General features: G+C 50.4%; 3 protein-coding genes, 2 long non-coding RNA genes and 1 pseudogene across 10 annotated transcripts; 3 read left to right on the top strand and 3 right to left on the bottom strand.

The window, feature by feature from the left end:
• Positions 1-11,342: 11,342 nt before the first annotated feature.
• Positions 11,343-45,255, top strand: ANO9 (anoctamin 9). 4 transcript variants are annotated; one of them, XM_067540445.1, is made up of 24 exons: positions 11,343-11,716; positions 19,974-20,036; positions 20,455-20,571; positions 22,813-22,949; positions 23,400-23,449; positions 23,935-23,993; positions 24,301-24,383; positions 26,215-26,349; positions 26,733-26,829; positions 27,294-27,354; positions 28,408-28,490; positions 29,878-29,982; positions 31,087-31,251; positions 31,354-31,390; positions 32,259-32,370; positions 33,005-33,062; positions 33,312-33,409; positions 34,568-34,725; positions 35,760-35,912; positions 36,498-36,645; positions 38,274-38,393; positions 38,864-38,957; positions 39,961-40,073; positions 41,507-45,255. In XM_067540445.1, exons 1-24 carry the CDS (start codon positions 11,711-11,713, stop codon positions 41,532-41,534), a joined length of 2,280 nt encoding a protein of 759 aa, XP_067396546.1. In that variant the 5' UTR covers positions 11,343-11,710; the 3' UTR covers positions 41,535-45,255. The 4 variants fall into 4 exon arrangements, with proteins under 4 accessions (XP_067396546.1, XP_067396544.1, XP_067396547.1 ...); XM_067540443.1 differs by lacking the exon at positions 41,507-45,255 and adding an exon at positions 41,079-41,372; XM_067540446.1 differs by lacking the exon at positions 41,507-45,255 and adding an exon at positions 40,464-41,167.
• A 6,603-nt stretch (positions 45,256-51,858) lies between these two features.
• On the bottom strand, positions 51,859-68,208 carry LOC137148024 (uncharacterized). Its single transcript, XR_010918422.1, has 3 exons — positions 67,932-68,208; positions 66,574-66,698; positions 51,859-52,042 (listed from the first exon to the last, which is right to left on the bottom strand). It is a non-coding gene; the product is annotated as an uncharacterized lncRNA (long non-coding RNA).
• On the top strand, positions 55,630-78,533 carry SIGIRR (single Ig and TIR domain containing). 3 transcript variants are annotated; one of them, XM_067540442.1, is made up of 10 exons: positions 55,630-55,685; positions 62,077-62,375; positions 63,856-64,054; positions 64,688-64,818; positions 66,961-67,101; positions 69,863-70,006; positions 70,671-70,773; positions 71,699-71,849; positions 75,417-75,591; positions 77,203-78,533. In XM_067540442.1, exons 2-10 carry the CDS (start codon positions 62,318-62,320, stop codon positions 77,403-77,405), a joined length of 1,305 nt encoding a protein of 434 aa, XP_067396543.1. In that variant the 5' UTR covers positions 55,630-55,685; positions 62,077-62,317; the 3' UTR covers positions 77,406-78,533. The 3 variants fall into 3 exon arrangements, with proteins under 3 accessions (XP_067396543.1, XP_067396540.1, XP_067396541.1); XM_067540439.1 differs by having other exon boundaries at positions 55,644-55,847; XM_067540440.1 differs by lacking the exon at positions 55,630-55,685 and having other exon boundaries at positions 56,942-62,375.
• A 2,820-nt stretch (positions 78,534-81,353) lies between these two features.
• On the bottom strand, positions 81,354-111,159 carry PKP3 (plakophilin 3). Its single transcript, XM_067540438.1, has 13 exons — positions 110,934-111,159; positions 100,349-100,440; positions 98,746-99,479; positions 97,903-98,026; positions 97,384-97,588; positions 92,986-93,160; positions 92,372-92,489; positions 90,979-91,146; positions 90,081-90,266; positions 88,780-88,933; positions 87,756-87,948; positions 87,015-87,102; positions 81,354-83,871 (listed from the first exon to the last, which is right to left on the bottom strand). Exons 1-13 carry the CDS (start codon positions 111,157-111,159, stop codon positions 83,836-83,838), a joined length of 2,499 nt encoding a protein of 832 aa, XP_067396539.1. The 3' UTR covers positions 81,354-83,835.
• LOC137148182 (probable ATP-dependent RNA helicase DDX5 pseudogene) lies at positions 108,104-108,791 on the top strand (annotated as a pseudogene).
• Positions 111,160-124,956: 13,797 nt separating the features above from the next.
• On the bottom strand, positions 124,957-130,534 carry LOC137147958 (uncharacterized). Its single transcript, XR_010918395.1, has 2 exons — positions 130,491-130,534; positions 124,957-125,534 (listed from the first exon to the last, which is right to left on the bottom strand). It is a non-coding gene; the product is annotated as an uncharacterized lncRNA (long non-coding RNA).
• Positions 130,535-131,566: the final 1,032 nt, after the last annotated feature.

The following is a 131,566-nucleotide window of genomic DNA, read 5'->3' as shown; positions in this document are numbered from 1 at the left end:
GGCGACCTCTCCATTGTAAACCCCACTGGTCCCCTGGCTGCCTGGATCACCTGTGCAGGGTGACTCTGCCCCATACCCTGTCCCAGCCCAGAGCTGTGCCCCACATGTGCCGCCTGTGCCCCCGACCCAAAAGACTGATCCAAGCAGGAAAAGTAAAAAAACCTCCTCCCTCCCCCCATTCATTGATTCTGATGCCAGTGATTTGCAACAGCAAAGGGGCGGCATGGAATTGGTGGGGGAAATGTAATAGGAAACTTTGGGTCTGAAATGAGGGACAAGGCGGCTCTCGGGCTGATGGCACAGCCAACCCACTCACAGGGGATCGCTGCTTCACTGAGCTATCTTGTGCATACAGCAGGATGCAGCACCAGTGCTGCAATTAAAACATGGGCAAGTGAACTACAGTGCCTCACATACTTACACTTTGATCATTGTACTTGTCCCAGAAGGGGAAATGCTGTTAGCCACCTCTGGGCTGGAATGAAGCAGCTGTTTGATAGCGCACAGCAGCAGTTCAGGACAGGACAGGAAGAGAAGAAAAGCATATCTAATTTAAATGTAGGAGGAATTCAGTTGGGTTGAATGCAATTACTCAGGACTATAATTTGGCCAAGCCACTAGAGTTAACATCCCTGTGCTATCAAAAAGGGCCATTAGCTCTTTGGGGAATACGAATTTAGCTTGTGAGATTGGAGAAGATCTCAAGCTTCAGGCCAGTGTTTGCCAGATAATAACATGTTAAAGGAGAAAAGCAGGAAGACAAAATTGTCATTTGCATTCTCTCCATGGAGATGGAGAAGAGAGAACAAGAAAGCTGGGGAAAGAGGAATTGGGAGACTGTTCCTTTAGTATGTTCTGAGACTGTGGGAGAATGGTGCTACACTATGGTCCAAGCTGCTTATCCGTTGTGAGGGCTGAAATGATGCATGTCTTTAAGACAGAAGACTCTGAACTTTGAAGCCTTAATGAGGGCTACTGTGTATTCTGGGTTGTAAAACCAACAAAAAGCAGCTGTGCTGGTATTCTGTTCACAGTTACCAAATCTTTTAATTTGCACATGAGGCAGCCTAATCAGTACCAGGACAACATAGCTGCTTGGGTGACACCATTTTGGGTCGACACAAGCTAATGTGTCCAGAGACTGGGCCATATAGTAGTGTGCTGCAATGGCCCTGTCTACCCCAAAGTCATTGTTCTGCATACTGCAATGTTCTTAATGCATCCTCACTTCCTTCAGGGGAGCTCTACATTGGGACCATCTCAAGAGTTTCCTAATCATCATTCTGTCTGTTGCCCTCATTCAGGATCTGATCCAAACTCATCAAATTCAGTGATCTTCGGATCAGGCCCTCAAAGCACTGCAAATATAAATATGGGACTAACCTACAGATAGATTCTTAACCTAGGTGATGTGACTCTCATGCAGGGTGTGGACAGGTGGGTTGCCACCATTCTGTCTTCATGGCTAGCAGGAAGTCCTCAAACCCTTCCTTTCTTTAGGGTTAGATGGGAAGGGGGTCCTTAAAATGTTTTCATATAACATGGGATCACAATATGGAAGAGATTGAGAACCACTAGACTAATGGGAGTCATGCAAAAAGAAGGGAAATACACCTGTGGCATTAAATGAATGAAATGGCCACATGATGGCAGCACACGATAAGCAAGGAGAAAGGACTGCAGCAGTTTTTAACAAGTGCCCAAACTTTGTGACACAACAAGCTGCATTTGGCTCTGGGGCTGCAGTTTGAATGCCGTTGCTTTACAACCACAGACTTCAAGAAATGTTTAAAATCATTCACCAATATGTTAAAAGAACTCTGATATGGTCAGCATAGCCACAGTTTTCCTTGTTTTTTTTAAATAGCAAAGTCCATGTAATTTACACATAATGCGTGTTTTAAATAAAAGGTTTCAACATAATCTTCTAAAATAAGGGATGATATCTTAATGCTCATTGTTGATCCAGAAAAATCAGTTCTACTTATACATAATATAGCAATTCTGAATATTGTCTCTCCCCCATCTCCTCCCCCGGGCACAATATTTGAAATGCTGCTGTTTTCCTGGTTATCCCTCGTGTAATAAGGTACAAAGAGGCTTTCACTTGGTACAAGAAATGGCACTGACAGAAATTACAATGTATGAGAACCACCACATTGCTAGAAAATATCTAAACAAACGTGTTAATAGGGTACTCTGCCTTGAATGGTCCTTAGAATATAAGTTAACTACTTATGCTAAGCAATCTATTCCACCTTGAATTTAGCTGTACTGCTCGGAGTACCTTTCCCAGATCTGAAACAGAGCTCTGTGTGGCTTGAGAGCTTGTCTCTCTCATCAACAGAAGTTGGTCCAATAAAAATATTACCTCACCCATCTTCTCTGTCTATTTACTTATCTTCTATTTATGTATTTATATGGACAGCCATCACCATAATATTTGACACTCAGGACAGATTCTGATTCTAAGCTTTCTTTTTATGGAAAAAAATATGATACCTTGTGAATAAAACTTTCAGGTCTGAACCAAATGTAGAGCTCTATCAGGCAGTCTGAAACAGAACTAAGTTATGTGTGAACTTATTAATCTTAGTGGCATGTAAACTTGGAAGCCTAATGACACTGTAAGGATCAGATTTTAAAATGCCCTACAGGGTCATTTGTGCACCTAGACAGTGTACATGAGGATTAATCTGACAGCTATAGATTCAATGAAAAGACTTCCATTAATTCGATGGTCATGGGCACTGTCTCATGGTTATAAAACTTGTGCGTGCAAACCAGGTAACTGCACTTGCAAACAAATAAAAGACAAAAGAAGTAGTGATTCTAAAAGCACCCTGAATCATTTTTTTCCACTGAGTGAGGCTGAATGTGGGAGGAACTTTACTAATGACATTGCATTGTTATCTGAAAGTAATTACTGGAGTCTGTTTATTTTATGAAATATATTTTTCACAGCTTGTCAAGGGTGTGGAGAGCGTGGGATGGATGTTCTTTTGTGTAGTGGTGTCCACTTGGAGTAAGGCTATTCATTTTTAAATGGATTTACTCTGAATTTACACTTTTGTAATTGTAACAATAGAATTTGGGCTAGGATGGGGTAGCACAAGGATCTTTTCTTCTTCCTCAGGCAGTTGTTTAATCCCCTGACTGCCCAGCACTGTGTAATAATATACATTCTTTATAGGCTAGTCCAGATTCTCAACTGGTGTAAATAATCAGCATAGCCCCATTGACTTCAGTGGAGCTAAATCAATGTACCCCAGCTGAGAATTTAGCCCTCTGTCTTTACATCAAGAGGCAGGGCCTATTCCTGATTCCAGTAAAATCAATAGAAATTGTCATTGGCTTCAATGAGCAGGATCAGGCCCCTCATGAGTACATTAACAAAAGAAAGGAAAAGAAAGACTCCTGCTTCTCTGAAACAGAACTGCTCCTGTTTAATTTTCTTTGGAGCACAGTGGATAGCAATAAGACAGTATCTTATATTGGGACTAACACTTGTCAGGGTCTAAGCTTGTGGCCAGGTTCCTCAATCACACTGTTCTAATAGGATTTTCTCCTGCTGCTAAGAAATACGTTTGACAACCATTCTTTAAGAATAACATGCCCAAGAAATACTAGTCAGTCTCAAGGAACTGGTTTGACATGATTAAGTGAAGTTGTTTCTGCCTGTTTCTGGCTGATTTGTCTTTCTCCCTTTTACAATTGTAATAAATAGTTTCAGTACATGGAATAAATAAATAAATAGCTTTATGACAGGCTCTTGTGGCTACAACTGTACTTGAACTCTGATCTCTTCAAAAGATATTTGTTAATATTGAGAAACAAAAAAAAATATGGGACCCTGTTCTCTTCTCCAGTTCCACCCACTTTGTGCCACTCAGACAGCAGAAAGTGGCAGAATCTGGCTCTATCTGGCTAGCTGACAATTTTTCCCATGTAGGACAGCTCTCAGCTGGCATAAAGTGGTGTAGCTGGCTTCTATATCAATTGCCCCAATGCACGTGCACACTTGGGCAGGAGGGTGTGGAAGAGGACATGCCTGCACTACACTAGTTCACATCGGGTGTAAGGCACTAGACAGACCTTTGCCAGTTGCTGTAAACTAGAGTAGCCCCTAGCCTTCTCTAATTTATGCATCATGATAATCAGGGAGGTGTAATTAGTTCCCCAGCAACTCAATCCCTCTCTTGCACCAAGAAACAATCTAGGCTATAGTTGCTCTCTCTCTCCCTTTTCCAGAGGCTAATCTTCCTCTCTTTCCACTTAGACCATATGTGCAGGACGGGGTGTAGTTTTAATTACTCTCCTGTTAAATTCTTGTGGATTGAGTGCAGCTCATGAAATATTTTAGTACCATCCTAAATCCATTAGCATATATGTGCAGTACAGCCTTCTTTTATTTAGAACCTTGGAAGATCATTGCTGGAGAGCATTGTTGTCAGTCAAACACTTCCATGCATGTGTGAACCATGGCTCCAGGATGCTCAAAACTCAGCCAGATCAAATCCAGATCTTCACCAAGACAATAAAGGGGTCTATCTCCCTAAACTGCCATTCTCTACCACCACCATCTTCCACACTAGTCTGTACATGAGGACTGGGAGTAGGGAATCCAGCACACTGAGAGTGTTGTGGATAATGCACGTGGGAGTGTGTGCCTGGCAAATTGGACTTGAAAGAAGAGCATCATCACTTTAATTTTTCACATTGCACTCAGGAGTAGCTGTGAAAAGAAAGAATCCTGACTGTTCACTGCCACTTTCATGGGCTTCAAATTCCCCCAGACTTGAAGAAAAAGTGTTTGCCTTTTCACGCTGCTGTGGGAGATGTTGCTTCCAGTAACAGCTCCAAAAACTCTGAAGTTACATGGACCAGTTGGGAAGAGATGGCATCACCACACACAACCCCATTTCACTGCCACTGGACAGCTATGGTGCTCCAAGACAGCTTAAAGGCTTTCCAGACACAACTGGACTTTGTTCTTCTGATGTCAGAGGAAACATGATCCTTCGTATTAAGTGAAACTGTTGTACTGCTCTATCAGCGATCCGAAACTGTGCAAACACCCCTTCCCCCTTCGTCCTTCGTCTTTACTACTCCTCAATGGTTGCACACAACAGAGCTTTCACTCCCTTCAATCCCCACAGATAGGTTCTTGGAAGATAAGCTCCCGTTCTAACTGACTATACACATAAAAGAGAAGAGTCCCAGATTTCCTGCTGAGACTTGCAGGCCTGATCCAGTTAAAAGCATTTGGCTTCTCCCACCATCGTGGAGGTGGAGTTATTAATCCAATGAGAGAGCTCTCTCCCGTCAGCTAAGAGTCTCTTCACCAGAAGTTCTGCAGAAAAGGACCTGGGGATATAGTGGATAAGAAGATGGATATGAGTCAGCAGTGTGCCCTGGCTGCGAAGAAGGCTAATAGCATATTAGGCTGCATTAGTAGGAGCATTGCCAGCAGATTGAGGGAAGTGATTATTCCCCTCTATTCAGCATTGGTGAGGCTGCATTTGGAGTATTGTGTCCAGTTTTGGGCCCTCCACTACAAAAAGGATGTGGACAAGTTGGAGAGAGTTCAGCAGAGGGAAACAAAAATGATTAGGGGGCTGGAGCACAAGACTTATGAGGAGAGGCTGAGGGAACTAGGTTTGTTTAGTATGCAAAAGAGAAGAATGGGGGCGGGATTTGATAGCAGCCTTTTACTACCTGAAAGGGGGTTCCAGGGAGGATGGAGCTAGGCTGTTCTCAATGGTAGTAGATGACAGAACAAGGAGCAATGGTCTCAAGTTGCAGTGGGGGAGGTCTAGGATGGATATTAGGAAAAAGTTTTTCACTAGGAGAGTGATGAAGCACTGGAATGGGTTACCAAGGGAGGTGGTGGAATCTCCATCTTTAGAGGTTGTTAAGCTGTGGCTTGACAAAGCCCTGGCTGGGATGATTTAGCTAAGGTTAGTCCTGCTTTGAGCAGGGTGTTGGACCAGATGACCTCCTGAGGTCCCTTCCAACTTTAATATTCTAGAATTCTACTACAGTCGGTGCTTAATTTGTGCCAGGACTTGCCAGGTCTGAGCCCCACACCTGTAGGCTTGGCAGTTCATAGCCCTGGTACCTCTGGACTTGCTGCGTCAGTTATGAAAATTAAAAAATTGCTTGATCTCTGGCACCCCTTTCATTACAAATTAAGCACTGGTTACAGCGGTGCAAGTTTGTAGTGTAGATCTGCCCTTTGTGCAGCTTTTGGAATAACATAAGGTTATTCAGATAGGCTACTGAGGACGATGAAACCTTGTACTGTAGCCAGGTAGAGAGGGGATTTGTTCTTGTTCTGTAAAAAATAAAAATCAGAAAACAATTACACATGGTGAGAGGTATGAGAGAGTTGCTTCATCCCTGTGGTGTGCTTCTGAAAGCTATTCATTCTTCACACATTCCATTTCCACCCTGCTTCAAACACAGCATGCAAATATTCCCCTTCTTGGGGTTTGCCTTTATTGTTAACTTAAACAAAAACAAGCATACACCTCACCCTAAGCTTTCTCCTGAGCTTGACTGGTCCTGGGAGCTATCCCTGCAGCCCTCACCCTTTTGTTCAGTGCACAAAAGATATAAGCTTCAAACTCTTTTGGCTTGGAGCTAATAGGATCCACCTGGTCTGGCAGCCAGGCTGAATCAGCAGAATAGTTGTGCAACTCTGACATGGTCCTAACACCCAGCACCATATATCAGACATTATACCACAAGAGCTATAACCCAAGAATCAGGTTGAACAGATACCAGTATAATATTTCCACCTCTTGTGAATGTGCGTGTGGGAATAAGAATTATGTGAACTAGTAGGTGGCCAAAGTGAGATAATTCTTCCAAAAACCACCCTATAAAACAAACTCAATCCTGTTAACCCCAAGCACTGAAAAATGATGAATCGATCCCCCAAACCATGAGATTGGCTTAAAAATCAAGAGATTTGTGGGTTCTTTTTCCTTGTTTTGGGGTTTTTTGAGCCCTTGAGATATATTCAAGTTACATTTTCAACTTTACTCTGCAATCAAGGGGGCTAGAAGTTCCCTTTTTGAAAACATTGAAAACTTTTTTCATGTAAAGTTTTTCATGTAATCAAGTGACACCAGGAGTTGGGGCTTTAAGAAATACCCCAAATATCATAAGACTCAATAAAATCATGAGTGCTGGCAAACTCAAAGGCTGGTTTATTAAATCAGAAACTTTCTTTAAAAAACCCACTGTCATTTTTCAAATGCTTCTGGTATATTTTCCAACCCTTTGGAAAGGTGATACTTCCAGTGCACTGAGGCCTCCCCATTACCTAGGTAATACAACATCAATTCACACAGGACCTCATCCAAAGCCTCCTTTAGTGAGCTTTTGACCAGGCCCATATTGAATGTGACCAGTTGAGTGCAGTCCATATTCTGGCTCTTGCTGGAGTTTGGATACTGGATTGTAGATTATGGCTGTTCTTATAAAGGAGTAAGAGCCAGTGGAACTAGAAGTCAAGAGTTTGGATCCACATTGCTGAGTGGAAAGTTATTGTCAGCGCACCCTCTCATAACTAGTATTCATACCCAGTCTGTTTGTCTAGTTTTGATACTCAGTCTGTTTGTCTGCTCTTTTTGTAATTAATGCTCACTTACCAGGGAAAAACATCAAATGATTCTACAATGAGGAACACCGATGTAAGATGTAAGATGGATGGATGGACTTGAATTACTTTTATTATTATTATTTTGTTTTTCTTGAAACAACCTGACACCTGTTGAGTTTTATGAATACCAACCATTTGCATTCTTGAATAATGGTCAGGGCAGGAAATGCAAAACAGACCAAGTGTCTGAGTATGATGGCAAAATTGAGAGGGCTGTGTCCTATAGTACATGTAAAGCAAGGAGGCGACTGGCAGCTCTCTTGCCATGGAATATACACTCATTCTAGTTCTTTGAAACAGTAATGTGCCGGAGGGGACTCTCAGGACAGCCTTGTTAAAATTCTTCTATTAAACTGTAGGGAGCAGTTGGAATGATTCCCCTGCCTCTGATGGGTCAACTCCTCTCTGGTTACTGGTAAACCAATCCCACCAGAGACTGACGTGTCCTTGCAGTTCATAAAAATACTTCTGGAGAGCAAATGTGTTGCCCTTGGAATGCACTAGGTTGTTATTTCAAAAGTAAACATTTTCCCAGATAAAACATCCCCGGGCTCCCTTACAAGGTCCTCAGCATCTCTCCACCGCCCAATCACCACCCCTCATTTCAGATGACACACCTTGGGCATAGTGCCATACACTCTAAATACTCAGGAACACAGAGAAGCATTTCCAGGAAAATGCAGTTAATATTAAGCATGTATATCTAAAGACATCTCCTTCCATAACGATGAGAAAGTGCTTTGTTTATATGGGAAAAACAAGTGAAGAGATTTCCTTGTCCTTCCTTCCCTCCTCTAAGAAAGCTCACACCCCCACCCTCCCACAATGTATGAGGTTTGTCACTAGGAGTGGATGAAGGCAGGATCCAAGGGTCCAGGCTCTGGTCTGGGAGGAGCCAATGAACCAATAGAGTTGGGTTACAAGGATCAATGGGGGTAGGGGCCACTGTTGGTAAAGAGAGGGGAGCAGGAAGCAAGATTGGCAGGAGTGCCAGAAGCATTTCAACAAGGGATGCATGTGTGGTAGTTTTGATTTGATGGTGGCCCTTTGGTTGGTTTTGATCTGAGTTCCATTAAACTTAAAAACAACGGGAGTCCTGTAGCACCTTAAAGACTAACAAATTTCTGCAGGCATTTGTTAGTCTTTAAGGTGCTACAGGACTCTTGTTGTTTTTGCTGTATACAGACTAACACGGCTACCCCTCTGGAACTTTTCACCATGGAAGGCATTAAACTTAAACTACAACTGCTTTTCACAGGCTAGGGGGGAAACGTTTTGTGGGAGCTCCTTGTTAAAATATTGGCAATGTGTCAGTGTTCAGATATGACTAACTCACTGCTTTAAAATGCTTTATTGCTTTAAAATGCCCTGCTTAGCATATTGAACTAAATAGGAAATAATACATCAGGAAGCATCCAGACTGTCAGAGCTGATCAGAGCTTCAGACAGAGACTCCGGGGATAGCAGGAGATTTCCACAGCTCTTAAGTTCTGTTATTTTTCACATTAAACCAAAAAGTCCCATTAAAAAATATACAAAGCCAGATTCTCAACTGGTCCACTGAGTTCAGAGGAGACTACAATGATTTAAACCAGCTGAGGATCAGGCCCCCAGAACATACTTAAAAGGAGCTGTGGAAATCTGCTGCTGTTCCCTGTGTCCCTAACTGCAGCTCTGATTTTTCTGTCCTGATACATGCCAACCCCAGCTACCCAGGCCTATTGTTGGGGTGCCTGAAACAATTTTTACATGTTGCTTTGTAATTTCCTTCTTTAATTTGCCTACCCCGACTCAGTGAACTTGTCTTCAGTCATCGGACAGAAATAGAAATCACTGCCTTTTTCCTTTAAGCAGGGGAAATTTGAAGCCTGTTCAAATCCTCCTATTACCATGTATCTCTTTTCCTTCTTACCTCCAGGGCCTGCTGGCAGGAGCAGTGGAATGGACAAAGGGACAGCAGGGGCCTGGAGAAAATCAGGACCAAAGCTGGCCTTTTGTAACCTACCTTCAGGGGAGGTCCCAAAGGCATCCCATTCACAGGGAAGTCCCAAGTTTAACATGGCACCATCGGTCCTGCTGTGGTTCAGAACTGCTAATGAGGAAGGGAGGGGAAGGAAAAACCGGGAGGATCGAGTCCCTCCAATGATACCTCAGGCAGGGACCTGAAAGGCTGCTCAGAGTGGGGGAAGGCAAGCAAGAGTGTTTGGTGGAGTGGGGGGGAGGGGTGGCAAGAATGATGACGATGATGGTGGAGACAAGAAGAGGGAATGATGGGTGTGTGGGCTGGGAAGGAGTGGAGGATGAAAGATGGCTGGGGAGGGTGGAGAGTGAGTGAAGGGCAGGTTAGAAAAGAGATTGAATGAGGAATTGATGGGATGAGAAAGGGAGAGAGAGTGTGGGAAGGGAAGAGAGACTGAGGGGGAGGACAGACAGAGGGTCCAACCCAATTGCCCCTAAGGACAATGGAAAACTCCCATTGGAGTTGGATAAGGCCTTGAAAGAGTGTGGGCGAAAATGAGGAAGACCCATAGATTGTGAGCTCTTTGGGATAGGGACCTCCCTTTAGTTCTGTGTTAGTACAGTGCCTGGCACAATGGGGTCCTGGTCCATGACTGGGGCTCCTGGGTGATAGTACAGTACAAATACATAATAAACAAAAACAACACTAATAGAGAATCTAACATGGGCACAAAAGGAAAAATGGGGTAAGGGGTGAAATGTAGGGAAAGAATAGGGAAGAGCGAACCTTCATTACATATTAGAGAAACACATGAATCTGGAGTAAGGACGACTGAGAGGGGACATGATAACAGTCTTCAAGTACAGAAAAGGTTGTTACAAGGAGGAGGGTGAAAAATTGTTCTTGTAAACCTCTGAGGATAGGACAAGAAGCAGTGGGCTTAAATTGCAAGGAAGGTTGAGGTTGGACATTAGGAAAAATGTCCTAACTGTCGGGGCAGTTATGCACTGGAACAAATTGCCTAGGGAGGTTGGGGAATCTCTGTCACTGGGGGTTTCTAAGAACAGGTGTCAGGGATGGTCTTTCTAGGTAACACGTAGTCCTGCCTCATGTGTGGGGGACTGGACTAGATGACCTGGTGAGGTCCATTCCAGTCCTACACTTCTATGATTCTATGAGTTAAGGAAATCAGCCACTGGAAAAAGGGAAGAAAAGATACAGCAAGGCCTAGGGGAGCAGGGAGGGACAGAAGAAAGCAGGGGAAGAGCATGGGGAGGGAGACCTAGTAAAAGAGGAAGGACTGGGGACTAGGAGGCTTAATGCAGAGTGTTTACTAATCCTGCCCATCCAAGAAGAACAAAATGGTGCAGGCTAGAATGGAGGGGACGGGGTAGCGCTCACCTGGCCACGTCCTGCTCCCCTTCCTGACAGCAGGGGCAATGTTCACCTGGCCACTGACTTTGGGTGCCCAACTTGAGACCCCTGGGTGAAATCCTGGCCCCGCTGAAATCAATGGCAAAACTCTCCAGTGGGGCTGGAGTTTTCCCCCTGGAGTCAGGTTCCCCCCCCCCACACACACACACACCCACCCACCCACCCAGCCCTCCCGGCTGCCCCTGAAGTCAGTGGGAGCGGTGGGTGCTCAGCACCCAGGAAAATCAGGCCCCTGCCGTCAGACAGGGCACCCCAGAGGCGAGGCTCCCCGGCTGAGCGGCCCCTTTGGAAGACTTAGGTGGGACCTGGAGCGCTAGCCTTCTTCCCGGGGAGTTGGCCCAAGGCTGCCACAAGCAGCTGGCGAGACACTGCTGGCCTCATGCCACTCCCCATCCGCAGCAGGTGCGGGAGAGGGTGAAAGGCCAGCTCCCTTCCGGGCTCCAACACGGCGGGAGCCAGCGGGGGCTCTGTACTTCCCCGGCCGGGAGGAGGGAGGGTGAGAACCTAGCGCTGAAGCGGATCTGAAAGGCTCAGCCTGGGGAAACCTCGGGACAGAGGAGCGGAAAACCACACACACTCGGCTTCTCTCAGCCGCAGCCCAGGCTGCCCTGATCCAGCTCTCGGGAAAGAGTCTTCCCTCCACCATGCAGGTAAGAAGGCGCCCGCTCAGCAGCACCTCTTGTGCACAGTCCCCGAGCCGTCGGGACCTTTGAATCAAGGCACCTTTTTAAAACCCGATCCGTTTCTTCTTCGAGCTTCAACCCCCTTTCTCCCCCCCGCAACCAACTCGATCCACTTTGGAACGCGTTTCGCAAATGCATTAGTTCCCCTTCCCAGCCCGTGACTCGCTTCGCCGTGCGAAACTGGCTCAGCCGAGCCACCCAGAGTCACGTTCGTTTCACGGTTTCCCATGGCATCTGCAGGGAGCTGCTGGTTGAGCTAGCTGCCCAAACGTGCCCATCAGTTTGTTCTGCTTACAGGCTCCGCTGATGTTCAAACGATGTGAACTTCGGTTTGATGGGGGAGTCAAAGAAAGAAAGGAGGGATGGGAAACAAAAATACATTTTATGGACACTTGGGCTCAGAGCCTTTATGAAACTGGTGAAGTACACTAAGATGAGTGGGAAAGACCCACTTAGCTAAAAGGTGAAGTTAGATGTTTTGCTTCTGTGAAAAAGAAAAGAAAAGAAAAGAAATCAGGCATTTTCCTCAGTCCAAAAAAGACTCTTGGAGTCTCCCAGGAAGACTGGAACTAATGGAAAATATACAAATGTATCATGTGTCAATTCAATTAAAGTTTCCTCCGAGTTTGGAGTTTCTTTAGACTGAGTGGAGGCGTTGTGGTGATGAGCTGCTTGATGTAAATGACTCCTAAAGATCAGAGACATTAATTTTCATTGTGATATTCAGATACTAAATCAGCTGTAAACCATCGTGAATTTAAAGAAAAAAATAAATGGGACCTGATCTTACAGACTTCATTCACATGACTAGCCCATATCTGTGTGAGCAGTCCAGGGCCCTACTCACAGGAGATCTGTGGCCTAAAGCAAGGTGATGGTGCCTGTTGCGGGTTCACTGAAGGTCACTGGTAAAGATGTGCTAGAGATGATGTAGATGTGGTACATATGAAAGGAGACTACATGCTTGCCCATCTGTGAGGGTTCAGCCTTAGCGGAGAATGATGTTTCAGGATTCTGTGTATAGGACTTGTGCAGGTTAAAGCTAACAGTGAAGTCAGGGGATTACATATTTCCTTACTTTTTCCCACCGGGTGGAGCTCATTAGCTGCTCTCCCTATTTGGGGCAGGGAAGAGACATGACAACTTCTGTCTCTGTTAAAGGCAAGAATTAGGGCTGACATTTTACACAGATCACAGTCAATTCAGAGTTATGATTGCCACAGTCACCCTAATCCAGCCTCCTCAACAGCACACAGGGCCAGATCCTTGGTTCCTCTCTGGCTGCCTTGCGCTGTTCCAGCCATGCAAAGCAGTCTGCCCTAGAGTTAATTTAACTGACTCCTTGAGGACTTCCCTGTGTAAGGAGTGTGTATACCTGGTGGTGTAGAGCTAGTGAAGCAGTTTCTATACCAATTTTGTTCTGGTTCTGGTCCTCTGGTGTGGGTGGTGGTGTCCAGGGAAAGGATTATAATGGCCCCTTAGTCAGCCAGCACAAGCAACTTGAAGGCTGCTCTGACTTGTGTTGGAGATCCAGGCTGGTGTAGGACAGCCCTAGTATCTGGGGGCTTAAAGCCACTTTTGTATTTGCCTTGGTCTTGTGCTAAGCACAGCTTGGCTGGACAGGAGGATCTGGCCTATGGTAATTTCGCACTGCTGTGTATTAGAACTGGCGAAATAATACCCTCCAATAGTTTATGTGAAGATTTTTTCCCCTTGATGATTGAATAAATAATTTGTGAAGTTTTTCCTTCTAATCAGCTAGCTCAAGAGAGTATTAGATACAGTATTAGTGAATTGTTTTCAGCAATCTGGGATTAATTTATTTGTGAATACATTTTTGTCATTATTTGACCAGTTTTGCTGTATATGGAGTTATCTTTAATGCCTATTGAATATGCACATGTGAAATGTGACCAAATTATTATTGCTGCCATAATGAACGCTTCCCATACAGCAATATGCAGGAAGCATGTGTTAAATGAAGGAGGGCCTGGATAAACTTGGAGGGCAAAAACCAGTATGGAAGATCTGTCAAAGGGAGGATTGTCAGGTCCTCTCCACCATAGAGGGGGCATGTTGGAGACAATGTACATGCACCAACCATTAGAGTTGGAGCCGTGGAACAGCTCCACAGCCTCGGGCAAGAATTCCTCCCATATCCCTCCATATCTGGCAATTCCCAGCCCATCTATTCCGGCTGGGCAATGTAGCTGGATTTAGTCCAATAGGGCACATTTAGTATTTTGTTTGCTGGTTATTGTTTTTTTCTAGACAAATTGACTTTAGCAGGAAACATTTTAGATGCCCGTGGCATTTCCCACTCATTTCCTACCCATTAAGGGAGCTACAGCAGAGAACTTCTGCAGGTCATTTACATCATCCCTGGTTAGGGCAGACCATGTTTCCCAGGTCTTAAAAGCCTTACTAAGCTGCTTGTAAAGATTGGGAAACATGGGTCTGTCCTAACTAGGGATGAGTGTAAATGACCTGCAGAAGTTCTCTGCTGTAGCTCCCTTAATGTAAAGACATTCTCTGAGCCCTTTAATGCCATGATTCAGGTCTGATTCCAGAAAAGCAGATGTACACTGGCTGGTTAGGGTGGTGTTAGCAGTAACCAGGGCTGCTGGGATGGATTGGATGTTCCACTGAGATAGCCTCAGGCAGCTAGGGAGAGGGCCAATGGAAGAAAGGGAGCAAGAAGAAGGGTGGAGAAAGAGGGAGCCAGAGGGGGAGGCCTGAGCAAAGAAAGTGAAACAGAGGGGTGTCTACACACTAGACTTTTTTCCACTTAACATTGCCCACCATTCCTGTCACTGCTAGAGCTGCACTGGTGGCAGCAAAATAGAGCACTAGTGTAGACAGGCCACAGGTGTTTTAACCAGTTGATTATCTAACCCTGCTCAGAGCATAGCTAGATAACATGGTGGTCAGCACCTCTGTAGCTACCAGCACCTCGTCTATGCTATCACTGGTGAGCTGAAATGCTGGTCGCCATGGTGGGGAATCTTAGCAGAATACGTCTCGCATAGATAAGGCCGAGAGGAAGGGGGTGGGAGGGAACCAGACAGAGTGAGCCTAAGAGGCAGCAGGCCAGATGCATTAGGCCACCCACAGATGGTGCGAAGCCACTGTAGTGCTCTATACCACCCTTCTCTCTTGTCTGGTGCAGGGGTGGTGGCTGAGGAAAGAGGCATGTTGCTAGAGCTCTGCTGTGCCCTGACAATCCCAATGGTCACTGCACCACTGCAAACTGGAGCAGCCTTCAGGCTGCTCTACCTTGCACCAGGGGAACTGGACTGGTGCAGAGAAGCCTGAGGATCATGGAGGCACAGAAGGCTTAAAGACCCTCTCACCCCTCCCCTGCCTGGCTGCATTTTCTAGAGGTTAAAGCTGAGATTTGGATGCCAGCTACTCCTGAGCTCTGTTCCCAGCTGTGCCACTGTTACACTGTGTGGCCTAAGGGAAGGGTGTGGTGGCAATTTCAGAGCTGCACGAGCTCCCTGCTAGGGCCATGGGAAAGCTGGAGAAGATGGAGGGAGGGCGGTCTGTGCTTTGAAGGCAGTAAACTCTGGGGAGCTCATCTAGTCAAAGTCAGGTAGTGTTCTTGGCCACTTCCCAAACAGCAGAGCACCAGCTGTGTTACAGGTCACAGACTCAATTATGGGAGCTGCCGCAGTGAGCATGGTGGGCAGACAAGTTCTTCTGGTTCTTGTACATGGGCTGAGTGCTGCTTATGCAAGCAAGTTGTGACGTAAGATTCCAGATTCCAATCACGAACTGGAGGACCAGGACGTTAGAGAACATTAACAAGGAAGGAAGGAACTGAAAGTCTCATGTGGAATAAAGGAAGGAACGCCAATGTCTATATTGCTGAAACTTCCCTCATATTCAGCTGAGCTGCATGGGATCAATTTTAAACGGTTCTGTAATCCTGGGTCATGTATCTGATCATTAGCAACTTGAGTTGTTGGCACATGTATCCCAACTGTGAGTCACAATGTGCAGGAGGCAAATCTGCTGGTGAACATTCATTGTGGGAGCACGAATACAAATCTGTAATTAGTCAGTTCAGCAGAAGCCACTGAGCCTGGATTTGTCACTAATTTGTCACTTAATTTGCTGGATGTGTCACTAGCCATCACAGTTTAAAAACTGCTGACAGTGATGATGAGCAGCTCTCTATGGCTGATGCTCTTCACATCTGAGTCTTTGCTGTTAGACCAACACTTCCATTCTGAATGGCTCCCTCAGCCCTTCGAGTCTTTGTTTCTGGCTGCTCTGTCATCACCTCAACAGATCTGATACTGTGACAAATGTGCAACTCAGAATAAACAAGAGACGTAAGCAGAAGCCAGGCTTAGCTAATGCCAGTGCTGCTCCACTGAAGGCAAGGGAGTTGCATTTGCTCACACCAAGTCTGGATTTGATCCACAGATTTTTGTGGTAGCATTTCTGAAAGTATCAATAGTTCACATAAGGGGTAAATTCTTCTCTTTTACATTGGTGTGGTCACACTGAGGCCAATGGGATTGCAGTGGTGCAAGTGAGAGCAGAATTAGACCTGAAGTGTCATACATAACTGTAAGGCCCATCAGAAAGCGCTTAGGTTCTCAGAGATAAGTCTGAACCAAAATCCCAACTCCTGAACTTTCTGGGGAAGGTTCTGACTCCAGATCAGAACTTCACAAGTGGCTCCTATCTTTATAACACACTGAACCAAAACCGCAGATCTAGATCTTGTGAACCTTGGACTGTTTGAAATTCAGATATCAATTTTGCCATTTGAGCCCCTTGCTAGTTTTAAGAGTCTCTTGTCCATACCCCTATCAGACAATGATCTCTTGCTAAAGTCCACTGCACAGGTAGTGTATTTGCAGTTAAATACACCTGTGCCAGAAAGCTGTAACAAGCTGGCTACACATTATGGGCTGAACATGCAGCCAGTCTGGGTTGATCTGCTCCTCTTATATTTCCTGCACCCTTCCAGAAGTGATACTGCTTTTGAGGAGATTGAGTATCAGTTGATCACTTGGTCTGTGAAGGCGATTGATTTACTCATCTTTGAACCGATTCATCCCCTGCTATCCCTAATGAGTACTTGGAATGGTGAGATCCAAGTAACTCATTGTCATTCTGCAGTGGACTCTGAGCAAATACCTGTTTTTTTGCCAAGCATAATGCTAGTACTGTCGCTCGTCAATACTTCAGTGTCATTTCATTTCAGAGATGGGTCGACTCTGTTAGTGTGGAGTGCTCACGTGGATGTTGAAGCATGGGAGTAGCTATGCAATCTGCCTGTTCTGCTGCGTCTGTGGCCACCATTGCTTATCACTTTCACAATTCAAAATAAACCTCAAAGACTGTCTTGCTGCTCAGGGTTGCTGACTCAGCAGTGAGAAGAAAGCATTATCCACTGTGATAAGGAGTTGGTTTGCAGATTTCCTTCTGCATATCACAGACAATGCGTTCAGTTACTTCTGCAGCCCTGTATCTTGAATGCAGTCCAATCTCAGTCATATCCTAGTGTAAATAAGCACAGATCCATGAGGCATTGCCTATTTACAGTAGCTGAGGATTTGGCTTCAAGTCTTAACATCACTCCTATTTTCAAGTTCCTATAAGTCAGAAGGACCAGTCAGGTTTGCTTAAATAACAAGAAGTGAGAAAAATCTGGTATACTGAGAGCAAAATTCTCCTCTCAGATCTGTGTGGCAGTACTCAGTCTGGGTGTGCTGCTCTCTGTATGGGCCTGATCCAAAGCCCATTGGAGGCGATGGGACTCTTTCCATTGACTTTGACCGGTTTTGGATCAGGCTGCACGTCCCTGAAAGGTCCACTTTGATTTTCTTCTCTCCCCGTATCGCAGCCAGTGGTAGGTGGACACGTCAGGAGTTCAGCATGCAGAAGCCCAGCAAATCTGAGAGGAGAATTTTGCCTCCCCTCTACACAACAAGTGATCACAGATTTTCTCCAGGGTTGGCCCTGTCCCTTTATCAGAAAGGAGCTGCGTGAAACCTTAAATTGCTTGTCCTTCACTCTGTTCTTTCATAAAGATTTAAAATGACCTTCCCAACTTGGCTAGGAACAAACCCCATTCTCTGGCCATTTGCTTTCCTTCAAGGTACTAAGAGCAGCAACACGCAAACAGACATTGCTTCCAAGTTTCCCGTTGTCACAGGCAAACCAAGGCTGGCCTCTCTGTTTCCTCCCTCACATCTAAGCCATCTGCCCAGCTTGAAACACTATCATAATGACAATGCTAAGGGTTTGCTGGAGAACAAATGTGGTGCACTACAAGATACTGACTGTTGCAGGGACTTACGTGCCCTTACATGCTGTTAGAAGATATGTGGGTCCAGACCCTCAGCTGGTATAGTTCTGTTGAAGTTAACAGATCTCTGCTGATTTACCAGCTGAAGAGCTGCATGCTCCTTTCTGTATTTTCTAAGGTGTCCCAGGAGGGACTGCATCTTTTGACCCCTGCTGGCCTTTTCAACATTAGAAGCTTTGTTTATGATCTGTTGGGGTTTTCTCTTTGCCTACCACATGGACTCACAAATATCTCAGGCCAGGAGAAGCAAATGAAATAGCAGTCACCAGCAGCTTATAAACAGCGTGTGCTAATCATCACACCATTGGCGGGGAGACATTCACTTGCAGTCCTGAATGAACATTACAACTGTAAAGTCTACAGGATGGAGCACAGTGTGCATGTCTCTGTCTTTAGCACTGGTCTCCCTGCCCTGAAATGACTCTCCCAAATGGCACTGTAGCATATGAGAATATTTAGCCTGTGTGCAGTGCTTTACACTTTGAAAGCTCTGTGCAACCACTAACTAACTCATCCTCAAAACACCCCAGTGATGTGGGAAAATATTACCGTCACCACAGCGGAGATGAAGTGACTTCCTCGAGGCCTGCTGACTGGCAGTGACAGACAGCTAGCATTAGTACTCACAACCCTCTCCCTCCCAACCTGTGCCCAGTATGCTACATCACATTGCTTCCTCTCACCCCTGCTACACATTCAACAGGCCAATTAAAGTCCACTGTTTAAGGTCAATTATATCCTCACTCTCACCTTTGCAACCTGATTGTCTTCAGATTCTGTCCCCAGTGACACCTGTCCAGCCCCACTGCTTTACCAGGGTTTGCACATGTGGAAAGTGGAAAGCAATTCTCTTGATGCACAAGCAGGAAGAGAATTTGGTTCACTTCTCTCTTAGCTTTGTCAGGTGTGCAAGGCTAACTGAAGGAAGAAGCAGTAACAACAAAAGTCAGCAGGTATGAATGACTTATACAGAGAGAGCAGGGCTGCTGAGTGAAACTACCACCTTTCTTACATAAATGGTTTCTGAGGAGAAGTGAACTTTAAGCAGTGTGACTAATCACTTGGAGATGCATACACAAAGGTGAATGCTAAGACTTTTCTGCCTGGCTGAGCAATTTGTAACCCCTGCCTGTAACTCTTGTCCCCACTTTTTCTTCTCCAGGTCAGTTGGAAAGAAAACAGAAGTAAAGCCAGTAACATTTAAATAGATCCTTTCCCTCTGCTCTGCTGTCTTCTTATGCAGTTTAATTTGATCCTGTGTATTCAGACAGCACCTCTGTGCAATCAGCTCCTCAATATCTCCTCCTGAACTTTTTCCCCTCCAGTTCAATCACACTTCTCTGCCTGTCTCTCAGACATATCCTCATGTCACCTCGCTTATACTTCCTAGAATAGCACTGAAATACTTCTGAGCTAGAATTTTCTCTGGAACTGCAGTTTGGATATATTATTTGTTTTTCATTTTCTGCCCTCAACGAGTGTGTAGTGTGGCTGCGTGATCTTAAACAGCTTCTCTCCCACCTCCTGCGATGGTGGCTTTTCAGAGGCAGTTAGGAGTAAACTCTTTGTGTGGTCTGCAGAGTTCTATGGGGGTAAAAGATTCTGTACTTTGGAAAGATTTTATTATTTACATGCTAAATAGAAAGGGTGACATCTCTGAGCTATGATATGGAATGAAATCCTGGACTCCTGCTCTTCCCAACTGGAGCTGGTTCAACTTCTCATTTAAGAGCTTCCCCCATTACTTAAAGGAGGAGGAGGCAGGGTCTGACCCAGGAGACACTTCCTGCCATTCTCAGAGTTTGGGTTAGGACACTAGGTATATGTGTGATGTTGCCATTCCATGGAATGCTCTGTGCCCCCTCCTTTTTCATTCTTTCCCTCTTGCTGTAGGATGAAATTATGCTGACTCCCTGGAGAGACGACCCCATAGAGCAATTAGAGGCCTTGGTCCCGGTGAGTTACAATCCTTCTGTCCAGTGCTGCAGTAGCTCTTATATTCAAGCTGTTTGAGCTCACCACAGCCTCACATGACATCAAAATGCAGATCCACACCAGAGTCTGATTGCTTCTATCTCCCTGATCTTCTAGTGCTGAGAAAGTCCCCAGGTGTCCTCTCCAGCCCACCTTGACATCCCCACTCTGACTTTGCAGACAGAGAGTTACCAGTACTCCTAGCAATAGTGGGAGCCTCCCCACAAGCCCTTAGGGAGGGTGCTCCCTCACTCTTCTCCCACTGGGAAGGAATCCTTAGGGGCCCTCCAGACTGGCCTGATGAGATGAAGTCTGGCCTCCATGCCCGGAGAGAAGCTGCAAAAATATCCCGTGCAATGCCATTGCTAGCTGATGTCATTGGGCTGTTTTCTTTGGCCAGAGCTCCATGAAGTGGGACTTCATCCTAGTATGTGACAAACACAAGCCTGGCAGCGAGAAGGATGCTAAGAGGAAGAAATTCTTGGAAGAGCTGGAGAAGAAAGGATTTATCATCAAGGTGAGATTAACTCGGGGAGGGCAGATCCTCGGAGGCACATGATCACTGGCTAAACTGGATGACTCAGCCCTTAATGCTGGGAGCGATTGTGTCACAGAAGCTGGAAAAGATCTCTTAGATCATCCAGTCCAACCCCTGGCCAGTGCAGGGTTGTTCCTTACAGCATATTCTCCAGTACCGTGGCCAGTCTAGTTGTCAAAGATCCGAGCACTAGGGCTTCCACTGGGGAGATGTTTCCACAAACAGCTCTCATTGTGAGGAAACTTGTGAACGTCGAGCCCACTGTACATTTTCCCTTTTCTTATTTTCATCCTATTACTCTTAGCTTAGCTGGTTCTAGGCATAGACCATATGCCAATTCCCAGTGCTACAATGCAGCTGTGAGGTGGCACTCACAGGGATTTGGCTCGGTGGAAACAGCCAGCATAAAAAGCTCACAAAAGCTTCCCCTCCCCTCTTGCCCTTGGGCCGGCCATGTCGTGGTTCCTCCCCCATCCCCCTTCTTTCTTTAAGAAATCAAAGGAAAGCCCATCCTGATATCACAGTCCAAGATCCTGACCATTTGCGTCACCAAACATAATCCAGCCCATTCAGAGCAGCAGGTGCAGATGTTAGGCTCCACCTAAAATGGCTTCCAGACGGATGATGTACAACTTTAGTGTGATCACCTGTCCCTGAAGCCTAGACCCACCTCCCAGCTGAGCCACCTGCTAGATCTACAGCTATCCAGATAGAAGACCAAGATCTTCAGCTGATGTAAATCGCCACAGTTCTGCTGTAATCAACAGAGTTGCATTGGTTTACACCAGCTGGGGATCTGGCCTGTAGTCGGAAAGTTCCAGGGTATCTCACCACCCGGACCACTGGACAACACCATTGATGCTAAGCTCAGATGTCTCCTTCTAGGAGTGACAATTCTCCACTGCTCCAAGGTGTTTATGGAGCTTGGTTCCCTACACAATGCAAGATCATTTACGCTCTTTAGTACATGAGCCCATTCTCCAGCTCCTCCATATCAGGAGGGCTAGTTCAGACTCCTTCCAGGAGCAGCAACAGTTGAGGGCATAAGAAAGGCCAAGAACAACTGTAAAGAATTGTGTACCTGGTTTTCTCAGCCATTTATAGCCTCTCTATTCATTCAAGATTGAGCTTTTCCTCCAGTGAATCCTAAAGCTGCCCTGAAGGGACCTCCTTCTCCAGGGACGAGGTCAATTAAGCCTCCTTGATCATTTAGTCTTGGGCTTTCCCTCTGCCCCCCAACCCTTTTTCTCCAGTGGGCTCTGTGAACCTGTTCTGGATGGGCCCCTCTCTCCTGGAGTGAGAGCAGTTATGGATGAGGTGTGACAGCTCTTATTTATATGGGAGGTCAGACTAGATGATCTAGTGGTCCCTTCTGGCCTTAATATCGATTTGTCTGAGGGACACAGACATTTTCTTCCCCTCGGAGGGAACATCAACCCTTTCCTGGCTGTATTACTTCCTTGTCTGGGACTATCAAGTTACCAAGACCCTTTGTGTAAGCTTAAATTGCTACAGCTGCACTGCTGTAGTGCTTCAGTGTAGACACTCACTCCGGTGATGGGAGGGTTCTCCTGTCACTGTAGTTAATCCACCTCTCTGAGAGGTGAGAGCTAGGTCAATGGAATAATTCTTCCATCGACTTAGTGCTGTCTACACCAGGAGTGTAGGTCGGTATAGCTACGTCTCTCAGGGTTAGATTTTTCACACCGCTGAGAGATGTAGCTATGCTGATGTAACTTTTCAGTGTGGATCAGGCCTAAGAAATTCCTGGTAATGAGAATGGGGCAGGAAAAACTCCTGGAAGGAGAAAGAGGGTGTTAGAGAGGGGTTAGAATTTGGAGCGAGCAAGCACTTAACTGATGAGGAGGAGAGAATCTTCCCGCGCAGGGGAAGGGAAGTGTGGTAGGAGAAGAGAAGTCAACAGCTTGAGGGAAAGAGGAATGAAGTGCAGTGGCGCTGGAACTCTGGGTCCTGGGGGGGCTGCCACACCCCCTGACTTGAAGGAGTAATAACAAACACCAAATACACGGTTTCCATCATCAGCACCGCCACGACAAAAATTGTTCCAGTACCACTGACGAAGTGGGGAGGAAAAGTTAATGGGATCAGAATTACAGGGCTCTGAAAAGGATGAGATCTGAGATCCAATCGTGTGTTATTTCCCAGGGCTTTCTTTATCTGTCTTTCTCTAATCTCCCTTCTCTCTGATCCTACACCCAGAATATCGAGGACAAGAAGTTATTCTATGGAGTCCATGCCCCGAGTGAAATCTTCCGAAAATACCAATGTCTGCTGAGGAACCCAGACACCGAGTTGCAGAATCCGCACACACGGGAGAACGTGCTCATCACCACCAGGTGAGCGTATCCTTGATCTCAGAGACACCAGGGTGCTACTTCACGCTAATGCCTGTGCTGGATCCTGCTCCCCAGGGTGAGAAGTGCTTGTTATCTGGATCACAGGCACCCTGTCCTGATTCCCCATGGGGAATTACTTTACTGCACTTTGCATCTTCAATAGTAAACCATTTAAAATCAGAGAGTGATGCTAAGCTCCTGTCCTCATGCATCTTGCCTCCTTGATATGGTCTCCACCAATTTCTCACAACTGAACCTTACTCCATTCCTTCTTCCATCCGGGCTCCTTGCTGCCCTACCTGTCCGGTTCTCTTAACCCTTTCCTTAAGGGATCCTGGTATGGTTCTTTGCCTTTATCTCCCATTGCCCTGGTAATCCCAGGCCATTATTCTGGTCCATGCTCACCCTTGTATTTAATACTTCCTAATCCCTGGTTATTTGGGGTTTCAGGATACGTATCGTTGACTTTATCCTGCAGAACACAGAGACTTCTCCTGAGGGTAAGGAAACGCTTCCTCCCTTCCAGCTCACTCTTGCTGTTCCCATGTGCATAGTCACAAATACACATCCCAAGTGCAGCTCCTATGAGCGCTTGCATTCCTACCCTCATGCACAGGCACACTCAAACTCACGTGCAGCCTCGTGCATGCGCCAGCGTGACAGACACTGTGCAAGAAACCTTGGTAGACTTGTGGGTACAGCAGAAGCAGTGCCTCTGCTGAGGTTGCCATTGGCGTCGCTCTGTCTGCTGACTAGCGGGAGATGTTCTACCTGCTCTGTCTGTCTGCAATGGCCAAGCATAACTGAGAGTCTGGTTGTTGCTGATTCCTTTTCAGCACCTGAGCAGAATCTCTCTGAACTCCAGTTCTGTTCAGGTGTCACCTAGAGCCTTTTTATCTTAATGGGGGGGTGGAGTTTGGTGTGTGCTGGGGGGAATCGTGTCTGCCTGTCATCACTAGCTTTCCTGTTTCGGCTTTGCTGCCAGAGACACTCCACAAGCTGATAAAGAAGAAGGTCTTTGAGGCAGCGTTTCCACTGCATGAGGTGAGGACTCTGAGGATGCCTTGGTGCTAGGAGAGTATGTATGCGCAGGAGAGAACGTGTGTGGACTGCAGATGCAAGAGAGGAAGTGAGTAGGTAGGGGAGGAATGGCTGGGAAGACAGAGGAGTAGGTCACGGTCTATAGCTCCTTTGGCTGGGTGAGGATATGTTGGCATGTGTCTGGAAAAAGCCCTAACTAATATCCTAGTTGGAGCATAGGGGATGTGTGTGTGTGTGGGGCAGGAGGGGGGGAAGGGTTGGCAGGTTGCATATATCTCTGTGTGTCTAATCTGAATCCTGTTTTTTCCAGCAAGAAGAGCTGAGACAATTCCTGAAGGTGAATTGGGCCCGATGGAGAGATATACTTTACAGACAGCCAATTGAAAAAATCAGGTAACACTCACTGAGAGGTATGCACAATGGGACAGCGCAAGGCCACAGTGTAAAACACCCATCCAGCAAACAGGAGCCAGAAAAACTCCACTGCACATGACTGAGCGCACAGTTCCCTGTTCTGGGTAGGTCAGGGTTTCCACCTAGTCCTCCATACGACTCCAAGTTCAAACCGGAGCTGGACAAACTTGGTTTGCCTAAACTTTGAACCCACTTCACTGCTGTGGGTTTAGGAGCATCGGATTGTTACACTGGATCAGACATGGGGTCCATCTAGTCTAGTATCCTGCCTCTGACAGCGGCCAGCACTGGCTGCATCAGAGGAAGGTGCAGCAATTCTGCAGTAGGTAATTATGGGATAACCGGCCCTCAGGGAATGGCCCTTCTAACCCCCCAGACCTCTTCCCTCATGTACAGGTTGGCTCATGCCCTGAACCAAGAGGGATTATATCCTTACTACTTGCAACTCTGGATAGTCTCATCATCTGCAGAAATGTCCAACCCTTTTTTGAATCCTGCTAAGCTCTTGGCTTCCATTGTATCCAGTGGCAATGAGTTTCTCATGCTAACTTTGCATCATTTAAAAAAGTATTTCCTTTAACTAGATTTTAAGTTGCCAAATTTCACTTTCATGGACTATGCCCTTATTCTTGTATTGTGAGAGAAATTCCTGACCTACCTTCTTTAGGCCATTCGAGTGTACAAAATAATGATCATGTCTCATTTTTACTAGTCTCCTTGTAAAATAAGCCCAGTCTTTTCAATTTCTCCATCAGAGGGTTTTTTCCCATGCCCCTAAATCATTCTCACTGATCATCTCGGAACCCCTCCGAATCTGCTTCTCCTTTTGGAGATGGGGTGACCAATACTGAACCAGGTGAAGCTGCACCATTCACTTTACATATAGACATTATGATTTCTGTATCGTTTTCAAGTTTTACTTTGACTACAGCTGCACCTCATCCAGGTCCTTCCTGAGCTGCTCACATTAATGCCCAGATCTCTCTCCTGTGTTTTTTACAGGCTTATTTAGAAGCCATGCATGAGCCGCTCAGATTAGTTCCTTCAGCATGTCAATACTGAATTTCATCTGCCATCATATTATTCATTCACTTAGCTTGGTTACCTCCTGTGAATTTCCCCCACATTCTTCTCTGGCCTTGACTAACCTGAGTGTTAAGCGTTGTATTCTCAGGAGACATTGCCACCTCACTGTTTACCCCCTCTCTTTCAGATCATTAACACCTATATCATCAGGGCAGGGGGGCGGGTCAAGCAGTGACCTAAGGAAAAGCAAGAGGACAGGACTGGCTGATATTTGGGGACAGCATCCTCAATCCTGAGGTTCTGGGGGGAATTCACAAAGGATTCCCAGTGGGGAGAACACTGCCTCTAAGGACATTTGATTTGATAGCAGCCTTTAACTACCTGAAAGGGGGTTCCAGGGAGGATGGGGCTAGACTGTTCTCGGTGGTGGCAGATGACAGAACAAGGAGCAAGGGTCTCAAGTTGCAGTGGCGGAGGTCTAGGTTGGACATTAGGAAAAAGTTTTTCACTAGGAGAGTGGTGAAGCACTGGAATGGGTTACCTAGGGAGGTGGTGGAATCTCCATCTTTAGAGGTTTTTAAGCTGAGGCTTGACAAAGCCCTGGCTGGGATGATATAGCTGAGGTTAGTCCTGCTTTGAGCAGGAGGTTGGACTAGATGACCTCCCGAGGTCCCTTCCAACTCTAATATTCTATGGTTCTATGACATTGAATATTCTCACTGCAAAATTGGGGGCTAGATGGGATTTTTGGGTGACTGGTTTCAGCTCCTACCTTGTCTTTCAGGAGTTATTTTGGGGAGAAAGTGACCCTGTATTTTGCCTGGCTAGGCTGGTACACCTGCATCCTGTTCCCAGCTGCTGTGCTGGGCCTGACTCAATTCCTATATGGGATCTTTTATTATGATTCCAGTCAGGTCAGGTAAGTGCATCCAGGGGACACTTTGGCCCTTGTAAGGAATGGCATGTCTGCTTTGGAGAATGGGGATGTGTTGTAGTCGGGGACAACAGATAATCTGCAGTGTGGACACACTTGGCAGCTAGCTACACCCCCGCATGTGTGTGTGACCATGGGAGTGTGTATGAATATGTAGTTGTAAGGAAGCTTGCTAAAGAGGAGACACCACCTGGCACTACCAGGGCACTAATATCTGATGGTTGCAATGTAGAGCTTTATTCCTTCCACTAGCTATGAGTACTTCCCTTACCTCTCCCTTGGCTGCTGACTGTGATGGATGGAATGAGCACACGACTGATGGGGCAGCAGCACAATCAGTGTACTCCTTACTTTCTTTCCTGCTCCAGCAAAGAGGTCTGTGAAGCCAACGCCACCATCATGTGCCCACTCTGCGACCAGAAGTGCCCGTTCTGGCAGCTGTCTGATACATGCACCTATGCCAAGGTAAATCAATGCTCTCCAGAGAAACCTTCCATTTCTCCACTGGGCCCTTGTTTCCAATTGATGCGGTGCCTATGCCTCATCAGCATACCCCCACCAGCACTCGGCCATTATGCATCCCCAGGAACGCGGCAGCTGCTGCAGGTGGCCGCAGGAATTATGTCCAATGCCGTTGTCCTGCCTGTGGGCTGTGGGCTTCCCAGGCTTAGGGTTGTGTCCCAAGAACTCGTAGTTTCTCTTCTTACACCTCCCACAATGTCCCGTGTCTACCTTGATCTGTGGCTGGCTAGAAAAGGGACTGCTGAGTGCCATACAGCACTGCTCTCCCAGGTGGGACTCAGCCCCGTGCCATTTGCAGAGTCCCCGCAGCACCTTGAGGGGTCTCCGCCGTCCTCTCCAGCCAGACGTTTGCCCCTGTGCTCTGCTCTCCTTTGTGATCACGGCTTTCTCGGTCTCTCCTTTTCCAGCTCACTCACCTGTTTGACAACGAGGGGACGGTTCTCTTTGCAATGTTAATGGCTCTCTGGGGTAGGTTTCTGTCTCTCCATGCCCTAACACAAGGCTTTGAAGAGGGAAGGGCCTGCCATCAGCAGCCTGCTGGGGGTCTGGTGACAACCTGGGCTCCAACGCTGTCTATTCAGAACCTGATAGCCTCCTCTTTGCCTGGCAGAGAGGGGAAGTTTTACCAAGGGAAGGAGTGGGATTGGGCAGCATGCGAAGAAGGATGGGTAGGGATTGGTGAAGTTACCTGTGTTTGGGGATGGATTTTGGTCCTCTTCAACTTTAGATCGCTGGTTCAGATCCAGGGCTGGCCATTCCCCTCTGCAGTCTGTTCAATGGCTTATGTGAAAAGAGTTTGGTGGGCCATCTGTCTATGGGTTTTCACTGTACACATTACAATAGCATCTGTGTGTCTAATCTGGTTTCACTTTAGTTCTGAGGTTATCTGTATACACATTCCAGAAGCATTGCCATAGTGAGCACTAATTAGTCTCCTCAAGGTCTGGCTGGGCTGTGGACCCGAAGGGATGGAAGCAACTATAAGTCAGAACAGTCCCTGTGGCTACTGTAATCTATGCAGGGGCTGCTTTGGCCTCCAGAGCAGCCCAGAATTCCAGCATAAAACCACTTCTGTATCTCCACCCTGTCCCTCTCTCCTGCAAAGCACAGCACAGAATCTGGCTCAGAATGGTTTGCTAGCAGCTCGTGCAGCAGAGAGAAGAGAAACGTGCCGCAGAACGGAGGGGAGGGGTAACCCACCCAGCTGGGGATGGGAGTCTGTCAACACTGGCTAGAAAATGTTCTATATACTGGCCACCATGTCCTGAAAGTGCATTCAGACCCATCTGGGATCCTCCTCCTGGATTGTTCCCATGGCTACCAGCAGTAAACACCCCGTTTGGAGGGCTTTTCTGCAGGCTGCTTCCCTCCACCTTGGATGAGAAGCTGGATGCTTAACAGCCCTTCCGTTAGCTGGCCTGCAGGAAAGACGTGCTCCTGTGACTGCTTCGCTAAGTCAATGTCTCCAGGGGGCAGAGGAGTCTCTGCTGCTCTGACACACTGTTCTGTGGTTTCTTACAGCCACCGTGTTCCTGGAGCTGTGGAAGAGGCAGAGGGCTGAGGTGGTCAGCAGCTGGGAACTGTACGGGTGGGATGAAGAGGAGGTGAGAATAAGTCTCTCCTTTGCACTGTCTTCCTCTTTATAGACTCAAAGACTTTAAGGCCAGAAGGGACCATCATGATTATCTAGTCTGACCTCCTGCACCTGACAGGCCAAAGAACCTCACACACCCACTCCTGTAATAGACCCATAACCTCTGACCCAGGGGAAAATTCCTTCCCGACCCCAAATATGGTGACCAGCCAGACACCTGGAAAATAATTCTCTGTAGTAAATCCGAGCCCTCCCCATCTAGTGTCCCATCACCAGCCATTGCAGATATTTGCTACCAGCAGCTGCAGAACGACTACGTGCCATTGTAGGCCGTTTCATCATACCATCCCCTCCACAAACTTATCAAGCTTAGTCTGAAACCAGTGAGGGGTTTTTGCCTCCAGTACTCCCCTTGGAAGACTGTTCCAGAACTTCACTCCTCTGATGCTTAAAAACCTTTGTCTGATTTCAAGCCTACACTTTCTGATGGCCAGTTTATATCCATTTGTTCTTGTGTCCACATTGGTGCTTAAATTAAATAATTCCTCTCCCTCCCTGGTATTTTTCCCTCTGATGTATTTATAGAGAGCAATCCTATCTCCCCTCAGTCTTCTTTTGGTTCGACTAAACAAGCCAAGCTCCCTATATCTCCTCTTGTAAGGTAGGTTCTCCATTCCTCTGATCAGCCTAGTAGCCCTTCTCTGCACCTGTTCCAGTCTGAATTCATGTTTCCCCAACATGGGAGACCAGAACAGTACACAGTAAACTTCACTCCCTCCCTGAGCCATTGTCTCTTGCCAGGCGCAGGTGGACCCTGGGCTGGGTACAGGCATATGGAAATGCTTTTCCAGCCGCTGCTAGCAAAGGCACTGCTGGGAGGACACTCAGTGCTGGGGTCCCAGCTGGCACTGCAGAGCGGGACCCTCCCACTTCTGGAGTCTGAACTGGGATTAATGGGGCACTGCTGTAGGAGAGGTACCCCCCAGATCTCCCTGCCTTTATTAGGAAAGAAAGGCAGGGCTCCTGAAGTCCTTTCCTTGCCAGGGTTTTAGATGCAGGCCGTCCGTTAGTGCACAGCACAGGAACTACTGTCTCTCCTCTTTCTAAAGACTGGTCAGTCAGATCTGTCTGCAGCATGCCTGTATGCATGAGAGAACCTGCAGCCATTTCTAGGAATCTCTAATCCAGGCCAAGTTATGGAGATCAGGCTTTGCTATGCAGGCGAAATGAAGAAATACCTCAGGACCCGCTAGAAGTCCTGTCCCTCTTCTGCCCTGCCAGAACATGTCATGTTCATCACATGCTTCCATCTCATTGACACCTGCGAATATCCTGCCCCTTGGCTTGCTTTTCTCAGAGTCTGGCTCTGATGCATATTCTTTTCCCCCCATTCCCAGGAGGAGCTGGCCCTGCAGCTAATCAACAACCCAAAGCATGACCTTCAGGAGAACCAGCACTCTTATGTCCGCAGCATGATTATGCTTCTCTTAGTGATGCTTATGGTAGGTGCTGTTTCTATTGGCTCAGACCCCTCCAAATGCTTGTGGATTTCTACAACACTGAGCTATAGGAGCGTGTGTGGTTGTGAAATGAATGCCACAGAAAGTGACTTGAAGCGGGACAGGGACTGAATAGCTCAGAGAGCTGGGGACAGGCAGCAGAGCCTTTCCGCTTTAAGATGTGAAATAGATGGGTGGTGGAGATGTCAAGTCATCACTGTTGTAGGGCTGCCTGGTGGCCTGTGTGCTGCTCTCAGCCTGGTTCCTACAGTACAGCCACCCCGATGAGTCAGCATTAACTGGCCCCATCTCCGAGAGGCCACCATGCGCTGCGTGGGCCTGGAGTCCTAGCTCGCTGCTAGAGAGGAGTGAAGGCCATCTACAGGGCAGTCACTGTGAGGAAAATATGAACTGCTGCGGGATGTACTCTTACTCTGCCTGTTCGTGGGATACATGGGGGGGGGGGGGGGGGGGTTCTGAATGCAGGGCTGTCACTTACGCATTATACTCACACTGGGAGGGCTGGGAGGCAGCCATTTGCGTGGAAAAGGCCAGTTTGTTTCCTGAGAACTCACTGGCATGTGCCAGCTGCCTTCCACTCACCCACACTGCTGCAGAGAGCGTTGCAGCCCCCATCCCTAGAAAATGGTCTAGAGCAAACCCATCCAAACTGTATACCTGGTAGAGGGGGCAGGGGATCAGCGGGGGGGGGGCGGGCAGGGGAGAAACAGGATTGGTGAGGGAGGACTCTACTTATGAGGGAGGGCAGAGTTGTCAACGGGAGTGCCAGCAAGGTCAGAGCCTACATGCATGTGCCTGGTTCCCTGCTGCTGGTCAGTGTCCTCTGTATTTAATCACGTCATTCCTCCCAGAAACTGTGCTAGGCACAGGCATTCCACCATGCAGGCTATGTGCAGGCACTAAAGGTCTGGATCTTGACATGCAGGTGTTAAGCGCACAGAACCCATCATCTGGCTACATTTAAGTCTGTCCTTCCCCACCTGCGCCCAGTTTGCTCCGTTTCTCCCTTACCCCTTCATTACCTGCTCCCGTGCTCCTCCTGTGTCTAATCCCTGCACGATCTCTGATGACACACTGTCCTCCCAGATCACTGTGCTGATCGGCATTGCCCACGCTCTTGTCATCTACCGGGTGGTGGCAACTGTTGTCTTCACCCAAAGCGACTTCGAGTTCATCCGACAATGGGCCGACACCGTGGCGGTGATAACGGGGGCAGTGCTGCATTACGTCACCATCATCGTCATGACCAAGGTACAGAGCTCTGCATGATGCGGTCCCTCCTCGTTCTCCCACAATCCACACCCTTCCCATCGATTCTCTCCTTTCACCATCCCTCTCTCTCCTCCACTGCAGGTGAACAAGCGCGTGGCACTCTTTCTCTGCGACCTGGGTACGTCAGAGCGCATGCTGTATTCACACTGCATCTAGCATCCTCTAGCGCAGCCAGCTGGATTCATCCTGAACATTATTTGGGGAGTACTAAAAATGCTCCCTCCGGGGCTGGCTCTTTCCATTGATATCAATGGACCTTTTTCACTCAGGCCCTCTCAGCTGCTCGTCTTGAAATATGCTAATGCCACGTAGCTCCTGTACGGCGCAGCAAAGAGAAGGGTATTGCCACTACCACAGACAAGGCCACAGCCCTTTCCTCCATTCCCCAGGCAAATGAAATGAGCTCTGCACAGAGCTCTAATGAGCCGAGCAGGCCAGACGCAATGCCAGAGTCAAGGGTATTCCACTGGGAGCCCACTAGCCTTAGATAGTTAAACAGAGGGACTATCTGCTACAGCCCCTCGTCTGATCTCAATTGCTACCGAGGCTCACGTAAAGAGAGGTAAATAGAGCCGATGGCCAGCACCCCAGCCGTGGAGGGCTTCTGAGAGCCAAGTAAGCATGTTTGGATTGCACCCAGAAGTTAAGAGGAAGCCAGTGTAGCTGCTGGAGAGCTGGTGAAATCCGTGCTTAACAAGTATTCTCTATCCTGCCTCATCTCTAGTTTGAGTGGCCTTCCTGTGTAGTCCCACACACAGCCGATTGCCGTAACAGAAGCCACAAATACCTGCATTGCTGGGTCAAAGGTCTGGGATTGCTGAGAGTACAAATTCCAGGGGGTCAGGTTCAGGGTAGAGGGATTCTGGGTCAGCAAAAGGCCCAAGCGCTTCAGGGAGAGAGCCTGACTTAGCTGAAGGAGCCCGTCCAGGAAGGAAGGGAGCTCCTGCTGCCGCCACTAACCCACCGACCCATGTTCCCGTTTCCAGAGAAGCCGCGGACTTTCTCCGAGCGCGAGAACAACTTCGCCGTGAAAATGTTCACTTTCCAGTTCTTAACCCACTTCTCCTCACTGATCTACATTGCCTTCTTCCTGGGAAGGTGAGTGCAGCTCTGCCGTGGCCCGGTCCTCAGCTGATGTCATTTAGCCCAGCTCCATTGAAGGGATGGAGCTGTGCCTATTCACCTGGGGTGGTGTAGGGTCTGCATTAGTACTGTAACACACCCCCAGGGCCAATCAGCCTAGGGAGGCCCACAAATCCTATGAAAGTACAACCCAGACCAACATGCCTGGTGCTTCTAAACCCTTGTTGCAGGGGAAGGGAGGGGCTGCTCTGGTGGGAGGGATAAAGAAGGCTGGTGCAGCTAGTGAGGGAGAGCTCCTGCAGTTGGACGTCCCAGACATTGATTCAGTGGGTGAAATCCTGGCCCCCCAGATTACTCTCAGTGGGGCCAGGATTTCACCCTTGTTTCTTGCAGGGAGCGTGTAGTTCTCCACCTCTCTCTGCTTGTCTTTCTCTCTCTTTCTGTCTGTCCCTCTCTTGCTGGGTTGGTGTGCTTGACTCTGCCTGTGTTTTGTCTCCCCCTCGCACTCTGTCTTTCAGTCTCTGCACACTCCCCCTTTTGGTGCCCGTGTCTCTGTCCCGCTGGGGAGTCACTATCCTTCTAGCTCCAGATTTACAGCAGGAGGGGCTGGGAGCACCAGGCCCATTTAATTCTGTACTCTCCTGGTCAGGATTAATGGCCGTCCTGGGAACTACGTGCGTGTCGCTGGCAAGTGGAGGCTGGAGGAGGTGAGTGATATTTCCATAGAGCTCTCATGCCCTCTCTGCACCACTCCTGTCTCTGGGCATTGTCCTAGTACCACCTCTCTGCCCCACCCACATCCCTGACACTATCTCTGTAAAAATCTTTGCTTTGTTCTGTCCAGCACAACCCCTCCATCACTCCATGTTCTTTCTGGCCCACCTATCTGGCATCCAGCCCTTTGTCCCGAAGCCAGCCCATCTTGCCTGCACAGTATAACTCTCTTCTCTTTGCAGTGCCACCCCAGTGGCTGCATCACTGATCTCTTTATCCAGATGGCCATCATCATGATTCTGAAGCAGACCCTGAGTAACTTCGTGGAGTACCTCTCCCCGTAAGTCAGCATGCCTTAGGCACTCATGTCAATAGGATGCTCTCACATGTCTGATCTGTATATTTCTGCTTGCAGGAGCACTCTTTCTCTTATTAAAAACTTTACCTGGGATTTCCCCCACGCAGTGTCTGGGGAAAGCAAACGCAAGGCCTGTCGCTGAGATAAGTTCAGTCAGCAAATTCTCTTCAGGATAAAATGAAATTTGTCTCTGGAGAAAGCAGAAGTAGATCTGATCAGGGGACAGGAACAATACCATCTGACACTGTGACTAATCGCAGAGCCAGAACAGTGCCTGCTGAATACAGAACAATGGACTGGAAGGTCCATACACAGAGTTCAGCTCAGATCTCATTAGAAAAATGATCTGAGGAAAGAGCAAATCTCCGTTTGATGTATTTGTTCCTGGAAAAGTCACAGACAGAAAAATGGCTGAACTCCCTGAATAAATTATCCCCCATGAATAGCTTGGCCTAGCTCTAAGTGGCCCCTTGAACTGACACTAAAGGAGATATATTTGAGAGGGAGGCACAGGGAGAATGTGTGTGAGACCTTACAACAGAACCGACCCATTGCTCAGTTTTCCATTTTGGTATTACAGACACTAGTGGCATGGTGGGGGTATGGGAGGCCATGCCCCCGAGAGCCAGCCTGGGGGGGCGGTGCTGGCCGGGTCACCCCCGTTGCAAGTGGCCACAGGCCGCTGGGCTTTAATATCCCTAGCGGCTGCACTGACCCCAGCTCAGGCCTGCCGGCGGCCGAGAACTCCTGCTGCAGGGGGAGCAAGCGTCCTCCTGGCCCCTCTGCCCCAATGTTAGGCGCAAGGAGGGAGCCGTGGGGACCCCGGCCATGCAAGGGCCAGGCAGCCCAAAGGCAGGACTCCGGGGCAGAGCCCGTCACACCCTCCACCCCACGACCGCTGAGCGTCCCAAGGACATCTGCCCCTGTCACTCCCATTCCCTGTCGCACCCACCAACAGGGAGGAGGGGTGCGCAAATGTATGTGTTGGCCCCTGGGTGCCGGAGTCTCCCGGAGATCCACAGTACGCCACTGGCAAAGGCGTTCTTGTTGGCCTAGTGCAGGGAGCTGCTCTGGTAGGTACAGTGCTTGGCTCTTTAGTGTGCATCTTTCACCGCTCTGCCCTTGTTACTGCTCCTGCAGCTGGCTAACATACAAGTTCCGAATGTCCTGTGCCAAGGGCAATGATCACAGGAAGGAAAGATCTGTGGAGCCCTGCAGTGAGCTCGAGGAGTGGCTCAGGAACTACCAACTCAACGAGGTCAATGTCTTCAGCTTGTTCGACGAGTTCTTGGAAATGAGTATGTGCTGCTGTGGGGTCATGTGTGTAACTGGTGGGCAGTGGGGGATGCTTGGGTCTCAGCTGGTGTGTCCTGGGCACACGGGTGGCCATTCCCATTGCCTCTTTTCTTTGGGTCAGTGTTTCTCCAGGGGCAGCGTGTTTTAGCTGTTTGCCCATCCCATGTTTCCTTGCACCCAGGAGACACAGAGTGCTCTGGATCTGGGTTTGACAGTGCTCTCCACTCCAGGGGCCCTGCTTCTCATGTTGGGGCTAGGAGGTGTTATACCTTTGCAGCTGGCTGGACTGGGCTCCTGTGAGAGAAACAGCCCACCCCTGTGACTGAGCGGTAATACCAAACGCCCATTCACATCATGAGTGGGGGCAGGCCCTAGTCTCTGCATGTGGCTTGTGGAACACAGTCAGACTTGGTAAATCCACATCGCCCCTTGAGGAGAAGAGGCGAGGGAACCAGCCCTGCAGCTCACCCTGTCTGCAGCACACCCCTGTGCTAAGACTGCAGAGCCCAGGGGAGAAATGGGTACAGACTGGGTAGATTCACCCACACACCTGCTAGGTGTCACTTGCATACGTTTTTGCCCTAGCTGGCATGAAATTGTGCCATCGCAGGAGGCGGCCTAGGAAGGATTTTGTGCCAATTCTTGCCCTGCCCTTGTTTATGGTAGCGTGGGGATACTGGCTGTGACCACTAGCGACTACTCTCCCATCCTTCCCCATCCCTGTTCAGCTGAGCCAGCCTGCGTTTTAGGGACTGGGAGCAGAGCCAAGGTCCCACCCCCCTGCAATCACTCCTGCCCACTTGCATGGCTGGGCTGTGGAAAGCAGGACTGGGCGTGCAGCTCCTGATCTCCCTTCCGTGACTGCAGCCCATGAAGTGAGCAGAAAGGGTGTCCGACTCCTCTCACGCTGCCCGGCCACACGGGGCCATGCCATAATCTGGCTCTGAGACGTAGCACAGGCAGTAAGTAGTTGGGCCTCCCCTAGGTAGATGCCCCACGGCTCCCTCACAGTGCCTGTGCTTTGTCCTGTTCTCAGTGATCCAGTACAGCTTCACCACCATCTTTGTGGCTGCCTTCCCTCTTGCCCCGCTACTGGCCTTCCTCAATAACCTCATTGAGATCCGGCTGGATGCCATCAAGATGGTGCGGCTGCAGAGGCGTATGGTGCCGAGGAAAACCACAGACATTGGTGAGCTGGGGCCAAGGGAAGGGGCTCCCCATGAGGCACATGTGCTTACCACAAAAGGAGGCACTACGTGGGGGAAGGGCTCATCTTCCCACGAGACTTAACGATGACACTAACTGCTGCAACAAACTCTTGACCTGAATCATGGTGCTAAAACGTCATCCGCTTCCATTGCTGCCTTTCTAGGGGATAGTTAGAGACGGTGGGGGGTGCATTTGCAGAGGCGGTGGGGAGGGGGGCAGGAGTGGAACAGCAGGAGAGGCTGTAGGTCACGACTGAGGCTCATTGGTAGAGGCATGGATAGAATCTAGACACACTTTGCTTTGGATTAAAATGCACTGCTAGTTCCTCTTATTCACATGTAGCCAACGCACTAAGTGGGTCCTGATAGCCTGTCTGCCCCCGGCGTGGGGTGAGGCTCATCAGTACAGCGCTCTCCCTGATGTCCCATAGAACACAAATCCAGAGATCGGCCTGGTCAAGCCCAACCCTCCTCCCGTTCATGGCAACGGCAAAGCTCGCAGAGGAGTGCTCCTGGGCACCAGAGCAGCGCCTCACTGGGCGTGTCTGACTTCTCTTCTCTTGCAGGAATCTGGCTGCAGGTTCTGGAGGCCATAGGCATTTTGGCTGTCATTTGCAACGGCCTGGTGATCGCCATCACCTCGGACTTCATCCCTATGCAGGTCTACAAATACACATACAGCCCCTGCATGCTGCAGAACCACACCGATATCGAGTAAGTGTCACCCCCACAACTTCCACGGCCTTTCTTGAACCGCAGCCATCTCGCTCGCTTTCTGTGTCCAGGTGTGTGGACAGTGCTTAATTGGTAACAAAAGAGGTGCCAGGGCTCAAGCAATTTTGTTACATTCGTAACTGATGCAGCAAGCCCAGAGTGCCGGAGCTATGAACTGCCAGGATTGAGCCCTGGCACTGTAAACTAAGCACTGTGCAAGGTCCCTGCAGTGTGGGGAAACCCATCTCTCCCTGTGCCACTGGGCAGCAAAGCCCACCCAGCCCAGCTGGAGCTTTGCTGCTACCCTATGTTCTGTCTCACTCATTGTGGCTCTTGTAGGGTTAGGGGGATGAATTCCGGGAGCTGCAGCTGCTTCCAGCATTGAGGGTTACCACCCAGGAGTGAGGCTGCATCATCTGCTCCTTCCCAGCAGTCTCTGCACTAAGCCACACAATAGGTTATTGGGAAGCCAGCAGAGGGATATAAAGAACAGCCACTAGCCAGTTCTGGCAGCAGGTGAGATAGTGACCTCTAGGGGGAAGAGCAAGAACTGCAGCCAATATTATTTTCCACTCCCATTTGCACAGGGCAGAGCAGATCTGTTGACCAGTTCGGTATCTGCTTTGTACACAAATAATGCAAACACCTGCTAATTGTGCTCAGATGACTATCAAAAAAGATACCTAAAATAGATGCCATTCAGTGGCTGCTGGCTATTCAAACTAATTAATGCCTACTTTTTAAACAGGCACTAAAGTAATCCACACAGAAATCCAAAGGGAAGCACTTACATTTTGTGTAAAACAGCTAACAGCGGCTGTTAGCACTGCATGAGTGAACTTGGGAGGATTTTTCACTCTGTTACCTGGTTCCTACCATATGACCTAATTCTCAACATGTGGAGTCAATTTTTGATTGTTTTAAGTGTGTGATATTTAGTCAAACAGTAAAAGGGTGGATTCGTCCCAGCCTGGACCAGTCTCTCAGCCCCTCTCTAAAGAATACCCTCTCTCGTCTGCTTCAAAGCCCCCCTTAAATTGCACTGCTCCAAGAATCCAGCCCCTCTCCCTTCTCATCAACAATCTCTCCTCCCTTTCCATTCCATTCCTCGTCTTGTCTCTCAGAGTTGGGTCCTGCATGGTGTAGTGTGTCCTCAATTCGCTTGACTTCACTGGGAACTCAGGGTGTTGGGGATCAGTCCTTAACATTGTACATTGCTCGCTGGGATGGAGAATGTTTCTTGAGCTGTAGGTGCATTCATGCAGGGACCTGAGCACATCTTGGGAGTTAATAAGAGCCCTCAACCATGACCCCGTATGGGAGTTGAGGGTGCTCAACACCTTTCAGGCTGTTTTTTTGCTTAGGAAGCACAGTGTAATCTTATGGAATTACAGGAATGATTTTCCATAAATACGCTGAGGCCTTGTTCCTGCACCATCAAAGTCAATGGGGCTGTTGCCATTCATTTCAATAAGAGCAGGATCAGGACCTAGATTCCCACCCTGAAAAGAACTGCCTGGAAGAGAGCTAAAGTCTGCCCATCTTTTCTAATCCTCACCTGGGTATCCTTGCCTGGATGACCCCATTATTTAAGCCACTGTCTATTGCCATGTTTTCTCCCTATGCAGCTGTTTGACAGGTTACATCAACAACAGCCTCTCCGTGTTCCGTGTCCAGGACTTTGAGTGGCAGATGAAGTTGCCTGAAAAGCTGCCTGATTTTATTAGAAGTGAGATCACAGAATGCAGGTAATGGCGGCTCCATGCTATCCAGTCACACTTCCTCACAATAATACCCTCCCACACACCCCCCACATATAGTTTAAGGTATTTTTTTGCATATGGTATTTGTATATTTTAAGGTAACATGGACGTCTCCCCCTCGGGGAGAGCAGAAGACAAGAGCTGTAGCTGGTGTAAATCAGTGTGGCTCCCTGAAGTCAATGGATCTATGCTGCATTATGCCAGCTGGGGATCTGGCCCTGTGAGTGGATGATGGGAGGGTCAGGTGGAGGAAGCCCTATTACCTGAGCCATCTATATCTGAACTGAACAGAGCTGCCTGAGGCCAGGGAGGAGATGAACTAGTAGGCCTCTCCCACCACTAACTTCTGTGAATTACACTTGAAGGGGGGCCCAAGCCAAGGAGATGGACTGTGACCGGTTGGGGCTGGGATTTGATGGGCGGTACACACAGTGCTGACGGGCCTTGTCCTGTAGGTATCGGGATTACAGGAACTCTGATGACTATAGCTATTCTGTTCAGTTCTGGCACGTTTTCGCAGCCCGGCTCGCCTTCCTTATTTTATTTGAGGTGAGTGTGCTGTGGACGGTGGCCCTGGAGTCCGCAATGCCAGGGCTGCCCAGGGAGCCTGCTGTGGCATGGGGAAGGAGACAGAGGGGCCGGGGGGGAAGTGAGTCACACATTTTTCCCAGGAGAGTGAGTTGGCAGTGGAGAGTGAGAGTGCATATGCCTGGGCTCTCTCAGGATGCTGCTTCTGCATTGGCCCGGGTAGGAGCTGAGGGAATTTCCTTCTCTTGTCCCCAGCCTGACTTCTTGAAAGAGGCCATTAGCTCCTTTATCATGGCACTGCCCACTTGCCTCAGCTCCCTGCTCCATTCACCTGCCTTCAGACCCTCGCTCGTGTTCTCCTGCACTCACCCCCACCTGTCATCACTCTCCTTCTCCCCTACCCTGGTGCCCCTGCTGTCAGTCACCCACTCTTGCTGCTTGTCCCTTGCCCACTTGCCCTTCAGGCAATGCCATGTAAAAGGGACTAGCAGAAAAGCAGCCGCTACTCTTGGCTGGGACAAAGTAGGGCAGACCTTGGAAAGCTGTGTTGGCAGTGGTACCATTGCAAAGCTGGCCTTTCAAAAGGGAGTGTCTGGCAGGCAGCCAGGGCCAGACTTAAGCTAAGAGAAACAAGGGGCTGTGGGTCCTTAGGGCTCAATCTGCCACCCTCTCTGGCCTGGGTTTCCCAGGACTGGAATGAGAGGGGGTTGATGTTTGGGGACTCCATGGTAGCCTGTATTTGGGGCCCTAAGGGGAGGCATTACCCCAAAACCATCCCTGGATGCAGCTCTGGGTGTGTATTTTATGACTCCACTGCAGCTCCCACTGAAGTCAATGTGAGTCTTTATTGATTTCAGTGGGGGTTGGATTGAGCACTGTATTGGCTCACGTCCTCTGTATCTGCTAATGTAGCAATTAAAGCAGCTGAGCATAGCCATGGAGCCATTACCCCTCGCTAATCACAGCTGGTCTCCCCTGAGGATGGGGCTCTGACTGCATGGTGGGCTCTACTTGCTCATTTCAGCACGTGGCTCTGTGCATCAAACTGATCGCAGCCTGGTATGTACCTGACATCCCCCTGTCGGTGAAGAATAAGCTCCTGAAGCAAAAATATGAAAAGCTGAAGAGAGAACTCAGGTAGGTGTTGTCCGAGGAATAGCTGTGAAGGGTCCTGGAAGACAGTGGCAGCAGGAGACCTGATCTAGATCTAATGCAGGAGACCTGGGTTCTTGCCCTGACTGGCTATGCGACGTCAGAGTTAATCACTGCACCTTCTCTGCACAGACACCATTAACATTAGCTGCCCTCCCTCAATCACTGCTGCAGTGAGGGCTGCTCTGAGCAGGCGTGGGCAAAGCAGAAAGATGGAACAGGTCGTCTCTGGGGGGGGCTTGACAATAGCTTATGTTCTACCCAAGCTGGAGTCAGTATAAGGGATAAAAAATGGTCTCTTTTGGCCAACTGTCATCTCCACTCGACTGGCAAAGCCTAGGCATTCTGGAGTCTTAACTGCCCATTTTACCACAGGTCGTCAACCTGACATTTAACCTGCCTCTTCGGTAGGGGAAGTGTGAGATGGACTCTGACAGGTGATTCTCAGAAAAGAAGCCTGCAAGCATTGGCTAACATCTCAAAGGAAGCAGTGGAAACTCTATCCCTGGTTCCACTTAAAACTAGACTGAGGAATGCGAGGAGCAATCCATCGCTGGCCACTGGAGGCTGGATTAGCCTAGTGATTCTCCAGCTTTTTCATTCTGGAAACCACCTCATAGAAGAGACAGCATGCACATCTAAGGGACACGCCTGCCCTCCTAAACCCCCCGTGCTTGGCTAGCCACATTCCTCATTCTACAGAACATGATGAAGGGCTCCACAGCCCTCTACTGACCCATAGACCCCAGCCTGAGAACCCTTGGATTAGATAACCCAGAAGTAAAAGCTGGTCAGAAAATGGAGGTTTTTGGGGACAGAAAGGGCATCCCTCCCCTGCAGAAATCTTCCACAAAAAATAAAAAAAAATGTTGGGGGGGAAGGTGAAAAGTCAAAATTTAAATACATCAGCTGAAAACGGAAGAAATGCTGCTGTAATGCCTTATGGGAATTGTAGTTCAGCTGCTCCATGCTGTCATTCTCCTTTTATAGGTTGGACTATATTTTACATGAAGCACCATCCTCTTCCTCTATTAGTGAAGGGGAGTAGTACATCATGGGAGTCCCTAACCATGTTACATTATGGGAGATGTAGCCTAGCTAGAAAACCCAGCCTGCAGAGGAGAATGGGAACATGAGGGAATTGAACTGCAAGTTCCAGGAGACAGTGTGATGGCATATCCAAATCAAAATCCATTCCTATTGGGGATTTTTTCAGTATAACCTAAATTTGCTGAAAATAGCAGACTTTCCATAAAAAAGTCTTAACTGAAACCCTACTTGACATAGTAATATAGCTTCGATAGAATTTTTTTGACCAGCCCTTCTCACTAGTTCTTACTCATCTCAGTTCTGAATGTTCTGTTTAATAATTTTGCTATGGTCACTGGACCCACTTGGATTGTTTCTGTATCTTCCAGACTAATAGATCGCTCTACAGAAGTATAGTGAATCACTGAGCACACGGGAGGGAGCAGAAACAGAGACCTCAGACCCAGTATCTAGCAGGACAGTGCTATGGGCTTTGGAGGCCCTAGAAAGGCACCTCCCACAAACCCTGCAACTGCAGCTCATTCTCTCCTATTGTTTTGGACTTTACCTTTTAACTGGAGGGGAAACAATGCAATGGTAACTTTTTGCATCAGCAGATCATTTTTGGAGAAAGAAACAAGACTGTGGGGCAAGGAAGAAGATTGTATCTTTAAGAAATGCTGCATTTCAAAGGCATTCCAGAGCTGGGGGAAAACATTTACACTGTTGGCGTAACATTTTGCCTGGTTCAAAGAAGGCTAAAAAGGGATAGGTTTTGTTAAGTTTGCATGCTTTTCCACCATCAGGGGGAGGCATGATTTTACTCCTGCACCCTCTTCCCACATCGCTAAGAGGAAATCCCCTGTCTATGGAGACGGGTGGGATTACCCTGTTTGCTGTACGAAAATTGTCCCCAGATTTGAGGGACAGGCTCTGTCCCAGCTGGCTCTCCTTCCCACCCTCCTTACTCCTGCCCGATGTCTGACCTATTTCTTGACAAGATGGAACTGTTCTTAAGAGACCAGATTCTTACTGTAATGATTGGTGACCTTGAGCAAATCAACCTCCTGGTACCTCAGTTTATGAAATGGGACAAATACCTCCCTCCTTCTTCCCTCCCCTTGATGCTGTGCAGCTTAAGTAATTAATATCTAAAGAAATTTGAGGCCTTGTCTACAGGGGGAATTTGCCCTAATTTCATCACTCAGTGACCAGCCATTACAAGCTTCTGTGGAAGGAAAGCTGTGATTGGCAGGGGTGGAGGGTACTCTGTTTTCAAAGAGCGGTTAGTTTCACTGCTGGCCAGTGTAGACCAGCCCCAGGATCCTTTCAGAGATACCATGTGTCCATTGTGTTACTAGTATTTCATTTTAGTCAGGCAATCTGATGCTAATCCACGACAGGTGACCTGCTTTATCTTCAGCATTTCATTTAATCCTTCACTCACCATTAAACTGGGCTAAAGAGTATGGCATTGCTGGCTGGGCTGAGGCGAGGATTGCTTACTTTCTCTATCCCTTTTCTATTTCATACCTCTCACCAGTCCTCCTCTGTACAGTGGAGTCTCTCCATGGTCTTGTACATCTCTATCACTCAGGAACCTGCTATTCTCTCACTTTTACTAAAGCAATCACAGTATTTACTGCTCCAGGTAAGGGTGCAACATACTTGGTTATAATCCACTATTTTAACTTGCTTGTAGCTTTCTGAAAATATTGTCTGTGGGGATGACATCTTTCATGCTTGCTCTTTACCCAACATCAGTTTTTTGCTCTGATTGTTTCGGCTGAGCATGTTTAGCTGAACAGAGTGGTTAAAATAACACTAGCAATAGCGGCTATGAAGCAGCACTGACATCGCTAGGCTACGCCCATGTACCCACCCAACTGAGTGTCTACCCCCCCTCCCATCCCCATCTATATTTAAATGTGGATAGAATGGCTGAACTTTCAGAGTTGGGACCAGAGTCTAATGTGCCTGTTCTGGAGGTGTTTTCACTTTGTGCATTTAACTAAATATTCCTTGGTGCAGGGACCTAAGCCTAGCTCTCCATATTTAGGGTGAGTACCCTAGCCACTGGCCTCTGTGAGAGCTAATGAATAGTTATTTATGCAAAGTGGAACAGCTCTAACCAGACAGATAAAGAATGGCCCTGCCCCCAATTGGCTCGGGGTTAGAGCCCTCCGCTAGGACAGGGGAGACCTGGTTTCAAGTCACTGCTCCCCATCAGATGGAGCTGGGCCTTGACCCGAAGTCTCCTACATCCCCAGTAAGTACCCGAACCAATGGGGTAGGGTGGCTCCCTCTCAAGCCCTGCTCTTTTTGTTGGCGCTTCACTCCTGGCTAATTTAGGCCATTCCCTGCTAAACTGGCTAGCTTCAGAAAATCCCTTCCATAGGCACCTAACTCACCCATGTCTTGTCTGGGGAGCCTGAGCACCTAGCCCAAGCTGATGATTCCACCAGGTTAGGCATTACAATAATTGGGTACCTTTGTAGATCTGACCTTTGCCAGCCTTCAGTGAGGACTGACTGCTAGGTGTGAAAAACGTTAGTGTCACAGTCACAAAGCTAAAGTCCAGTTGGAACATGTACAGTAGAAAACACTCTTAAATCTGCAAATTCACAGTACTGCATGAGCCCTGCGTGGGCGGATCCCTTCACACTAAGTCCCAATGAAGGCTGGGGTCCATTGACTCAGAGCCTAGTGTTGAATCAAAGCCTTAGAGCATGGATGCGTGTGTTATGGGGGCCTTTTAACAAGGCCAGGCTAAACCTAAGTGAGACAGACAAACTCATGCAACATCAAAGTTTCAGTGGTTTAGCTAAATTGGTGTAATTCACAGATAAGATTTATCCACAAGGGGGTTTAAAAAAAAAAAAAAAAATCACACCAACTTTAGCTCACGAGCACTCAAATGACCTGCCCGCACATGTTGCAATTCTTCCAAGTGCACTAACTGGCCAGGTAATACTTATTCTACAATCCATTTGGAAAGTTCCTTGCATATTGAGGTAGTGCAGACTAACGTTCACATTCATGCACTGCTCATTCACACTAGGTTGGCAGTACACCCGCTTTTCTCCCACTGTACTTTGTCAGGACCAGCCTGTCTGTTTATCTGTGTGCCCTCCACTACTCTGAGGTCATGATGCCCAGATGTCCCCTCCCTGTTCAAATGCTGGCAAGAGGCCAGAAACAGTACATTTGTTCCAGGAGTTACGGTCCCCTACCTTCCAGCAGTGCTATTACTGCCATCCACTGCCTTGTGCAGCAGCATGGAAGCATGCAGAGGTCATTGATCTCGTGGTCTGGAGAGAAGCAAGGGTACAGGCAGCTCTTTAAAAAAAAAAAATCCATCTGAATAATGCGGTCTATGAAGACATCTCTAAATAGATGGCTGCAAAAGGTCAGCGGGGACCCTATTCAATGCCACACACAGGTAAAGCACTCAAAAGCCTCTACAAGAAAACCAGAAACAAAAGATGGACCTCTAGCAATGCTGATATGACCTGTCTTTACTGTGAGAAGCTGGACAGGATTTTCTGCTGTGACGCCACTACGGGTGCAAATTCTGTATTTAGACAAGTCCTCAGTGTGTAGTTTAAGGATTAAATTGAGCCTTGTCTAGTTTTCTTAAATCAAGGAAATTAAATGCAAACCCCTACCATCCATCCCACATTAATGCTGAGCAACAAAGCACTCAGACAGGACATTCCAGACATTGATTCCTGTTGTCACTCCTGTTTTCCTTGCTCAATGCCAACTCTAAATGTATGTATTTAATCTATGCCAGAAAATATACGGATTGAGATCTGTGACTGAATTAATGTTGCAGTCAGAAAAGATCTTCACTTTTTCCACGTTCTGATTTGTGACTTTTTGATTTGTCAGGCTTGTGCTAATGCTAGGTTTTACATTTATTATTTACATCAAAGTGACTGAATTATGAAACAGTGTAAAAATGTATTGAGGGTAAGGGAATCGAGCCCTGATTCAGCCTGGCATGTGTGTAACTTTAAGCATGTGACTTTGCCATTGAAGTCTGATGTGGCCACTCCAGAGCCCCCATTTGACTTCAGTGGACTAGTCACATGCTTCAAGTTATATATGTACCCGCGTACCCTGCTGAATCAGAGCATTAATGCAGCTGCAGACGGATGTGGCATTTAAAATGCTTGGCCTCCCTCATTTTGGATGCCAGGCATGATGTACATATTTTAAAATTCAGTAATGATTGTTTGAAATATTGTGCAATAACATTGTAAGTTTTTAAATAAATTCATTTTTATACAATAAATTTTTTTTTAAAAAATGTTGCTTTAGTTTATTAAGCAAAGAGTTGGGCTGGGTTTGGATGGTACAGAATTGAAACATGAAGGCCGTTTTAAATATTGGCTTGGGGGCAGGACAGCAAACCTGTTAGAGTTGTTAGTAGTTAAGGTATTAGCATGGGACGCAGGCCATCTGAGTCAGTTTCCAGCTTTGGCACAGACTGTCTGTATGACTGGAGCATGTCATTTCAGCAGAGATTTTCAAAGCTGCCACAGACATTTGGATTCGGGGTGTCCAAATCCTGTAGCCAGCTTTGAAAATCTCAGCATTAATCCTGGTGTCAGTTTCCTCATAGGCAAAATAGGGATAATACTTTCCATACTGCTTAGAGGAGTTGTGAAAATAAATGTGTTAGTTTCTGGGAAGGGCTCAGATGATACAGTATGGCGTGGGTAATACATAGATTGTGCTAGGCATTGTACAAACTCTTAAGTAGATGTACGGTAACATTTTCAAAAGCACCTATGTGATTTAAGTCTGATTTACACATGGGTTTTGTACCAATAACTATTTAAATGAGTTTTTTTTAAAAACCTGAAATAGTTATCCCAGTACAAACCAGTACAAAAAGCTTATACTGGGATAACTATTTCCATATGGGAAAGGGAACAATTTCTCTCGGCATGAAACACCTATATATCAATATAGCTGTGTCCACACTAGGACTGTTATACCACTTTAACTATACAAGTATAGTTAAGCAGTACATCCCAGGTGTAGTAGCCTCAGTCCTATTTTCAGAATGATTTAGGTGCCTAAGACTTCCGCTGAGAAGTGGAAGGATGAGGCTAGCAGTAATAATTAACTGCTTTTTTATGTATACTTGCACACTGTATCCTACTGTAGTGATATTTCTGGATTTGAAAGGAAGCCTTGACACATTTTGCCAAGAGCCTTGAAACGCTCTTTCTGGAACTGGCAAAAGCTATTGTAAGTAGTTTTACTGAATTGGCCTAATACCATAAAATGCATTATATTGGCTATTAATACTAATCTCACATTTGTGTAGCAACTTGAATCCCAAAGCATCTCCCAAGCTACACACAGGGAACCCTTCAGACAGCTCTGAAATGAAGCCACCTCTGAATTGCAACATAGAAGTTGTTAACTGTACACAGTAAGGCTACAAGCTTCGCACAGAAAGTAAGGCAAAACAATAGCAAATTGAGACTGCAGGGAGAATTAGAGCAGGCAGATGCAAATATTCAGACTTCTATCTCTTTAGAGATGGCATCTCTAACAGCACACTAGGCACAAATCCATACTGAGTGAGAGAGAAGATTAATATGCACTGAGTTATCAACACCACTTTTTGCTATGCTGGATTTTCCCTGGAGGCATCCCTTTAATGTACAGATCAGCCCTAAAACCTGTTTAACTTGTATAATCTGACAAACCACACTGCCCAACCTGATACAACTGCAGATCATACACAATGATAAAGAAAAAAGCAAGTTATTTACTGCACTGTCTCAGGAATCACAGCTTCTGGTTTGGTTTCTCCATCAAAAAGCCATGAAGCTCTGAGGGTTAACTCAGCAGTGAGAAAGACAAGGCAGGTCAATAAATAGAAACAACTCCTAAGTAAATAAGAAATGCACAAGTGCACAGATGGCTTATCTGAGCTTGTACAGCTTCTAAATACATTGCTTTGAATCCACAGTGGTGCTTTTATTGTAGTTAGTGGGAGTTGCATGCACAAATCAAGGTCAGTACCTGATCAGAGAATCATAGGGTTAGAAGGGACCACATCTAAATCTAACTCCCGCATTCCAAGGCCCAAATTCTACTCAAGGCCAGATTCTCAGCTGTTGTAAATCAATGTAGCTCTGCTGAAGTCAATGGAGTTACTGATTTACATCAGCGAGTACATGGTCACCATCATCATGATGCAACTTTGGGGGCTTCAGTGGAATTGCATAGGAGAGCAAAATTTGTCCCTAGTTTTTTTTTTTTTTTTCTTTTCATTAGCTTAAGCCGATGGAAAGGACCTCAGTGTTTCATTCCCTACTTTAAGGGGCATTATTATGCAGGGTGAGATGCTGGCACCAAGCACTTTAGAGACATTTGGAGTGGGTGGGGGAAGATCTGATATTAATACCACTCTTTCTTTGCCTCTCTAAGTTTGTGGATGGAAGTACCTCCTCCTGGCTGAATTCCACTCTCCTAATCACATGACAGGGAGAATACAGCAGCTATTAAAGAACCCATCTAACACAGCTAGAATGTTAGTTGAATCCATTCAGCAGGCAGAACTTCCCGTCGCACCTGCTGCTCAGAGAGACACATGCTGCTTTGTGTCCCTTAATGTTCGCACTGGTGCTGACAACTTTGCACAATAAGAGCAGTTGATTTTGGAAGACAAGGCTTCCAATGTTGCAGCAAATTCTCTCTGTGCACAGGATGGGTTTGATGGCCTCATTATTAAAAATTAATAATGTTTGTCATGCTCAGGAGCATGCAGCTTTGAAAGGAAAGTTACACAGACCCTGTATGCTGGCTCAAAACCTTGTCACCTGTCATCTCGTGATTCCTTTCCTGCTTTAATTCAGCCCAGCTAGGTTCCCAAGTTCATTGTTCTTCCTCCTGCAGATCAGTGCCTCTGGCAGCAGAGGGGCTCAGTTTAAATCCAGCACGTACCCCTAACAGTTAAATGCCGATGGTTTCCCCTCACCATATACTGCAAGGCTAATGCTGACCGTTATTTAAGGACATCTTTTTTAGGTAAACAGAAGGGTCCTGCTCCTAATTCACCAGCTGCTGAATTCAATGGGAGTCCAGCTCAGGCAGCCCGGAGGCGCACTAGCAACCCCATTACCAGGTGGGGGAGGGGGCCCATGTCACAAGTTTGCACCGGGCCCGAGAAAGTCATGCTTGGACCCCAGGCATCAGTCCTACCTACCTCGCTAGGTTGTTAGACCACGCCCGTCACCGTGGTCTCTGGGACTGGGGCAGGAGGGCCCTGACTTGCCTGGGGGGGGGTCCCACTGCTGGGGAGGGGAGGGGTGATATTGACCCCAATGAGCCGAGCCGAGCCGAGCCTCCGCAGCGCAGTGGCTGAGACTCCTCCCGCCTGCGCAGCCCCCCAATAATCCCTTCCGCCAGGGGCAGGACCCCCCCACCCCCTCCCCGCCAGGTGAGCCGTATCTGCCAGGTGCATGCTGGGAGCTGTAGTCCTCTCCCCCAGGGAGTGTCAGCAGCGGGGCCGCCGCGGGACTAATATCCCAGAGTGCCCCGCGCGGGGCGGTGGCGCCTCTGGGGAGGAGGAGCCACCCCGCCTCCGCCTACCTGGGCGCAGGTTCCCATGGCAACTGGGCGGCGCCTGGGTGCAGGTGCCAAGAAGCCTCCCCACCCCCGACACAGGCTGGAGTGGAGCTAGGTAGGTGTCATCCGAGAGCCTGCCCTGGCCCCAACCCCATCGCCCCAGCCAGCCTAGCTCCCCACAGCCCCCAGTGCCACCTGCAGCCAGCCCAGCATCCCACACTGGATAAGATTCCCTGCTTGCTCCTCCCCACCGGGTTCCCTTCCTTGCCTGATCCCATCCTCCCTCACCCCTCGGGTTCTTTGCCTGCTGCCTTTCATACCCTGCCCACTCCACGAGGATCCCTGTCTGCTCCTCTCCCAACCCCAGGCCCACCCAAGGGGTTCTCCACCACTCCTTCCACTTTCCAACACCACACCCACTCATGGAGTTCCCTGCTGCTGTTCCCCTCCACCTTCCCCTTCCCAGTGTTCCCAACCACACTGTGCTGCCCTACCACCATGACTCTTGTGCTAGGAAGTCCTCACTTTGCAGCAGACCATCACCCCTTTGATGGCATTTTACGGGGACCCCAACCTGGGAAATCACACAGCAGGGTTGCCCTGTTAAATACTGGGATAGATCACAGATATACTGAGACCAGTCCCAACATGCTATGCTCCACCAGCAGCTGATTGAGATGGAGCATAGCATGCCGGAAGCTGGCTCTGCCCAGGCCATACTTGTGAATTTAAGGTAAGAGTGGTACAATCTGTGGTTTGGAGTAGCCCTGGTGTGCCTGGCAATGTTTGGAAAGCTCTGATTAAAAGCATAAGTGATAATTCGAGATAGGCCTGATCCAAAACTTTCAAATGATCCAGATGTTCGGGAAAATTTGGACCTGGCTCCCTATCTCCGTAATGGGGGGAGCTAAAACTCTGAATCAGAACACCCTCAAACTTGGAGATAGCTAGGATCTAGAGTGACATCCACTTTTTTGACTTTGTCTTATTTCTAATAATGGAAGCTGAGAGCTCATATCCTGGTATCAGTGTTTTCAATAGAAAGCTAATCATGAGCAAGTAGCTCTGTAAGTAGAGAATGAACAGTCTGTAGAGAGAGATGGGAGGGACTGAGATTCACCTTTCATATTTTGCTTTGACAAAAATTGGAAGATTTAAAGAAGTTTCATTATTTCTCTTTGTTAAAGGGGAAGTTACTGACTGATAAGTATTAAAAAATTCTGGGGGGAAAAAATCACCCATTGAAACTAGAGTGTCAGTGTATTATGAGCTTGGTATTAAATGCTGACATTCTATGTGGAAACTGGTTTCTTTTAAATAGAATTGCAGTGTAATTTGCTATAAAATGAAAGTTTGGAAATGAAAACGCTTGGAGGAAGATTGATCAGTGAGGAAACTGCAGAATCAAAATGCAGCTAATTTCAGGAGGGCAGGATAGTGTGGTCAGGTTTCCTAGAAAATGGGTTTGCCTGGTGGCTATCCAGAGATGGTGAGCTTTGTGAGTGAATCCGTGCATATGGACAAAGTGCACAGTCAGTCATGAGGATGCCACCTACCATTTTTTAAATGCTGTGTGTTATCCAGGTGACTTAAAAGCAACATTTGTCATGAACCTTTAGAGGAGCAAAGAGCAGTTCTTTAAAAATCCAGCCTTTGAAAAGCTGTGTGTGTACTCTCCACCCATTCCTGCCACACCAGATATTTTTAGCCTCTGAAATTCCCTAAAATTTACTCTTGAGTTTCTCTGTGTTTCATTCTTCAGGGAGTTCATCTGTCTTTTTAAAAACAGAAATACTGATTACAGAGACACAATGCACTCAGATTTAGAAAAACAAATGTAAAACAAGTTTTTACCCAATTGAAAACTAACAAAAATGCACTGCTTGGATACTGGGGTGATTGGCACAATATGTAGCTGCCATGTTTTATGCAGTTCCACAGGTGACATATTATGCAGAATGTAATGAACTAATTAGCATGTTTACAAACAGTTTGCATATGACTATAAGCTTCAGCTTATGATCAACAGACCCTACCCCTAAGCTGTGGAGCTGCACAAAAATTGACAACTATGACTGAGCTGGCATAGGGACTCTATGCTAGCCACTTTAGCCCCCTGCCAGTGGTCATGTCAGGGAGGGAGGAGTTTGGCCAGGTAGGGGGCGTGGCTGAAGTGCAGCATGCTACAGATATAGGGGAGATGGGAAGCGCAGAGCTCTCTACTGTTTTCATCATGCTCAGATCCCCAAGAGCTCAAGTCTGATTTAAAACCACCTTTGCTCCTTCTTCCTGCCCCAATCAGAGAAACAAAGTAACTGAGAATTGGGCCCCTTGTCTTCATAGCTCTCTGTAAAGTTCTTAGCACACTCTAAACAAAAGCACTGTTGGACGGTGTCATTGTCCAAGCTAATAAAAGTGCAGAGAAACAGTAGTAAGCAAGCCACAGAAATAGTGGGAAGATTAACATTCCAGTTTTAATACTCTACAATCCATTGCATTCCTTTACCTGCATTACTAAATGGACACTGACAGTAAATACATTCATTGATCATGTTTTCATGGGAGTGAAGCAATGCACACTGCTCCATCCGTCTTCCACTGATGCAGGAGAAAGTGTGTGGAGTTAGAGGAGGGTCGTGTCTTTGAATGAGATGTAAAGCTGAATACCTCATCACTGGTCATTAAAAAATATCCCAGGGCACTTTTTGCAAGAGTAGGGGTGTTACCCTGTGTCTTGATGAAGTTCAATTTGGAATAGTTACAATCTGCCTTCTTGAATCCTCTCTTAGTTTCACTTGGTCACTGTATCTTCCTTACTGCCTGCTCTTAACTGTTGGGTAGGGCTGCTGTGTGCTGTTATACCTGCTGTTTTTAACTCCAGTGATGTCTGCATTTCAATAGTGAATAGAACAACATGTAAACATGGCATAATCCTGCAAGGTGCTGAGCACCTCCCATGAGATGCTGAGTGCACTCAATTCCTATTGACTTCATTGAGAGATGAGTGTTCAGCTCTTTGCAGGATTGGGCCCAACAGTTTGTAAAGCGCTTTGGGAAGAAAGGCATCATGTAAACGTTTAGATATAGAGTTACATTCTCTGTTGGTGTCAATGGAGTTCACTGGAGAATTTGACCCCTCATTTTAAAATTTATTTTAACCACCTTTAGTTTCTTCAGAAGTTCCCTCCCCCGAAGATCAGAGACTTAGGGAAAGGACAGCCAGTTTTGTGGTTGGAGAGAAAAGCTGGCATGCAGCATTGCTGAAGCAATCAGCTGAAGCCACGCTGTGTCATCCCATACTTCTCCAAAAGAAGACACAATGCAGGCTGCAAACAGAAAAGAACAGTAGGTGTGACATGTCTGACTCTGAGGCTAGAGCTCTGCAAAAAGCTAACCATAAAGTTGCCTTTGAAAAAGCTGGTAAAGGCATGAGAGCTGCAGTGTCATCTTTAAACCTTTTCTTTTTGATTATTTTTGACAGATGCGTAACTCACCCGCTTATTGTTTAACCGAATTGCTGAATGGAATGAATTCATTCCATCATGTTTTGTACACTGATGCAGGATATAGCCACATGCACATGCCCAGGGCTGCTTGTGGAGATCACAGACTGTCTACATACATAGTGTTTGAGAATAAAAGATAGGACAGAAGAAATTGCACTTGGAATAGACGCCAGCAGGGAAGGGTCCACAGCATTAAACCCACCAGCACGATTGGCTTTAATTGGCTCCTCAGCAGAGTGCAGTGACTAATGAGCCATGGACATTCAACTCCCCTCCCACTCTAGAAGTGGACCTGTCTCTACATATTAGGAGTGAGGCCAGCGTGTGGGAAGCTTGGACCGCTGCTCTCTTGGCCAAAGAGGACCTCAGTCTCCTGAGCTGTCAATCTGGCAGCATTCACCAACACTAAATTCACAAGGACAAGATCTTTTAACCAGGAATGGAGTGCATTCCCCTCCCAGCTGCTCTCCACTTTCTTTACTTTCGTATCACGTTGCCTTCCAGAGTCTAGCAAGGGGTCAAACTGACAGAACATCCTTCTCTCCACTATGACAAAACCTACCACTTTCTTCCACTCCTTGTTTACACCCAGATTTGTGCTCATTCAATGTGCCTCTGTTTTAAAGTGCCCAACTTAACACCTAGGGCCCGGTTTCCAGAGATGCCAAGAACCCAATGATTTCATTAACTTCAGATCAGATCTAGATGACACAAAGGTAAAACCGTCAGTGGCTGGTCTATGTTAGCGTTTCCACCAGTGGGATACTAAGACATGCTTCAAGAGGACAGTGCTTATCTGGCTGTACTAGCCTGATATTTTTCTTTTTTTAAAAGAAAAATGATTTTGCATCATTAATGTCATTCCATATCCCAGCATATTAAAGGATTCATGGACCTAGCTAACCCCAATCTGTATTGCTTGGTTCCCAGTAGAGCTGTAATGTGTGATCCACTTTATAGTCAAGTGGGCTGGAAAAATATCCCCTTAATAAGCAGTTGTATTGCTTAGCCATAAATGCTTTGTCTCTGAATGGTTAAGGAGTTGGAGCTCAGCAAATAGATTATTTTCTCATTCAATTCACAGACCTGGGTAAATGAGAATAGCAAATATGGATGTGGGAGAGAGAGTAACACATTTTGCAACCCAAGGAGCACAGTGCAGTGAAGTAGATGCTTCTATTCTAGAAGCTAAAATACCATACAAGAAACGCACGTCTGTGACCAAACCTTGGCAGGTCATTGGAATGCAAAGACAAATATGTAGGCTACCATTTGTCATCAGATACATTGAAAGCAGGGGTCAGCTGAACCTGTTTGCCACAGCTTGGCTTCCATCTCATGCTTCAAAATCCAAGCAATTGTTTTAAAAACAAAGTTAAAAGAGTAGGATTTTAAAGAATTTTCAGTATTGGCCCAACTCTTCCCACTGAAGTCAGTGGAAGTTTTACCGAAGACTGCAGTGGGAGCAATTAGACCAAAGCTGAGTGTTTTTGAAAATGCCATCCTTAATCTCTGTTTGCAGTCTTGTTGTAGCTGTATTGGTCCCAGGATATTAGCGAGACAAAGTGGGTGAGGTAATATCTTTTACTGGACCCAATTCTGTTGGTGAAAGAGACATGCTTTTGAGCTTACACAGACATGAAGAAAAGCTGTGTAAGCTCAAAAGCGTGTCTCTCTCACCAACAGAAGTTGGTCCAATAAAAGATATCTCACTCACCCTGAATCGTTAACCTTGGTCAGCCTTTATGGTTGCAAATATAACCTTCAAAATGTGACCTATGTTTTAACGGATGCAGTAGTTAGTGTCTGCCTGAGTCTGCAGAGAGCCTGAAGTGATAACACTGAGAAGTGTGATCTCAGTTAATTCTGAAGTCTAATGATGACATTTAAAATGCCAGCATAGTTAACTATTTCACTGCTGATCAAATCTTGCAAGAAAGAGGGATGGTCATTTAATGCACAAACCTGCACCAGTTGAGATCACTGTGAGCTTTACCATTGACTTCAATGGGAGCAGATTTGGGCCTTTAAATAAAGATCCCTCAGTCAGCTGTGAGCGAAGTCTCATTTTGATGTGACGGGCAGGCAAAGGCGAAATTCTGAGCAGAGTTGTGGCAAATACTGCCACTGATATCATCTAAGGAGAGTTTGCATTCAGCCAGCATCAGGCATTTTCATTATTACAGCATAGGACATGCCCTAGGGAACATTACTGGTTTAATAACACTTTTAATAACTACGGTCGATTGTGCACTGTTATCAGCAATTGTGGTTCACCCTAGAGGTGGTTGCATTTCACAGTTGGGTGAGTGATCAATGTAGATATATAAACTGTCAGTTTAAAAATTATAAAAAAAATTCTTTTAAATCATTGAGGCAAAAATATGCACATTTAAGATATTAGCACCTGATTTCCTCATAGCTATTATTACATCTTGTAATTAGATTTACTAATAAAGATCTTTTACTGTTCCAATTCAGTCCTCTCCCAGAATATTTCTGTACTTGGCCTTAATGATACATGATGTGATTGGGGCTATACTGCATTTGAAGCTGTGCTGTTGTGCTCTACGAGCCAATCTATAAACAGTTGGGACGGGGAGGTAAGTCCCAATGACTTCAGTGGAGTTGTGGATATTCAGCACCTCTCGGGATCAGACGAATCGCAAGTTTTGGCACTGTGTGTATGCGCACATGACAGTGGCTCACTGAATGTGTAGTTCAGCGTGTGGAATATGAAAAGGAAAAAGGCTTATGTGAATGGCCAACCTCTCTAGCTGCAGTGCTGGGTTTAAGAGATAATGTTACCGATCACATCACGTGCTGCATTCAGGTTTAGTCTTGTCTCAACATCTCCAGTTGCTGCTTCTGCATTGGAAAGCAGGGCTCCTTGGGGTATTTTTTTCTTCTCCCCCAGTGGTGGCAGCTTGACGTTAACGAGTGCTGGAGTATCATGCAAGTCTGGGATGACTGGCTGAGCTCCACAAAGCAGCTATATTCCCGCTGTGCCAGAGCTCTTGCAGAAAACCCTTGTGCAATCTGCCTCCCAGCTCTGCACGCAGCAAATTCCGTCCTCCTTGTCACCTATTTTTCTGCCAACAGGTTGGGTGGGTTTTGTTTATTCAGTGTGTAGGCTTCCTTTTCCCCATACTGTTCAGGTGGAAAGGTAGGAGGAGCAATAGTAACAGATGGGCGGAGACTGGCTGTCCCTAGTGCAGGCCTGGAGGCTTGTGATTGGGGGGGGTGGAAAAAGAGTGAAACGAGCCCTTAAAGCAAAGAAAGAAGGGCACAGGTTGAACAATGAAAAAAAACACTTAGTTGGCAGGGCCAGCCTGTTGGACAGTCATCGGTCACATGAGCAAAGTGGCTGGGATTGGGGAGTGCACAGCAGGAACATGTGCAGTGCCCTGGGTTCTGGGTCTGGAGGTCTCTGCCTGAAGCTGGAAGGGGGTTGCGCCGAAAGGTAATCCTTTCCGTTGTGCTTATCTTCTTTGCAGAGTACTGCATGAGAGTGAGCCAAGGTGGAGGGGAGACTGGCTTCTGTTCTGTCTGTAACAGCTGTGCTATCAGCCCTCTGCCTCCCCAAGGCCGCTGCAGGGAGCGAGCAGGACTACAGCCCCAGCAGGTGAGGATTGAATAGAGATGACGGGGAGCTCCCTCGGGGCGGGGGGTCGTGGTATATGGTGCTTGATGATAAAGGCAGATTACGCTCCTTTAGAAAAGAAACAGGGACTGTTGGATCCCCAGGCTGTCCCCCTTCCTATGGGTTTCCCACCCCCACTAGTCCCTGCTGCTCTCCTCTAACCTGCTTGACCCTGTGGCCTTTCTTCCATTCCCTGTCCTTGCTGTGGAAGCCCACAGGTTCTTCTGTTACCGCTCTGATACCCATGAGCTTTGCTCTAACACCAATCCCTATTATTTGACTTTGTGGGGGGGTTCCCCTCCTTACCCCCTCCCTGCCGCTTAAGCCCATGGACTCCTTTCCATCCATGATCCCCAGTGCTTGATTGTGTGGGTTTTCAGGCTGTGATCCCCACGGAATGATACTGCAGGCCTCCATTATTCCCATGAGCCACAGGCTTCCCATCAATCCCCTGCTTTTGACACCCTGCCTCCCCTTCTGCGTGACTGACTTCCTGGAACCCCCTCCTTGCGCTGTCCCTGTCGGCTGCCTCTCTTCCCTGCTGCCTCTCTGCAGTGGCAGCTCACTGTTGGAAAGAGGATGCAATTTACTACAAACTTCAGCAGTGCCACCTTAACTCATCGCAAAGTATGAAACTACAGCACAGCTCAATCCTGCACCATTGACTTCCCGAGAACTCTGGCCCTTGAAGCTGCTGAGAGCAAAGCAGAGGCCAAGCTCTGATTCTAGGGAGCACACGGAGCACCCCCTTCCCTCCTTGCCCTGGCTTATGCACCGTATGCACCTTTTGGAGTCCTTGGGAGTGGGCTCCTTTGAGAGCGTCCTGCAAGGTGCCAGAATCAGAGCAGGTAAGTGATTCTCTTGCCCCAGATTCAGGGCAAAGGGGCCTTGCTGCCTGCCTAGCAGCAGATCACCATGTTATAAAAATATATATATGCCAAGGTGTGTGTTCTTGCTCCAGAAAAATCCAGGTGTCACCATCCACACTTGGGACTTTGTGTCTTTGTAGGTTCCTACTATATGAGCTGATCTGACTGGCCTAAGGTCTTGCCTAGTGCCCTGATTGTTCCCCATTGAACAGCGTGGGGACCATTCCCTGCCCTTGTTCGCTCAGGGTCACACGTCGCTATCTGTCCCACTTCTCGTATGACAAGAGGGGCGTCTCCAGAAAGCCAAGGCTGCCATTAGCCTGACATTATTGGTATCCAGCAAAATTGAGCTGGGAGTGTTTCTGATGGGGGTGGAGGGGGAAGAGGGAAGGCTTCTGACTGGCTTACGAGGGGGCAACATCTGCTGGAGGTTGAAGTATGTTGCCCAAGGCTAGCAGCTTAGCGCCCTTTAACCTGTCAGCTCTGGCCTCCTGCACACGGCAGGATGGTGGTTGGTAGGAGTTCTCAGGAGAGAGACTCAGAAGGCAGGGACTGGCTGCTTCCTGCTCTTTAAATAGCCTTAGCTTGGACTTTCTGCCATGCGTATTTCACATGCACCGTGAGATAGGAGCAAGTGGGCCCTGTTAGTGACTCTGAGGGAGGGGGGTCTGGAGGGGTAGAAGGACTTCCCGCCCCACACAACCTCTGCATGATCCAGTACAGGCTTTTAGGAAGAGTCTGAGCTCTGCGGAGATTGCAACTTTCCTAGACTTCCTTATTCTGACCCACTGGAGCAAAATGGAGTTAATCATCAACTCCTCTACCAGGCATGATTGGACTGAGTCTGAACATCCACAGCTGTTTGGAAAAAGGATTCTGAACCTTGGATTTACTCTGCATCAGCAATACACGTTCCCGACACATGCCCTTTCCGTGCACCTCCATGCCCCTTCCTGACTTACAGCCAGTTAAGTTCCTGTTTCAGCACTTTCCCTCCTGGTTTCCTGCTATCCCAACCTCAGCCAATCACAGTGGATTTGTGAAGAGGTTTGTTACAGGGGAACTTGTCTGCTGGGGAGAGGACAAAGGAGTGTGTTTACCTTATTTCTTTGGGATTTACTTTTTGGTTTATAAAGTGCACCCATTATAAATGTCTCCGGGTGCATCTTGACCCGTCTGGTCCCCTTTGGAGAGCCATGCAGAGGGAGCTGTAGCTGCAGTTCCAGCCAGATGAAACGCGGAGGCCCCCAGAACCTGACCTCTAAACAACAGATCCTTTCACTTCACATCTCATAAGACAGGGAAACTGTTTCTTCAGGGAAAGATGCAGCTTCCCAGGAGCTCTGTTGAGAAGTTTGTGGACCCAGGCTATGTTTACACTGATGGCGGCAAATTTGCCGCTGTCAGATAGACTTATATGGATCGACTGAGCGGTCAGTGAAGACCCGCTCAGTCGATCCAGAAATCGACATATTAAGATCACTTTTCTCAAGTGGCGTAGCGCTGCATCGACAAGAACGCAGTTCCCGTTGGTGCGGTGCAATGCAGATGGCGCGCAGAACAGAAGTCAATGGGAGTTACGCAAGTTTTTTTGCGTAGTTTGCGTAACTGCGATCGACTGCCGCTGAATCTCCGAGGTAAGTGTAGACAAGTGCCCAGACTCAGTTCAGTCCTGGGAAGCCTGTGCTATCTAAGAGCCATCACAACCCCAAGCTATCATTTCAGAAGCAGTTTGCATCAATAGTGTCAAAGTTATGGAGCCCATTGGAGGGAAACGGAGATAAGGTTTATCTCTCTGCCCCTCCCTGGTATGCAGGATGTGTTTATGGTGGTATTGGTCCTGGGAAAAACACCGACAATGTCAACACAGTTTACTTGTTGGTCCCATATTACACTGTAATCTACAAGCTTTTGCATTAAGAAGGTTCTTTAGTTATATCAGTGCATATCAACTACCCCACTAGACTGGTTTTGTATAAACTGTTCACACTTTGCAGACCATTTGGGTCTGAAACTCTTTGTATATGTTGACTTATTTGTTGAGCCAGCAAGAGGTGTCAGTGCCTCCCTTGCCCACCTTTAGTGTAGTGTAACTTCTCCATTTGCTCACACATGAGGATCAGCTCACTGACTTAATGGAGCTATGTTGATTTTCACCATCTTAAGATCTGTCCCAGTGGTTTTTGGAACGCACCCTTTTTTTCCCTGTGCATGCGCACACACTCTCTCTCTCTCCTCCCCCCTCGAAGGGAAAGCAGCACCCACTTTGCTTAGCTCAACAGTATGAAAGGTCACCAGGCTTGCACACTTGTTACTATATAAACCACACAGTTTAATTAATGACTAATCAATTACAACTGGCAAATCTAAGCTTGGTGCTGGAGGCAGTTGTCTGGCTGCAAAGTGCTGTCATTTGCAATGCTGGAAGCATGGGCGTGCCAAGGGGCAGTTGTCAACCACTTTGCTTTAAGACTGGTCTAGCCATCAGAAGGAACTCTGGCCAGGTCTATGCTAAAAAGTTAAGTCAACCCAGCTGTGTTGTCCAGGGATGTGAAAAATCCATATCCCCGAGCAATGCCGTTAAGCCAATCTAACCCCGATGTAGACAGTGCTAAGTTGATGGAAAAAATTCTTCCATCAACCGAACTGGGGCCTGTTGGGGAGGTGCATTAACTACAGTGGAAGGAGGTCCTTTCCGTTGCTGCAGTGAGCGTCTACAACACTGAAGCGCTCCAGCAATGCAGATGCAGTGCTGCAGTTGAGCTGCTGTAACATTTTAAGTGCAGACATATCTTAAGTCTGGTTTAACCGCAAAGTAGTTTGTGTGAAGATTAACGATCCGAGCTTTGATGGCAGGAAACTAATAAGGAAAACTATGATTCCCTGGTGGGCACCTCTGTCCATTATTAGCTTGTGAAGTAACAGCGCTTTGTGCTGTAGCCACATTTTAAACCATGACAACCCCGCTTGTACATAGTTATCTGCCTGCATTAGAAAGGAAAGGAGGGTGAGATTTAATGTGTAAAGGAAGGGTATGCATCCCTAGCAGGTCTCTCTTCTTGTCCTCATACTTGGTGGCCAAGTCTTTTGAGTCGGTTGTTGCAGAAGAGATGCCAGAGGGGAGAGCAGTGCTGAGCCATCTGTGTAGAACATCACCTGCAGGGGAGGAGGAAGTTTTGCAACGTCTGAGTTTAATATCACTTTCTATTCTCCTGCAAGCAGTGCTGATAGCGTGTGTAGGAATCAGTTGTATAGGACTGGCTGGTGAAAGATCATGGCAACAGATGGCTTGTCCCATGATATGAGGAGTTAGAGCTTGCTTAGGTCAGCTCAATAGGGAAGACTCCAGCCTCATCTCCTTCTCCTGCACTGATGATGGGATGTGGAGGGCAACAACCAATGATTAGCTGCACAGCTAAGCACACATCTATTAGCACACATTTTGGACAATGAGGAAGATAGAACCTGACTGTGCAGCTGTTACCCACAAATGCAGTGAGCTGATAGTTCTCACATCTATTGTAATCAGGTGAGAAGTTCCAGAGGAGTAGCAATGTTTGTTTTTGCTGTATACAGACTAGGAGAGTGCTGTAGTACTTTAAAGACTAAACAAATTTAATTTCTGCAGGCATAAGCTTTCGTGGGTTGGGTTACAGCCCACGAAAGCTTATGCCTGTAGAAATTAAATGTGTTAGTCTTTAAAGTGCTACAGGACTCTCGTTATTGTAAATCAGGGATTCCCTGCAGTTTCATTAAGGGGGGTAGCTATGATTAAAATAATTAAAAGGCTGAAAGCATCGATTTATGCGAGAAGATGGAGAACTAGGGAGATTCGGTTGGATTAAAGAGAGAACTCACACTGGCTGGTTGGGGGCAGTCTGTTAGTATCTGAAGGGTATAAAGGCCCAGGGGGAAGTGAAATAGTTTTGGATGGTCTGAGGAGAGGGGTAGAAGAGAATGAGCTGGAATTGAGCAAAGGAAAGTTTCAGCTGAAGGGACACCAGGATGTCCTGCCAGTGAGGTCCGTTTGAGCATGGCATAGCCTGCCAGGAGGGGGAGTGCTGGAAGCCTCATTAAGTGGCTGGCCAGAGCACTGGAGAAGACATTACAGGGGATAACTCCATGTTGGCCTCAAGGGAACTGGGATTTTTCCCTCACCCTTGTCTGATTTCTAGGATTGATCAGTCCCCAGAAACTTGGAAATCCGAAGCAATACGTCTGAGCTTGGCTTAGGTTAAATGTGGAACGAGGGATCTGGGCAAGAAGAAACTCACAGGAAGAAGAAAATCCCTTTGGGGAAACCCTGGATTTGAACTGAACGACCTGTGGAGGAAATTCACGTGGCTGTACTGCAAGAGTGTCCCTTAATGTCCCTTAGCCCCACCCTGCAGCAACTTCACCACTATTCAAACCTGCTCTGCTTCAGTGTGCTCTCCCCCTCCACCTCCAGGGCAGGCTGGGTGTGGGTGTGTATTCAGCCACTTTGGGGGAGTAGCAACACTTCCTCCTGCAGGCTCCAGCTAGAGCCTGGCTCCACAGTGTTTGCACAGCAAGCAAAGCCAGCATGTTTACATACCAGCAGGTACCCAGCCCTGCCGCAGAAAGCTGCCCCAGAAGCAAAGGTCAGCTAGAAGACATGGGTCTGGCAAAGCTTCCATAGAATAAACCTGGCTCTGCCAGAAAACTGGGTTAGCAAGGGCATTAAGAGGTACTGCATAACCGCTGTATCTTTTGAGAACTCAGATCTAGGATTATTAGAAACATTCGGTTAGCAATTTTGCTTCCTGTGCCTTTCCCTGCCTGCCAGGTCCTTGCTTCCTTCTCATGGCACCTGCCCGATGAAGATTTGTTCCCCACTCTGCCCACTCTCTGCAGTGCTGATGTCAGCCAGTCCATGCTTATTCCAGAGAGAAATTAAGGTCCTGGATGGGCACTCAGGAGAGGTGGGCTCTGTTCCCTTCACTGCCACAGACTTCCTGCATGAACTTGGGCAAGTCACTTAGGAAACTGAGGCCCAGGCACTATCTGTAAAACAGGGATAATAATCCTTCCTTTTGTTTGGAGTCTGCACTCTCTGCACCTGGGTCTGTCACTTCCTGTACGTACAGCCCCTATCACAGTCTTGCTTGGGACCTCTAGGTGCTACTGTAATACAAATAAGTAGTTTCAGCCAGTCCAGCAGACATTAGTCATCTCTGCAGTGCGCCGGCTTTCAGTGGGGAACATTGTTTGCCTGCCGGGCCCTCGCCGCCTGCTCCCGCTAGGTGTGTGGTGCATATTAGTAACAATGCAAGCAGTTACATTTTAACCTGGTGTATTTTATTTCTGACTTATTTCATCAGCCTTGGATCTGTCCTGCCAGGACCTCAACCATTTCTAGGATCACAACCTGTGGAGCCAGCAGGAGCCTGGTAATCATTTGTTCTATCCGCTGGACGAGCCAAGCCTTCAGCTCCTTTGGCCCAGCTCAGATGTCAATCTCCAGTGGAGCAGAGACTGCCACCTGCTGAAGCCCTCTGCACAGGGACCGATTACCTCATCTTCCAGCACCTGCAGGCTGGCAATGCTGGGAACTACACCTGCATGCTCTACCTGAAGGGCCACAGAAACTCCTCTTTCACCATCAGGCTGGCCATGGAAGGTAGGGCTGGAGGGGAATGTGGGAAATCACCCACAAATACAGCTGCAAAGCCAAGATTAAATATCTGGCTTGAAACTCTGATGCCTCCTGCAGGCAGTAGCATTGCTGTACTTCAGAAGCCGCTTGTCTGCCCATGTTATTTCTGGCTTGGACACACACATGGGAAGTGTCATATTCTGCAGCTCTGACACTCGGCTAGCAAACCTCCATGAGTGGAGGGGGGGTATGGGGGAATTGCAGGAATAAGTGTCCTTCTGTAGTTAGCTTTGCTTTGACAGGAAATTTTAAAATGATACTTGTGGTATAAGCACCTTCCCTGCTAAGTACTCCATTTCGGAGTGTCTGGTCACTGAATTTAAAAAGAAACAAGGGCAGCGGCAGGTAACAAAATAACCCTTAGATGGATGTGAGAAAGGTCAGACAAGGGTGGATACTCGCTGACTCACTAGTACGGCAACATAGCTGAGGGGGAAGCAAAGGCTGCAAGCCTGACGAGCTGTGCTTTGACAGAACGAAATCGCGAATGAGCAGCAGCAGGAGAGGAAGGGAGTAAAGAGGTTTGTGGTGTAGATTTGAAGAGGGAGAGATGCAGGGAAGCCATTCCAGATAGTATAAAATGCAGAGGAGAAGGCTCTTGCACCAACTGTGAAGGGTCAAAAGCCTCAACTCCCATTGAAGTCAATGAAATAGTACTCTTGACTGTGGTGGGAGTTAGGCCAGGCAGAGAGAGGAGGCTGGTGCTTAGAAGAGGAAAAGCACCAGCCATAAGGAGATGGGAGCTGAGCAGTGGGTCGCACTGGGCCCTAAGACATTTCCTCTTTTAGAGGGCAAGTAGCTCTTTACCATGAGTCTGTACTAGCCATTAGAGCTGGAGGGGAAATGACAAATATGGGTGCAAATGGAAGTGAAAATTGCTTGCTTGGTTTCACTGGCATTTCAGAAGTTAGACTCATTTCAACCAACTCTCACTAACAAAGGTGTTACACACTGTGCACACAGACTAGATACCTTAGTTGTCTATGGGGAATGGATCCAGGACCTTCAACACAAGGAACACAAGCCCCTCCTCCTTGTGCTAAAGGAGGAATTTTGTTAGCAAGTAGGAGGCTGTAAAAGTCATTGCAGACTAGCTGCTGGGGGGGAAAACATGGCCCACCACACACTACGCCAGCGTGTTACAAACAGATTGTATGGCTGGGCACATGGGGCATTTGCATGTCTGTTATCTGCAGTGTGGCTCTGCTACTTGTTTTACTAACCATGTGAACAATTTCTTCATTGGAGTTGCGGAACTGACTGACTTTAGAGAGCGCTATCAGAGGCACTAAGGAAGACAGGAAAAGCAGATTTTGCTCTATTGTAAAAGAAAAGGATTTACTATTAGGTGTAATCTTGAGATAAGAGATTTTCTCACTTATTTTTAAATTGATGGTGTCCCTTTAAAAAGTCTCTCCTGACATTTCCTTCCCCACCGCTATAGATCTTTGCAGCGTGCCTCCCAAAGTCCTCTTCCCATCGACCAATCAGACTTTGGAGCCTGCCTTGGGAAGCCAGATAACACTGAACTGTACTGTGCGGCTGCCCTTTGACCCACATTGCAACCCAGTCCTACGCTGGATGAAAGATGGCCACTGGCTAGGCAATGAGAGCAGCCAATACACCAGCGAGGAAAACGTGTGGTAAGGGTCTGACTTCTGACTAAATAGGAAGTGGCATTGAGGTGACTACTGATAAGCAATGATTGAAGCAATTTGCCTTGCCTAAGTATCATTCATGCACCCAGGGAGCCACAGTTCAGTGGGAGCCCTGGACCCACAATCTATCAATACCAGAGAGTCTCCACTGAGCAGTATCCGTATTCCTATTGATAAGCCAAACTTCACAGGAGTCCCGGACCCCAGTGTGCCAGTGCTCAAGTGTCCAGCAAGACATCCTGTCAGCCAAAGTGTTGATCTACACCTCCTCCCATTCTTGCCCTGGGTTCCCCACACAGCTTTGCTATGCACCTCAGACCTCATCTGCAGCACCTCTGCTCTTCTAGAGCCACACAAAGCTCTGCCAGTAATGACAGTCAAGTAGATTGCAGAACCCTATCAGAGGTTAGAGATGGACAGCCTCTAGCCTTCTACCCTGTACTTCTTTTCCAGGTTGAATTGGTCCCTACAGTACAACAGAATGAAAGAACAGAGTTCCTGTAGGCTAGTTAGATGAACTCCAACTAGAAACTCCTTGTTCTCTTCAGTCTCCTAGTTTAGGAAAGGACACCATTTCCCTGAAAGTGTAGGCTAATGCCAATCTCTTGTGTCCTCCAGGTTCCATGACAATGAAACAGAAAAGTTCATGTCCAGCCTTCTGGGGGTGAATCTGACAAGCGAGGAGGACTATGGTGTGTTTGCCTGCTCGGTTAGGAATACCACAGCTACTTTCACACTGCAGAGATCAGGTAGCTCTTTGGGCATCTACGCCACGTTAATAATGGTGCAGGGAAGGCGTTACTATATCATTTATGGTGGGATCTACTGGATGAGGCCATGAAACAAGGTTCTGCCAGTCTATGGAGGCTTTCCAGGTGGAAACAGAGAATACTACAGGTATTTCTGAGATGAGTTGGGAGTAACTTGAATAGTCTGACTAACACTTTCACAGTAACTAGCGCCTCATATTGCAGGCTGTGAGTGGGGGATAGGTGGGTGCCTCACAGGCTGTCCAGAGTAAAAGAAGCCCCCCATAAAGCTAAATGCCAATGGACTCTAAAGAGATCTTGACCCCAGACAGATCATAGTTAGGCCTCCAGGTTTGCCATGGTGGGAAAAACATCTTGGATACTGTGATTTTCCTGTTTGTCTCGGACTTCTTTCTGACTGTGATTTTAATAAACTCGCCCTGCAGCAGTGGCTCCTGCACTTAGGCCCTGCTCCACATCCCAGACATTGCAACTTGGCACATGGGGTCCCAGCACTGTTCAGGTTTGGCCCAGCCACCCCTCCAGCATGCCAAGGAGCAGCCAGTTCACATTTGAGTGAGTGGTGTTGCAACTTGGCAAGGGCGGGGGAGGGGGCGCAGAGCCCAGAACTGGGCCCAGCCCTGCAGGACAGGAGCAGCCGTTGTGGGGCTAGTGTGGGGCTAGCTTGCTCACCAGTCTCCCCCGCCCCCAGGGTCCCTCCTCCTCATTTGTCACAGCATTTTTTTTTTTTTTTTTTTTTTAAACTCAAGTCACACGCCACCTGACTTTTACTAAGTTTACCATGACTGCTCCATGACTTTTTTATTTAAAAAATTTATGACAAGTCTGCAGCCCTAATCATAACCCATAAGCCCACTGTGGTGTTGAGCTCAGACCATACATGTTAAACAGGGAAGGGTGACCGTGAGATTTCAGCAGGGCTGAGGCGGACTAGTCCACAGGCAGCACTGTGGTCCAGTGGGGGCTGTTGTGTTGACAGTAATTAAAATAACCTGAGCACAAAGTCAGTTTGGCAGTGAGACTTTCAAGTAGGCAGGGTGGGCTTGTCAAGACCCGCCCTCTGATCTCTATCCAGGGAGCCAGAGGATAGGTTGAATACCCCCTTCTGGAGCAGTGCTGCTTGCCATGGTGTGGTCTGCATACACAGAGTAGTAGCAAAATCACTGTGTGTGGGGAATTGCCCAGCCAGCACCTACTTTGCCTGGTACTTTGATTTGCTCTTGTGTTTAAAGCAGCGTGCATGAGTGTTAACCCTTTCAGTGACCTGCTGAGGCAAGTCCTGAACCTGTTGCCAGATTTTCTCAGCTATTGCTCTTTTGAAAGTACACCCTCCAGCAATGAGACATTATTGGCATAACTGGGGGAGGAGGAGTAGAGAAAAGGGGGCTTTATTAAGTAAAGAAGCTTTCTTTCAATATGCTGACAGAATATGGTGCTATATGATGGCACCATAACCTGAAGCGGTTGAGATGGGGCCTCCTCCAGGAGGCTAGTCACCTAGGTCAAGACTTCTTTGTTTGAAAGAACAGCAAGAAGGAGTTGATGATGGGGAATCTCTGGATTCAGCCCAATGGAACACAGTCTCTCCAGATTAGCGTAGGAAAGTCTGTATGTGTGCGCACATACAGTGAAGGGATTGATTAGTCCTGTTCTGAAGAAGGAGAATTCAGCTCTGACACTATGGCTGATTGTAGCCACAAAGCACCAAGTACCCTGGACCCCAAACTCTCTCACCTGTCTCTGGGCTGCTGTCACAGAACTTGGGATCCCCTGTATATCATGGTGCCTGTATAAGCTGATGTGTGAGATCCTTTTTTATGCCTCCATTAATGCAGCTGAGCCACTCTTCACACTGGTGGCTAGAAATGTAAAAAGCCCATTAGATCAGAGTCCATCCCTTGTACATGCAGGGCACCCTTCCCAGGCAGACACTACAACTGTTATACAAGATCATAAGCTGACAACACACTGAGTCTTAGCTAAAAGCTTTGAGGTCAGTAACCTCTGCTCACCCTTCCCTCTGCAGACCATAAGCCACACCAAACCCCTTGTTCACCAAGGGGTAAATTCCTTTGATTCAGATGCTACATGTTCTGAAAATGTCCTTCTCTGTAATTGCAGAAGCTGCTGGACATGTGAGTGCCGTGCTGGCAGCCATCCTAGTCCTGGTGCTGCTGCTGCTCCTGGCTATGATCTATGTGAAGTGCCGTTTGAACATGCGTCTCTGGTACAGGGACCGTTACGGGGAGCTGGAGATGAACGGTAACCCTGGGGGCTTTCATGAATCCTATTTTCAGTGCGATTTGCATTTTGGGTTTGCAGGGGGAGTGTTTGGGAAGATCTCAGTGATCCAGATTTTTGGGCTTCTGCTGCTTCTCTAAAGGTTTCATGAGAAAGGGATTGGAAAGCAGAAGTGAACTAGAATTACCCTGGACCCAAGGGATCTTCCTGCCCTCACCTTCCCATAGGTTGACTCCTGCCCAAGGGCCCTCCTGCCTCCTCCCAGCTTGCCCCATATAGCAAAGACAATTTTAGACAATCCCTAATGTGTCTGGATTGTGACTCCTTGTTCCTCTAATAGTGTCTCTCGCCTCTTGGTTCAGAGTTCTCTCTAACGTTTTCAGTACATTGTGAAGGGAGGCTACTCCCTTCGTCAAGTTAAGGTTGAAGCTAGCTTGATTTGTCAAACCACCCCACCAAAGCCAAACCAATTGACTTGAAACTTCCTATACCACATCTCATCCCAAAAAACTCAGTGCCTAAAAAGTTTGCAGCAATTGTTCAAGGTGTTTCAGAAATAACATTTTCCCCTGTGATTTCTTTAAAAAGATACATGTGTGAACTTAAGATGTTATGTACATGCTTCTGTATTCCTAAAACAATACAATAGCACTCACTTTTCTATCCATGTGTGAAGTCACAGAGTTTCTGTATTCTTATGAAAACCTATACTATTTCTCTAACTCTTATGAAAGATTCTGTCATTGTTAGGTCTTGTCTACACACATTTGCACCAGTTCAGTTAAATCAGTTCAAACCCTTCTATAGATACTGCTTTCAATTTAAAAATGGCTGTTCTAGTACATCCTTACCAGAGTGTTCTCTTCCAACATTGTGCAATGCAGCCACTCAGCCTCCATTTCCCAGCTGTTCTTCCTCTGCTCTGCCCAGCCCAGCCTCCAGCACTTTCTGGGTTGCAGAGACATAGCCCTCCAGCTAGGTTACTTGCAGTTCTACCTCTTCCAGAGCACTCAAAATCCAAAATAAGTCTGAAGCTACATAAATATAACCTCTTCTCTTTGTTCCAGGAGATCTGCTAGATATCAATCATCCCTAGTCTTAGCCAGCCTTCTCTTCCCATAGTGAGCACTTCACATCTGCTTTCTCTATCTATTCCCCCCAACTGCACTTCCTTTTAAACCCCTCCCTGGAAGCCTACTCCCTGCTCCAGGTGTCTCAATTTGGGCTGATTGGATCTTTGGTAACCAATTTACCCATTCCTGCCTTGTGTGCCCCATTATAGTGTCTAGTTGTGGTTTAGCTTGAGTCTGTTCCCAATCAATTTAAGCTACACTGAAATAAATGTCCATACACCCTTTTGTTCCAGTTGAACTGAATTGGTTTAAGTAATAGCTTACATTAAATCAGTGCAATTCAGCTTGAAGACAAGACCTTTAAGACTATTGTCAAAGTGAAGCTGGTAAGAAGTTATTACATAGATTAGAAATGAATTCCACTCTCAATGTTTAGGTGTTTTGGTAAAGTATGCAAATACATAAGTCACCCAGACATCCTTACTCTGCCACATTGTGCCACCAGAACACAGATAACCTTTGCAGTCCATCACACAAATTCAGTAAGATCATTTTTTTTCAGTCGTTAATGAGATGTTCTTGAGTAATAGATGGATAAAGTGCTCTCCAAGTTTCTGGTTGTTGGTTTGGTGGGGCAGAGTTAAGATTGTTTGGGTGACCTTTCCTGTGTATTTGCATATTAGCCACTGTCTTGATATTTTGAAATGCAATCTTAACTTTTTATTTGGGTTTTTTTTGTTGTTTCTTAAACTGCAACACACTTAAGGATTTTTTTTTGGAAATATATGATTGATTCTTTTAACATTAACTCTAATTATGCTTGTTTGCAATGTTGTTGTAGCCATATTTGGTCCCACAATATGAGAGAGACAAGGTAGGTGAGATAATGTCTTTTATTAGACCATTTTCTGTTGGTGGAAGGTACAAGTTGTAACCTTCCAGCAATAGAAGTTGGTCCACTAAGAGATATTAGCTCACCTACCTAGTCTGTGTAATTATGGTGTCTTTTTAAAATCTGGGAATACTAGGAGTATGTGTGTGCGTATTTTATCCCATATTTCTACGTATTAGAAAATACATCAGTACAGAGATGGTGAGAACCTATGAAGACAGATATTTGGGACCATTGCCAGGGTTACTGTGGGATTTGTATTATTACTTGTATTGCAGTTGCACCCACCACCTGCTTGGTGCTTTTCAAAACATCTACAAAGAGACAGTCCTTGCCGCAAAAAACATGTGGTCTGCTAGCACAAACCCTTGTGGTAATAATAATACGCACAGTCCTCTTTGGGAAAATAATTCTGATGATGTCACCAGGACACTGGGGTGTAAGATCTGGTCCAGCTCCAATTCCTGTTTTGCTCCTCTCAGGGGGACAGAGACCCTTTAAAGTCCACCTCTGGAGCTCTCTGCTTCATGTGGCTGGGATGTTGGGTTTCCTATATGTTGAGTTTTTCAGTGTCATTAAAAATCCTGGCAGTAGCATCATGTCCTTACACAGCTCTTCATCTTCAGGCTAACAGAGGTGCCCTGGCCCAAAGAGATTCCAGCCCGAGGTGTCAGAGAATTGCTTTCCCCCATTGGGAAGCTTATAGGAAACTGGCTGTTAGTGCTGACAAACTGAGCTCTATGTCTGCCACTCTGTAATGTTAAGTGTGTCTTTTGCCACCCCCATTCTTCCTTGCCCTGCTGGGCACTTTACACAGATGGGAAGCTGTATGATGCGTACGTGTCCTATGCAGACTCCCCAGACGACAGGAAGTTTGTGAACTTCATTATGAAGCCACAGCTGGAGAACCGTCATGGCTACAAGCTCTTCCTGGATGATAAGGCCATCCTGCCTAACTCAGGTATGGCACTCCCAGACACGGCTGCCCATTTAACCTGTGCCTGCAAATGGACATGCTCCCACTGCTGGAAAGTCAGTCTTGACCTGCGGTTAATGAAACTGCTCTTCATGACACACGTTTATTGCTGGCACAAGAAGCCTCACCCTGCGGAGCAGATCTGCTCTCTGGTGTGACACTTCCCTTCGCACACACCTTGCAGTCAAAGATTAAAGTGCTTTACAAACACTAATTGATTAAGAACCCTGTGATATCAATAGCTGAGTATTATAGAGATGGGGAGAAAAGAGGCACTGAAAGGTTAAGTGTTATCTCCAGGGTCACATAGCAATTCAGTGAGAGAGTTGGGAATGGAACCCAGGAGTCCTGACACCTGGTCCCCTGCTGTAACTACTGGAAAACACTGTCTTCAGATCCAATAGTGTAACCCGAGTCTGGGAGAAGAGTGTTTTACTCCCTAAGATGGGCTGGGTTCTGAATTCCATTGTTTGACAGACTGCGGGCCTCTTTATGTAGGGCACACTGTTGCCCTCAATTCGGGTTCGGATGCTAAGGCAGCCCGTTCCTGGAGGAGGATGAGCAGTGAAGTGCTGGTGACCCGTTCTGGCACTGCCGAGTCTTCGCCGTGGCTGCGACTGGGAATCTCATTTCTACCTCATTCCCCCAGAGCCTTCAGCAGACCTGATCATGAACGTGAGCCGGTGCCGGCGCCTAATTGTGGTTCTCTCGTATGCATACCTGGAGCAAGACTGGTGCAACAACAACTTCAGGTAACTGGTTGGCCTCTGAGCAGGGAGATAGGGTGCTGCTTTGCTCTCCTTGTAGCACAGAGGTAGTTCTCACTAGAACTGCCAGGCAAACTCAACCCTGTTCTCCTCCCCTTCCACCCCACCGCCACCCAGTCATGTTATTCCTCCTCCTCTTCCACAGTCACTGAGGATGAGGAGCACAGTCTCCCTGCTCTCAGTTCCTGTCCCACAGCAGCCCCTGGTGGCTGGGAGGGAGGAGCAACTGCAAGTAAGTCCTGCTTAGCCTGCGCAGCTCTGACCTAGAGCATGCTCAGGGCAGACGGACTCTTCAGAGAATTTAGCAACCAAACTCTAACAGGTCTCTACAGAGCATGTGCGAACTGAAATTGTTCACAGGCCAGATTCAGGTGAATTTTCATAGGGGCAGCAAAAGGCACATCCCAGGCACCATGGTGACTGCCTCCCTCCCCCCATCATATCAAATTTCAAGTTTCTTGTTCCAAAGCCAGAGTTTCTGGATGAAACGACTGTAAGTTTAAAAAAAAATTCTTCTCTAATCTTGTTCTCTGAAATGGTTGAACCTTTTTAGTTCAAACTTTCTAAAACATTTGCTAGACACCTGGCATGGAAAATTTCAGTCCAAACTATCAAAGTTTGCCAAAGTAAACAAAGAAATGCGATCTTATCATAGAGAGTATTGGGCAACCTTAACTAAAGGCATCTCTCGCAGATGCGCCTATAATGAGGTTACAAGTCCTAAAAACCTTGCTTTTATTCTCCTTACTCCAGCTCCCAAAGTAGTTAGCTTCCAAGCCAATGCTCATTGAAGTCAATGGGAGTCTTTCCATTGCTTTGCAGTTGGTCAGGGCGATAAAGAGATGGGCTAGCTGAACAGGCATGATTTACTGCACTCCTAACTCCCTGGAATGGTTGCCTTGTATTGCAGGGAAGGTCTCTGGAGACTGCTGGAACTGTCCCAAAGACCCATCTTTATCGCCTTTGAGAGCCAGTACCGGGAGATAGCGCATCCAGCCATCAACTTGCTGAGGCAGCACAAGAATGCTGTGACCCTACTGCTCTGGCAGGCCGGCTCAATGGTAAGCTGGGGGGGGGGGGGGGAAGGGAGTGGAGGGCTCCTGTCAATTGGGTTTCACCCAGTGCTGCTGAAAGGCTCTGCGTTCCGCTCTCCTTGGCAAATCTGCATGTCGCACTTTGCAAGGAGCACTGAAGTGCAGTCATGGTTCTCTGTGGTGGAGGGCCCAAGATGCTCCCTCTGCTCGCTGACCCCACAATGGTGTGTGCCGAGGCCACTCTGCCACTCTGGAAGAATAGAGCTGGATAGGCTGAGTGGAGTCTTCAGGATTTTCCCCACTAAACCTTCTGGGACACTTCACTGTCCTGCCCTGGCCCTATACATCCCTCCTCTTGGCACCTGCTGTTGCTACTCTATCCCTATGGCTGGGAAGGCAGGCCAAATCCAATTAGTTGTCAGTGTAGTTCCTGAGCAGCCTCCCTTTCTGGAGGCAGTGAGTGCCACCTCACCCCTGCTGCAGTAACAGAGAAACCAGAGCTTCTCCCAGACCCACACAGACTGTACCTACTCCAAGGATAAGTGCTGAACTGTCAGGCCAGACTTATTGCCTCTCAGGGGTGGTCTTCACTAGCAGCACTACAGCAGCGCAGCTCTCCCGCCGCCATAGCACTGTCCATGCCGGCGCTTAGGTCGGTATGGCTTACGTCACTCAGGGGGTGGCTTATTCACACCCTTGAATGACATAAATTGTACCGACATAAGTGGTAATGTGTACATGCCGTCAGACAGCTCTGTTGGAAGTGTCCTGCAACATCAAAACAAGAGTGCAGGGGCCTTTGAACAGCCTACACTGCTGCTCTCCCCAACAGGCCTCTTGGCTGCCGCCCTGGGCTCCCTGCCCTGCAGCTCTCCTTGAGAAGCCCTCTGGCCACTGACACATTACCCACATTAATTGCTGGCTGGGATTTTCCACAAAGAACAGTAAATCCTGTAATCCACATAATTCTCCCTCGCCTAGAGACTCAGAGGCAAACGACCACAGAGTTTTGTAGAAGTGCTGTAGCTCCAAGTACTGACACAGATGGCCACATGGTGGCACCATAACCTGAGAGATGACAACTGGCAGGACGTTAAGAGATCTCTCAGCACAAAGATGGGGAAGAATAAAATTAATCTCCAAACAGACACAGATGCAATGGGACAGATTTTCAGAAGAGCTTGGCTCTCACTGAAAACAATGAGAGCTGCTGGGCACTGAGGACTTTTGAAACTCAGGCTATAAATGACTTGCCCAGGGACACTCATCAAATCAATGGCAGAGCTGGAACAGTCTCCTGTTTGTGCGCAGAAATGACCGCACTTACTCAGGCTGCCTTTGCAGCTGGGGTGATTAGTTACAGAAATTAGATACACAATTGTGCATGAGATTGGATGTTTAACTGTGTAAGGAGCAAAGCTCACAGTGACAGTCGAGCATTTTTAAACCACTCTCTGCAATTAATGGTGTTTCCTCCCCAGTCACGTTATAGAAGGTTACATTCCCAGCGGTGTACTCTTCAGAGTTCAGCATGGATTCCCCTCGTAGAGCTGCTGCTACTCCTGGTGGCACTCCCCCTGTGTGTCACTCCTCCCCAGTTCTCTGATAGAAGCTGCGTGTACACTGTTAGCATGCGGGCTCCCTCATTAGACTAGCCACGCCCCCCTGTATGTATCTAACACAGGATGACTCTTAGGATGGAGCCACATATAAATCCTTTGGCTCATTACATTCATGGGAACACACTGCCTTCCTCCTGTGGCCTTGACACATGCAACCAAAGCCCAGTTTTATGCTGTCTGTCACTAACAAGAGCATTTTAGGAGCTGGGTTGTCCCTAGCCCTTGTGCACCCCACTTAAGTGCACAGTTAAGTGCACTGGGGGCACAGTTAGCTCCAAGGGAGCGGGGAGAAAGGAGTGGCAGCGCCATGTCCTCGCCTACCTTTTCCACTGACCCACTATGCATGCTCCCCGGAGCTCTGGGGGGATTAAGTCTCTAATTTCAGACTAGAAGGGCTCAGTTTACCAGTTAAATGGGAACCCCAAATTCACACTGGGCTCTTTCCCTCCCTGCACCATCACCAGCAGGAGGGGCTTTGCAGACCAAATTCTGCCCTCAGTGAGGCTTGTGAAACCCCACCGTGATCCTCGCCTCGGCTATACCTGTGCAAGCCACGGAAGGCTAATGGGTTTGCACAGGCATAACCAAGCGAGGCATCATGCAGCCTGCAGAATCGTTATTCCTGGTGATGATGCAGAAGGAAAGACTCCACTGTCAGATCCCAGAGTCTGGCAGTTATAAGAGCCAGGACCTTGGCTTTGAAGTCAGTGACACACACTGAATCTGGAGCCCCATTATGTCCAGGGGAGACCTGCACTTTAACCCTCACCAGAGCCACATGTTTGGGACCAGAAAACTAGCTGGGAAAGCTGGACAGAAGCTTTGTCCTGGGCCTAGAAGGAAACCCCACTGCTTCCCACAGCTGTTTATTTTTCCAAACCCAAGCCTAGACCTGCAGCTTCTAGTCTTTGTACAGTCTCAGCAGTTCTTTTGCAGGGTTCTCCACCCAGGTTCTACTAGTATTTCCTGATCCCAGCTTGGCGGGATGCCATCTTCTCTGTACAGCCTTTGCCAGAGCTCTGTTGCCGAGGCTTCAGCCATGTGCAGGGACATGCCCTTGCTGACACCAGGGAGCTATAATATTAGAGCAACTCTGCCAGTGAAGCAGCCCTGAACAAATGCCAGGCCCCCTCCACCTTCAAGAAGAAAGCATTGTAAGTGCCAGATTGTCGGTGTCTGAGATCTGAGGCCCCATCCACACTTGCCCCTGACTGAAGGGGATTGGAAGCGTCTTGTTGCTGTATTGGTCAGATCACAGGGGCTTCTGTGCAGCATTTGCTCCTTCAGAGTTGATCCTGGCACTGCAGATAAGGTAGCACTGAATCCTCCTTGGTTCAGCTAATGTGAAATTCCCAAAGAGTTAGGCCTACTAGAGAACTGCCCGCCGTTCCCCTGCTCTTTGTGGGACCCAGGCATGAGGGGAATGCCACAGAAGTGGCAGAAGTTTGTGGGAGGAACATGCTCTGGTGGATAGAGCACAGGACATCTAGCCAGGGGACCTGGGTTCTTTCCCCAGCTCTCAGCTGCACCACGGACCTGCTGGATGGCGTCTTTAGGCAAGTCATTTCCCCTCTGTGCCTTGTTTCCCTTTCCACCCTTCATCTGTCTTGTGTGTCTAGACTGTACACTCAGCGGGGTAAGAATGGTGCCTTCCTGCAGGTACGGACAGGGCTAGCACAATGGGATCTTGATTGTGGCTGGGGCCTCTAGGCGCGACAGAATAAACATTTTTTTAAAGTTCCATTTTCCTGATTTTGGCTGAGTTTCCAGCTCTCTATGCAAGAAAAAGGAGTTCTGTCTCCATAAACTCTTCAGGAGCCAGAGCTGCTGCATGTGCTTCACAGCAAGTTGGTGCTGAAACTTGTCCAGAGATTTGGAGGTGGTGGGTTGCGGGGCTTTGCACTCGGAGGAAGATATGGCTTGAATGGAGCTTGGAGGAGAATGCTATCAGGGTTCTCCCTCCTCCTTACAGAGCCCATCGTCAGATTTCTGGAAGGAGCTGTGCCTCGCTCTGCCACGGAAGGTGTCCTACCAGGGGATCATGGGGGACCCTCAGACCCAGCTCCAGGAGGACAAGGACCCCATGCTGATCCTTCACAGCAGCTACCTGGAGTACCGCGGAGACCCCCATCCTGAGGGAGACCTGGGTACAGTAACCTGCTGTCTTGGTTCTTATCTGGCTCCTTCACCATCATTTCCAAGCCCCATTCTATAAAGGGGGGTGTCACCACAAACTGGCTGGGCTGCAACCACTTATTCCATTAACACCTTGAGTAGAGGATGTGCTCCTGCAGGGCCAGACTTCCCATGGTGTGTGCCCCTTCCGTTGGTGTTCCATCCATGCAGCTGGGTTAGAGTGGGAGCAAAGTTCACCCTCAGAGTACCATTTCCAAGGGAGAAAATCCTCGTGTTTGAGGTTACAGCCAATCTTAGAGGGAGATTAGAGGGATGACAAATGACAAAGAGCCACTGATAGACATCTGAAAGTTTCCTCCTTCCCCGGCTTTCCGCAACTGCCTGCCTGAGCCTTGCACTATGGCTGCGAGTTTCCTTCCTATGCCCCCAAGGCTGTCCCCTGCCATTGATTTTGGATTGGGTTAATTAGATGGTAAGTTTCAATGATGTGACCAAATCCTGGTCAGCTAACCACTTCTGACACAAGAAATTCATGTCTGGCAGTAACCAAATCGCTGTGGACAGCCTCCAACCCCAGCTCCTCCCCACCACGGCCACAGGTGCCTCTAGTTAACAGAACCTACCCTTCCCTTTCGGCCTCTTGGAGAGAGCCCCACAGTTTACTAGGATGCTGAAAAGTGCAGAGTAATTGGAGGCACCATCCCTTTCTCTGGGCAGGCTGACGCAGTCTCATATCCTCCTAGTCAACACTTCAGGGAGAGCAAGGGCTAAGCAGAAGGGAAGGGTTATACCAATGGCCATTTGTTTCCTTCAGAGGCTGAAGGGACAGTGATGATTGCTGGGCCTTGTCTCTTCCCAAGCCTCTGGAACAGCTGAAGTTGACTGGATTAGTGGGGGGAGATGCACTTACTGGTATCTGCCCCGAGTTCTTGGAGAATGAGTCCAGGCTTTGTTAACACATGCTGAGTTGCAAGGAAATATATTATTTTAGTAACAGGATTAAAATAAGCCCTGTGCTTACAAAAGCTTTACAAGCAGCTGGCAACAAAGAGGCCAACTTGCTTGCACCCAGTGATTGTATTGTCAGGAGGAGAATGGCAAAGTGCTGGGCTTGGCACAGCTGTCGCCGGAGTTCAGACAGGAGCACGGAGGTTATTGTGCCGAGTGTTCTTTGCAGTCTGACGGCAAGTGGTCAGGACTCTGGTTCCCAACTATCAGCAACATCCCAGCACAATGCCTTGCAAAGCTGCCCTTCTTAGGCTCGTCCAGCACTACAGCAGTCTACTGGGATCCGGGGGGAGCCTTGTTCTCCAGTGTTGCCGGGCTCTAGCAGGGGGCTCGGGAAGACATTGTGACATGCATACACATCAACAACAGCTCTTCACTAAGAAGCACTGTCCCTGTTTTATTAGCTTCCTGTTCTTCCACTGTTGGCTGGCATGGATTCACACTAGAGCTGCTGTTCTGTGGTAGAAAAGCCTTGTAGAGTTTATATTCAAAATCCCCATTCCACCCCCAAAGCAAACCAGAACGCCTAGGATTCCCACTGAATGAGGGGCCGGTAGCAGTGTCCGCCCTCCCGCACCAATCTGTACTTTCTCTCTCTCTCTCCATCCCTGCAGGTGTCCGTAGGTCCATTTTAAGGGGCCCGCCACCTCCTCGGGTGATTGGCACTGATGGATCACAAGCACTAGCAGCTGGCGTCATGGAAGAAGTGCAGCTGGAAGAGAGCCAGAGGAATGAAATAGACATCTCTGACCTGGGATCACGCAACTACGAAGCAAGGACAGACTTCTACTGCCTCGTGACAGAAGACGATATCTGAGATGGAGAGGAGAGACTGTGGGATTACTGCTCCCATGGGCCTGGCCACCTTGGTGTCTATTTAGAAGGAAGAGCTGATAGTTTCTTTAACCCAAAGGCCTGGAAAGGTCTTCAGCACTCCAATTCCTGTGTGTTCTCTGTGGGGAAGTCAAGGCATGGAGACGAGCTGGTTTTTTAACCCACCCACTGAAGCCTGAAGTCCAGTTTATATGCTGGGTCTCTTTGTTTTTAAACCTGTTCAGGACCCAAGGAAGTTGTTCCGAAAGAAGAATTCAGCCTTTTGCCTGGAACTTGCTGAAAGAGACTGGGATGGTGGAGAGGAAACAGCACAGGGAAAGCTGGTGCTGTGAGCTAGCCCACCACATTGCAGATTGTGAGGGAGGGATGTCTCTGTGATTGCTAGAACCACTAGGTGGAGATTGCAGTAACAGATGCCAGTGAGGTGCTAGATTTTGTTGTGGTCATTAGTTACCGAGGTACTGCATCGTGTGGTGACTGGCAAGCACTGAGCTGCTGGCTATACCAAGGTACTAGATTTTGCTGTGACTGGATTGGGGAAGTGCCACCAGCAGCACTAAGTAGGGTGTCACCTTGAAAGGTGACTGGGGTTTTTAATGATAAGTTTAGAATTCCATAGTAGGCGTAGCACTGGTGCAGTGAATTCACATGGAGGCCTCAGCCATCAGCTGGAGCGACCATGTGATGAGAGACCAGACAGTGCAGAGGTCTGATGGGAATTGGGGGGAACCTAACAGCCTCATGACTAAAGAATAGAGTCAGCCAGGGGTATTAAAGCAGCGTGAGGGGGAGAGAAGAACACAGGGGATTGAAAGCAGAGGCTGATCCTCCCCCTGTCGCAGAGAGACATGTCACTGTTTGTTACTTATGGGTTCTAATACCCCCAGCACCTTGGCAGGGGCCATGCCTGTGAAGGAGCAAGAGCCAGGACTCGGCAAAGTGCCCTGTAACTGCATGACTCACCAGTAGGATTTACAGCACTGTTTGTTAGGGCTCAATGGGATAGATTTGGAAAGTGTGTTTCCTTGTTTCACAGTTGTTGGAAGCCGCCTGAACAGTTCGCAGGGCTTCGCTCTTTCTTCTTTTTGAAATGCAATTAAAATAACGTTTGTTTTAAGCTGGTCTTGGCCTTTTCCCTCCACCAGTAGCTTTATGATAGGATGCAGGTTGTGAGCCAGTCAGTCCATTGTGTAAGGAGGGCTAGCACCGCACGTTAAATAGCAACAGTTCTTCCCAGTTAGGACTGCAACACGCAGCGCCATGGAGAGCTAGTCCTGTGCCAACGGCCTGGAAAAGCAGGAGACAGGGCAGAGCTTTGCGGGGACTCAGGACTGGAATGGTAGGGGGGGAATGCAGATCAGGCGTCACGTGCGCTGGCAAAGGCTCCTGATCTGATTTACAAACGGCACAGCACTATTTAATGCCAGTGCTCCCTCACGCTTGGGAACTCGACTGTGTTTGAGGCCAAGGGTGTGGTAAATATTATTCTCCTAGGTTACCTGTAATGAGTCATAGACGTGAGCAAGAGGCCCATGCAGGACACAGATGCAGTATAGAAAATGGGGACTAACAGGAGACCCGCCCACATTCATTTTCAGTTATGACTTTAAAATGGACGAGCTCAGACTCTAGATACTACGGCAACCCCCTGCGTTCGGACAACGGCTGCTGCCACTCTAAAATCAGGTTAGAGAAGAGCCAAGTCAGCCAAGAGATTGGGGGTGGGCCTGGCCCCAGCTTCTAGCAGATGGTAGATCCTCAGTACTGCTCACTCCAGCACGGCATCTTCATCTTCCAAAGGGAAAGTTAAACAGTAGACTTAAGACCAAGCAAAAAGCTGACTCAACATCTGCGCTCTGCCTGGGGAGAGCGGAGTGCCCGGCCGTGCAGTGCACTATCCATGGGCTTGTTAATAATGTTTAATTATTACTAGTCCTGGCTGGAAGGTAGAGCACGAATGAGGCTCTTTCAGGGAATCTCTGCATGAGATTTGTCTTCCTGCTGATTCACTGCTCCACAAGGGCTTGCAGTTGAGTTTGCAAGAAGTAGCCACCAGCACAGCCTAGGACCCGAAGGCTCCCTGTGGCTATGCAGGGATTGTGACCAACAGCCCTTACGGTGTCTTTCCTGCTAGGCCAGCAGGACTTCCTCAGCCCCTGCCATGCAGCTGTTTCTCAGAGTCTGGCGCCCAGCAGTGTTGAAGAGCAGCACAGCACAACAGCTTGGGATACCGGCACCCAGGGAGACTGCAGAAGTATTTTGTGCAGACAGAACACGATTAGCCATTGCAAAATCAGTCTGGGCTTGGGGCTAATATCCCTTCTCCTGCAAAATACCAGGGTGCCGTCAGTTACCCCATGATCCAAGTTTCACACAAAAGTCAGCAGCCGCATCCCCAGTGCCATGCTAGGGCCCAGGCTCAGGATTCACTGAAGGAGGAGAGTCATCTCCCGACTCATCAGTGCTCCCATCTAAGTAGTGACCAGCCCCACCTTGCGTAGCATGTGCAAGCCCAGAAGCTCACAGCCCCAGTGGCATGACGCCAGTACTTTTCGCACGGCTGCAGGCTGCTCGCACGCAAGACAGAGCCCTCCTTAAAAGCAATTCACTTTAATATCAGGAACATTTTAGTCAGATGGACAGGAAGGTTTGACTGGCAGGGCTCATCTGGGGGCTTCCTGATCTGAAGGTCCTTTCCCAGTTAGGGATGGCGCAAAAGAACAGCTGGAGCATGACCTTACCCTGCTGTGTCTAGGCGGTGCTGTACTCAGACTACAGCTTATTTGCTGCTGGCCCCTGCTCTCCAAGTCCATGGGTAGCAGGCTGGGCTAGGAGGTAAAGGAAGGGCTAACCCGACAGCAGCATCCTTGCCCTACCCCCATTCCTTCTTGTAAATGCACCAGAAAGAATTCAGAAGCACAAGGAAAGAGCCATTCAATGGTCAAGACTTTTATTTAAGTAACACAAATGACTCCACTCCTGGCTCGGGCAAACTGCACAGGTAACTAGGAAGACAAACACAGCAAGAGATGTCAGCCTTCCCAAGGAACCCTGCTTGGCATCGGCCAAGGGCTTGGAGGTCAGACTTTGGTCCCCACCGCCACGCTGGATCAAACCAGAGTCACTCCCCAGGTGTCATTGGGAGTAGCATCTGGCTACTCGAGTTTCTGTCCCAGGCACTGAACTTGTCTCCTCTGATGCAATTTGTGCCTGTTGCCGAAGCTCGCTCTCTATCACAATTATACAGAATCCCCCGCTCCATTCTGCTGCCAGCCCACCCCCTGGACTCTTGGCTTATCTATTTACTTGCTTTCTGTAGGGCAACACCAGAGAGGCAGCACTTATGGTGTGTCTCATGTCTACCATTCAGAGCCCCACGCCCTCAGAAAGGAAAACAAACACAGACTGCTACAATAGTGAACGGATACCAGCCCAGGCCCCCTCTAACACCTGCAAGGCTGAGGTGGGAAGATATTTTAAGTCATCTAGTCCCTTCCCTGGGGGTCAGAGCAGGACTGGTCCCTGCTATAATCTCTAGTGTTTTGTCCAGTTGCATTTTAAATGGCTTAGGTAGCGGGACTGCCACCACGTCCCTTGTTCCCCAGGGAGACCCCTCACAAGGAGATGCTGCCAGATGTTCAGCCTATATTTTCCATGCCACCAGCTCCCTCTAGCCAACTCCACTCCCTGCTGGGTGTCGGCAAATACACTTCACCTTCCAGGCTGCAAGCTCCCTCCTCCACCCCACCGATGGGTGGCCATGTGAGAGTATGAATGGCAGTGGGGATCCAAATGTTCCCTGGGAATCCTCCCCCGCCCCACAGGGCAGCTCCCCACCCAGCTCAAATGGGGCACACGTTTAATACAGGCAACCAAACAGCTTCAAAAAGCGACCTCCCCAGGGCTCAGTTCTGCCTCCTGTAACACAGTGATAGCTGCAGGGAAGCTGGATCCCGTGTGACTAAGGGCAGGATTGAGCCCCAAGTATTTAAAAATTGCAGAGGAAAAAAACAAACAAACCTGCTTTATAAAAAGCCACCCACCTCTACCTTCCAGCTGTGCCATGGAGCTTCCTATATACAGTAGGTACAGGTACAATGGGCCCCAGACACGTGGCAGGAGCAAGCAGCGCTCGGCCCAGCAGCTACCGCAGGTACAGTCACAGCGACTCCACAGAAAAGAACAGTCAGTGCCTCCCCCAGTTTGTGTCAGAGGCCAGTCCAGAGTCAGTCATCTCAGGGTGGCTACCAAGCGCACTGGGTCTAATGCCAAGCACCCCTTCTGCTGCAGCCATGAGCCCCTTGGCTAGTGTGGGAGACCAGGCACAGGAATGCAGGGCTCCTCCAGAGACTGAGACACGGCAGTTCAAAGGCCAGCCTGCTGTGTAACCGGCTTAGGGTGTGAGTGCTGCTCACGCTACAGCTACCCCAGTGGGCCTGCTTGCTCTGTGCCTCTGATCAGTGCTTGCTTCCAAAGCAGCTCCCAGTCAGCCGCTCCAAAGCAGCAGAGTCCCATCACACAGGTAGGTGTGGGAGCAGGAGGGCTTCTTAAAGCCACAGTAATCAACCAAACAGAGTGCACAGGCCAGGCCAAGCCAAGCCAAGCCAGGAGCTTAATAGTCGTCATCATTTTATAGATCAGCTTCCATCCCAAAGTGCTTCAGGCAGTACAACTAATACAAGAACCACCTCCCCGTCCCCAGCCAGTGAAACGCAGCCCCCTCTGCCTGCAACGCACACGAAACACAATGAAAAATGAAACAAACTGGGCAGAATTTCGTTCTCCAATTTGGAATATGGGCAGGGCACTGGATTGCTGCAGGAATGCCCCAGAGTCATTAATGACCAAGACAGTTCAGACAGTTATACAGGTCTGGCCAGATTTCCATGCTAGTGCTATAATTTAAAGGGCAGGGTAATTCAGATGCCAGGCGAGGCGTCCCAGGCAGCTCAGTCTGGCTCCCTTTAGTCACTGGCTGGGCCCTTCCTTATCACATCAGGGAGGAAGGTCACAAGTGCTCAGCCTCTGAAGATTCTCCAGTGCGTCTGGCTTGTCCCTGCAGTAAGCGCTTTCCCCAGCTGTTTGTATTACACTGTTGTTAAGGCAGAGCTAACCACACCCATCAAGCTCCCCACAAGCACTGCCACATCCGCCAGCACACTCTGCCTCTGGACACTGCCCTGATGCATGCATCAGGAAAGGGAAAGCTGAGCACAAAACCCAGCCTGCATGGAGTGCGTTGGCCCAGCAAGCCCAGAACACACCTCTTGATTTTATTGCACCAAGCACAAACATTAGCAACTCCATGAATGCCACCAAGTCTCCTAGAGAGCTTTGGCCCTGTGATAGGCACATGCCCGCTCACTGAACAGCTCTGGAGAGTATCAAGGACAGGGTCACGGTCAGAACACACCCAGCACTGCCTCTAGCTAGCAGAGCACACGCTTACCTGCACAGGGAGCTGAGGAAGAGCAGCTGGGCTGAGAACAAGAGGATTCCCAGAAAGCAACAGGGAAAGAGGTGGAGAAAGCCAGAGTGAGGCTGGCCGGGGAGCAGCTTTAGGGAGGGAACTGCCTCCGGCTGGCATGCTGCCAGCCAGCTTCCCCTTTGACAGGCGCCAGTGGGGAAGCCAACCCTGGGATGCGGGTCTGGCTGGAGTTGGACCTGTCTGTGGGGCCCTGATGTAAAGGGTAACTAGGTCTAAGGAAGCCGGGGTGAATACCACTTGTGGGTAGCTCTGGAAGATCTGTCCTGTGCTTGTTAACAGACTGTCTTGCCTTATTCCTTTCAACCCAGATCCACAAGCCCACAATGGATCCATGCAATCCCCCTCTTCCCAATACGTTTGTGAGTGTGATATAAGCACCAGATACCCATGTCACCACTGTGTGCGCTCCTTCCCCTCTAAATCCCACAGATCCCAGGAAAGAGCTCAAATCCTCCTTAATTTAAACAATACAAGTTCCTGGGGCTGCGGATGTGCGTGGGGAATAATAACCATACTGGGTTAGGAGTAATCCAGAGATCCAAGAAGATCTTGCAAAGATCCCTTAGTGTCCTTACAGGTGCTGGCAGAACTCCTGTGACATCTGCGGGACCTCCCACATAGAGGGGGAGTTCCCTGCCAAGTGGAGTCCTTTATGCACAGAGCAGTCGTGCTGGAATGAAGGCTGCCCCTCATGTCACCAGAGGAGAAGAGGCTTCCAATATGCTTGAAGAAGAAACCGTAATGAATGCAAAACTGAGGCAGGCCAGCCAAGCTGCTGCTGGTCTAGATCTACGAGGAGAATGGGAGCTGCAGCAAGGGGGGTTCACTGGGGCAGAGCCACAGTCTGTGCTGTTGTGAGGACAATTTTCTTACGGAGAGTTAGGGCTGGTCAGTCCCATCTCTGCCTCTCCTGGGATGCTCGTCCTTACAGACCTAGGAAATCCTCCTTCCGGTAGCCCTTCTGCAAGACACAAATAGATGGGTCATAAGGAGACCTATTTCCCCGGGTGAGCCCCAGCACTACAGACCAAGAAGGAAAATAACATGTGCAGACCTACGTTTTCTAAAATGACTGAGACCCATGCTCAAAAATCAGGCCCCTGTGAAGGGGTCTCAAGTTGGGCCCCCAAAATCGCTCATCGCTTTTGAAAAGATGGGCCACAGAAAACATTGCTCCTTCCTGGGGCCTCCTGGGGCCACCCAGCACTAGGTGGGATGCACCAAGGTAAGGATGTAACCAGACTTAGGTCTGATATGCCAAGTCATCCCCTTCCTTGGTTCCCCCAAGGCCATTTTTCTCTGGTGGGGGTTGGATGGCCATCGCCAACAGCTCATTAGCCCGTCCTTTCATTTGTGAGCAAAGTTGCATAGAACTACAGGGACAAGGAAACCAAAGAGGAGAGAGGAAGCCGCTGTAGGGGAAACCAGGAGCAGGAGTGGTGAGGGACAGTTTGAGGAGAATGAGTGCCCTCGGGTATCTCCCTGCCCATCCTCATTCACAGGCTGCTTCTGAATTTCCTGCGCATCCTCCTCAGCCAACTGGTACGTCTATCCCTGGGGCACCCAAACTTTGCCCAGCCAACGGCTGCATTGGCATCTCCCCAGGAACTCAAGGGCACATCTAGTTTGCATAAAACAGAGCAGATGCCCTCACCTTGAGTACCAAGGAGTCTCCTGCAAGAGATGACAGGTCCCAGCCCATCAGGCTCCATCTTAGCATCTCAGCTCAAGATGGAGCAAGAGTTGATGGGACCCATAGTTTCTATGGGCTGCAGCAGGAACCGTGGCTCGCAGTTGGACCTCACTTTGGTGACCCGCCGGAGCTGCCCCAGCAGTCCCGGTGCAATGTGCTGGGGACGTCCCTTCCAGAATCTCAGTCAGGAATTGGGACAAGCAAGGAAGAGGCTGCCCTCCGGAGGATTCACCCCGGGTTTTATGCTGAGCCAGGAAGTTTAGGGCATGCTGTGAGAGGCCCCTAAAGCACCGGCCCCATCAACTGACTGTGCTCACTGCTAGGATGGAAGAAGCTCCCAGTCACCTGGGATGTCACGCTCTGACCCAGCCCCAAACCTCTCAGCAAGCCTAGGGTTAAAGAGATCAGTGTGGATGCTGGGTGTGTCTCACTCTCCGTCCCTGCAGCCAGTGACTGGCCACCCCCTGACTCCAAAGATTAAATGGTTTTAAAATCCCCAGGAGGCAGGGAATTGCTTGAACGCACCAACAATCTTTAGCAGAGCCTCTTGCCAGCAGAAACCTGGCCAGGTGCAGACTGACAGGGTGGGCATGGCTCCCCATTGCCTTCACAACGTACCATGTCCCAGGGTGGGGTGGCCTTTTAATGGATGTGGGGAGAGGACTGGGTTTAGCCCCCACCTGTCACTAATCAGCTGCATCTCCCAGCTGGTGAGATAACAGGCCAACCAGCAGTTTGCTTATGGGAGAGAGCTATGGAAAAGCTTCCGGAGGGGACCTTGCCATGTCTGCTAGGTGAAAGGGCTGACTACGGTGACTTGGTGGTAGCAGCAGAAGCAGCCCTGCGGGGCAAAGAGCAGGGAGCAGGGCCTGCTTTCCCTGTTTTGACTGAAGCTGAACTGTGAACAATGCACCCCAAGGAAAAGTGAAAATACTCACCATGGTGGGAGGTTCACTGATGCACTAGCTAGTGAGTTGGTCTCTTTGCTTACACAGGACTGGGGAAACCAAGGCAGGGTCTGGGCAGATCCTGTTACACTGCCCTCCAGGCTGACTGAACTCCCAATTCTTAAAGCCATAGCCCTTGAATACCAGCCTCTTCTCACCCCCGCCCACCACCACCCCGAGGCGGACTGCACATGTATCTTCCTGGGTGTGAATTATTCCCTTTAATGTGCCTGGGCTGGCCCCTCCGCACTGCTCAAACGAGAATGAAAGAATGATCCCCAGTCCACATAAGGCCTTGTCTAGACTAGGATTCAATGGGGTGATGTTAGCTAACACGTTTGCAAAGTCCAGTCTGAACAGAGCGCGTTGTCTTTAACACATGCAGAGCTGGTTTTGTTCAAGCTCCAACGCATCTTGATGGGGCTCTGCAGTTGTGTTAAGCTAACTCGCACTTCCTGTCTGTCACCACCGGGCCTTAGCACGGGGTAGTTCCTAGGGCTGGTAGGAAAATGAAATTGCACTTTGGTGGGAGATTCCAACATTTGGAACAAAACCAAATTTCAGAATTGGAGGGAAAAGGTAACATTTTCCATGGAGCACAAATTCTGCAAAGTTTTGATTAAAAAACGTTGCCTCTTTTTGACAATGTTGAGCCCATATAAAGTACTCTAGACCAGTGGTTCTCAACCTTTCCAGATGACTGGACCCCTTTCAGGAGTCTGATTTGTCTTGAATACCCTCAAGTTTCACCTCACTTAGAAACTACTTGCTTACAAAATCAGACATAAAAATACAAAAGCGTCACAGCACCCTACTGAAAAATTGCTCATTTTTAGCATATAACTATAAAATAAATCAATTTGAATATAAATATTGTACTTACATTTCAGCATACAGTTTATAGAGCAGTGTAAAGTCATTGGCTGTATGAAATTTTAGTTTGTACTGACTTCGCTGGTGCTTTTTATGTAGCCTATTGTAAAACTCAGCAAATAACTAGATGAGTTGATGTACCCCCTGGAAGACCTCTCCGTACCCCCAAGGGTACACATACCCCTGGTTGAGAATCACTGCTCTAGATACTACTAGGGATCTAGATATAATATTGAAATTATAGTATAGATCAAAATGCAATGAAAACGATGAAGCTGAAGTGACATACTTTTACTTTATCGAAACAAAACATTTTGACACTTGTCCACTGAAATCAACACGCTCCCACGGAAAACTGTTGTGTTGAAAAGTTCTTGACCCGCTCTGCTGGGCACGCCTCGTCTGCAAACACACGCTAACGACACATCTTTTATCCTGCTCTAGACAACGCCTTAGGGTCAACAACAGGGAGATTCCAGCCATGTGCAAGCCAGCCCGGAAGAGAGCATTGGGCCCACCCCAGAGCTGAGCCACCCCGCCAGAGACTCGGTAAAGCTAGCGCTGAGCGCACTGGCTCAGGGAGGAACATACCGTCTTGTAGTCCCGGTGGAGTTTGGCGTACTGCCACATGTTGGCCAGCAGGCTGGAAGCAGCTCTGGAGGACTTCTCGCTGTCCGAGCTAGGGCAAACACACAGAGCACACAGTGACGCTATTTGTTCTTCTCCCTTTAGTGACTGTCTGGCATGGGCCCAGGACACCAGCGGGCACAAAGGACGCCAGGCGAGAGGCATTTTTAAATAACGGGTGAGGATTTGGCAGTGTGGGGAGAGCAGGAGAGGTGAAGCCATGGAGTACCCCAGGACCAGATGGTCACTCAGTGCTCAAGGCTCCTCACCATGACTGCCATGCTGGGTGTGGCTGGAGAAGTTACTGACGGGGGGCCAGCTGACTGTTGGGAAGATGAAGCTGGCTGGCTAATAGTACCCCACCCATATCATAAACATATCATGGGAAGAGGATTATCCTTCAAGGCGTGCTTTCTTAGTGTAAGGGCCTGGGATGACTCTCCATGGGAGGAATTAAGCCCTCTCAGTGGTCCTGGGACAGCTCTTGGATGGTGTACATGGGGGCTCTGGCCAGCCTCAGGCCCAAGATACAGGCTGGCCAGGCAGTCCCCTGTCTCCCACCACACGGATCTGGAAACTCAGCAGGAGGAGGCTGTCAGATATCGACCTGGGCTGACCACCTGTGCCCAAGGAGCTGAGGGGCAGGGCTGCGGGCCGGCTAACTGGGCTGGGAGGGAAGAACTGCAAACTCCTGCCAGTTCCCACCTGTCTCTTTTCTTTTTGATGTAGAAGAGCTTCCGGAGGCCGTCGAAGTAGACGATGTCGCGGGCGGCGATGGGGCTCTCCACCACCAGGTTGTTCAGCACTGCCACGATGTTCACGATGACATCGCTCGGGGGCTCCTTGTCGCTGATGCTTCCCGGGAGCTTCTCAATCAGATGGCTCACCACCTTGGTCGCTGCCGAGGGAAAGGGACCGGCGTCAGGGACCAGCACGACGGGTTGGAGCAAAGCAAGAGCAACGGTGCAGACACGGTCTCACCCGCCAGGCCACGCCGCAGCTTGGATAGGAGATGGCCAGCCGCCTGGGTGACGGGATAGCAACGTGTGCAATGAGGAGAGGGGCTTAGTGGGTGCAGCAAGGGCCGCTATTGGGAGGGGTCTCATTGAATGGCCTCAAACAGGGAGTCAAGCAGCACAGGAATGAAATTCACAGATGGCACTAAACTGAGGGGAGGTGCAAAAGGCAGCAAGGACAGAGAAATCTCTATCCTTCCCTCCATGCCATTTCCATAGTGCCCATCACTGAAATAGTAAGACGGGTGCTTAGAAGCATAGGCAGAAAATAAAGTGGGATTCAGCTTGGAAAATGCTGTTAAAGTATCTGGGGAAAAATAACCTAAGCCTGGGAAACGCTGTGAGCGTCTCAAGGCAAGAGGAGTGGCTGAGATGGGAGTGTGCCAGGCGGTGTTTACTCTTTGATCACGTAGATTACACCCATCACTGTGATCGCGGCCAGCGCTGCAGTTGTGCGCGCAGAGGGGTCATGCGATCAGCCAGGGTCGGGACGGCCCATCTGTGCAGAGATCTACGGGGCTGTGTTTGGGCCCCTCTGTGCCAGGAAGGTGTTGACGCGTCCAGGGGAGCGAGAAAGAGCTAAATAGGCCTGGCTGGAGAGGTCCCAGAAGGGCAGCCTTTGGGTAGTGACAGCCTCTGCACCATCTAACCCCCGCTGCCATCAGCCTCTGCTGGCCCTGCGCTCTGGGGCCCTGTGCTGTCCCTGCACTCACACATCTCGTCCTTGTTGCGCGCGTTGCGGGACAGATTGCGAATCAGCCCCGTCAGGGAGCGCAGCTGGTGATGGTCAGCCGTGCGGACTCGGTCCAGCACGGGGTTCAGAATCCGCTCCTGCTCCAAAGCCACTCTGCTCAGCACGCTGGCCCACTGGGGGTGGAGACAGGGAAAGAGAGAGATACAGGGGCATTGCACTCTGGGCCATTCAATACCGCCCCCATCTTCACCAGCCCGTCCTTGCCACCTGTGTCCCCAGCCCATCTCTCGCACCCCTAACCCGTGTAACCCCCCCACTCCCTCCACCCCTTGCATCCACCTGATCCCTGCCAGGCCCACCTCAATCCACAGATCTCCCCTTCCCAGATCTACCAGCCCACCCCAGCAGACACATCTCTTTCACGAACACTTCCATCCTCCCCATGTGCAGTGAGGCGGTGGAGTGGGGAAGTCTGCCTCTCTGGCACTGCCTTCCCTAGCCCCCCTCACACCCATATTTCACCCTCCCCCGTGCGGACCTGCACCGCAGACAACTCTATTGCAGTAGGAAAGGCTGGAGGCACAACTGCTCCCAACGCGCCCTTGAATGCTGCCAGCTGCCAGCTAATGGTGGGCACCGGGGGGATCAGAATGGGGCAGGTGGCATCACTTCCTGCAGGGTGGGTAAAGAGGCTCAGCTCAGCCTGATCCCCCCGGGCCTTGGCGTGCAGGCCCCTGCTGGGATTTGGTCTCCTTTCCCCCTGTGCTGCTCCCTCTTCTCTTTGTTTCCCTGGGGCATTTTTCCTGGTGGCTGGGAGGGTGGGGGTGGGGCGGGAGCTCAGGCCTGAAGCAGGCTCGCCGAGCGCCCATCCTGGCATACAGACACAAAGCTCTTAGCAGCCCCGGGCCATGGCGTGTCAGGGTGGGCAGGGCAGAGGTGGAATGGGGGGACCCGCTCAGCCGTGCCACAGCCCTGAAAAATGCCCACCTCGCACTGTGCACCATTTGTCGCACCCTCAACAGCTGGGCAGAGGTGGGCAGGAGCCCTGGGGACATATGGCACAGACAGACTCCCAGCTCTGCCCCACCACGGCACCCAGCTTCCGGGGCTGAGTCGGGCTGGGCCTCTCTGCAGTGTGCAGTGGTCTGTGATTGAGTCTGTGCCGGGGCGGGAGATGTGTGGGCTGTGGGCACCCATCTTGTGGACTCAGTCTCCCAGCCAGTCTATCACAGGCCACCTAACCCTGACCAAGGGAAAGGGCTCCTCGCCCCTTTCAGACTGGGCGGGACGGAACTGGCCTGTCCCCGGGCCCAACCTCACCCTCCGGTCTCCGGCTGTGATGTTCTGCAGCGCCCCCGAGGCTGCCTCCGTGGTGTGCTTGTTCAGCTCGCACCTCTGCAGCAGCCGGTTGTAGATGCCCACGATCTGGGGGTTCCAGAGCCACTCCATCCCTTTGGGGTCCTTGGAGACCTCCGTGAAGGTCGCCATGTCTGTGTTCGTGTGGTGCTGTGGGGCCGAGGAGCGGAGAGAGACCATCATGTACACAAACAAACACAGCCCTGTGGGGGTCCTGCATACATGGGGCAGCCCAGCTTCCCTATCCCCCCCATCAGCCCATTGCCTTCCCTATCACCCACTCCCCCATGAGTGACCATCCCCACCCCTCCATTTGTGACACCCCACACACACACTCCTAGCCAACCACGCAAGCTCACCAAGGCTGCATCCCAAAGCCAGGCCCATGAGCACTTGTGGAAACGGATTTTAACCGTCCCCATGTGAGTATTCTCATGGGAAGGGCTCATTCACTCAGCCAATCAGGGACGCGGAAGAGCACCGGGTGACTCATCTGATCGGTTTCCTCCCAGCCCGAGCAGCGAGCGCTCTGAGGGGACCGTGCGACGGGCTCACAAAGGGCTGTGTCGCACACTGGGCCCAAAGGGCCATGGGGGGCTGGGGGAGCGGCTCCCAGACATTTCACACACACACACACACACGGTGTGACCCACCACCCTCTGGAGCCACGGAGAGTCTCCCCCTGACAGCGATGCGCTTCCGGCCCGGCCCCGGGAGATGGAACCAGCTGGATGAATGACCTGCTCACCCCTCACTGCCGCGACCCAACTCACCGCTCACTGGCCATGTCCTACTCAAGCCCCCTCCAGCTCCCCCATCATCACCCCACAAGATGCCACCCCGGAGCGCGGCCCGCTCTCACCTCTCGCACTCTCCTGCCCTGGGGGCTGAAGCAGCCCACCAGCTCACCCGTCCCAGCGGCACCGTTGCTCCGCCGGTGGCCCTCCAGCCGCTGCAGCGAAGACGGGGGCATCTCGTCGTACAGGCGGTAGGAGAGGTTCCGCAGCACGCAGATGGCGTTCTCCACGCTCTGGGGGACCGGGGAAGGGGCATCAGCCTGGGCCACTCACTCCAGCTGGCTCGCCTTTTGAAGCCCACACGGGAGAGGCAGTGGCTGGACCGTCCCTCCTCCACATTGCTGACTAGAGCCTGGGCCCAGTCAAAGGGGAGACTGGGGACAGAGCCTCTCAACAGGGCTGGGTTAATGCTCCCACGGTGCCAACACGACCGACAGAGCCCACAGCCAGTCAGCCCACGTCTAAGGTGCCCATCGCCCTGGTATCTGGCTGGGGGCCAATGCCCTGGTCTGAGGGGCTCCCGGTAAGCAGGGACACAGCCCTGCCCTACCCTGGGACCATTAACAGGGGTGGGCAGGGACCAGTTTCCCATTCCTTTCTCCAGCTTGTCTGGCTTGGGAAACCCGTCCCAGATACTCAGACCCTCGGCGGCACGGCTGAGACTTGCCTGGAGCCGCGGTCCCTGCAATGCCCCGATGCTGCCCCAGGGCACGGGGCGGAAGCTGAGGAGGATAATTTCATGGAGGTCTCTGGAAATCTTGGAATCCGTCACTTCCGCAACCTCTGTGACAGACTCGCAGCCTTTCCCATGGCCAATCAGCTGGCAAGGGGCTCTGGGAGGCTGGCAGCTGGTCAGCAAAGGGCTCTGACAGCACCAGCTCTAGGGGTTTGGCTGCCTGTGGGGACTACGCCTGGTCCTCCCAGCCCCTCGCCAGAGAACAGCCCCAGAACACTCCCTGCCCCGGCCTGCTCTGCAGTACGGCAGAACCATGGTAAGCTGCAGGCTGGCGGGGGAGAGGCCCCACTAGACACTCTGCGGAGTGGATAAATCCCCACTGTTTCTCTAGCAGGGGTGACCTGGCCCAGCACCAGCCTGGGAACAGGATAGCACTGGGTGTGCACCAGCCCCGGAGGGCTGGCCAGACAGCACGCAGGAGGCTGGGGGCCGGCTGAGGTCAGGATCGGTGCCCGTGCTGTGCTGCCGGGGGTGGGGAGAGCTAAGCCCTTGAGGCAGATCCTAGTGAACCTCAGCTGTGTGGGGAGGGACTCAGGAAGCCGGTACCGCGGTGAAGTGCTGCTCTGGGCCAGGAGGAAGCAGAGACAGTGAGAGAGCGTCACTCCCACCCACACTGAGCTGTACCCTGGCCTCAGCTGTTAGCTCTAGACAGTGAAGACGAGGGGCTGGGTCCCCAGTGCAGACAGGCAGACGCAGACTCCCTCCAGGGGCGGGGGACTCACCTTGTCCTCTGACTTCCCCACCTCCAGAGCGCTGTTGATGTAATTGATCATGGAGTCCACCAGCCCGTGGCACTCACGCATCTTCTGCCGGGTCTGCTGGCTGGCGGAGCTGAGGTTCCTGTGGGGGGAACCCAGGAAACAGCACTGTGAGAAAGACTCTGCCCGGCCAACCCATGCTCCTAGCCTTTGCCGGGACCCCTTCCTCTGCCGGGGCAGAGCCATTGCCCATCTAGGGCGGGACCCCGTCTCCAACAGTGGCCAACCCTGGATGCTGCCGAGGGAGGTGTGAACCCCCTGGAATGTCCCTCAGGGTGAAGCACTAACCTTGGGCTGGGCATTGCTGCCTGACCCTGGCTACTCCCCAGTTCGTGCCCTGCAGCATGAGGACTGACAGGGACACACTATCCCGACTAGGTGGTGTGCAGGCCTTGTTCATAACACCGGGGCCAGAACCAATACCAGAACCCAGAGCAGGGTGGGGGAAAGTCTCCATTCCTGCTCGGCCCAGAGCTCTCCCAGCCTGCCCCTGGCCCATACACGTGGCTCAGTGGCCAAGGCAGAGGGCATGTTCTCTGTGCCCAGGGGTGGGGAAGGGTGGCTGGCAGTGCCGGTACCTGAGGAAGCCTGTGGAGTTGTAGAAGATCTCCGCTTCCGAGGCATTCTGCTGGATGACGGCAGCGCTGCCCGTGCCGGAGAGTGGGGTGAGGATCAGGTCAGTGAGATGCTCCAGGGTGTCCCGAGCCAGCCGGTCCTTTAGGGTGTCGCTGGAGGAGAGATTCCACAGGATCCCTGCAAGTCGCAGACAGCAGCGCTTAGCCTCGGAGAGCATCAAAACAGGTTGAACTCCTGTGCCCTTTATACCGGGGTTCACGCTCCACCCTCTCCTTCCTCTGACAAAGCCCCCTGGCTACAGCCATGGGGCTGGGCTAGCTGCCCCTTCCAGGCTGAAGTTCCAGGGCTGCCACTCTCGCTTCCCCCATGCAGGTGTGGCCACTCTTAGCATGCAATGAGGCTCACGCAGCAAGTGATCTTTGCCTGCCCCCCACCTCCCCCAACCCAAGTGACTGTTTGAATCCAAGCCACGCATATCCCTATTCTGGCAGCCCCGATGCCCAACAAAGCCTCTGCACTAGGGTGTTTCTGCAAGAAATACACAATTTGGGGGCTTTCCCTGCAAATTCCCAGGAACTTGTTGGAGCATGGCAGCCCCCAGGCTTGGTCATGTACTGCCAACTGCATTCCAGAGCTCACCGAATCCTCCCTCTTCCCAAGGCTGGGGTCTGGCCCCCCTCACCCACTACAGCAGCTCTCAGGATAGAGCAAAGCATCTTGCTGTCCCACTCGGGCTAAGGAGCATGGTCCAGGACTCAGGAGCCCCAGGGTTCAATTCCTGGCTCTACCACAGACTCCCTCTGTGCCCCAGGGCAAGTCACTGAATTGCTGCGTGTGTCTGGTTCCCATCTGTAAAATGGGCACAACGCCTCCCAGGGCTGTTGTGAGACTTAGAGCTTGTCTACACAGACAGTGCGGCAGCGCGCCTGGTGAAGACAGGCGAGCGCTCTCCCCTCGGCATAATAAAACCACCTCCACGAGCGAGGGTGCCTATGTCGGCAGGAGAAGATCTCCCAATGCCATAGCGCTCTCCACAGCGGCATGTCTGTGGGTGTAACTTACGTCGCTCGGGGGATGGCTTATTCACACATCATAAATATGCCAACATAAGCTGGAGCATAGACACGGCCTGAATGACTGTGAGGCACTCAGCTACTCCGACACAACCAGACTCCTTGCTACTGAGCTTTAGCAACAACGGCCTAGAGCCCCACCTGGTGTGAATTCACTTCAAGAGGCTTTGATGACTTAGGCCATCAGAGGGCCAAGCCCTGTGGGGGGGCCAGTTCTGATCTCCCTGGGAGGCAGGGGGCTGCCATACACTCCCTGTGGGTGGGGCAAGCCACCCTGTGCCTGAGCTCTTGGGGGATTTCTCTCTCTCTCCAGCCTCAAATTGCATGTAGCTAAAAGCACTTCCAACAGGCACCAAACAGCGCTTCCAACAGCGCTTGTAACAGGCACCAAACCCTTCGCATCAGAGCTCCTGGGCCGGGCTTTCCCATTAGCCCCGCTATAGCTGAGACAATCAGAGCCTAGCGGGCAGGAGTAGAAAGGGCCTTTGTAATAATATAGGCAAATGTAAACTCTTCCATTCACCACTCCCTGCACAGCACTGGGGGAGATAGGCAGATACCTTACACAGCCAGGTGGAATCTGGTCCCTGGCCAGGGCTTTCTCTCCCCGCTCCCACCATTCATCGCACCCCCTCTCTGCATACTAAAGCAGCAGCAGCCAGGCTGGCTAGGAGAAGCCTGTATCCCTCCCCCATCTCTCCATGCTCTTATCAGCACACTCTCCGCCCAGGAGGCACAGGGGTGTATCCCAGCTTGGTTACCATCCAGCACCACTGCAGCTGAATGACTTCCTCTTTGAGAAGTGCCAGAACATGTTATTTTACCTTGGCAGATCAATGTATCATTTTTATAACAATATAGTTGCCCTATGCCTTATTCCTCAGATATTATTACTTACTATAGACAGTTGCACCCATTATAGCCTGTTGGCCAACACCTTCTGAATCATCATTCTTTTAAACTTCAAGGAAATGACCTAAGCCCTTTTTGGTTTGTGACCATTTTTCTCTATACCTTTCTTCTATTTATAAAGTGGCTTGACTTGGAATGCACTGTTAATACCCATTTTTTGCTAGCACTTTTAGCTGTATTGTTGCCATTAATGCCTTTACATTGTGTTTAATTCCAATACTACGTAAGTGCTCAAGACTTTTCTTCAAAAACCTACAAGTGCTCAAGGTTACTGTAGGTTTGCTGATAATAAATTCTATCTAAGTGTAATTTGCTGTTCTTCAATAGATACATAAAAGGAACAGCAGAGCATCCCTTTCCGTTCCAGAGCAGCCTGGATAGTCTGAGCTTCCCACCCCCCAGGAGCCCCAGTTTCCCTTGCCTGAGCCCCGCCTGGTCCCCCGCTGATCAGATCCAGAGCTGACTGGCTGCACGTAACTGAGGCTGTCTGTCCTTAGACGGTGGCTCCTCAGAGCAGGGTTCACGTGTCAGGCACTGACAGCGCTGTGTAGAAACAGGCAGCGACACTAACCCTGGAGGAGTGAAGGTCAGCGCGAGGCTAGCTGTGGGAACTGAACTCCAGAAATGGAGGGCTCCCCTGTGCAGCCAGCTGCATCTCTGCCCCACATCGCTCCCTGGCCTAGGTCAGAACTAGGCCACCCTCCACAGAAAATAACCACCAGGCCTCAGCATGTTTCAGTCAAGTAACCTTCGCCCTGTCAATGCATCTGAGGCCACCAACTAAGGCCTGGGACTTTCTAACTAGGGTATAACTCCATCCCCATAGCTCTTCACACTGTTTAATGTATTTATCCTCACAACACCCCTGTGATATTAACCCCAATTTACAGCTGGAGACCTGAGGCACAGAGACTAAGGGCTACAGTCATTTAGGTGCCTAAGTCACATTGAAACACCTAAACACCTTTAAGGACCTGACTTGCCCAGGGTCACCCAGGAAGGGGGAGGTATAGCGGAGAATTGAACTGGGATCTCCCAAGTGCCAAACCAGCACTCTAACCACTAGTCCATCCTTGCACTCCAGTAAACATGCTTCATGCTCACTATTCAGGACTGAGCCTGTCCAGCCAGGAGAGGAGCTGCTTGCCACATGCCTGTGTGGCAGCCTGAGAAGCTGAGGAGCTGTCCCCTCTCCTGCCATTGCTGAGGGGTAATAGGTTTAATAGCTTTTTATCTGAAACCGTGAACTAGAACTAGGCAAAACAGTTCCAACAAATTTGTTCCCGTCTTTCATCAAAGTCTGAAATTTTGGCCAAAAACTTTTTTTTTCATGGAAATTTCAAAATTTGAAAACATCTTCCTCTTCCAATATCCACCCAGTCTAGTGCCACCTGATGGAGATCTGATGTAACTACAATGGGAGCCAAGGGGTGAGACAGAATGAGGTGGAAGATAAAGAAAGAGCCACTTTGGTCATTTTTGACTGATCCCAGATGAATCCACTATCACCCATATCATTGCCTGGGAACACCCACTATGGTGAAGGGGGTGTCAGGACTCTCAGGACAACCCCTCCGATAACTTCTTGCTGAACTGAAAATTTCCAGACTTGGCATCACCCAAAGAGGGATTTTTTTTTAAAGCTGGAGTGAGATTTCGTTGGCATTCGCTGAAACACGGAGCTTCACTGTCATTAGTCATAGCCAAAGGTTTTCAACCAGGAGTATAGGTGCCCCGGGGGTACTTCAGAGTATCATAGGGAGTACACAAGAAGATCAGGGCGACAGCCCCGGACCCTGCTTGTTGGGGGGCTTCACTCCAGAGCTGGCAGGAGGCGGGCAGCTGCAGCCTGTCGCCTGGTTGTGCACTGGACTGGATGGGAGCCAGGCAGTCGCGTACCCAGGGGGCCAGGCCCTTGGGCGCTGGACTCCGGGGTGGGGTGCCAGGCCAGCCCTTCACAATGCGCAGCTGGAAGCCTCCTGGCCCCTGTCCCCGTCGCGCATCGTGAAGGGCAGGCCTGGCCCCTGGGCGCCGGAGACCCAGGCTATGCCACTGGAGCTGAGTGGGAAAACCATGAAGGGGTACTTAAGGTGAAACCTTGAGACTGTAGGGGTACCGTTTCTAAAAACAGTTGAAAACCCCTGATCTAAGCAAAGCTTTAGATTGGTTTTAGTGCTTGCATGTAAGTTCCTCAGGCTTGCGGCTCCTCACTGAGGACTAGGGCTTTGTGCTGTCTGAAAAAGAAGCATGTACATAGTAGGTGGGAAAGCAAGGAGGGGAGTTTTGAGCAGGATCCTGAAACATAAAGGAAGCCAGAAGTGGGATCTGGGGAAGAAGGTGGCGGTTATTTTGCATTGGTAGGACCAGCTTCCCTTCCCCGACCCTGCCTGGAGCTCCCCGCCCCCATGCACTGACCGGTGACGTTCTTGCGCAGCTCATCGTCCTGCTCGCGCAGGGTCCTCATCAGCTCATAGATGCCGTTCTCCTCCACCAGTGCCAGCTTGTTCTCGGCGTTGTCGTAGATGAGGTTGCGCATGGCGCCAGTGGCGTGGCGCTGCACCTCCTGGTTGGGATGGTTGAAAAGCTTCACCAGCTTGGGCACGGCTTGAAGGCTGCGAGCCTGGAAGGGAGGCGGGGCAAGGCAGCGGGTGAGAGATGATGATGAGGAGATGGGGCCTGCGGACCCAGGAGTCTGCTCTGGCCTCCACCGGGTCACCATCCCGCGCTCATTGGAGGCTGCCCTTGCCCCAGTGCATACACCCCACCAACGCAGAATCCATCAGTGTCACGGACTAGCTAGGAGCAGCTGCTACAGAGTGTGCTGTCAGTGCCTCAGCCCACAGCCAGGGCCGAGAGGCTCAGAGGCTGGGGTGGCCCTTTCCCAGCATGCCTTCGGCGTCTACCCCGTGCACCCATCCTCGCCTCGCCCCTCACCTGCTTCTTGGCATCATTGTCGCTGTAGCACTTGTGCTGGATGTAGGCAGCTCCCAGCACCTGCAGGTTGGGGTCACTGGCCATCAAATATTTCACTGCTGAGGGCAGGTCAATGTCATCAAACCTGGAAACCAAGGGCGGGTCAGGAGTGGCCAGCACGCCTGCTCAGGGTCCTCTCCCGCCTGCCTCGCAGCGGGGCCCTGCCACGTCCTGCAGGCTCTGCCGAGGAGCCCCACCCATGTCGCTCCTTCACCAGGCCCAGGACATGTGGTCACCCACCTCTGGTCAAAGATGACGGGCCAGGGCAGGACTTCTTCAGATCCCACCACGCTGCTCCTAACTCAATCTCTAGGGGGTCACTCCTGAGCAACTTGTGCCATCCCGCCCAGCCCCAGAGCCAAATGGGTCATGGCCGCAGCACTGCAGCCCCATTTTAGCCCGGGAAGCAACAGAACCCAGGTCAGGCCCTTGCAATAGCCTCAGTATTGCTGGGCCACTTCGATGCTGCTCCTGCTCCACCCTGCTTTGCTGCCACACCCTGCGGGTGATCGGGTGAGCTGCAGAACTTACCGGCAGCATCAGGCAACAGGTTGATCCCTTAGAGGGACAGACGGATGGTCACGCCCCAAACCATCCGCAACGTTGCAGACTGTGGAAATGCGCCAGGGAAGCAGACCCAGGGACCCTGAAGAAAGAGGGCTATGCCAGGCCCAGAGGCCCAGCTCCCCTGGTGCTCCTTAGAAAGCTTAGCACATTCCTCTCTCCTCAGCCAGGTCGGCTGGGAGCTTCCCAGGCCGCCCCCGGCCCCGAGCCCTGATTCCTGGGCACGCACGGCACACTCACCCGCCGGAGTAGGACTGCTGGGTCATCAGCGTGTTGTGCCCATTGTACATGTCGACGGCGCGCAGGTCCTGCAGGTGGTGGGTGGATTCTGCCAGGCTGCGCACAGAGGGGGCCCGGGAGCTGCGCTCTATCATGCCCACGTAGGAGTTCCCGATGCCCGGCTGGGGGGCCGGGAGGCCACTGAAGGAGCCGGTGCTCTGGCGGGACCGGTTGTTGCTCTGGAAGCGCTGAAGGGTGCGCATGGCGGGCGCGCGGATGGTTCGGTTCTGAGGCACCTCCACACTGTCCATCCAGTCGATTGTCCCCTTCATGCCAGCATTGGAGCCAGCGCTCATCTGCCTCTCAAAGGTGTAGGACCTGGTGAAGCCACCGCCGCCGCCTCCACGGCCTTTGTAGAGGGTCCCGTGGGCCACTGGGTCCAGCTGCTCCGAGATGACGCTGTAGCGGTCGTCCATGCCCGCAGGGCTGCCCAGCCCGTCCGCCAGGCGCAGCGACCGCAACGACATGGTGTCGAAGTTCGGCCGGGTTTGGTAGTTCCGCTCGAGGAAGGAGGTGGGCCGCGGGGAGGTGTTGGCGGCCTGTGAGATGGTGTAGCTCATGCCATAGGCTGGGCTCTTGGGCACACCACCATTGCTGACGGTAGCCATCCTCCTGTGAGGTGTGAGGTCTACAGCTGAACGGGAGGACCAGCTGGTGGACTTGCTGTACCCATTGGTGGCTGTTGGCTGATACAGCTGGGGGAGAGCGGGAGAAATGGGTCAGTAATGTCTCATTTCACTAGCAAACACACTGCTTGTCTTGCTAACTTCTGTCCTGGCAAACTGAGCCTGGGATCTGAGAGTCAAGCTGGGGTCTTTTCCTCCCACCCGTCACCATCAGGAAGAGAGATTCTGCAGGCTCAATTCTCCCCTCAGTAACACCCGTGCAGCCTCCACAAAGGTCTCTGAGAGCTAACACAGTCATCTGACATCATCGTCTGGAGACGGTGGGTTGGACAGTGTACTGGGAATCACCACTGGGCCTGCAGATCCCTTTAGCACTGGAGGGGACGAGTGAGAGGGAACCAACCCAGCGAGACTCTCAGATCCCAAACTGAGCTTGCTGGTTTTTTAAAAAACAACAACATTTGATGCGGAGCCTGGAGAGACAAAGGGAGAAACCCTGGCACTAGCGAATGGGAATTTTGCCAGGATTTCACCCAATCACCAAGGTGGCACGTCTGACCACTCGGCAGCGCAGAGCTGTGCTCTGGTGCCTGTAGGACTCCCCTAGTGCCAAGTATTCTTAGTACCCCAGGGGAGATTCATCCATCCCTAGAGAACCTCACCCTTTCTCCTCCTCCCTGACTGGAGTCTGGGGGAAGTTGTGCCCCCCCACTACCATTATCAGGACCAAGAGCTCCCTCACACCTGGCTTGGAGCCCAGCCATCCACGGTCCAGTGACTGCTTCCTAAGGTTTACAGGAAGAGAAGAAACTAGACGGTAGCCTGATTTAGGCATGGCGATGGCTAGGTTCCAGACACTGTGCTGACGGGAGCCATATTCAGACACATCAGGCAGGCCGACCTGCCTAGCCACACCCTGCAGGTCAGCTGGTACTTACAACGCCCTTGTGGTCTAAGCCATTGGCCTGGGATCTGGAGCTGAAGGACTTCTGCAGAGTGTTGCTGTTCTGGCCCTGGAAGGAGCTGCCACCTGCAGGACACAGACAGACAGTGTTCAGCAAAACTAGAAATCTGCTGTGTGTGTTCAAAGCACAGCACTAGGGGAATGGGGACAATGCCAGCCAGTGGCAGGGGCATAAAGAGGGATTGCTACACATGGACCTGAATCTGAACATCCAGCGCTCTGATGGGGGGATGCTGCAGTCTGGATTTGGTGACCAGCCCCTATGGCTGCAGTCAGGTGAACCGCAGTCCTGGATCCAAACACCCACACACTGTGGGCGCCCTCTGGCTCAGGCTCCGAACGCTACAGCCAGCTGGGGCCCATCCCTGCTTGGCAGCCACAGGGGGTTCCCACAGCCGCAGGGCAGGGCGCTATAGTGCATATGGGGTGTAAGCAAAATACCTGCCAGTCTCCCAGTGTTAGTGATCTTGCCCCACGCTATTCCAAGTACACGCCTCTCTAGAGCAGAGAGGTGGCAGTGCAGAGGTCCAGGGTGTATTTGTGATGCAGCTCGATCTCTGTAGGGACCATGATAACACCACAGAATGCTCTCACTTCTGACTCAAGGTAGGGCGGGCTGGAATTTCTCAAACGGCATATTGTGCTAATCTAACCATGGCCCTTCTTTTTTCTTCACATCAGTTTTTCTCATGAAGTTGTGAAATTTTCACAAAACCTCTATTACATTTTTTTACCCAACGTTTTTTACCGGAAACTTTCCTTTCTCATTTTCTATGTTTGGAAATGGATTTTATTTTTTAATTGGAAAGAATTATTCAAAAGAAAAAAGCCTGCCGTGTACATAAACTGCCCCTTCCCCAATTCATTTTTTAAAACATCTCTTATTGTTAACAATAGAAAACAAAAAGCTAAAAGAGAAACCACCCACAGAGGTGAAAAACGGTCCCTCCCATTTCCCAAAACACTGCGAGAAACAAAAGCTTTGGCACAACTGAAAGGGACTGAAGCTGAACAATGGGAGGGAAGAATGGTGTTTTGGGGTTGGTTTGGTTTTTCTAGTTTCCAACCAGGTTGCCAGGCAGGACTGGGCATGGGGACTGGGACCCCATGCTGCGGTAGGTCGAGGTCGCTAGCAAACCTGGGGTCGCTGGCACCTGGCCAGTTTACACCAGCTGAGAAGCTGTGTTGGTTGAGGTCGCCCCATGGAGGTTAATGATGCTAGGGGGATATACACCCACAGAGACGCTGTGGTTGGCAGTGGTACGCAGCCGATTACTGCAGCTGAGGGGCTCTGGCCCAGACAGTGCAGGGAGGGAAAGGCCGGCTTTCACCCTGTTCTGCCAACCGTACCTCTCCTCCTGAGTCCTGCCCCTTGTTTAAGATGAACGGCCCTCCAGGGCAGGTGAACTCTTCCCCTCCCCCCGGCCTCCCTACCTTCTTTCCAAACACACGCTCTCTTTGCTAAGAGAGAGTCCGGTTAAAAGGGGAGCTGGGTACAAAGGGCCTTTAGAAGACAGCAAGCTGGCATGAGTCCTGGAGATCGGAAGGGTGGAGCCTGGCCTGTGACTGGAGCGCAGTGTGGCAGAGAGGCTGGTGAGTGATTATTTCCCCAGGGGAGACCTGGGCTGAGACCCAGCTAGGGTTACAAGTGGAATGGATCCCGCAGGCTTTAGTTCAATGCATGACCAATATTAATCCATGTTACAAAAGCAACAGCAGAGCTAAGAGCAGCTGGCGTGGGCGGCTGCTCTCCCATCAGTGTCTGCGGCATCTAAGCTCCCATTTAAAGGTAACTGAAGGGGGCAGTTTCTCTTCTCACTGACACCAGCATAGCTCCATTGACGTCACTGGAGATCTTGATTTACACTGGTGTCGGTGAGAGGAGAACCAGGCCCTAGATCTAGCCCTGGTGGTTGCCAAGAAATCCTTCCCAATGTAACCAACACTGGGTTAGCTCCATCTGATGCTATATGTGGGGGGAGCCTCTCTCTTGCTACCCAGAGACCTGAGATTAGGAAGTGAGATCTGGGATTTGTGGCGATCCCAAAAGGACATTTAATGGTGATCTGCTTCTGTGCCCTGTATCTGTCTCTGAGGGATAAAGGCCTGGCAGGATCTTTTCTTAACTGATGCTTTTTCTCCTTTTTTTTTTTAAAAAAAAAAGAACTTGTGAAATATTAGGAATGTCAAGTGTGGCCTTCCTGGTTTGACGGGAGGATGTGGAGGTCTCCGAGATGTGCAATGGGCACTCTCCCAGCCCCTCGTTGAAGAGGCAGCCTAGACAAAGAGCTCTGCGTGGTTCGAAAGCTAGTCTCTCTCACCAACTGATGTTGGGCCAATAAAAGGTATTCCCTCCCCCACCTTGTCTCTCTCATATCCTGGGACCAACACAGCTACAACTCTGCAACCTCAAGAAAGGCAGCTCGCCCAACACTGGCACAAGTTAAACAGACGGGAGTTCCCAGGAGCCAGAACTCAATCAGCGTTCATTTGTGATGTCATCCCCCCCAGCTCACCAGCGGGCCAGAAAGTCTGCCCAGCTAGACAAGAGCTGATGTTCTGCGTGCTTAGCACCTTTCAAAAGCTGGCCACTTCATTTAGGTGCCTAACTGGGAACTGAGTTGTGCTGAAAAGCTCTTTCATTCACTTGATCTTCCTCCCTCCGGTTTGATTGCTGCCTGTTTTGGCAACTACAAACCCCATCCCCAGCGAACATGGTGCTACTTGCCCTCTTGACTGAATGGTTGCAGTGTAGTTGGTGTCGGTCCCAGGGTATGAGAGAGACAAGGTGGGGGAGGTAAATATCTTTTATTGGACCTCAGAGCTAGTCTGTGTAAGCTCAAAAACTTGTCTCTCTCACCAGCAGAAGTTGATCCAGTAAAAGATATTACTTCCCCCATCTTGTCTCTCTATTGACTTAACGACAGAGATCAGATCTGATTGTTTTCTAGCAAGGGCGGAAGTGAGGTCAGGCCCAGGGCCAATGCTGAGAGGGGGCCTGGCATTCTTTCACAATACTCCACGTTGAGAGGGGTAATTGCTACATTATCAGTGGCCCCTTCCTATCTCCAGTCTTGCTTATCCAAGACACTATCCATGCATGACAAGGACTAGAGATCATTTAGTGGACGAGCTTTGGTGCTTGTTCTCACTGACAATGGGTGGATGGACAAAAAAATGAGTGTGACTGGGTTCTTCTCAAGACAGCCAGGCTCCCGCTAGCCTGCCAGAAGCACTAGAGATCATGCAATTTACTGCCATTCTTAAGATTACATTCATCTGCATACTGATTTGCAGGTTGGTCCTGCCTCCCCCCTGCAAAATCCTCGATTTATGACCGGACAAACCAGAATTCAGAGCAATGGGCACCTCTCAGGAAAGGGCTGGACTAGCAGGGAAGTTGCAGGTCAGGACTGGGGTAGGCTGGCAGAGCACTTTGTGGGAGCCTGCACAGCAGCTGGCAAATGTTCTACTGCTCGGAAAAGTGAGGGGCTGATGGGAGCAGCTACAACCTGGCAAACGTCAATAACTAATCCAACCGTGTCCATTTCTCAACAGTGCCCTAGCCCAGGCCCTTCTCAGCGGGCGCCTCCGCCTGCCTCCCAAGCCCATGCTGGGCCCTGCAAGTATTCTCATGGCTGGGTTTGCCCCGACAGTAGCAGGGACCTTGAGAGCTGGGAGGCCGTGTTATATAAACACATTCCTCCTGCATGCTCACACAGCATTCCCCCAGGAATCAATCCGCAGAGGTTAGGTGTCTGTGGGAGGGGAGGGGGGAAGGAAAACCTGGGGGAATCTGGCAGCAGGAGATGGAAAAACACACACTCTAGTATCTTGCAATCCCTGGCAGGATCAAACAAGCCATGAAAGTTCTGTCACATGCAGAGAGGGCAGATGAAAATCTCCCTCCACCACAGATGAGCCTCTCCTGGGAACCCTTGTCATTGTCTGGGAGGTAGGACAGCTCAGAACTGTCCACAGCCTCTCCCTCTCGTGCAGGCAGGACTAAGAGGAGATATTCCACTCACCAACGTTCCTGCCACTTGCCCCATCTCCCCAGTGAGTGACTGGGGAGGAAGCCCAGTGGCTGGCTTCTCTCAAACCCTGTCCCTTAGCCCCATGACTGGGGGCCAGACGGTACAGGTGGCGGTGAGTAAAACTCATCAAAAGGGATGACTTTCCCTTCTGCAGGAGAGATTACTTGTACCTACAGGGAGACAAAGCCAGAGCAGCTGCACTGCATTGCCAGACACAATATCCCAGGAAACGCAATGCCTGAGAAATCTGCCCAGCATGTTCCTGCAGCCCTGGGAGCCATCATCGCAGAGAGGGCCTGGCTCTGGGCTGGGAACGGCCATGGCAAGGCTTCCTGGAAGAGGAGAATGGCACTGCTAGATCAAAAACTCCTCAGGGCAGGGCCTGTCTTCTCTGGACATGTGTCCAGCACCCGGCACCAGGGAGCCCCAATCCTGGCTCAGCCCTCTGCCTGCTGCTGGGATACACACGCTGAGTACAGAAATCATCCTGCTACCTAGCGGACTTCCACCATTTCCCATGGGGAAAGAGACCAGGCCCCCCCCCCCCCAGCTCCCCCAACACATACCCCCAATCAGCACCCATGCATGACCAAGGGGCACCACGTTCAGGGAGCCCAGCGTTCTCAGGGCAGCCACCCACCAGCCAGGGTGTGATGGGCGCCCCCTGGCCACATTTGCCCCGCACTGTTCCCCCTGTGCCATTTCCCTGCACTGTTAGGGATTAAACACGACTGGTGCCCTCACACCTCCTGCCCGGCAAGCCTGCGCGTGGCTCAGGCGCCACATCCCTGCATGCATGGAGATTTCTGCATGGTAGGGAGAACACACCACCCTCTGAACAGAGCTCAAGGGCCATCCCTTGGAGCAGAGAAGAGTGGAGAGGACCCAGAACGGGAACAGCAGAGGGCCAGTGTTGAGCTCGGGGGGAGAGAGGGGGTCAGCACTGAAGTAGAAGGGGGCACTGTAGGTCAGGACTGAGGTACCAGCACAGCTGTGTGGTATAGCGGAGGCTGGGGTGTGGGCTATAGGTCAGGACTGGATGCACTGGCAGAGCTGTGTGGGGCCCAGGCTGGAACAGCAGGGAGGGCTGGAGGTCAGGACTGAGGTGCGCTGGTGGAGCTGTGTGGGGCCCAGGGCTGGAACAGCAGGCGCCCAGGGGAGAGGGAGAGGCTGTGGGTCAGGACTGGGGTGCATGGCGGTCAGGTGGGTCGCAGGATCGGAGCAGAGGTATTGCTGCCAGGTGACACTGTGTTGCAGTCTAGTTCTTCCCTCTCACTCTGACTTCTGCCGTGCGGGGCGAACACACAGCGCTGGGCTCTAAGGCAGGGTGAATCACACTCTCTTCTGTTCTCTCCTTCCCTGGCTGCAATCCTGCCTGCAGAAACTGCCGGCCCCTCCTAGCTTTCCCCCGCCATGAGACGGCTGCTCCCTCCCTGTCTAGGGGAAGACTGCTTCTCCGGGCTGCCAGGACTCTGTCATTCACCTGACTGCCCCAGGTCCCCCCCGGCCAGCGGCAGCTCACCCCTGTAATCCGGCAGCCGTGCTGTGTTACACGGCCCGCTGGCTGGGGAACCCTCAGTACACGACCTGAATGCAACACAGCCGGGGAGCAGAGGGGGCTGCTTGGGGGCCCTGCCCTCTGCTCTTCATCCTGAGTCCCACGTCCAGCAGCACGGCTGTGCCCGGCTAGGTCCTGAGGGGGAGTCTTGCCTTCGCATTCAAAGGGCTTTTGGTCAGGCCCTTAAATGTTATGGACCAAATTCAGCCCTCCCACGAGGGGGTCGGACTCCCAGGGAAGCAGAGGGGCACTGTGAGCAGGTTAGGGCGGCAGGATTGCGCCCAACACGAAGGCTTGAAAATCCCGTGCTCTCAGCAGCAGTGATTGGGGCAGGGCTGCTACTCTCACCCCGTGTGCACCTCCCACTCAGGAGATGCCGCAGCAAGGGGAATTGGGCCCTGTATCCGCTACCCCCTCCACACCCGCACCCACACCGCCACCTGCTGCCAGAGGCAGGCTGGGCTGGACTACACTCAGGCTACCAGCTCCCCCCAGCTCCGCCAGTGCCCCTCACTCCTGGGTGGCGATGGGAAGGCTGGGAGTGGCAGGGTCATTCTGGGTCCCCCACGAGCGCCCGTAGCCGGCCTGGCCCAATGCCAGAGCCCAGCCTCAGCAAATGGATTCCATGTCAGGATGGAGGCCAGGGCTGGGTCCCAGAGAGGTGGATGGCGTTAATCGGGCCGGTCGTTATCTCAGGGGTGATGCCCAGGAACATCGCTGGCTGCAGGGAGCCGCACCTCTGCTTGGCTTTCGGGCAGGGGAGAATCAAGAGGGCTACATGCCACGTGACCATCAGTTTCGATGTACACAAAGCACCCGGTTTGGGAGGTTTCTGTGGCTGGCCCAGGCATGGCTGGGAGCTCCCTGTATGTCATCTCAGAGGAGGGGCAGAGAAAGGAGCTGCCTTTCCATGCCTCAACCCCGTGCTGACTCAGCCCAGAAATGGCCTGGATCCCTCCCCAGCAAGCGATTTCCACCTCACCATCAACACTTCCTCATTGGGCTGAGGGCAGCACGGCCACCAGCTCTGATTTCGTGGCTGTGCACACAGCTCTTCTAGCTGCTCCCTGGGGAGCTCGGCCACTCTTGCCTTGGCTTCTCCTGCCTTTCCTCTCTTCATCTTGCACTTGCCTTTGTTCTAGCTCCCTTCCCCCCACTAACCAAACAGAAAATAACTGCCTGGGACCTTTTCTGTGCCCGTTTCCAACCTTCCTCTGCACTACTTGCGCCCGTCAGCCCCACCTCTTTGTCTGATTCCCCCCACCCCCCCAAGTGGAGCCGTCCCCAAGGCCAGAAAGGAGCTGGGGAAAGAAAGCATTCCCCAGGTCTGGCTGCAGCCCTTCACTAGATGTCACTGAAAAAGGGCCTTTTAATTCCTACATTGGCGTCTCCGGCTCAGCGAGCAGGGATCACACGCAATCCGCAGACGGAGGTGCCGGTCCTGGCTCACAATGTTGCTTTGGAGTCGTGATTTGAGGGTTCGTGAGGCTTTAGCAGCCCCGGAGCTGCTCAGAGCAGGGTCGGACCACACGTGTTGGTGTAGAGATTAGGGAACATGGTTGAGGGCAGTTAGTGTTGTTAGCTAAGGCTGGCCGTGTTCCTAGTGTGGATGCCCCTCCAGCTAAAGCGTGAGCAGCTAAATCAAGGTAAACGCTGTTCCGCTGCATAGGTGGGGGTTGAACTGGGTTTAGCTCGCATGTGATCTAGCCTCAGGCACCTGTCCTAATCCAGACAAACTCCCGGGGTCAAAAGCCTAGCATCCTGTCCTGTCTCCTTTGGAGCGAGAACAGACAGTGGGAGTGTCTCAGCCCGGAGCAGGGAGCTCAGTCTCTGCCCCTTTGATACCCCCTCGCCAGTAGGTTCCAGCAGTGTGCTGCTAGTCACAGTACTGAGTTGAAGGAGCAACAGCCCCTTTTACTAAACAGAGACAGGCAGCTTGAGAGGAGGCTGCAGGAAAGCAGTGCCTGGGCTAGGACAAAAATTCCAGGGTAGGGTGTGGGTGCAGCCGCTCATAATTAGATTGGGAGGAAGAGATCAAAGGGAGAAGCCACAAACAAAGTCAGCTCCAGGTGTGCGTGGGAACCGCTTGGCTGCTGGGACAAAGCACAGATCCTGGCAGTTTGGGAGATCCAAAATGAGATTGCTTGCCATGGGATTTGAACCTCAGATCAGAAAAACTGTAGATCACATAAGACCTGACAGGCAAACTCTAATGTGGAGTGCAACATGGCCCAAAGACGTTAGACAGCTTGCTGAAGACTTCTTGAAAGAATATGTACATATCAACATTGGGGCACTGGAACTGAGTGCAAACCACAACATTCCTCAAGTTGTGGATGTATGTCATGATGTAGAGAAGGATGGCAAGCTTATTCGGTTGATGGAAGAAATGATGAGTGAGAAAGAAAACAAAACCATTGTGTTCGTGGAAACCAAAAGACGATGATCTTACCAGAAAAATGTCAAGAGATGGGTGGCCAGCAATGGGTATTCATGGTGACAAAAGTCAGCAGGAGCGGGACTGGGTTCTAAATGAATTCAGACATGGAAAAGCTCCTATACTGATTGCTACAGATGCTGCATCCAGAGGTCTAGATGTGAAATTTGTCATCAATTATCACTATCCTAACTCCTCAGAGGACTATATCCACCGAATTGGACGAACTGCCCGCAGTACCAAAACAGGCACAGCGTACACATTCTTTACTCCTAACAATAGAAAGCAAGTAAGGGACCTCATCTCTGTGCTTCAGGAGGCTAATCAAGCTTTCAACCCCGAATTGCTTCAGCTGATTGAAGACAAAGGTTCAGGTCCTTCCTAAGATGATCGACATGCCAGATATTCCACTGCCTTTCCACCCAGCAGTCTCAGAGCACGTCACAGGCATTAATCAAGTCAGCCTCATTGTGTGTTTGTGCAACACGTACACAATGGGACCCTGGTCCACAACAGTGGGTTCCTTGGGGCCACCACAACACAAATAATAAATAACAGCACCCCTGGAAGTCACTCCTCATGGGACAGGTGGGGAAAGCCGATGCACAGCGAGGTAAGGGACTTGCCCGAGGTCACACAGGATGTGTGTAGCAGAGCCCAGATTAGAACCGATGGACCTGAGTCCCCGCTAGCCTGCAGCTTGGGCTGTCACTGACACCAGTAGGCAGTGAGCCTGACACGCTTGGCTTCTGATGGGGAGCTCTACTTACACACACTGGTGATCATGCCCTAGGGTCAGAGATCAGCTAGTATCCGAGACCTTTTGCTGGGGGCATGGGATGGGAGCAAGGCCACCAGCAAAACCCAAAGTGGAACATTCCATGGGGCAGTGGTGAGCTAGATGCTCAGAGAAAGGGGGGGGGCGGGTTCTGCTAGCTCAGAGGCAGCCGTGCAAGGCCAGGGCAAGTAAACAGCCAGTCCCCTCAAGCCGGTATTTGAAACCCACTGCAGCCCTGAGCCCGGCTAGCAGTGAAGATGTTCCTGTTGACACCTGCTGGACTGTGGCTACTGGCATAGCTACATTTCAGCAGTGGGGTGGGCAGGGCATCCTCTCCCCACCCCCAGTTTACAGGCTGGGCCTCCAGTCCAGACATCCTCCCAAGTAAAAGCAAGTGGTGCAAATGCATCCAGCTGGCTTGTGCAGGACAGAACCTGGGTGGGAGGCCATTCTGAGCTGGCCCCCCCATTTGAGCTCCAAAGGATGACGGGCTGTGGGACAGAGAGCTTGGTAGAAAGCTAGGGGGATTCTGGAATGGAGCCCCTGCCCGGCTGGAAGAGCGGGGGCTGTGTCTTCCATGGACCAACAGGGGGTAAAAATTTCCCCATGGGGGAAAAAATTAAATTTTAAACGTTTGCAAAAAACCAAATCCCCCTCCCCCCCCCCCCCCCCCCCCCCGCCACCCTAAAAAACTAATGCTGGAGTTTCCCCAGGCCTAGTTCTAAAGTGCTGATGGGACGTTCTTTTCCCCCAGAATGCTGAGGCCCCGGCTCCCCGCAGACCCAAGGAAAGATAAACAGACTTTTTATTTTGCCTCATTCTCATATGCTCCCTCCCCCCCGGAAAAAAAGAAAAGAAAACGAGGAGGGACTGGGTTCTGGGGTGGACTTTCTGAACCCCCTTCTCCCTGTACAGTGCCTGGAAGGCCAGCCCTAGCATGCAACCAGGGGAGGGGTTGTTGCAAAACAGACAGAGTCTGGAAGAACTCCCAGCAAACTGCGATAACAGGGAGTGATGCAAAGCCCGGGCTGGATTACTCATGGAAGGAGCCAACAACAGGTGGGACCCCTGTGCTTTGTTACTTCCTCTTGTGCTGGTGATGCCCACAGTGTGAGCGAGCCCTGTCAGATGGCTCACCCCCTTCCTGCCCAGTCTGTCCCACGTGGACCTTAGCCTCTAGGCCTGGCTGGAGCCCTGATGGGTTCTGCCCCCCCCCCATTTTCCCCAGGAAGATTCCCCCAAGTTCTAGCTACCTCTACCCAGTCTGGGCTGTGATGCTCCCCCATTACACCTGCTGCACAAACCCGCAGAGAGAGAGCAAATTTGGGGCACAAACAACAGCCGCCAGGTCACCTAACTCAGAGGCAGGGCTCCCCTTAGCTCAGCAACCAGAGCAGAGCCTTGCCGCTGAGGCGCTCACCGCTAGTCACAGACATTGGCCGATTGAACCTCCTGCAGCCCCCCCGAGGGCAGGTAACGAACAGTATCCCTGTTTTATAGAGGGGGAAACTGAGGCACAGAGCGGCAGCGTGACCTGCCTAGAGTTACAGAGCAGAGCTAGGCCTGATTTCCAGTCCCCACCCCCTGTATAATCCCGTCCCCAGCAGAGGTGACAGATGAGAGGGGCTACAGCCCTGCCCCCAAAGCCAGCCATCCTTCAAGACGCCCCTTTCACATAGCTGGCTTTGGAGAGCATCAGTCCTCGCCTGTGAAGCCCGTCAGGCTGCCACTGCCCCCCCCCCACCTTACCTTTAACCTCCACGTAGCCAAGCCCAGCTCCATTGGTCCTGGGGACCGAGCCGCTCTTCTGCAGCATCCTCATGCGGACCTGCTCCTGCACCCGGGCGCTTTTCAGCAGCTCGGCGTCGGGCGCCTCCTTGCTCGTCCTGCCCAGCTGCTGGTCCGAGGGCAGTGCCAGGGAGCACACGCCGGACTCCGGCTGCAAAGCCGACAGAAAGAAGTTATTCTCCTGCATGGCTCCTGTCCCGGCCGGGTGGGGAGCGTGGCTCAGTCTGTCCCGGTGCCCTGGCTCTGCCAGGGGAAGATCCCACTGTTGCTAACACCAATTGCACTTTCCGTCTCTCTGAGGCCAAGGCCAAGCTGAGACTGCAGGGAGCGGAGGGCCTGTAGCAGGCGCGCAGACTGCCAGATCCTCCCTCGGCCCTGGCTGGGGAGTCAGTCGGAGCTGTTCTGGGGAGACGGCAGAGGGTACCCCCCTGCCCACGCCACCCCTGTCCTCGCCCAAGCGCTGGCTTCCTGGGATGGGACTCTGCCACTCTGAGACAGGGCTACACCCCTCTGCCTAGCCACTGACATCACCGCGGAGGCTGGCTTTCAGGCAGAGCAGGTCAGCCAGTTCCACCTTAAGCAGGTGAGGCCTTTGGCAGGGCCTGGCTTCCACAGCGTTAAGGTGGAATTCCAGGGATGCACAGCCAGCCCCGGCCCTGCCACACCTTGTCAGCCACTACACTCGCCAGGCAATTATGGGCGTGCCTCCCTCCACCCTTCCCCAGGGGCCAGGGCAGCTGGGAGGGTTGTAAGGCTGCTGGCACCCTCCTCCCACACCGGGCTGATGGGACAGCAACAGGAAGGCTGACTTGAACAGACGCCACATCACTGTATGGTAAAACCCAGAGCCACTGTCCCACCCCAGCCAACCCAGCCATGGTCACTGCCGCCGCCTCCTGGCTCAGGAACGCCTAGCCCTGCACCCCAGAGACTGCAGGAGCACAGCCAGCATTGGGGCAGGACAGGGGCTGTCGCTGCACAGGGGTCATTCTGTCCCCACCCGTTGGGGTCTGGCCTTAGTGGAAACTGCAGCCTGGGGCACCTTGCACCCGCACAGCGAGAGGGAGCGGGTTTGATTGTGGACCGCAGCAGGAATACAGATCACTGTGTGCTCTGGGCCAGCTTCTCCTTCCACTTACACCCTGTCAGTGGCTTGGCTGGAGGACATCGGGGGGCGGGATCTAGTCCTGCATGTGCAGCCAAGGTCTAGTTTGCACACACAACCGTTCCCAGTTGAGCTGGGGGCTTATGGGCGAAAGTGGGTTCTTTCCCATTATATCCTAGGGTCCCCAGAGGTGTGCACAGACCCTACATGGGATGAGATCGGGGCATTCAGAGGGGTCACAGCAGGGCCCCGGACTCTGGCGATGCAGTTCAGGATTCGGGGCAGGACTCTGCTGATCCTAGCCCAGGTCTTTCCCCCACAGTTAGCGTGAGCCAGTTGGGACCGGGGGACAAGGATGGGAAATTGCTACTGGGAGCAGCCAGGAGGCCACGTTAGCATCAACTGGGGCAAAAAGGCCCCACAGCGAATGTTCTCATGGGCCTGTAGCCAAAAGCGTAACGGCACATGCTACTAACAAGACTCAGCCGAGGCAGCCCTGCATGGGGGCCATGGCCGAAGGGCACCGGGGCCAGTGTGCGTAGGCTGTGACGGACGGGGTTGCTGGGGGCAGTGCGCGGGGACCAGCTGGGTTGCGTGGGGAGCAGGGCATGGGGGGCTGTGGCGGATGGAGGCCATGGCTAGGCAGCAGTAGTTGGCCAGTGACTTAAAATGGAGGTTAGGGAGTGTTAGATGGCTGCGTGGCCAGCGTTTGAGCTGCAGGGATTCTGGAGACGCGCCGCTGTGCCACGATGGCTAATGTGGCAGGAGTAAGGATGAGTGGGGAGAGACAATAAAAGTTAACAAGAAGCATCATCAGTTGGCCACTTTAGAGAGGCCCCTGCATTGGGTCAGGATGAAGCTGAGCGAGGGGGCAGCCCCCTCATCCTCCCTGGGAGAAGCAGAGCACAACACCCACCTCCACTGCCAGTTATGCTGCAGTGCAGCCTGGGCCGGCCATCCCCGCACGGACCAGCCCACTGGAAGTCTGCATCCCCCTCTGACTGCACCTGGAACGAGGCTTCACAGTAAAGGTGCCTGCTGAGCCATCGTGGCGGCGCCGGTGCCGCGATGCTCTAACACAAACAGCCGGTGCAGGGGGCACGTGATGCTGGGGAGAATAAAGCCAGCTTACTGAGCCTGGCTACACATGGGGTAGCCCAGCCAGCAGACTAGCACCGGCCTGGAACTCAGCAGATCTGGGTTCAATTCCTGCCTTAAATCCTGATGCTGGGTGTGAGCTCAGGACCTGTTTTTTCAAAGACTCAGCTCCCAGCATGCAAAGCACTTTTGAAAAACCTGCCCCTTGACCTCTTGGTGCCTCAGTTTCCCCATCTTTCAGCTGGGGATGATCAGCCTTCTTTTATACCACCCTGCATCTGTATTTGGACAGTGAGCTCTCCCCATGTATCTGTGCAGCACCCAGCACAGTGGGACCCCTTGGTGCTACTGTAATAACATCAAATGAAGGGCATCCGTGACTGCTAGGAAGTAGAGCCAACCCCTAAGCATCGCAGCTGCTTATTAATCTGAGGGGGAAGCAGCTTGTCCTGCCTGTAATACTCCTGCACACAGGCAGCCAGCGACACTCAGGTATATGCCAGAGGCAGTCCTTTCCCCACGGAGGTGGTCTCCTTGGCGCAGTATAATTAACGAAGTGGTGAAGCACTATGTGATGCCCAGATCAAAGATGCTACAGCCTGGCAGGGTAATAACAATAATAATAACCAGGCCCAACCCTGCTTAGCTTCCCCAGTCTGATGAGAGAAGGGATATTCAGGCTCGCACTGTCCCACTGTTCTGAGCACCCAGCGATTAAGCCCTGTGTGACTAACTCCAAACGCTCATTAAGGATGGCTCGCAACACCCTCACCAGGGACCTTGGCCAACTTCAGAAGTGGGAAACTGGAGCGTACAGAGCGGCGACCAGTCCAGCCAGTGAGTAGCTCCAAGCCCTCCACACTCCATATACTAACTAGGCCACATCTTCTCTCTTCTGCCTTCCTGCCTGCTCCTCTCTCTGCATTGCCAACCCTCGGGATTTTAACATGATATTCAGTGTTTCCTTAAAGCCCCAGCTCCTAAACTCATAGGATTATGTGAGACTCTCAGCTTTCCTTTAAAAAGGAAACAAAATTTCTAGCCTTCTTGGCTACAGAGAAAAGCTTGAAAATGCAAACCCCAACGGCTCAAAAACTAGAAAGCAAAGAAAAAGGAACCACACACTTATTTATTAAAATGCTGTGATTTTAATTTTTTTAAGCCAATCTCATGATTTTGGGGGAACCTGACTAATGATTTTGGTTGAGCATACTGATCACGCTAGAGCATTATTTGTGTTTGCTCCACCAGTAGCTTGAAAAGCGATCTGCAAAAAAATGTAGGTGCTGAGTGGGATTGTGTCCTTGTATTTTTTCTATGGAGTGTGATGAAAGCCAGAAAGGTTTGCTTATTAACATTAAAAATGTGTGTCCTTCACTCAGTACACTTCTCCTGGCAGACTCCATGGCTGACTGGAGAAATAGTGAGATGATGGTGTTACAGGTACTAAGGAACTGAAACTCAATTAGTCTGCGTGTCCTGGGTTTGACATGAAACTACAGCAGGGCCCAGACAGGAGAGAAGCTCCCACCATTCAGATCCAGATTCTGAACTGCTCAGAGCTTGGCTCCAGGGAGCTTCAGCCTCTTATAACAGGCACCATCTACAAACTCCAGAACCAGATCTGGAATTCCCCACTGTTACAAAGCTCAGGGGAGTTTGGATCGGAGCTGTTGCTGTTTGCTCAATGGGGTGGGAGGCAGCTGCAGCCCTTGCCGCCTTCTGGGAAGAAGACAAGAATACATAAGGCACAAAGGAGAACACTGGGGAACAAAGACAGAAAAGGACAGGGAACAGAGCACAAACACTCGAACCACCAGCGAACAGCTCCATGTTGGTATGAGCCGCAGCAGAGGGTAAGGTACGCTTCAGACACAAGACATCTTTAAACAAGAAATGAAAATCAGACACCATCGTCCTTTGCCTTGAAATTGTAACATTGAACCTGCTGCTAGAACCCTGGTTCCCCTCCCCACCTCTGATGCAATGGGCTCTAGTGGTTAGCATGAGGCACTGAACGCCAGGACGCCAAGGTTTTATTCCTTATGCAGCCACTGACTCACTGGTACAACCTTTGGGCAAGCTGTTTTAAAGTGCGTGAGGCTCCAACACTATATATAAATGTTAACAACATCATAACCTCTCTGCGCTGCACGGGGAGTTGCTTGGAGATCTTCAGATGAAAGATGCTACATACATCCACAATGCAACTAATATTATCGTCTGCACTCAGTGCCACCACTAACCCTCTGCCCCCGCGTCTCATCCGCGCCCCTCTCCATGCCTCTTAATTCATCTTCACCACATGCCCTGGCATCCAAACCTTCCTGAGAACTCACTCGTTCCATGAACCAGCCCAGCTAGAGAGGCCCCTCAGCACTTTTCTCTGCCATCAGCTCAGTAAGGCACGTTCTTGCCAGTGCGGCCAACACTCGGGGTTCCCAGGTCACAGGAACATGTCATTGTTTTGAAGCAGAAATGCTGACTTTTTTCCGTATTGGAATCAAGGGCACATGGTGTTTCCAAAACTAAATTTGTCCTCACAGATCCTGGCTGAAATTGACAAAAAGCACATCAGTTCCAAGCAGTAGCTGCTAGGGCTACCTGGGGCAGCAGCTCTGGGGCAGCCCTGCCATGTGGACTGCCCCAAGGACAGGGATCCCAGAGCTTCAAGGCCAGCTGGTTCACAAGAGTAGAGCAGCTGTCCCGGGAGTCTGCTAGCCCTGGGGTCCCTGGTCCCAAGGCAGTCCGCATGGCGGGACTGCCCCAGAGCTGCAGACCCTGGAAGCCATCCCAGGGTCCCGGCTCCAGGGCAGGGAGCTTGCAAGCCCCAGTTCCAGCTTCAGTTCTGCTGGGCAGGCAGGGCAAGGGAAGCACAGAGCATCACTGTGCACCATTGTGCCCTTCTAAACAAACACCCATCATCACTCTAACTAGCTGCACAAGGGTTAAGAATCACCAGGGTTGCTGGCCCATTTCCAAGGCGTTGGGGGAGGCACTGGGGCACTGTGGTGGGGAGCAGAGGTCACTGGGAGGGCAGAGCTGAGGGCAGACTCATGCCTGACTTGACTCCTGACCGGCCCCACTCCCCCAACCCTCAGGAACGTCCCTCCGCTCCTGGCCTGCTGTACCTGCTTCCCTGGGGCAGGAACTAGCCAGGCACCGATAGCCACTGAAGAGTCAAAAGGGAGCCCAGAATGGCAGCCCTGAGGAGGGGAAAGGAGCCGGATCGTGTCTGCATCAGCCCCCTCCGCATCCCAGGCTAGATCCCCACCCCCTCCATGGCGCAGGGAGGTGCCTGCCATCTTGGCGCTCTCAAGGTTAATGCGTGCTACGGCTGAGATTCCTCGCCCCAGCTCCACCCCTTTGCTCATCTGCAGCATTTAGCTTTGCTGTGTACAGGCTGCCCCAGGGCAGCTGGCCCTGCCTGCATGGGAGTGGAGCGCTGGGGCAGGAGCAGGGGCAGCGGGAGAAGGGGCCCTTGAGCTTTGAGCTGTCAGTTAGTCATTGATCCTGGATCGTGGTGTGTTTTCTTCTCTCACAGGCTCCCAGAGCAACAGGAGCTGCTTTCAGGGAATGGGTGTCCCTGCCCTGCCCTGGGGGTGGGTACAAGTCCCTGGGCTGGGACCTGACGGGAGAGCCAAGGACTCGATCAGCCAGAGCAGCAGGATGAGTCCTCCGTGCCAGCCACCAGTGACTCGTCAGTGACAGCCTGTAAGAAGCATCTGCCAGGGCCCCGGGGGGAGGTCTGGAGACACGGGTGCTAATGGGGACCTGGATCCAAACAGCGCCCAGCGCCCAGCTCCCCTGCCTGGGTCCAGCAGTTACATGGGGAAGAGGAGGAGCTGGGCTCACAGCTGGGAATTACTCAGCCCAGGCTCACAGCTTCCCCTGGGCTTATTGGCAAAGTGCCAAGGGCAGGGTGAGACCTTCCAGGGCCTCCTCCAGGACACCGGCTCCTGCCCCAGCACAGGACAGCTCATGTGTCTCCCCCATTTGGGGTGCTGGGCTGCTAGGAAACGCTCCCTCCTCCAGCGTGAGGAGTCAGGCCAGCTCTGCGGGGGGGCGTACAGGACACGCTGATCCTTTTAGCGGTGCAAAGGTCGGGCGTGTGTGTGAATCCCGGCCTCCCCCTCGGGAGAGGGCAGGGACATGGAGCGCAGCAGCAGCAGGGAGAAGCTCGCCCAGCACAAGCCCGCACTGGCCCGTTGCTGCAGAGAGACGCTTAGCGCCTCAGCAAGGAACAAATTCCTCCCCGGGGGAAATGAGTTCAAGTGAGATGCTCCTCCCAGCTCCAGGACTCAGCCGGCAGGATATGTGACAGCAGGGCGCGCCGAGCACTGAGCGTCCCAGCAACACGCCTCTCTGCTGCGGCTTAGATGCAGCAGCCACCTTCCTAGCTCCCCCCTGCTGAATGAATGGGTCAGGTGTGTCCCCGGGCACGTACCCTGCGACGGGAGCCGCGCTCTGCTGCAGCGCCCGTGTTCACAGGAGAAGTCATGGGCAATGAGCCCTTTCTGGGCCACTTCAGCCTCTGCGGTGGGCCCCTCTGGTCAGCCAGGCAGCTCAGCTCTCCAGCCAGCCTGCCATCCAGGGGAACACAGCACACCGCCGTGGCCGGAAGGACACGTACAGCAATGGGGTGGGCCCATGTAGGGGGCTAATGAGCTGTGCCCAGGGGAAGGCATGAGAGTTGTTGCTACAGGCTGATGAAAGGCCAGTTTGGGACACCACTTAGCATGTTTTTTCATTTAAATTTGTGGTGAATGTGTAGAGCTCATAAAAGCGATGGACCGTTGACGCTAGGGAAAGCGGCCACAGGGAGAATACAGAGAGTGTCATGGGGGCAGGTGTCATGCAAGCTTGCTCAAGCCAGCTCTGCCCGTGCACCTCAACGCTGCCTGCAGCACCTCTGCTATTTGATTCCTGATTTGCCTCATCCTCACCTGACTCCCAAGGCACTTCTTTCCTGCTCTGCCACACAACCAGCTACCCCAGCCTTGAGCCAAGGAGGGACTTGTCCGACTCCATCCAGTCCCTGCTCACTTGCACCCCAGCCCCCAGAAATCAAAGGCTAATGCGCAAAGTCCAGCTTCTCTTTTTACAACACGTTCAATCCTCGATGCTGGGAGCTGAATTTCTCCTGGGACAATGTAGGGATCTTGGTGCTGAGATGAGAACCCCCTAGGAGGCCACAGGCTTGGAGGAGATTGCCTCCCTGTTATCCAACCATGGGCCAGATCCAAAGCTAGGGTAACATCATCACAGTAGCATTTAATTTAAAAAAGGGGAACGACACAAAAATGAAGAGGCTAGTTAAATGGCAATTAAAAGGAACAGTCATAAGGGTGAAATGCCAGCAAGCTGCATAGAAACTGTTGAAAAACCACCATTAACAGAGGCTCAGTCTAAACAATGCCGCAAAACACAGTTGGGAATGCAAGGAATGATGGGATGGAAATCATGGAATGTTGCACCCATGCCCATGATGCGCTGTGATCCTCTTCACTTTCCCACAACTCCTAGCAGCACAAGGTGGAGAGTTGCATGAGGGGATAGCAGCCCACAGTGCACTGCTCTCACTGTTGCTTCTAAAGCACCAAGTAGGGATGCGCTTCAGCGACACAGAATGCTGTGCGGACGGGCGCAAGCGCTGTAACTACAGTGCTTTTTGATCACTGATATAACTTGCATCGACAAAACTTTCTAGTGTTGACAAAGCCTAAACGTATACCCCTCTCTTCCACCCCCAAACCACCACCATGGCTAAACAGCAGAGTAAAAGAGGGGATTAGAGGAAGTCAAATCCTAGTGAGGAAAATAGAAAGGAGCATAAACTCGGGCAAGTCAGGTGTAAAAGTATAACAAGGCAGGTCAAGAAGGAATTTGAAGAGCAATTAGCTAAAGATACAAATACTAAAAGCAAAATAATGTTTAAGTGTACATCAGAAGCAGGAAGCCGGCTAAACAATCAGTGGGGCCACTGGACAAACAAGGTGCTAAGAGAGCACTCAAGAAAGACAAGGCCATTGAGGAGGAGCAAAATTAATTCTTTGCATTGGTCTTGACTACAAAGGATGTGGGGAGATCCTCAGCTTTGTCTCCTAAAAAGAACAGATCTGATGTGAGGAATTGTCCCAGATTGAGGTGTTAATAGAGCAGGTTTTGGAACAAGCTGATTAATTTATTGTTAAATTAAACAGTAATATTAATTTAACAATAAATTAAACAGGACCAGATGGTGTTCACCCCAGAGTTTTGAAAGAACTCAAATATGAAACTGCGAAACTATTAACTGTGGTATGTAACCTGTGGTTTAAATCAGCTTCTGTACCAGATGACTGAAGGGTAGCTAACGTAACACCAAGTTTTTAAAAAGGCTCCAGAGGCTATCCTGGCAATTACATGCCGTAAGCCTAACTTCAGTACCAGGCAAATTGGTTGAAACTACAGTAAAGAACAGAATTATCAGACACATGGATGAAGTTGGGGAAGAGTCAACGTGGCTTTTGGGCAGGGAAATCGTGCCTCACCAATCTATTAGAATTCTTCGAAGGTGTCAACAAGCATGTGGGCAAGGGTGATCCAGTGGATATAGTGTACTTGGACTTTCAGAAAGCCTTTGACAATGCCCCTCACCAAAGGTGCATAAGTAAAGTAAGTTGTCATGGGATAAGAGGGAAGATCCTTTCGTGGATCAGTAACTGGTTAAAAGATAGGAAACAAAGGGTAGGAATAAATAGTCAACTTTCACAGTGGAGAGAGGTAAATAGCAAGGTCCCTCAAGGATGCAAGGTTTGCAGATACAAAGTTACTAAAGATAGTTACTGCAGACAGTTACAAAGGGATCTCACAAAACTGGGTGATTGAGCAAGAAAATGGCAGATGAAATTCAATCTTGATAAGTGCAAAGTAATGAACCGTGAAAAACATAATCCCAACTACACATACAAAATGATGAGATCTAAATTAGCTGTTACCGCTCACGAAAGAGATCTTGGAGTCATCATGACTACATGTCCTCTGAAAACATCTGCTCAATGTACAGTGGCAGTCAAAAAAACTAACAATGTTAGAAACCATTAGGAAAGAGATAGATAATAAGACAGAAAATATAATGCCGATATATAAATTCATGGTACACCCACACCTTGAACATTGCGTGCAGTTCTGGTCGCCACATCTCAAAAAAAGTACAGAGACGGCCAACAAAAATGATTAGGGATATGGAACAGCTTCCATTAGAGGAGAGATTAAAAAGACTGGGACTAGTCATTTTAGAAAAGAGATGACTAAGGTGGGGGGTATAATAGAGATCTATAAAATCACAAGTGGTGTGAAGAACGTGAAGAAGTATTTCCCCCTTCACATAACACAAGAACCAAGGTTCACACGATGAAATTAATAGGCAGCAGGTTTAAAACAAACATAAGGAAGTGCTTCTTCACACAATCAACTTGTGGAACTTTTTGCCATGGCTGCTGTGAAGACCAAAAGTCTGACTGGGTTAAAAAAAGGAAATTCATGAAGGATAGGGGCCATCAATGGCTATTAGCCAAGATGGTCAGGAGCTCAGCACCTCGCTCTGGGTGTCCCTAAACCTCCGACTGCCAGATGCTGGGATTGGATGACAGGGGGAGGATCACTTGATAACTGCCCTGTTCTGTTTATTCTCTCGGATAGTGGCCAGTGCCAGGTGCTTCAGAAGGCAGGAGACTGGCTAGATGGACCATTGGTCTGACCCAGCCTGACTGTTCTCATAACTCCAATGAAGCTGAGGAGCTGGCCCCATTTGTGCTGCGGGGACAAGACACGAGAGCTACCAGGCAGTGGATTTTGCACCCAGGCCTCCTGATGATCCCATAGCTCCTATGGAGTAGGAAGAGCTCTATGTAGTGAGCAGCTGATTTAAACCCACCCCCACCACTGGAGGAGGGGGGGGGGATACACACATCTTTCTTACAAACCACAACTCCAGGATAAACCGATGTCACCAAGCGTCAACTCAACCCGATCACCCCCTCCCCCGCCCACTCTGCCACAGCGCTGAGCCAGGAGAGCAGACTGGCCACGCTTCTGCCTAGAGCCGCCCCTTGGGTCTCCCTCTCCCTCCCTTCTCACACAGCCCGCAAAGGTGCCCTGCAGCATCCCTTTGCTACACCCTCAGTACTCCCCACCCTGGGCCCCGTCAGCAGCTGGGTCACGGCAGCTGCATGGCTCTGAATCTTGACCTGCCCCATCCACTGACTTCTAGCAGCCAACACTCCGAAAAGGTTCATGCACCTCACAACATAGAAGCCCCCAAACTGCCCCCTCTCTCTCTGCAAACTCCCCTTTCTCTTCACACGGCGGTGAGCAGCTGGAACACAGCTAGCAGAGCTCAACACCCTCAGTCCTACCACCATTCCCATTTTACACATAAGGAAACGGAGGCAGAGAGCACTGATGTGACATGCCCGGGGAATCCCAGCTGTTCAGAAGCAGAGTCAGGAGCAGAAGCCAGGTCTCATGACTCCCCGTGGAGAGGTCTAGCCACACAAACTGGATTAACCTCCTTGGGCCACACTGTTCTCCCATTGATGAGCAGCCACCCATGCAAGTTGTGACGATGGTGTCACCGGGGTTATTCGCCTCACAGAGAGAAACAACCAGGCTCTTTAAAATCAGCTGCAGTTCCTTAATAGAACTGGGAAGTTACTGTGTGGTCAGGGGCTGGGTCTCTCTTTTGACTTGCCTGGACCAGCTCTGTCAAAGCCCATGGGGTTGCACGCAAACATCCCCGGGACACAAGCATGGGAGGTGGCAATAGCCAAATCAGCCCCAGCGAGTCAGCTGCTTTCACACCCGCCACCTCTGCTCCATTCACGAGTCACCTGCAGGACCATGCTGGTGCCTGTGCTTTGTTCTTCCTCTGCGGTGCGATTTGCAAGGCAAAAACCTCCAGGCTGCCTGGATTTCTCAGTGCCAGCCCAGTGCCACTGCAAGAAGGGGCCGGAGGCCAGCGTGCCTTGCAAGCCACCCCACAGGAGATGCCCTCAGAACCTGCCTGCTCCCATGGACATTACAGCACTGGCTGCAGATGCCCCTGACAGCCCCTCCAGCCCACACGCCCCGGGGCCTTCCACCTCTCACAGTGGAGAAGCGCAACGCAAGTTAACGCAAAGAGCAGCAACACGTTCCCCTCAGAGATGGGGCTCAGCACAGCCCAGCATCCAGCTGACTTTGAGTTGGAAAATCCTGCAGTCCCCCATGAACTGCGGCAGCCGAGAGAGAAAGAATAGGCATGCAGACGTACGGTGGCTGGCACCCTGGAGCGCATGGTGCCCTGCAGCATTCTCCCAACGGCGGACGGATGGAGGCAAATTTCCACAGGCGGTGGCCCAGCGCCAGCGAGGTTCCCAGGGAGATCTGCCCGTCCACAGCCAGGTGGGACGATGAAAGTAACTGTGCAGTAACTGTGTCTGCGGTCTGGCAAACTGGGCTCGAAGCGGGCGACACCCACCTGAGCTTACCCAACCAGTTGCTTTGCCTTTGTTGTGTGCGTGTGTTTTAAAATGCAATCGCCTCAGAGGCAAGTTTGTACTTTCTGGGGTTGTGGTGGAGCTCAGTTTATGCAGCTGGGATGGGATCTGGCTACTCAAAGGGTGCCTTGGCAAGGGATGGAGCCCACACTGGGAAGCCAGGCCCTGGGGAGGGGCCAAGCCTCTCTCAGAGCTTTACTGGAAGAGAATGAGGTCCCTCTCCACACTGCCCCAATCTGGGCATGCAGGCTGGGCCATCCGCAGAGAAACCTCTGAGCAGGCTGGGCCACTGCTTCAGGTGATGGCCGTGGACTCCGTGGAGGCTTCAAAAGAGGCAATACTGGGCCATCAGAACTGAGTCCCTGCCCTCGTGCCTGGCCTGTGTGTCTCTGTCCCAGCTCTCAGGCTCAGGCCTTCTCTGTCTTCCTCCTTTTTGCTTTATCTCCCCTCCTTGGCTTCCCTTCTTCTCCTTCCCCCTTTGGAGATTGGGTTGGGTTAGGCCCATCATTGATGAAAGGAGGCTGGCAGGCAATGCGGTTTCGTACAACAAGGGAGCTGGGCCAAACAAGACAAAGGCCTGCCTCCGAGGGCTGGCAGCCTGAGGGCACAGGCTGGCACGATAGGCTAAGCAGACGCACACAGGATGGGCTTTGTGTGTGGCCCAGAATGGGTCGGATTCCCAAGGAGGAGAGGCCGGGGCTCAGCGTGGACTGCTTGGGTGGCCATTCTGGCTAGAAAGGGGCGGTGAGGATGGAGTCACCCCATTTTGAATGAGCGAGGGAGATGGGTATCAGCAGAGAAGGTTGGGTGGAGCCCAGGGAGTGTAGAGGGCACAGGAGGCGATGAGGACAGACACACAGCCAGGGCAGAGGTGCAGAGCATGTGAAGGTAAGGAGGAACTTGAGCTTCACAGAGTCCAGGAAGTGGGGAGACATGGCCTCAGCAATGCTCTCGGTCGCAGAGCCATGGGAGCACCAAAAGGCCCAGGTGCTCCTGGATCTGACCTCTTAGGCTGAGAAGCTCTCTGAAAGAAGCTTTCTAGTGTATCCTGCTGGAAATACCCTCACAACGGACTGCCTATCATGGGGCATTTCAGCCCCTCAATCCCCTGGGCTCAGCCAGTCCTTGGGTGTGGAGAGAGGGGCATGGAGATGGAGGATACTAGGGAGTAGGGAAGGGGACTGAGTGTGTGAATCTCTGAAGAGCTTTGATCAGAGTTTGGGACAAAGAGTGGGGACGTGTTTCTCTTCTCCAGACTGGTGAGCTGGGAATAAAGCTGCTGGGACAGCTGAGCTTTGCAGAGGGTGGAGAATAGACAAGAGCATGTCAGCCCCCGATAGATCCTTGCAAGTAGCTTTGATGCCCAGAAGCCCCCAGGCTGTACCTGTCCTGGGGAGAATGGCATCCTGGGGCTGGAGAATCTTGCAAGCTGCAGCCTTTACGGAAAAGCCACATCAGCTTATAGAGACCAGAGTAAAACTGGACAGCAGGAGCCTGATCCTTGCACCCCCAAAATACTCACTGAGTATAGCAAGCAACACAGGATCAGGCCCCAGGTTCCCTTTAACAGCTGAGAGATCAAGCCCCATATGCTTTCCACTATGCTATTCTGCACTGATCCTTGAGAGTTAATTGGCTCAAACTCTCCTGCAGTCAGCAGAATCACTTCTGTCCTGAACCTGGGAAGGGAGCAGCAATTGGAAATGTTTCACTTTGCAGGGGTAGGAAGAATCTCCTATGCGGTGGTCTCCTAAGCGCATAGACTTTCATTATTTGTAGGAGCATATTTGCATGCCCAGGATTCATTGGGAGCCCTTTGAAGACACACAAGCTGAAAGCTGGTGTTTAAACACACCAAACCAGTTTGGGGACACTAGCCTAGTCAGCCCTTTGAATTGCTGATGCCAACTCTACATGCTTAGTAGGATTTCCTATTTAAGGTGGGAGTTAGCATATGGAGGAACTAAACCCGCACCAAGCACACGGCACAAGAGACTAATGACCATGGTTATCGCTACCAGTTTCTTTTTGAAACAGCCTCTACCCCACCCAGCTGCTCGGGGTGCACAACATTATGGAGCAATAAAACCAGAAGCATTTCCACCCTCCTAATGCTCAAACAAATGGAGGGGGCTGAAGACCAGGAAATGGGAGTGAAGGGGAAAGGTAAATACACACTGGACAATGTGCTGGAGGGCACCACCATGCAACGGAGCCAGGCAGATGGGCCAGCTGGTCCCCCAGGGACCTTGCTATGTAGAGTCTTTACTGCGTGTGACCCACTGTTTGCTGCGTTGTGAATCCCTCTCTGTGCCCCCAGCCACAGCAGACTGGAGTCTTTGATTGCTCGCTCACAGCTAGCGGGGTAATCCCTTAGCTCAAGCTGTAGCTGTCCATGTTCTCAGATCTTGAAAGCCTCAGTTCAGGCCCTGTTGGTGACCAGGAGGACGGCTGTTTCCCTGGGAAGCGCTGGGAGACTGCAGCGATGGCCCAGCCCACCAACGGGGCAGCTCTGGCCAGCAGGAGAGGTGATGGTGGAATCCCTAGTGGATGGGTAGGCGAGTGCAGCTCCCTATTATGCCACCGCTTCAGGAGGAGGCTTCAGGTATTGACAGGACGTGTGAGGCTAAAAGCTACCCAAGCAGCCGAGGAAAGACAGGCACGGTGGGTGGGATATGCTCACACAAACACACTGAAGCTACTGCATTCTGGATGAGGGAAGAAGAGGCCCAGCTACAAGAGGGCACCGCTCATGGTAGCCTCTGGATCAGAGGGGTGCAATGCAGCTCGGATGACGTAGGTGCCCGTTGCACACGTGTTCCAGGGCAGAGACGGATCCTGCAGAGGAGGGGCAAGAGAGATCCCAAGGGAGTATTCCCCTGTGCTAGCAGGCACCCATCTACACTAGAAATGTTACCTCATGCCAGGAGCAGATTCAGTAAGGGGGTGGGCCCCCCTCCAGCTGCACTGACTGCACGGGATGACTGGTTCACACTTTGCCCAGCAACTTATCAGAGCTCCGTGCTCAAGACATGCCTCAAGCCATTTTAACCACAGTTCTCCAGTACAGTGTGTGCTGGGCTAGGCTTGCTGCTGAACCAGGGCTGACAGCCATTTCCTTAGCATAGACGGGGCTAAGAGTTTAGTGTACTGGGGAGCGATAGCCCACAACTGCCAGACATGACACTCAGGACAAGCCAGGCCTGGGCTGGCCAAACCCCTTGGGTGGCGTTCTCCCTTTGTGACTCTGGCGTGTTTGCCAGCACCAGGAATTCAGCGACATGACCTCCTCACAGGTTTTGTTTTAACCTAGCTTGTCCCCACTCCTCCAGCCGCCTGCCCTTTTCAGATTCTGAGCCCCCTGGGACAAAGGGGTGTCTCCAGCTGTCTTTGTGCAGCACCTAGCACAATGAGATTGGGGCTACTGGAATATCAACATTTATTATCGATCACGGCCGTGCTCCTGCCCAAGGGCTGCATGGCCTAACTGGCTGCTTCCCAGGGGCCTGGCAGGTAGGTTCTGAGTACCAAGTTGTGATTGGAGCGATCAGACTGGGACGGATACAGAGACAAACCTTCCCTGTCGTCCCCCCAGCTCTCTCCCCTTGCACTGCCCTCTCCCCTTCTTGCTCACTCCGTCCCTCTGCCCCTGTGTGGCGACCCTTGCTAAGCAAAGGGACCCAAGGGCAGGGAGCTGGACTGAGGCAGGCCAGATTCTCATTGCCCAGGGAATTGCTAGTGGACTATGGGGCCTTTCACCATGAGGTCCACAGTTCAAGCTCAACTCAGCCTGGGCACAAGGAATGTTTGTACCACCAGCAGGTTCTTTGCTGGCCCATGTGACGTGATCTTAGCCCAGTGCCGAGTGTGCTGGTGTCCTCATCACAAGATGCGCCACATCTTGTTAGGCGTGAGCACGGAACAAGCCTCAACTTCTTCCCGGGCTGCCCCTTCGGGGCAAGGTGGAAGCACATTGGCAAGGCAGGGCAGGGAAAGCCAGCCCTGCTGTTGCCGTGGCTACACCTATCCTACAATGAAAGAGGGAGGCCTCCATCACCAGGGCTGTCAGTTGGGCACCCATCGCTCTTGTTAAAGTCTAATGAGAAGAAAGATGGCGCCTCAGATGTGACACACATTCAGGTAATGACATCTCCATGATCTATACAAATCTCCCATCGCTCGGGGCTGGAACACCCTGGCAAAGGACCAGCGATGAGTCAATGGCAAGAGAGTTTCATAAGCTGCAGGTGAACGATTCTGGAGTCTCCCAGGCAGAACCCTATCTTCTCTTGCAAATCCAGGGCAGACTTTTCACTGCTAACGAGCTGGGAACAAATGACCCATACTGAGTTGCAGGCCTTGTGGCCCCTTCACACTGCTGGGTTCAGGATCCCAAAAACTAGCCTGGGCCCCGGAACCTTTTCTTCCTGCAGTTCTTCCTTCCAGGGGAGATTCACTTGAGAAAAACTCCTGGAGGGGGCTAGATACTCAACCAGTGCAGATCAGTGCAGCCTCATTGAAGTCAGTGCTGGTCATTTAAGTCCATGGAGGGCCTAGTTTGTGCCAGATCTGGCCTCAGCTTCCTAGCTAATTTATCTTGGGAGCCTGTGCTGTGTGTTAGGGACGAAGAACTCTTCCTAAGCTCAGCTGGTACAAGCAGGTGACCTGCAGTCACTGAATCATTCTGCCTCTCATGCGGATACTTACCCACCTGTGTGAGGTGCTTTAAGACCCTCCCGTATACACTATCCTTACTACGTGCTCTATACCACCTACTTATTTTTCTCTCCCCCTTTCCCCGCAGTGGCTCCTCGGCGGAAGCAATAACTTTCTAACAGAGTGACTTTTTTGAGTGGGCTTGAAATTAGGCAAAATGGGCTTCCCCCATCCCTGGCCAATTACATTTTGTCTCCTGACATTTCCTACTCCGCCACCTTTGTTGCGCTGACTACTTCCTCATGGGATCCTTATCAGCCTTCATTGCATTGTTTGTTCCCCAGTGATAGGAGAGGGCTGGGTCCTGCATGACACCCCATCATTAGTCTTTGTTATACTACAAGGGAGTCTCTTTCCCTCCCAGTTCCTTGGTGATCACTTGGTCCTGTGATGTGCTGATGTGGGGATGAAATCATCTGGTCCCTAATAGATGGGCGTCTAGCCTAACCTTAATTAACTCTATGACAGCAATACTGCAACCTCCCTTATAATAGAGCAGCATAATTTTTCTAATAGCATTTATTAAATATATATAAAATGGTCTTTAAAAATAAATGTTTATGAAAATGTTTCAATTTTCTTGGAATTTCTCATTTTTTGAGAATTTTTGTTGTTTCATTGTTTATTTTTCTAGTGCCAGTTTTGATTGGTCACCTTAGTCACATGCTGTTTTTTCCCCAAAAAATTTAAAAAAAAGATCAAAACCCAGACATTTTGATTATGAAGTGTTGAAAATTTGTTTTTAGAAAATTCTAATTTGAAAAATTAAAAAGGTCAATGAGAAAATTTGTAGAAATTAAAGAAGCCAATTTCAAAAGCTACAGGAACAAAACTATCTTAAAAATTGTTTGTAAAAATTGGGATAAATGTTGAATTCCCCCCCCCCCCCAAAATCTGTCCCTTTGCATCTCATTGGCTAGTTATTAATTTCTTATTAGACGAGAAAGCTTTTCCTGAGTTTGAATCCAAAAGATCTTAGCTAAGATTTTAAAAAATGGGGACTAGCGGCAGGCTCCTAAATCCTTATTTAGGTACTTAAGTAAGTGACCTGGTTGCCAGTTACACTGCATCCCCAGCAGCTTCCAGTGTAGGCAATCACAGAAACGTAGAGCTGGAAGGGACCTGGAAAGGTCATCAAAACCAGTCCCCTGTGCTGACACAGGACAGAATAAACCTAGACCATGGTAGCTGTTGAAGGCTCAGAAGCTTTGAAGATCAGGTCACTTACGTAGGTGGCTAAGGATGGCTTTAGGAGGAGCACCCGTTTTTGAAAGTCTTGGCCTCAGAAACCTGGATTCTGGTCACAGCTCTGTAAAAATGCCCCTGACAACATTTGCCTGCCTTTGTGAAGTCTCTGGATGCATAATGTCTGAAAAAGACAAGGCCAGCAATTCAGCAGGGCACTTTCACGTTTATGGAGCATAAGCAGCCCCACTAAAGTCAATGAGTCACAGGTTTAAATTTAGACACAGCTTTAAATATCTTGAATAAGGTGAAAGCTTTATGGCTCATCCAAAGATGGGACCTTCACAGCGTCCCCTGGCACCACGCTAGGGCACAGGGTCAGGACTGACTTGTACAGAGGACACCAGCTCACCAAACTATTTTCAGCCACACTAAGGTTTCCGCTAGAGCTCTGCCATTCACCTACTGAGCAGGCCCACCCTGCTTGGTGTGACCATCACCCACACAGGCTAGGAAGAGGCTGTATAATGTCAGCACCAGCAGCGGGGCAGAGCTGACCTTCTGGGCACTGGCAGTGGGCAAGCCATCGGGGGGAGGGGGTGGCTCTTGCAGCAGGGAACAAGGATGCCAAAGGCCCTGGAATCCTCTGTGTCCCCTGTGTATTCCTTTGAGGGAGGCTCTCGCCAAACACCTGGTTTTTTTAAAGCACCCTCAAACGATGGTGGGAAGGAAGAGGTGGGACCTTCTAGCCTCTTTCCCTGGAGAGGAGCTAGTGACCTACCAGCCAGCCCCAGCTGAGAGCTCTTCTCTCTCTGGCCTGCAGCGGCCAGCAGAACATCCACGGGACAGCTATTAGATGTTATGACAGACAAAGGAAACTAGCAGCGTCTCCTTGTTACACTAGCCCTGGATACGCAATTCAGGGTGTGTGTATGGATGGGCGGGGGGTGATATCACTCAGTCCAGCTACATCACGAAGCCTTCCAGGAAAGACCAGGACATAAGTGCTGAGACAAATTACCCCATCACCGAGTCCTTCCCCATGCAGCGCTGCCGGCTTGCTACTCCCTGGCCTCCCTATGGCTGCAGTGGGAACAGACCCATTCCCAGGTGCAACGGGCAGCCATGTCAGGGCAGAGCTAGGTGCTAAAACGTGAAAGGGAATGCTTTGAAAGGGAGTGTGCTGAGCAGGATGCTCCTCGGATCCACAGTCAATCAGCTTCATGGCAATTTGTCAAGAGGAGAGGAACTTGGCTGTGAACTGTAGGAAGCAGGAGACAGTTACAGGAACATGTTATGTAAGCAGGGGCCTAGCAGACCCCCTGCAATACAAGTGCAGAGGCAGTGTGGTCTGGTGGTCAGAGCCTAGGAGCCAGGTGTTCTAATCCTGGCACTGGCACAGATACCGACTGAGATCTTGGGCAACTGACTCAATCATGTCGTCCCCCAGCTTCAATTTCCCCATCCCATGTATTCTTTGCCTACCTCTCAGGGGGTTTGAAGCTTGGTCCATGTTTGCCCACTGCTGGCAAGATGTGAAGTAAGGAGGATCATTATTCTAAACCATGGTGGAAATGTTTGCAGGCTGAAGCACTCAGAGGAGACATTTTGGCTCCCCTGAGTGTCACAGCTGGGGTCTCCAGGGACTCTGTGTGTGTGCATGCATGCACATGAGGGAGAGGGAGATGGAGCACGGCATGTGAAAGGAACTCCTTCCTTCCCCCTTTATCCCCCTCTAAGAGCCCAGGCACCTGAGTCACTTAGACTGCACCTTGACCCTATAGAAGAATCTCACCAAGATTTGACAACATTAGCATCCCAAAAGCTGGCCTCCTTGGCGGTGGGACTGCAAGGGAAAGAAACATCCCCTTTGGTAGTGCCCAGCAGTCCTACCTCCACTCCCCATGACAAGCCTCTGGTCCTTGGTCAAGTGATTGTTGAGGAACCTCCTTTCAATAATCCCAGGTCTTACTAGCAGCCACTGCTCTCTGCCTGAATCCTGGCCTTTTATCCCAGCTGTTGCCAGTCTGCCACTTAGTCACAGCTGGGGGGAAGTAACTGGTCCACCCATTAACCCTGTCATGGCTGCTACAGTCTGGAGTCACCCTTCCAGGAAAAGGCCAGAACAACCCGTCCATCACTGGAGAGATTCCCTCTCTGCTGGCATGGGCAGGGGGCCAGCAGGAATTCCCATTGGGCTGCACTGGGGAGTAGGAGTGGTGATTACCTAAAGAACCAAGAGGTGCAGTGGGGAAGAGTCCCTCTCTCCTACAGTGGGCGGTTCAATCAGGGACTCCAGTCATGCTGAGCCGGGGAGCCCAAGAATGTACCTGTTTTGGTAGGCCATATGGCACAAGTATGTGGAGAGCCCACATTATTCTGTGATGTGACTCCCACTCTGATGAGGACATATCTGCCCTCCCCATGCAGGCTATGGGGGACTGTCCCCAGTATCATGGGTGGGGACACAGCATCTCTCCACTCCATCCCCCCACTTCCACCACCACCCCGCCTGGAACTTGGTGCATTCAGGTTCTTAGCCACGGCAGCTGAGATGTTCCACCATGGACAAGTATCTACCAGGGTCCCCCAGGGCTCAGTCCCACTTGTCAATATTTTCATTAATAACTTGGATACTGGAGTGGAGAGTGTGCATATCAAATTAATAGATGACACTGAGCTGGCAAGGATTGCTACCACTTCGGAGGACAGGATTAGAATTCAAAAGAACCTTGACACATTGGAGGATTGGTCTGAAATCAACAAGATGAAATTCAATAAGGACAAATGCAAAATACTTTACAGAGGGAGGTAAAACCAAGTGCACAACTACACAGTGGGGACTAACTGGCTAGCTGGTAACACTGCACAAAAGGATCTGGGGGTTCTGGTGGATCACAAATTGAATATGAGACAACAGCCTGATGCAGTTGGGAAAGGCTAATATCATCTCCTGGAGGGGGGTGGGG

Source organism: Emydura macquarii, unplaced genomic scaffold (genome assembly GCF_026122565.2).
Source record: "Emydura macquarii macquarii isolate MOO-44397 ecotype Brisbane River unplaced genomic scaffold, CSIRO-AGI_Emac_v2 contig_587, whole genome shotgun sequence".
Classification (NCBI taxonomy): Eukaryota; Metazoa; Chordata; order Testudines; family Chelidae; genus Emydura; species Emydura macquarii.
Note: the sequence above shows the minus strand (reverse complement) of the source record. Positions and strands in the feature narration are given on the sequence as shown.

What these genes read in the sequence shown, in the direction of transcription:
- ANO9 (XM_067540443.1), top strand. An exon ending in CACAGAGACTTCTCCTGAGG is followed by an intron (nt 23,450 to 23,934) that starts GTAAGGAAACGC and finishes CTTTGCTGCCAG; the next exon opens with AGACACTCCACAAGCTGATA. An exon ending in CCATCATCGTCATGACCAAG is followed by an intron (nt 31,252 to 31,353) that starts GTACAGAGCTCT and finishes CCTCCACTGCAG; the next exon opens with GTGAACAAGCGCGTGGCACT.
- SIGIRR (XM_067540442.1), top strand. Translation starts at nt 62,318, where the DNA reads ATGCTCTACCTGAAGGGCCACAGAAACTCCTCTTTCACCATCAGGCTG. An exon ending in ACCAGCGAGGAAAACGTGTG is followed by an intron (nt 64,055 to 64,687) that starts GTAAGGGTCTGA and finishes TGTGTCCTCCAG; the next exon opens with GTTCCATGACAATGAAACAG. An exon ending in TGGTGCAACAACAACTTCAG is followed by an intron (nt 70,774 to 71,698) that starts GTAACTGGTTGG and finishes CTTGTATTGCAG; the next exon opens with GGAAGGTCTCTGGAGACTGC.
- PKP3 (XM_067540438.1), bottom strand. Translation starts at nt 111,159, where the DNA reads ATGCAGGAGAATAACTTCTTTCTGTCGGCTTTGCAGCCGGAGTCCGGC. An exon ending in CAGCAGTCCTACTCCGGCGG is followed by an intron (nt 98,027 to 98,745) that starts GTGAGTGTGCCG and finishes CTTGGTTTCCAG; the next exon opens with GTTTGATGACATTGACCTGC. An exon ending in TGGGGAAGTCAGAGGACAAG is followed by an intron (nt 91,147 to 92,371) that starts GTGAGTCCCCCG and finishes CCGGTCCCCCAG; the next exon opens with AGCGTGGAGAACGCCATCTG.